Source organism: Raphanus sativus, chromosome 4, assembly GCF_000801105.2.
Source record: "Raphanus sativus cultivar WK10039 chromosome 4, ASM80110v3, whole genome shotgun sequence".
Lineage (NCBI taxonomy): Eukaryota > Viridiplantae > Streptophyta > Magnoliopsida > Brassicales > Brassicaceae > Raphanus > Raphanus sativus.
The window spans coordinates 47,294,754-47,438,932 of record NC_079514.1 but is presented as its reverse complement, the minus strand read 5'-3'; the positions used below and the strand labels follow the sequence as shown (position 1 = coordinate 47,438,932).

The following is a 144,179-nucleotide window of genomic DNA, read 5'->3' as shown; positions in this document are numbered from 1 at the left end:
CTTTATGTTTTACAAAATATAATGCTATTTGTTTCTCATGTCAATATTAGCGCTGCGCAAAAAATCTGATTCTAAAAAATCGAACTGATCCCGATCAAAAAAAATATTACCAAATCCGAAGCAAAATTGATTAAATATCTAAGTTATTCAAAATTTTGGTATTTAAAGAATTGAAACCGAATCTGATCCGAACTAAAATATTTTGGATACCCGAATGTATCCGAAATAGATTTATATACTTATATATATTAATTATTTTTAGATTTAATGTATGTAAAAACATCCATAATATATATGATATTTTTAAGTTGGTTTAAATACTTGAAAATATATACAAATAGTAAAAAGTAAAAATCTAAATATTTAAAGTATACTCAAAACCACAAAAATACTAAAACTAATTATGATTCTCTATCCAAATATTTAACCCAAATCAATTTATATGTTAAGTTTAGATATTCTTATATATGTTATTCAAATTTATATGTGATATATTGTTTTGTTTATAGATTTTTAGAAATTTAAAGTATATAATGAATTTTAAAATTTTTAAAAATGTTAAATGAGTTATCCAAATCCGTAAAGATCTGAATCGAATCCAAACCAAAGTTTAGAAATATCCGAATAGGGCTAAAATCGTTGATCCCGAAAATCCGTAACCCAATGGATACCCGAACGTCCACCCCTAGTCACTATTATATATCATATTTATATCATCATATAATTAATTATATTTTATACGTACTATCATATAATTAATATTATTTAATACATACTATCATATAAATAATCACATATATTATTTTAGTTTTAATAATATTACTAGATTTTGATCCTTACTTCGAAAGCGCATAATTTTTTTTGCTGATAAATTTATTAACATGTATGTTCGTTCGCTAATATGTTCAACTCTACATTCGGTTTTTGGTTAGATTTCGTATAGATTTTTTTTGGTTTGTTTCCGGTTCGATTGTGCTTTTCGGTTCAAGAGATATAGTAACCATTTGGTTATTTATGAATTTGGACTTGATTTCAGTTTGGTTACTTTTGTTTTCGATTTGGTTTAGAAAATAATATTACAAATTTGATAAAATTTTGGTTTCAATTTAATTCTGCTCAGGTTCCCATTTTGGGATACTTTTAAATGATTTGGGTAAAAACACATTTTTGGATTTTTGGATGAAATATTGAATAATTCAAATAAATTTAAATATTTTGGAAAAAAAATAATTTGGTAATTCAGTTATATTACTCCATGAGATATCAATGTGAAAATAATTAAAGAATACATGTATATTTGTTAAACAACATAATTGTTAGCTATTTTAATTGTATGAGGAATACATGTATTGTTTCAAGTTAATTGTATGTCAATATTTGTATATTAAAGAATACATGTATCAGGGATATTTTAATTGTTTTTTTTCCTTTTGTCACTGGATTGTATTATTAAACCTTCAAGACAAAGAATTCTAAATAATGAGAACCAACAAAACAACATAGAAAAAGGATATACTAGTAGGGATTCAAAATAAACTAACACATGGATATTTTAATTGTTAAGAAGGGATATATTATTGTTAGTAATTTGTAAAAAAACATATCATTACTGAAATCAGATGTTTCAATCGGTTGTAAATCTTATTAAAAATACAATTCATTTGTTAATCCCCTGGACTATATTTGGGAAGTGATTTTGCCACATGTCTTCTCTACAATCATTCTCACAAAAATAATATGACATGGCTACTAAAATTGATGACATGTCTTATAGATTAATATGATATGGACAACTATATTTATTGTTAATTTATATTTTTGGTAAACTTTTTAAAATATGGTAATAACTCATATATTACATTTATTTTCAATTTATATTTTTGGATTTTTTAAAAATATGATAATAACTCAAAAATCATCATTAAAATAAATATGTTCAATTATGGCATTTCAAATTTCAAAATATCATTTAAATTAAAAATATTTCAAAAATATATACATATTTTTAGAAAATTATAAAAATTAAATCATAAAATCAAATTAAATCATAAAATCATTAGTTTTTTTATATATATACAGATTTTATAAATATTTTTTAATTTTAATTTTTGACAATTATGAAATTTTACATCCCCTACACTATATTTGAGAAGTGATTTTGCCACATGTCTTCTGTACAATCATTTTCACAAAAATAATATGACATGGCTACTAAAATTGATGACATGTCTTATAGATTAATATGACATGGACAATTATATTTAATGTTAATTTATATTTTTGGTTAACTTTTTAAAATACGGTAATAACTCATAAATTACATTTGTTGTCGATTTTTATTTTTGGACTTTTTAAAAATATGGTAATAACTCATAAATCATCATTAAAATAAATATATTAAACTATGACATTTCAAATTTCGAAATATCATTTAAATAAACTATTTCAAAAATATATACATATTTTTAGAAAATTATAAAAATTAGATCATAAAATCAAATTAAATCATAAAACCATTAGTTTCTTATATATATCTACAGATTTTATAAATATTGTTTAATTTTAATTTTTGACAATTATGCAATTTTACATATTTATTTAATATATTTAATTAAAATAAATAAATAGAAAAATCTATCTAAGATTATAATTTTAAATATATTCATGCACATTCTTAAATATAATTCAAAATAAACAAAATTGTTTTTATTTTAATTTTAATGTTCAGTTAAATCAAATTTATATTAAAATATTGATAAGAAAAGAAAATTTATAATATTAATAAAAAAATAAATATAATTTATATCTTTCTATTAAAAAAAATATTTTAAAATTTTTTTACTGTACATGATGTAGGAAAACACCTAGTTTCATAACTACATTTATTACTACACATATCAAAAGAATTAAAATTGGGAATTCGGCCAAAAAAACACTGAACATGGCAAGAATGACCAAAATAAACATGGACGTGAGGCTGACCAAAAAAAGCTTGAACTTTTGTTGACTTTTATCAGTTTATTAAGAAATTTTGATTGACCGACCAGATTAAAACACCATTAACTAACAGTTAAGACGGTGGTTAATCAACGTTAAATATGATCGTTAAGTAAAACGACATCGTTTTGAGATGGAATGAAACGACGTCGTTTTACCTATTTTTATTATCAAAAATATGTTGTTCGCGTGGGTCGAACCTGAGAACTAATGACTAAATGACGAGGTTTCTTGCCACTAGACTACTGTAACTTTTAAGAATATCCATAAAATGTTTTCTTTTATTGAGTATCAAACAAATCTCGAAAAATCTAAATTCTTTTGTAAAAAGTTCCAAAAAATCTTAAAAATTCAAGAAAATTCTGAAAATTAAAACTAAAACTGAAATTATAAATATTTAAAAAACAAAATCAAAACATTAACTTTTTTTATAAAAATTAATGTATCTAAGATCATTTGAGTTTTTTTTATCTTAAATACATTAATTATACTTTTTATTATAAATTAATATATTTGAGATAAAATAGAAAAATGATATTTATCACACTGCAAAAAAAAATTTCATTTAATTATTATCATATTTTAGAAAAAATTGTGATAATATCATTTGTTTATTGTATCTTAATTATCATTTGTCTATTTTATCTTAAATACATTATTTATACTAAAATCTATAGTGTGATAAATATCATTTTTATTTTATATTACATACGTTAATTTATTTAAAAATATGTTTCAAGTTTTTTAATCATTAAATTTAATTCGTTGCATTTTTTGAATTATTTTAGATTTTTTAAAAAATTTTAATGTATTGATTTTTTTTAACTTATTTGTATTTTCAATTTTAATTTTACTCTTCAGAATTTTCTTGAATTTTTAAGATTTTTTGGAATTTTTTAAAATGAATTTAGATTTTTGAGATTTGTTTGATACTCAATAAAAGAAAACATGTTATGGATATTCACTACAAGAAAACAGATATTTAACGAGAGCCAATTTCCTCGTTAATTCCTCGTAAAAGGAAGTTTACGAGGAATTAACAAGGAAATGGGTTTCGTCGTTTATCGTCCGTCGTAACACACATTTCGTCGCCATTTCCTCGTAAAGTAGCGAGTCAACCATTTCCTCGTAAAGACGAAGTAAAGATTTCGTCGTAAGTTCCTCGTCGCATTTCCTCGTAAAATCCTCGCGGGCTTTCCTCGTAGAAACCACGCGATGCATTCGTCGTTACTTACACGTAATTTCCTTGAAAAGAAATCCTCGTAAATTTGATGTAACTTCCTTGAAATATATTCCTCGTAAACTCCACGTAGATTCCTTGAAAAGCTTTCCTCGTAAATACCTCGTAAAATATTCCTCGTAAATTCCTCGGTTAGCTTTCGACGTAAATAACTCGTATAATCAAATTAATAAATAATATTGATAAATTTAATAATTATTAATTTAATTTAGTAAAAATATTTAAATATTTGTGGTTTATAAATAAATTTTAAATAAAATTCAAATGCACCAAAAATTTTATATATAAATAAGTTTTGGATTTTATAATACATAAACCGAAAAAAACAAAGGCCCGTTCATCGCCTCGTAGAATTCCTCGCTCCTCCTCGTAACATCCTCCTCGTCATGTGTGCCCGATGACTCACCTGGAATGGGATTTTGTTGTTTCATGTTCCTCAACAAAGTTTCTCATTCCGGATTTGTGGCCGCTATAACGTCGATGAAGGCCTCGAGTCCACTCACACGAAACCGTCGGCACCTGAAGAAGAACCTGGCGGGTCTACCTGACTATCAGGCTCACCGAACATGTCTCTCTAGTGAGCAGTAAGCATGTTCTTGCGAACCTGCAAAAATATATTTTTTGAGTTTATGATCATCAATAATAAAAAATCTATCATCAATAATTAAAAAATCTATCTAACGAACATAAATTCCGTAAACCTATCTAAATTCCCTAAACTAACCACCTAATATACTAAACTAATTATGGGGAGCGAGGAATTTACCATTTCGAAGGAGAGAGGAATGGGAGAGGAGTTGGAGAGGAAATGGGGAGGAATTGGAGAGGAAGTTGGGACCAATGGAGAGTGTGAGGTTTGGGTTGTATATATAACTTACGAAGGCGTCGCAATTTCCTTGTATCTTTACGAGGAATTAAAGAGGCCCGTCTTTTATTTCCTCGTAAAATCCTCGTAAACTTACGAGGAAATTGCGAGGCCCGTCCCAAATCCAACGACGAATAAGCGAGGCCCGTCTTTCTTAACGAGGTAAATTTCTAAACCTCTAAAATCATAAACCCCAAACCCCAAACCCTAAACCCCATCTTTCTTATATTCTACTTCATATATTACAAACCCTATTCTAAAATGCGGCCGCCGTGACCGGATTCGCGGCGGTTAAGCGCTCGGCGGTCCCCGGCCGTGGCGAATACCTCCTCTTCGGTGAACTAGGCGGATGGTACAAAAAGTCTTCTTTTTTGTCATTTTGAAATCTGAAATCGGTTAATCTATAACTAATCTATAACTTTAAAGTGTTAATCGTGGTTAAAACGCGAATACAATGAAGACTAGAAAAAGAAAATCAATGGCCGCCAAGGAAGAAAATTTACAGAACCCAGAAAACCCTATGACAAAGACGATAAGATAATTACCAAAATGCCATTCATTTATTTTTTTGTTGAAAAAGCAAAAAAAACATGTAATGGAGGCTTGAACCCGGGTTGTTATGACTTAAAGAAGGGCACTTACCACCACACCACGGAAACATTCTTACTAATTCATACAAAAACTACGACTTATAGATATAAGTATTTAAAAAATACAAAATAAACTTAAAACTAGGCCCCGCGTAATCCCCGCTTAATTTCCGATTTATACATTAGGCGCTAGGCCTAACCCGAACGCACGTATAGCGCCTACCGAATTTCAGAATAGGGATTACAAACATATCTTCCTTTTAACCTCAATATCTTCTTAACATTTCAAAACTCAAAATTTAAAACCACAATTCTTTAACTTCTAATATCAATCTCTTCTTTCTAATATAAACTTATACAAAATCAAATTATTTATTTAAATTTTCTATTTTGCAACAAAAATATAATCTTTTGAAGATTTGAAAATATAATCTTCTTAACATTTCAAAACTCAAAATTTAAAACCACAATTCTTTAACTTCTAATATCAATCTCTTCTTTCTAATATAAACTTATACAAAATCAAATTATTTATTTTGCAACAAAAATATAATCTTTTGAAGATTTGAAAATATAATCTTTTGAAAATTATAAAATTATTAATGGGGTTCGGAGTTTGGGATTTAGACAAAATAGAAGAAAGATGGGGTTTGGGGTTTAGGGTTTAGGGGTTTAGACAAAATATCTCGTTAAAACCTCGTAAACCCACGAGGAAATTACGAGGAAATAAAAGACGGGCCTCGGTAATTCCACGTAAGCTTACGAGGCCTTTACGACGATTTCGTCTTACGTGGAATTAACGAGGCTCGCATTTTTCTTTTTTTTCGTCGTTATTTCCTCGTTAACTACGAGGAATTAACGAGGTATGCTTTCTAAACGCCTAAAATCTAAAACCCCAAACCACAAACACCATCTTTCTTACCTTCTACTCTTCATTCCAAACCTCTTGAGAGGAATAGGTAGATAGCAAAAAAAAATGTGCTTTAGTATTCCTCGTTATAATCACGTAAAACATTTCCTCGTAAAGAAGACGCGAATTTACGTTGTGTTTACGAGGAAACTCTATTTCCTCGTTTCCTCGTAAAGATGATGCAAGCTTTACGTGGTTTTAATGAGAAAAGAGAATTTCCTCGTTAAAACCACGTAACTTTACGTTGTTTTAACGAGGAAATGTTTTCTTCGTTACTTTACGAGGAAATAACGACGTTTTATTCTTTCTTTGTAATTTCCTCGTAAAGTCGACGTAATTTTACGAGGATTTTATTTCCTCGTCAAAGTGTTGTTTTCTTGTAGTGATTCTTAAAAGTGACAGTTGTCTAGTGGCAAGAAACCTCGTCATTTGGCCATGAGTTCTCAGGTTCGATCCACGCGAACAACATATTTTTGATTATAAAAATAGGTAAAACGACGTCGTTTCATTCCATCTAAAAACTACGTCTTTTACTTAACGATCTTTGCAGACGTCGTTTAATCATTCTGTAACGGTGTGTTTAATTTGGCGAGTCAACGATAACTTACTAATTAAAGTTTAAAGTCAAATATAGTTTGGTGTTTTTTTGGCCAGCCAATATGTTCGTATTTATTATGGCAATTCGTGCAAAGTTCATGATTTTTTTGGCCGAATTTCCAATGAAAATTAGATTCACATACAATTAACTTGAAACAATGCAAAATAGTAGCTAAAGATCTAATAATATACTGTTTGCAGATCTGTACAAAAGACCTAGGCGGCTGAGTCTCCTTCTCAATCTCTAGAACTGTTGGTCTCTATATAAACACTTTTGTGTTCGTAAGAAAATAAGTAGTTAATGCTTTACCGAACCATGAAATCACCGCAGCTAGTTCTCATCATCATACTCGTGTTCTCTCTACATCAGTGTGTATTTTTCTTCTCATACACATATACACATACACACCTACATATATTATAATGCAACGTTATATGATCCACGATCCAGGTATTTTTTCTTCATTTTTAATATGATCAAGAGGATATATAAACAAATCAGGAAAAAACTGTTAAAATATGTGAACAGATGTCAAATTTTTTTTGGTCAAAAAGATGTCAAATTTATAGATCACAAGGTTTAAATACTGAATGTGGTTAGCAATATAAAACTATATAAATATATATATAATGTGAATGTGATAATGATTAAATAACTAAGTATTTAAAGTCAGAACCGCCCGCCGACTCTTCTATCAGTCGACAAATAGAGGGATAACGTAATGTGATTATTGTCGTGCGATGATGATTTTAAGTTGACATTGTAAACTTCTATCCTGTTAAAACAGAAACATTACAACTTCTTATAGGTGAATTTTAAAGTTGAATTTTATATAATTAATGCTATATTAATCTACTTATTATTATACATGTCTTTGTATAAATAATTAATATCAACCATTGCCATAGTTTTTCACTTTTTACCTTATTATTATATCCACTACGAATGTTTCCTTATATTGCATATATTTTAGTATAAGGTAGATACATCCACTAGCATATTATACTATAAGATAGATTATTAATAATACATCTACAAACATATAATACTATACGGCAGATTACTAATAATACAATATATTATATGTATTCATTAACTTGCATCTATCAATATTAGTAATACTATAAAGACGACTAACTCTATATTTTGAACCTATAAACCATGATATACTAATTTCTAACAAAAATGATATTACTGTTACAAATTAGTTTTTATAAAAATTATTTATAGCAGCAATTTGTTATATAAAATAAATTTAATCAAGACCCAAATCTTTTTTTTTCCTGTTCAGAAAAAAAAAGCTACGAATATATACCATTAAGTTAGCCAAAAAATCTTCCGAATAAATAGTAAATCTCACCAACCCAAGAAAATGAATTAAAAATATAACAAAAGATATTATGTTTGAAATTTAGCTCATTGGATCTGGTATAAATCTGTTCATTTCAGGTATGAATTTTTCGAGTTCTCAACATTTGGATCTAAGTAGGTATTTGATTTTTTTTTGTCCGGGTCAATTTTTTTTTGGTTCCGGATCATTCTAGCTTTTTTATATTATAAATCTTAAATAATATACAACATGTGAATCAAAAAGATAAATCCGCGCAGACGCGCGGATCATGATCTAGTTTATATTAAAATACTAACATACCTAGTCCAAAATAATCACTATATTAATTATAAACGTATAGAAAATGTTTATATATATATTTGTTCTGATCGGGTTGGATTTATTCACTAAGTCGATGATTTCTATTAATTTAGAAACTATATTGCGAATTCAGACGAATAAATATGAACTTAGACAAAATAGCAAATAATTAATATTGAAATAAATATAATTCTAGGGGTTTAACAACTTAGTGAATAAATGTTAGAAATTCTTTAATTTTGTATATAAGCTTTAGAAAACTCGATCGTAGTAGAAACCCTAAAATAAATTATATAAGCCTCTTATTCGCGGCATGCATTCTTAAATTAATTTTATTATGATCCTTTCGAAATCATTTATTTATATCGTATAATATGATGATACAGCATTGTGATAACAAACTAATGATAAAAACGCATCAAAATCAGATACCATTACTTCTATAAATGTTAGTTTTATTGCAATATTAACACATCAATTAAATAATCAAACGAACAAAACAAATTCTATCTATTCATGATTACATATATACTTGGTGATTATAATAATCACATAATTACGTACTTGGTGATTTCTTATAAGGATCTAGTCCTAGACGAAGCTCAAGATCTATCACTTCTGCACTTTGAGACAAAGCTTTTTGAAGCATCCTCATATTCTTCTCCTCTTCATCTCTCAAATAGTCTCCACTTGTATTTTTGACTTGTCTTGTTGATGAACTGCCCGTATCAACGAAGAAAGGCAATTCAATGAGATCTTGCTCGAACCGATTTCTCGAAGTGGTGCATGTGGAGTCTTCACGATCATCTTCTTTCAAGTTCGCTTGTCGCAGCTTTGCCCTGTCTTTTCTGTGGATGTTCATGTGCCCTCCTAAAGCTTGTGCGTTGGAGAAACCTCTCTCGCAAAATTCGCATATGTATGGTCTTGCTTGTCCTGACCATGAATATGATCGACGATCCGAGTATTTTCTGTTCATTGTTGTATATGTGATCGAGGAGAATATAAAAAAATGAGTGTAAAGGAAGTGTTTAATTTGTGAATGTGAATTTGATAAATGACAAGGTGATGCTCGATCAACGGTTATATATACATTGTTATATAAAAGTCAGAGTCGACTTTTTCTTGCTTAACCGACATTATGTATTAGATTAGCTTAATTATGTTATTATTAGTTATTTTATTATTGGTTTAGATTTTTACATTTTTAGCTTTAATTTAGCCGACAATAAACACTCTCTTATTCATAAATATGTAAAAAAATTATTTTAAGTTGGTTTGTATCTAAATGATTTGTATTATAGTGTAGTCGTTTTATCCTAATTCGAGTTCAGATTCGGTAATATATGTGTGTAAAATATAAATGATTTCTTTATTAGAAACACTTACAAATTCAAATTGATTAAGATGACACTCTATGTAACTTAGAATAAATGCAAAAATGCAAATGTCAACAAATGAGTGATGTCTAGATAAACAATGTCTTCTGAGAAAATGTTAGATGAATAAAGTGCCACATCGGTAGTTGGAAAAATAATTAAGTAGTATATAAAGGATTAGGGCCAATCCACTAATTGTCAATTGGTTTTAAGTTGGAAGCCCATAATTAACTCGAATCTAATATGGTATCAGAGCGGTCGATCCTTGTGGATCAAAGTTAAATTAAAAAGAGCCACCCGATGTTGGGCCACTCCGTGGATGGTATTTCCACAGTTGTCTACGCATGTGCGTGAGGGGGAGTGTTGATGAATAAAGTTCCACATCGGTAGTTGGAGAAATAATTAAGTAATATATAAAGGGTTAGGGCCAATCCACTAATTGCCAATTGGTTTTAAGTTGGAAGCCCATAATTAACCCGAATCTAATAAAAAACATATATACACATGTATGAGCGAAGAATCGACGACAATTATGTTTTACAAATTTATTTAATCAGTGCCATTAGAGACATACAGTATTCGAAAGTCAAGAACACAAGTATGGTCTTAATGAGTTTCTCATCGACTTTCATCTTAGTAAAGTCAGTAAACAATAAGCCGACAGCATAGATCTCGTTCATATACGCTAAATGATGACGACAGTTGCTTAGTTAACTTGTTAACCTAAACATTGTTACTAACTTTTGAAGTTGTTTAAGAGGAAAAAGTATTATAATCGTTTGTCGTATAGTTTCATTCAGCAAAAAACTAAAGAACAATTCTGCATTATTGTCTTGCACTTATCCAACAATTATTTGAAATGGACAAACATTACAATGTCCATTATAGCTTATTTTAACCCTATGGGTAGAACGTGTCCAGGGCTATGGTTTCTAAGAAGATTTCTAATTTGATTATTTCTTGTTAAGTATATTAAAAAAGTATTAATAGCTTTATATATACTGAAACAATTGCCTTGTGCTAACACTTTGCAGGATGTCAAAGGTTTAGCTGACTTGGTTATGTTATCAGGTATGTTTGGAGTAATCAAGTTAGTTAGGCGTCTGGTTTAATCCGTTTTGTAAGTCCTTGAGTATAAAACGATATGCACGTATAACTCTAGATAGTTGAAAAGATGAGTGATCTATTGAGTATCACTTTCCGATAGATCACTCATCTCTTCATTACTCAATCTCAAGCACGTATAATTTTAGAGTTGTAAATGGATATGTGACATGACGAAAAAAATAAGTTTAACTTTGATAACATAGTTAACCAAACTAATCTTCTTAAACTTTTTTATATATCATAACTCGGGATGTTACACAAATAATCTGTATCATTTTCTGTTTTCAATCTTGATCACACACGTGTTTGAAAGAGAGAGAGAGTTCGATTGCGTTAAGTGTTCTTGATCCTGTTTCCTCGTAACATTTCTTTACGACTTTTAAATGTTGGAGTTTCACATGTCCTTATCTGCAAGACTGCAACGCCAAAAAAAAATGTCGAATATGATTGTTAGACGTTTTCAGCAAACTTTACAAAATGGAGTTCATTATAAGTTTCTCACAAAAATCATTTACGATATATAATATGATCACTACTATACAAGAAGCTTTTCGGAATATAAACTTAGCTATTGGAGATATAAAAGGTTAATTATGAAAAATTCACCGGATACATAAGCTAGATTCTCTCGCTTACTGCAAATATAAAATTCATCACGGTATGCACACAGCACACTAGTTTTAAAAAACTTTGTATTTAAAAATTAATTTAGTGTGTTACGCTACTCATTATTAGTCACATGTATGGGTTATATCGTTTATTTTTAAAAAATTAATTTCGGGCCTGACCTTGGCAGACATTCCTAGTTGGAAGTTATTTTTTTCCTTCTAATTTTTTATTCCGATGATTAATCAAAGTAGATCAATAGAAAAACTCGATTCAAATAGTTTCACATGGAGAAAAACGATATCCTGATTCTTTTTTCTTGACTTCGATAAAAATGTATTTTGTCTTTGTTCCAAGAAAGGCCATCGTAGTTTCAAAAAAAAAAAAAAAAGAAAGGCCATCGTTTTGGTAAATACTCTTGCAGAAAACTTATTGTTCTTTTTGGTTCAGGAACTAGTTAATTTAATAATTTACAAAAAAAACTAGTTAATTTAATAACAATCAAACGTTTGAACAAAAACGCTTATCATTTGTTAGACATTCGCATTTTTCTGCTTCTCTTTCCAGCATACGGATTCGTAGGGCAGGCTGGCAAGCAGTATATATACTTCTCTACGCACAGAAGATATACACCGAAGGACTAGGCCTTTACGAGTTTCACCAATGATAAAAATTCTAGCGGACTAGACAACATTCTTTTGTGAAGGACGAAGAACGACGTATCATAATATATATAAGCTTACCGTTTTGATGACAATACTTTTTTGGCTCCGTTAATTATTGTTGTTATGTTTTGGTATGTTTAACATGTGTGGTACATGTATATACCCTAGGTTAAAATTGTTGTATATATATATTGATATCTGTAATTAAGTATTTTGCAATCCGCTTACAAATAACACACAAACAGCACTGCACACAAAGATGACTGATGTTTACCGGCAGGTCTTCGATCACTAATTATCTCTCTCTGGAGAGAGATGATTGATGTTTACACTTAGCAACGCTCTTGCTTCATTTATTTATGTTTTATTTATACAAAATCACGTATATACAATTTTTCCTTGGTATGGAGATATAAGATTTTCTTACAATTTTTTTAGCAAATATAAGCTTATATTGCCATCAATACTATTAAAACATGAGCAATATTTATCGACTATGTTTTGGACTAGAAAAAGTTATAACAGTCCAACTAAAATAAATACATTAATTATTATCACATAATATTTTTTTAATCTAACAAGTATCTATTAATAATAATAATATATTATTCGATATGTAACCGATTCCGACATACGTGCAAAAGAAAATCGATTTGATTAAATATTTATATAAGAAATGTTTATGTTTTAAAAACATTTGAAAAAATACTTAACTTTGTTTTTTTGTTTTATTATCATTCCACATACAAAATATATTAAAAAGGTTTTTTAAACAATTTTAAACAAGTTAAGAGTTATGATATAAAATAAAAACATATCAAGACTTAAAATATATGTGTATTTAAATGTATAATGTGAATACTAAGATAAAATTTATTCAAAATAAACCAAAAGTATTATATAAATTGTAATAAATTATAACAACATAAAATAATGTTAAATCACATCAACTAATTTTGTTAATATATTTATAATCCACGTGATCATTTGATCTTTTTATTTTTGAAAAATAATTATTTGTAATTTTGAATTAGTTATATTTAACTTAATTAATATTAAATATATATCATGCCTAAAACTAAGGAGCTAACTAACTAATTTATTATTTTTAAACTAATGAATATAATTTAATTAATACGAAATTTAATAATAAATTAATTATATTTTAATTATTAATGTGATAAATAATGATATATATCTATTAATTTGTATATATACAGCTACATATTAATCCAAATGCAAAAAAAAACAATTTCTTCAAAACCCTCACTAAATATATAAAAATATAATTCATATATTTAGAGTATTAAAATTAGATATACATATATATATATATATATATATATATATATATATATATATATATATATGTGTGATAAAATAGTAATAGTTTGATACTATTAATATTTAGTATACGATGAAACATGTTATTATTGATATTTTTACGAACATAGTTTTACGGGTTATTCAAACACATGCAATATATTTATCAAATATTAACTAATTCAACAAATATATTAACACAATTATATCATAAAACACTACATTAAAACATAAATTGATGCAAGAGAGTATGTGTTAATAGTTTAATTAGTTGTAAAATAAAATTATATATATATATAAGAAAAATATAAATAAAAATTAATATATAATACAAATATAAATCAAAATTAATGCCATTAATGAAATTAACTTTTAAATTTAACATAATTCATAAACAAAACATCAAAAAAATCTAATAACATGTGAACTAACAAAAGTAAACTTACTAAATAAATGAAAATTATATTTACAAACATAAATTAGTAAATTGTAATAGACGTATATAAATGGTTGATGCTTAAATATATTTCATTTTTAATATGCATCCTCTCAAATATTGATCCATTACGCTTACAACAAGATGAAAATTTAGTTTGACTAAAAATAGTATTAAAATTGGAACAGCACTTTCATTATATATTCATCATTCATCTAAACATTCATGAATATATATTAGAATACTCTAACTATAATAATTTAAGTCAAACCGGATTACATATTGGGTCATCTATTAGTTCAACCGATAGCCAGATCATGGGTATTAGCTGTTATTATGGGTTTTATAAGAACTTTAAATATTTTTTTATTAAAAACTAAACCGGATTGTATATAAGACCACAAAATTTGTCGATTTAACAGCGGATCGGGACGGATTTTAAAATACTCAATATAATATTTCATTTATAACATCCAAATGTAGATACAATAAAAATATAAATTTATATCAAATAAATTTAGGTTATTTCGAAAAATTATCCCACGGTTTGAAACCGCGGGTCAAAATCTAGTAGTTGGTTAAAACTGAAGGACAGTCACACGGGCAATACCTAAAAAGAATAACAGCTCTAATTTTTTACTTACATGTCATCTAATTTTCTTAATGTGGAGGGTACAATCAACTAATTTTACCAATGAAAATGTCATATATATATACAATTTTTTTTGAGAAAACATAATATTTATTTTATAAAAGTAATTTTTTTAGAAAATGTAAAATTGATTTAGTAAAATTAAAAAAAAAATTGAATAGTTAAATTTTAATCTTATATAATTTTAATCTTTATTATTTAGCAAACGACTAGTCAGTAGTCAAACACCTGATTGTGATTCAAAGAAAAGAAAAATTAGAGTATTATAGATTGATCCAAATATGACTTTTGTAAGGAAAAGATAAATATTTTGATAGATGGAACTTGGCAGGGAAACAAAGGAGCTTCGGAAAGTTCCATACCCCTATCAAGAAAGTCTCTAAAAATGCAAGAATCCAAAGTAGATAAGGGATTGGGATCTTTTGTATAAGCAAGTTTTACTTTTTTTACAGTCATAAGTTAAAAACCTGGTACGTCAAAAATTTATGTCAGTTTGGTTTACACTATTGATATTAGTCTAACAGTTTAAGTCGATTTTCTGGTTTTCGTTGGATATGTTTTAGTCAATTTTCAATGCTGATATTTTTTTTTTTCTTTTGTCGTCGACTTTTACAAATTCATATAGACTCTGTAAACCAGTTTGGTGGCATTTTCAATGCTGATATAGATTATTCGAGCTGGTGGTTATAAGAAAAAAAACTAACTTTCAATACTTGATAATTGTGGAATATTTCAATACTTGATAATTTATGAGAAAAAAATGAACAACTATTACAACTTGATATTCTATCAAAAGTTATTATATTAAATGACAATTTATCTCAAATAAACAAAATAGAGTTTAGGCCAAAAGAGGTTTGTAATCTTATAGCTTCTGTTTAGTGTTGGTACAGAAATTTATAGGTATGTAAAATTTAATAATTCTATTCTTTTTAGTAATTCTGTTATAAAATTTAGGAAAACCTGTATATTATAATTGTTTTAAATTTGAAAGAAAAACTAATCTATTCTATTAAAATTGAAGTACAAATTGGAAATAAACCTAAGTTTTCCTCAATAATTACATATCTATGCCATTGATATAAAATTCAGAGTTTTGATTATTTACTAAACCGAAGTACACGAGTGGTTCATTATTATACCATTCGCAATTTTAGATTATTACTTAACCACATCCGATTTTAATGCCATTTCATCTAATAATTCAAAATCAATGCTACTCATTTATTATTTTCCAAAAACAAATTACCTCACGATATATATTGCTATACTTAAGCTAATATGATATCTACAAACTACCAAATCATCCTTTATTATTAACCTCGACAATAATTACCTTCCCAAAATATAATTCTAAATTATAGTAATCCTCTAACAATTTGATATCAATTAACGACCACAACATCCTTATTTGTTCCTATTCTTGCAGATAACGTAGAAAACCTACAATTTAATATTGTAGTTTCTATCTATTTTCAATAGTGTAGGTTTTATAGTTTCTATATATTTTCTAATGCTTTTTTTATATTTTCTAATGCTATACAAAAATATGTATGATTCTTCAATTTGTTAATATATGTAATTTCTTTTTATTTTTAACGCTAATTAAACTTTATTTTTAATTAGATGTTTTCCTATTTAATATTAAACCTACACTACATGCTCTGTTTTTTTTTAAAAAAAAATATGTTTAGTTTACAGAGCAAAAGAAAAAAAAGACAATACAAGAAGAATAAAATCTCATAGTTTATAAATGTACACTAAACCGAATAAACAAGACACACCAATGTCAAACAAAAATAACATATAAAACAGGTATATGAATGTTTTTTTTGACAACGTATATGAATGTTTTAAAAACTAGGAAAAATATATAATTAAATCGAACATATACCCGTGCGGGCGCACGGGTCAAAAACTAGTATGTTATTAAAATATGCTCGAACCGGTCTTCTTACACTTCACACTCTGATTGAGTTTGACCGCTCGATTTTATGATTCTTCCATCAAAAGGTCATCAAATATTTATGGCATTTTGGCAAATTCCACTCACACGTCACACAAACGGTCAAAAAGAAATACAAAACATAAGAGAAAAAGAATATAATAAAATTATAAAATACACAAACTTGATGTCAAAACAAGAAAATAAACTCAGAATCTAAATTAATTATTCCTAAACCGGAAACACACAAGAACAAACCGGGTGATGTCACATGAAATTTTTGGTTGTGGTAGGATTAGGAAACGTCTGATGTCTAGTTGGTCAAGACAGTTGACCAACTCTTCCCCTTTCCTGTTTACAGACACAATCTGCGAAGATAGAACTTCTCATAACTTCAATGTCCAAACCAATATAAACCCCATAGAGATATCGACCGAAAACGAAAACCCAATCTCAAATCTCCCGAATTTAGTTCAAAAGCTCGAATCTTTTAATTGTTTCGATGGGTGAGAAAGATTCAGAGACAGCTCCGATTTGGGGAAGAACACGACAGAGCGAGAGCAACAACATCCACCGAATGGATGTGGAATCGTCTGCTCTGTCTGAGCAACATCGATCTCAGAACCGAAGTCGAGGAGGTTCTTACGAAGAACGAGGAAGAGGAGTTAAGGAGTTTCGGAGCTGGTTCTCTTGGCTCATCCCCTGTTTCGTGATCGCTAACGTCGTCGTGTTCGTGATCACCATGTATGTCAACAACTGTCCGAAGAAGTCTGGAGACTGTTTCGCGGGTTTCTTGGGCCGGTTCTCGTTTCAGAGTACAAAAGAGAATCCTCTTCTGGGTCCTTCCTCTCTCACGTAAAGCTCTCTACTTCTAGGGTTCTTGTTTGCTCCCTCTATAGCTTGAAAGAAGTATCAGATTGATGTTAGTTTGAGTTCTAGAGAAAGTGTGTTTCTTTCTCCTAATTTGAGATTGATTTTGGTTAATTTGATTACTTGGAAACAGGTTAAGAACAATGGGTGGATTAGATGTGAAGAAAGTGGTTAACGGAGATGAAGGGTGGCGTCTACTATCTTGCAACTGGTTACATGGAGGAGTTGTTCATTTGTTGGTGAACATGTTGACTCTTTTGTTCATCGGTATGCGTATGGAACGTGAATTCGGTTTTAGTAAGTACTCTCTTCTGATCGATTTTGTTACATATCTCTAATGAAATATGTGTATAACCTATAGTTTTCATTTTTTTCTTCTCTTAGTACGGATTGGATTGCTTTATCTAATATCGGGGTTTGGAGGAAGTATATTGTCAGCACTTTTCCTCCGCTCAAACATCTCTGTGGGAGCATCTGGTGCTGTCTTTGGTTTACTTGGAGGAATGCTCTCTGAGATCTTTATCAACTGGACAATCTATACTAACAAGGTAACCCAAACACCATCAAAAACATGATTCTTTTTTTATATAGAAAAAATGATTGCCAACTACGCGAACAAAAATATATCACATATTAGTTCAGGGATGTTATAAAGTTTGGAAGTTCATGTTGTTTGCTAATGCTTTGTCTAGGTTGTGACGATCATAACTCTTGTACTGATTGTGGCGGTAAACTTGGGACTCGGTGTGCTTCCTGGAGTAGATAACTTTGCTCATATTGGAGGTTTTGCTACTGGTTTTCTTCTTGGATTTGTGCTTTTAATCCGTCCTCATTACGGATGGATCAACCAAAGAAACGCTCCTGCAGCTAAACCTCACAAGTATAATATCTGTCAAGCCATATTATGGACTGTCTCTCTTCTCCTCTTGCTTGGTTGGTAAGTTGTTAAATTTATATTAACTATATATAAACCAGTCTGTTTTCTTCTAGAAACACTAGAAAAAAATTACACAAAACCGGTTTGTTTCCTTGTCAGGTTCATTGCTGGTTTGATCTCACTTTTTAACAATGTGGATGGAAACAAACATTGTTCATGGTGTCATTATCTTTCATGTGTTCCAACTTCTAGATGGAGCTGTAACCGAGAACCAGCCTCTTGCACGGTAACAATCTTTACATCCAGTTTCATTATCCAGTTTCTCTCAGGGTCTCTAATCAACATATCTCTGAGATTTATTCTTTTTTTTTTCTTTGTGCAGACGACTCAATTAGGCAACCAGTTGAGCATAACTTGTTTGAGGAATGGGAAGTCAGGATCATACATTTTGGCAAATCCCTCGGATTCACGGATTAATAGCTTATGCGTTCAGCTTTGCCGTTGATTTTAGAATACACATTCAGTCATTGTATCTTATTTTGTGTATATTTAATAGGAGCACCTTGTTGAATAAATATCAAGATATTATTCTGAATTGTATTTGAGTTTTGAGATCTCTGGTAAACCATCACAGTCGTGTTTGATCGTATTTAGTAAATTTTCACATGGTCATGCGTAGACTTTAGAAGAACTTTATGTATAAAAACCCTAGTGTAAGACCAACCAATTCAGTTTTCATTCTCTTTGAATCCCTTATATATAAATATAACTAACCTGTGAACTTTGAAGTGTAAGTTATTCCTAACCTTCGACAAAAAAAAAGTTATTCCTAACCACTCCTATTCAAAAACCCTTTTTTAGTAGAACTAGGTGATTCTCCCGTGCTCATGCACGGAAATAAATATTTACAAATAAGTACTTTACTTTGTTTGTTTATATGTTTTAAATAATCTTTTATTTGTATCTATAAAAAATTGGATTAAATATCTTTATGTTTTAAGCATGATATTTTGTATTATTTCAATTTTTTGAGTTGTATATAGACGGTTAAATTAATGATGTTTTTTCTCATTAGGTTAAAATTATCGTATTAGTAGGTAATTCAGTTTATCCTCTTATATTTGTAAATATATTTCATAAAATTTTGTATAATTTGATATATCTTATTTAAAAAAATAGAAAAAAGTAAATCAGATATTCATTAATAAACATAACTTGTAAAATATTGAAAATTTATTCACGTATATGAATATATGCAAAATAGATACGTCATAATAATTGGTTGATTTAATTGTTCATATTTTGATTGATTTCATTACTTGCATTTGGTATATTGGCCTATATCATTTTTTAATCATAATGTTTTGGTTATAATTAGACTAAAATAAAACGATTTTGCTAATTAATTTATTTAGTTTACCTTAGGTTCATAAATATAATTATGTATAATTTATATATGTTTTTGATAAAATATATAAGTCTATATTTTAAAATTTGATAGATATTTTCTGTTTTTTATGTTTTTGGAAAAATATGAAGAAAAATACAAATAAATTTCGTTTATGTATAATCAATCTTTTTATTCTAGAAATAGTATTATCTTATAGAAAAATGTCTAAATTATTTTATTAATATTATATATTTTTTTCTTATCAATATTTTAATACAAATTTGATTTAACTGAACATTAAAATTAAGATAAAAACAATTTTGTTTATTTTGAATTATATTTAAGAATGTGCATGTATATATTTAAAATTATAATCTTAGCTAGATTTTCTATCCATTTATTTTAATTAAATATATTAAATAAATATGTAAAATTGCATAATTGTCAAAAATTAAAATTAAAAATATATATAAAATCTGTAGATATATATAAGAAACTAATGATTTTACGATTTAAAGTTTAATTTTGTATAATTTTCTAAAAATATGTATATATTTTTGAAATATTTTTAATTTAAATGATACTTCGAAATTTGAAATGCTATAATTGAATATATTTATTTTAATGATGATTTATGAGTTATTACCATATTTTTAAAAAGTCCAAATATATAAATCGACAAAAAATATAATATATGAGTTATTACATATTTTTAAAAGTTTATCAAAAATATAAATTAACATTAAATATGATTTTTCATGTCATATTAATCTTTAAAACATGTTATCAATTTTAGTAGTCATGTCACAATTGTTAATCTAGGTGCTTTCCTGCACCATGTGTAGTGATGAATTTTTTGAAAGTTAAATTTTATATTTTAAAATATAATTTATTAATATTATATATTTTATTATTTTTACCAATAATTAATATAAATATCATTAATTAAGCATAAAATTAAGAGAAAATATTTTTTTTTTTAAATTATATTTAAGAATATATATGTGTATATATAAAGTTAAAATCTTAGATAAAAAATTATTTATTTCATTTGGTTAAATGTATTAAATCAACTTGTACTAAATTACTAAAAATCATATAAAATTGTATAGCTATCAAAAATTAAAACTAAATAATATTTACATAATTTGTAGATATCTAAAAGAAACTAATGATATTACGATTTATTTATTTTTTAATTCAGAAAATTTAGAAACTTTTAGATAATAAAAATTTTATAATTATAAAAGTAAAATTATATAATATTTCGAAATTCTAAATATAAATCAAAATATAAATCAAATATTAAATGTAATATATGAGTTATTGCCATATTCTACAAAGATTTCTAAAAATATATATCAGCATTAAATGTAATTATCCATGTCATATTTAACCATATGACATGTCATCAATTATAACAGCCACGTCACAATTTTTTTTTGTTTAAAACGATTGTAGAGATGACATGTGTCAAAATCACTTCTCAAATATAGTCTAGGGGATAACTACATCATTTACATTCTATATACTAGGATAAGACCAAGATGAATTTATATAAAATTATTTAAAAAATATTGTATGAAAAAAAATTATATTTTTGATCGAATTAATATTCTTTACCCTTTAACAATTTTCTTAAATTTTTTTTATTAGTTACATAATTTGTTTATTGTTGAGCTGATCACATTTTTAAAAATATTTTAGGTCAAAAAATCACTTATAGCATAAGAACCTAATGTTATTTCAACTCTACTATTTGGTTACAATAAAATTATATCAGTTCGGTTTTATATCATGATTTAGAAATTTAAAAATTGATTATGGTTATAAGAAATTTATGTTCACGTGGCAATTTTATATATCTTCAATATTTTTATTATTTTTTTGCTTTTTCATTTTGGTTATTGCTCGATATAAATATTAATTTTGAAGTTTATTCTTATTTTATTCTTTTATTATGACATTAGATTACATACACCCAACTAATATCGGTGGAATGTTTGGGAATGCGAGAGTATGTTCTTTACATTTGAAGAATTTATATTAACATGTCATAAATTCTTTAAACGAACACCACCATAATTAATCAAAAGTAACATGACTGCAATACTAAGATTGAATTTGTATCATTACAACACATATAATTCTTATAAGGACAGTATTGTGAATCAACACATTTATAAATATATCTCTTATCTATTATATTAAAATAGAAATCACAACTTCTCTTCATGTGTGATTTTTTTTAAATGGATCTTCCCTAGAAAATTTATTAAATTTTACATAACTTAATTATAATATATTTTAATATCGTTATTTTTGTTTAAAATACTAATAAATATCTTAAATAAATGTCTAAATAATCTTCTAGATATCTTTCATAATCTTTTTAAAATATATTTTCGAAATTAGTTAGTAAAGTTTTTAATTATCACGAATGTATAATTAGAAACTAATTTTAGTTTAGTTTTGATAGTAAACAAAAATTAATAACTATATAACATACCTAATAATATCTTAATGATAAGAACAATTTTAAATTGATTTAATTTTAAAAATTAAATTAAAAATATTTTAAAAGATATTTTTAAAGAAATATTCATTTATATTTCTTATTTAAAATAAAAATATCTTATCTATTTAGAATATAAATTATGACATATTTCATATGTGATTTTTTTAATTTATACCACTTAAAAGTCATATATTTAATGCTTTTACCATGTAATACAATTAATTTAGACCTCCATTCAGAGATGAAACATTTTATCTTTATTCATATCATATATATAAGATTTTAGTCTACTGTTAATAACGTCTGTGTATTGTTACTATATAAATACCTATACTAAATTGATCTAATTAATCATTATATATCAAATTCTATATTATGTAGGTTCAACTTAATTCAATTTTCACATATATTTCAAATTTAGAAATAAAAAAGTTATGTAAATCATTATTGTTACATAATAATTTTTTGAAATAATTTTTGTTACAAAAATATAAATTTATAAATGTTATAGGAATAATATTATAAGCCACACAAACATTATTATAAAATTAGATAATATATAACACGAAATTGTATTAATTTATTGATATATTTTATTGCATAACCTAAAATATTTTTGAATTAAAGAAAACATTCACAGTCATGCGGGTCAAGATCTAGTATAAGATTAAAATTTAATTATTTAGTTATTTTTTTGTTAATTTTACTAAATAATAAGATTTTATATTTTCTAAAAAAAATTTTTTTACTAAACGACTATTTTTTTAAATGTACACGTGATATACTCGTCAGCAATATTAGTTGACGGAGAATCAATGTCAGCAAAATTAGATGATATTGCCATTAGGCCAAAAGAACAAACATTAGGTAAATTATTTGAAATTTTCGAAAGTTTATGTATGTTTTATCACAACATGTATGAATCGAACATATGACAATATTTGAGGGTATAAAATGATCGTTCTCCCGGCATTTATCATAAAACTCAACAACGAGTAAAAGCAAATGATCGAGCAATCACTATCCCACGGCTCAAGAGAGCCGACGCTTAGTATCGGTGAATGAGTTGCTTACATGCATCCGGGTTCTTCGAATAATACTGGACCTCGGCCTGTTAAAAATAGAAAGAAAACATATACCACTGTAAATCTATTCTGGGAACTAAAGAACAGTACTGTACCTTGCGGACTCCTGTTATGGCAGCTATAAGATTTTGTCCTAGTAACTCGTGGAGGACTTTATTCTTTTCCAGAGCTTCAACAGCCTCTGAGAGCGTTTCAGGAAGTCTCTTCAATGTATCAGCCACATCAGCCGGATTTGTATCTGATGTTTTTCATCAAAGGAAATGCAAAGGAATGGTGACATCACGCATATGTGAAGAAAATGTATATTTGAAGGATGGATTCAAATATAAGAGGCATTTCATAACATCTAATATTATAAAATGACATTATATTAGAAGTTTTACCTATAGGATCAGGAAGTTGAAGGTGTCTCCGGAGACCATCAATTCCGGCAGCCATTACACTGGCCAAACTAAGGTGAGGATTTGTAGAGCCATCACATGCTTTTATCTCAAAGTTAGTAACTAAACCATCAGGAGCTCCTGGTGGAGAAGCCGTTCTTATAGCCGCCTCACGGTTCTCCTTCCCCCAGCATTGGAATGCTCCACTGAATGTATTAGGTTGGATTCGGTCATAGCTGAAAATATATAGCAAAGATATAATTTTATTTAGCAACAATCCAAACATTACTCTAAAAAACCTATGGTTTTAGTTACCTGTTTGGAAGTGGAGCTAGAACTGCAAATACTGAAGGAAGGTGAAACAAAACTCCAGCCATGAACTCTTCTCCAATGGAAGACATTCCATGAGCAGATGTTTTACCCGAGGCCGGGAAGACATTTTCACCGTTTTTCCAAAGACTTATATGAACATGTGATCCAGAACCAATATCACATAAATCATACCTGATAAAACACACACACACACATACAAATGCATTCTATTAATTAATATCTGAAGGTTATATAGCTTATAACTCAGTGGGATAAGAGACTGGCATACTTTGGAACAAAGGTCGCAAGCAACCCATGTTTCCTTGCGACCGATCTTATAACTTCACGTGTGTAAACTAAATTGTCGGCAGCATGGAATGCAATGGTGTGACCTAAAGATACTTCAAACTGACCTTTCCCGGATTCAGCATGAAACTATAAAGAAATATATACCATGTCAAGAACGAGGATGTAGTTTTGATACAAGTCTGATCTTTTGTAAAGATTTTTTTTGTGACCTGTTCAACTGGGATGTTCAAGCACTCAAGAGCTGGTATAATTTCATGAAAAATCGGAGATGCGGCATCGTATGAGGATGTAGAACAGTAAGGACCAACGTCAAAAGGCACATACTCTTCTTTCCCTTCCCTTCAAAAATTGTATACGACAAGTGGTAAGATTATTATGAAACCGACTGGATTGAACAAAGAAACCAAGATTCAAGAAACCTATATAGCTTCATACCTCACAACATTCTTGAGGAGATAAAACTCATTCTCAAAACCAGCGTTCATTACCTAAAAAGCCAAGGAAACTTGAAGTTCACGCTACTAAAAGCCAATAAAAGTATCCGCACAGAGAGTAGAAATGGAGATTTTTACCAAGTCAAATTCATCTTTAAGAACTTTTGAGACTCTTCTTAAGGTTTCTCTTGGACAATATTCCCATGCTTCACCCGGCTTAAGGAGCATGTCAGCTAAAACCATGCTCTCTTGCATTGTCCTAATAGTAGTGTTAATTATGATATTATCAATGTACGTAATAAAGATGAAACAGAAAATATGCTAAGTTAGCAGCAAAGAGCAGGAACACAAAACAAGTTACCATGGTATTGTCCGCTTGGTTGATAGATCTGGAACCAGTCTGATCTCACCCACACCAGTTAATTTAGACTCTTCTGCGGGTCCATCGTAAAATGAAGTCATCCCCATTGATGCATGAGTCAGACCAATACCATTCTTCTTCACACTTCTGTTAAAACGCTGCGCTTGAACAACCTGTAAAACAAACGTAACTCTTGTCACGGTTCCGTGGTTATTATTAGGGTAAGAATGCTAAGTGAGGAAATAGGTTTCTTCAGAAGAGACACCCACACGGCATCTTTGCTGTCCAGAAGTATCAACCCAGATAACACGTACAAAAGAACTACTATCTTCTTGAACATGCATGGGCACCTCCATCTGTGACTTAGGAGCTATTCTACTTTGTAGAATAGAAGAACTTGTGTCTACATCTAGCTTATAAAACGCAATTGCATTGCGTGATAAAATGTCTTTAGCTGCATCAATAGCTTCCATGAGTGAGAGATCACCACTGACACAAGCATCACGTAGAACTAAGAAGATGACCTCGCGTGCTTTCTTTGCACCTGAAAAAAAAACAGAGAAGTTCAACGGTCAGGGCCTAAACGGACATGGGTAGCCTGTTTTTAACATCCCTACATAGAACTCTGATCTAAGAGAGACTGAAGTGAGAAGATTGGCAAACAATACAAAATAGGTAGGACCTTGAACTTACCCAAATAGTAGGTCTCAGGAAATGCATAGCCATCAGTACTGAACATCACCTGGAAAGTGTCTTATATGGTTAAGCTTTCTATGTCACATATAAACAAGAACAAAGATAATGTTAAACATGGTGCATTTTACCTTCTTTGTTGGAGCCAAGTCAAGAAGTTCCTTAACAGAAGATACCATACCATGAACACTAAGCTTTGGAACCGCCAAACCGAAATCAAGGTATACCTAAGATAGATCAAGAATAAGCAAAACGGGATTGCATGCATAAGCTTACAAATAGCTGGAGTGTGCATGAAGTAACACCTGAGGATAAACTGAAGACAGATATGAAGCTTCCTTTGAGAATGGATAAGATGCATGAAGAAGAACTACACGACACTTTGCAAATCTTTTGTCCTCAAGAAGGATTCTAAGGTGAAGAGGATTTGACAACCTCAAATCCAAATCCTTGTCACCAAAACTTATTACAAAAAGAAAGAAGAAAATAGTCATTACTACAAACCTCAGAGCTTAGAATCATTAAGAGGACAAAAGATTAACCAAAACTTGCATACCCTGTGTGAATTTGCAAGGGCAAGTCACAACGTGCAGCTACCTCCAAGCTAAGAGTAAGAATGTAATCAATCAAGCCTTTGTTTCCAATACGGACAGGCTTTCCAGCTGCATAATTAAAGAAGAGGAAGGTTGTGACTATAGACATACTACAAGATCAAACCTATCAATGTTCATCTTACCTTGCAAGACTTCAACAAGGCCATTCTCAGCAGCTTCTTTGCTCACATGAGTATCAATATCCAAACCGCCACGGTAAGCAGCAATTGTTTTTAAAGCAACAATCTCTGAAACAAGCGTGTCAACAGTCAAGGTAAAAATACAAAAATAAAAAAATAATAGTAAGTAACCACATTCATTACAAGTGTATTAAAAAAAGGATATGAATTCAATCTTTGAACAAATGCTTTAGTGAAAGAATCCAAAGTCCAAGAAGAGTTATCAGGACACTCCTCGTGAAGGACTTGCTCGGCTAGAGTTTCAATACGCAGAACTCGACCAACAAATGGAACATGTTTTCCGTGCCATTTAATGTCATGCTTCTTGTCAAGCTTCAGTCCATCATCAATGAGCAGAGCAGAGATTCTTGCTTCATTGAAACACTTGGTAGTGAGAGAGCACACTCCCAAAGTTTGACGATGTTTCTCAATCGCTTCTAGAGATACTTCAGTGCCATAGAGTTGAGCAACTTCCCTCAGATTCCTCTGTTTCAATTGACAAAAGAGATCAGTGGTGGCCTTGTATACCTTTGTTAAAACAGATGTGAGACAAGGTATGTTCGTGTACCTTGAAGGAGAGAGAATGGTGAGCGAAGGATAAGGCGTCTCCGGTGGCCTCTGAGAAAGTTCGGATGAAGGGAAAAGAAGAGTCGAGAGAGACAATGTTGTGAGCGTGAGCATCAACGAGCTCTACTTGATCTATTGCTTCGTTTAACTCCTTAAACTCCATTCTTGAAGTGAAAACTCCAGAAAGTTACACTCAAGAAGATGACTGTTTCTGAAGTAGAAGTAACTTTCTTCTCTTTGTTTTCTGATCTGACCTTGGTCCGGGCACGATACAGATTTGACTTTTGGTCACGAAGGAGTTAGGTGGTGCACATGTACTTGTTAGGTGATGCGAATAACATTTTCTTGCATGTGCTGTTTCTCGAAGTTGGCGTTTTCTGACTTATTCATGTGATCAATGTATTTCTTTTTTTTTTTATAAAATTAGATGTTGTCACTCACCCTCTGCATTTATTTTTCTTCTCCGTGACGGTTGTCACTTACATTGAAACGTTTGGAAAAGCAGTAAGGATGATGTATTCGGGAAGATGGAAGTATCAAGGAGTGAATATATCCAACTCTTTATCACTTATTGTTCGCTTGTTGACGCATATAGTAAAAGTTGTAACTACAATGAATCATGATGGTAATAAGAAAAATCAATAATCATAAGATACATACAGATAAAAACAGATTCAAACTTCATCTTCCACATTTCTAGCTTACCTTTGGCTCACCTTCATATACAATCCCTGTCCAGTGGTCATGCTGATGGTCTGTTCAAGAAAAAAGTTACTCATCAATGAGATAAGAGAAAACCCTTTTTTTTTCTTTTAAGTAGCCTAGAGAAGTGTAGAAGATACCAAAATATTACCTTACTTAGGAGATAAAGTGTCCAAGTGAGGACAGAACCAGTGGTTTCATGACCTGCAACAAGCATTGATCCATGTTCGCAGCTTTTACAAAACTCAAGCCTCAAAGATTGAATCTTTACCGTCCAAAAAGGAACTCGGAGACTTCAGCGACTAACCCTTTAGCGTACTTTGGATAGTTTCTGAGAACGTGTCTCACCACCACGAAGTTACGAGGACCAGCAGCGAGCCGGTAGATGGGTCCGTACTCAGTTTATCCATTTGTAGAGCGTAAGAAGAGAGGGAGATTGAAGAAAGAGAGAATACTCCATCTTTCTCGTAAAATGTTATATATATAAATGATGTCACTCTGTTTTAGCCCATTGATGAAGCTCTGTTCGAAGCTTCGGTGCAGAAACATTCGACTCTGTTTATGTGTAGCACTAGCAATAATGAAGACGGCGAATAAAACGGTGCAAAAATGAAGGTAAATATGGGCCTTTTTATCTGGGCTTTCAGAACATTAAGGGCCGTCAAACCAAATGATAGGAACGAACCACAAAAATTCAAGTCTCGTTGACACGAACACGCTTTTCTGACCCAAGTTACAGTTCTTCGATCTTGTTAGGCAAAGCAGAGAAGTACAAGGGAAAGTACAGGGGAAACGATTTTCCGACACTAGTTGTGTTGGTTTGTTCGGAGACACCATGTTCAATATGTGGTAATATTATGTGTTTCCGTGATTGTGCTCTGTCTGATTCTATCGAGTTTATGATGAATCAAGATGCATGTGTGTTCTGTATGTAAGCTGGCTGTTCATGGAACAGAAGGATGGATTACGGCAATGTAACATACTGCTGCGAGATGGTTATGGAATGATGACGTGTCAAATGATTATTGGCTCCAAGATATTGTTTTGACTTGAAGCAATGAAGATTTGGGTATATCAAAATTAATGGACTACACTATAATTATAAATACAAACTTATCTAACCATTTCTAAATAGCACAACCCAACAAAAAAAATCACTGATATAAGCAATACACTTCTACATCATTATAAACTATGGATATCATCTTAGCACTTGAGAATGTAAGTTTTCTTAAGCCTTTATTCCTCTTAAATATATACAGGTTTATATTTAGTTGTGTTCTAACTGAATTCAGAAACCGAATCAATGTTTACAAATATTTGAACGGTTCATATAATCTCTCGAACAGAAAAACAAAAACCAAACAAGAATCGAACCAAAAAATCAAATGGGTAACAAAATATAATTTATGTATCTAATATATATATGTATATTTTTCGGTTTTCAGATTGTCAAATATTTTAAAAGTGCTATCTATAAACTGAATTATCCAAAATACCAGATTAATTTATTACTTATTATCTGAATATTTAAAATTATCAGAATTTCTAGATAGAACTGAACATCCACATAATTTTTATCTAGAATATCCAAATTTATCTGAGTTATCCTATATTTTATATAAATTATTTAAAATTATAAAACAGGAATTGAACCAGAACGAATTGAACTTGAAATATTAGCGGGTTCTTAAAATTGTTATTCAAACCAAACCGAAAAATAACAAAAATTCAAATTCATAAATAATTGAACGATTCCTATATCTCTTGCCAAAAAAAATAAAAAAGGAAACCAAAACGGAATCAAACTCTTAACATTTACACCAAAAAAACAGAATCAAATTGAAAAAATAATTAGAACCAAACCCAAAACCAAACGCCTAGGTCTAAGAGCTTGACATGTTTCTCTACTACCATCCACAAATACAGTTTTCTCGGTTGGTAGCGGTTGACTTGATTTCAAAACAATTATACAAACTGCTACAAATCGCTTCAAACCGCTTCGAACCTCTTAAAATCAAAAGCTGGTTTCAGTTAGCGTTTGCGGTTGCGGACAGTCGTGGGTGAATAAATAAATATAAAATTAATTTTTAAAATTTTAAATTAATAATTAAAAATAGAAATTTATAAATTAAAAAATATATATTAATTTAAATTCACAAACAGTATCATAATTGGTTTTATAAAAAAATTAAACTAGCTATTCATTAGAAATTTTTTAAAAATAATATACATATACAAATATAAAGATATACACATATATAAAACGAAACAAAATACTATTTTATATAATATATTATTTTTAAACCCAACCTGAAACTAGTTAGAAAAGTGAATCACAGTCCGACCGTTCGGTCCGATTTTCGTCATTAAAAACAAAAAAAAAACATAATCTACATAATCATAATTATGTAATTGTACATTTTAATGACAATCTCATCAGCACAGGACGCATATCATTACTTAGTCCTATGTTATTTTTGTCAATTATGTTAGTAATACATGAGATGAGGTTCTTCATGTGGACAAGCGTTCCTTTTACTCTATATAAAGTTGTTTGAAAACATACGAGAAAATACTTTAGATGAAACCGAGTTGTTGATTTTGGAAGTGACTTATAATTCAGTGCACCAGTATAAGATCACATTTGTTGGATCGAATGTGGCTGTACTTGGCGCAAGTAAGGCATACGTTTTGAGATTTTTTTAAAATATACTTTTGGTAGGTAAGTGTAGAGAAAATGAATATTAAATTTTGATATATATAAATAAATACAGGGTTAAAGAGATGATTTTTCAAATTCTACTGAAAACCATGAGGATTGGGCCGAAGCCTATAATCTTCTCAGAACGAAAAAGACATCATCATCTATACTATTAAAATAGAAAGGACTTTTTTGAGAAACCCTTCTATATTATTAAAGTTGAAGTACTTTAAGAAGTTGTTTGGATATAAGAATAACTATCTATTAAAACTGTTTGGACACATGTATAGTACTTTCATTTTTACATAATTAGTCACTGGTTTTTTAATAAATTAATTACACTTCCATCTATTACCAAACCAATTCCACATTAATTTTTTTTAACACTAAACCTTACTCGATTAAATTACACCGAAAACATACGGAAATAACTAACATGGGCAGATCTAACATTCCAAATAAAATTTTTATTTAATACTTTTGATATCTTAAAAGATATTTCGAGAATGGTAAAAGGAATAACTCATTTAGTTATCCCAAAAAAATCAAGTAATAACTAACTGGTAACAAACGTGATTCTCTTAGAAATCTAACATTCTAAATAAGATTTTTTTTCCTAAATTTTCATATATTAAAAATATATTTCGAAATTCTTAAAGGAATATACTCAATTTGATATATCCGCAAGTATCAAGCAATATCTAACTAGACCTATGGTGCACGTTAATTTTTCTACCCATATATATATACCTCTCTGCGTCTAGCTTTCTCCAAGTCATCGCATCTCAAAGCAGTACACCAAATTCGATATTCCATTTACTGACCTTCTATTTTGTATTCAGTGTTAATGACCTGGAGTGTTGCTTGTGGGGAAAATATGCAGAACAGATCGAATCTCATATTGAAGAAAACGAAGGTCAGGCATTTATTTGTCTAATTCTGTTTGCAAAAATCAGCTGTTACAAAGGTAAACATATCTTCCTTTCAATGTTGATGAGATTCATTTAAAAATTGCCTTGAGATTCTTATATATTTACTAGAATGACTTACGGCAACAACCATATTTTATACTAGGAAATATGTAAATAGCAAATGCATTTGATGCTTCACCTGTGATTCTCAACCCTACCATGCAGGAAGCCCTTGATTTTAAAGAAAGGTATTTGAAGTTTCAAAATCTATTTGTTAAAGTGGATATCTTTTATATTTATAACATCGTTTTATGATAATTTAGATTCTGGATTTGTTTTGTTTAGAAATGGAGAAGAGATCGTTTATAAAAAAAACGGAGAAGAGATAACAGAGAGAGAGAGGGAGCATGTGGGGAGCAGAAGAAAACGAAAGAGTGGTTGACCTTTTTTCTTAACGTGTAACTTAACAAAAGATTTCCCAGATTAATTAGTTAGACAAATGGTCCGACAGCCAATATTAAAATTGGCCAAGTTTAAATTTGGGCAACTGATATAGTAATTATATAGTTAGCCCAGTTATGTAGAAAACTGAAATTTAAAATCCATTTTATAAAAATAAGTAAGCAATAATATATTTTGTGGCCCATTACATTTTTTTTGTAACAACCGTGGCCCATTTCATTATTGTTGTCAAAATTATTCAAAATAATGCAAATTTAGTATTAACTAATTTTAGTTTATTAAATTTTTAACAATTCTGATAATATTTTCTAATCGATATTTACAAAAAAATTATATGGCATAATATAATAACATTCTCCACAGTTTATATAACCTACTAAAAATACCAACTTTTTATAAAATTTTAATATTAAATCAAACATCTATTACAAATTAAATTGAACACCCGCGTGGAGGAGTTTGGTTACTTTGATAGTATTTATAAATAACAAATTTGTTTGGAAACTTAGATTGTAGTTAAAAAAATTGTTTGGAAACTTGGATTGTATTTTTATTAAAAAAAATATCTCTATCCAAACAAAATTAGCAAATCCATTTAAACTTCTTACATTTTAGAAAATCACTAATTGATCGTATATGTTTTCGTGATACACAATATTTCCCCCCTAGATTTTTAAATTAAATAAATATCATTCGAGTATTATAAATGTCGTAGGAGGTTCGAGTTGGATCATTTTCGGTCCGGGTTGGTTTGTAGCAACCTAAAAATATATCAATAAACTTTCATTTTAAATATGACAGTAATAAATAATTTATTACTGCCATATAAAAAAGTTTACCAGAGACACTCTAATATGTCCGGGTTGGTTTATCACATAGTTTACCAGAGACACTCTAATATGTCGAATTTATTATAAAAAAGTTTTACTAAGATAAATACATTCAATAATTACAAACAAATAATATTTTTCATAAAAGTGAAAAATAATACCCGCGCTTCGAAAGCGCGGGTCAAAATCTAGTTAAGTTTTAAACTATTTACCCTCCTATACCATTGCATTTATTTTAGGCTATGCTTTGGATTATATTTTTTTTTCTTTGAAAAAAAATAGGCAACAACCCATCTCCTTATTCCGTGTAATGCGCTTTTGTCAATCTTTTAGTTAATTAAACATGTGGATTTATGTTATATTAAATCTTTCCTATCGGTGGCAATATAAATTTGTTCTTCTTAACATTGTGAGTGCATAAAACTGCGACTATAGTGTTTGATTCTAACATGTGAGTACAAGGTTAGATAATCGAATGAAAAATGAGAATGAGAATGATTTACATCCGAAATCTATGTCATCATACTATTCAATATACACTATTTTATACACTGTGTGTAATCGTTTCTTTGCTTGGTTTTTGTTTATGATATAATTTTGGTTATAACTCATGTGACCAAAATCCGGTTTGGTGCAAGCTTCGAGATTAACAATTGTTTATTAACTACATATTATTTAGTTTTTACAACGTTACATTATTAATATATGATAATTAACCTTAACAAAATTCCTAAAATTTAATTAAAAGTATTTATATTAACAATAATGAATAGCAAGTTAATTAACAATAATATTTTCAAGATGTAACTAAATAGATCTCGATTTCCAAATATATTATAAGTACAATAATATACTCGCATCCCCTTTAAGTTAGCAATATACTCGCATTGATTTAAATGCTTCAGTTAAAATGGTACCGTGATAATAGAATTTCTGTTTTAGATATTTGGTTAATTTTTGGAGTAGGAACAAAAAAAATTGGTGACATAATTATTTAAATAACAAATTATTTGCTGGAGTATCGAGTTTGAGCTAATTTAGGTATCTAGTATATATCTAACATATTCAACATTGTTGGCACACAAAATATTATTAGTATTTAGGCTAATAGATTGGAATAAGAATAAGAAAGATTATTTAGTGTTTAGGGTTTTGTTTCAGTTTGTATTGGGGTTTGGTAGATAGGATTTTGAGGTTTAAAATGGGTAGTAATTTAATAGTGACGATCTAACAATGCATTGTATACAAGCGATCAACTAATGAACTCTTTAATACATGAATTGATTAATATTTCTCAATCATAGTTCAACCATTTTAGTTACTGTATTATATTTCATTGATTTTTTTTGTCTCCACAAACAACTATTTTATAATGTATTGGTTTGTTGGAATAAAAAGATGTCCTCGAATAATCTATACTATTAAAACAGATGCATGTTTATGAATATGATCCTGAAATTTCTAAATAATTACAAAAATTGCATGTAAATTGCATTTATTTTTTCCCAGTATTATTTGCAACCAATCAAAAGACATTATTTTGAAATTACATTAAAGAATATTTAATATAATTCAGTTCTTAACATTTTAAAAAAAATTATTTCCTAAATGTTTGCATCATATCTTACCAAAAAATATTTTACATTATTAATTATTTGAAAGAATTTATTAAATGAAACCTCAAAATAAAATTAAATTGAAATAACAAATGATTAAATCAACAAAATCATAATACGGGTATGAATTATCTCAACTCCTTAAAAAATAATTTCATTTAAAGTAAAAAACTAAGTCACATAAACTAAATTTAATAAAATTATAGAAAATATTTTGAAACGCACAAATGAATTTTTTCAATACAAGAGTGTTGAAGATATAAAATATTTAATTTAAATTTAAAAAAATCAGTGTAAAATAAGTTTTAACTTCCTTTTAAATAAATAAAATCATATTACGAGTTATAATTATTTAGAGTCTTCTAAAATTTAGTCATATTTAAAATAACAAAAATAAGTCATTTAAGTAAATTTAAAATAAATTTCATAAGAAGTTAAAATATATAATTTATCAGAAATCATAATTTTATTATGTAAAATAATTTTCCAACAAAAAATACAGGAAACTTTTTATCTATTTGCAAATAGTCTAGGTTGGACCATTACATTTATTTAATTTCCTAATATTTCTCTTATAACCAATTTAATTATTATTAAATATATACTATATCTAACCAATTATTTTAATATTTTCAAAACAAGATCTTTAAAAATATATTCTTAAGTATTTTTTACTAAGATTACATCTTAGTAATATCTTTTATCTAAAATGTAAATACACATTTCTTTTTAATTTTTACTTTTAAATCATAAGTCATAATTAATAACTAATTGTAGTTAAAAACGATTTTTAATTCATTTTTTATTTATATACTAAGAAATAAAATTCTATAGTATTTATGTATACATAATTTATATTCATAATTAAATTGCTACATCAAGTAATAAATATAAAGAAACTTAATCCATCTATTAACTATTTTCCAAATTACAAAATAACATAATAAAATAAATGCATGAATTTTACAACATATTTCAACTTATTAAAAAAATATTAAAGTACAATATATAAGCTAATAAATAATTTTATAAGTTAATATATATATATATATATATATTAAATAGTTTTACAATTTTAATTTATTTATCAAGTATAAAGCGGGTTGAATGACAATAGTTAAGTTGTATAATAATGCTAACCAAAAATATAATAATAAAATAATTTTTACCAGTATAAAATATTACAACAAAATTGCGGATTTAATAGAACTTTTAAATAGAGTTTAACCAGATTACATATAGAGTCATCGATGTTATCGGTTAAACTGTGGGTCCGGACCGGTTACAGAACACTGAATATAATACTTCATGTATAATATTTAAAAATATGTACGCAATCAAAAATAAAATAAAATTATATCATTCAAACACAGTCCCACCCTTTTAAGGAGGATCAAAATCATCAAAATGCAAACTTTTAAAATTGATAATAATCTCAGACATTTAACAAAAGCGGAAGATCAATACATAGAATGATGAAAAAAAAAATCTTTTCCGCCCTTTCAAAGGACGGGTCAAACTCTAGTCAATACTATTAAAGTTGAAGTATGCCCTATTGATAAAAGTTTAGTTCAACTAATTATTTTCAATAATCTATATTTTAAAAAATACTAACTACACGATCTATATCTAAAATATATTTTAACCTTTTCTTTTTTTCTTTTCAAATTACATTTAACCTTCCTTTTAATCTCTATATTCTAGATCCACTTCTTTCATCCACACTAATAATATTAAACAGTTACGTTTTTTTAAACTGTACTAGATTTTGACCCGCCCTTTAAGGGCGGGTATATTCTTTTCTTTTAAAATTTTTTTTTTTTATATTTGTTTTTTCTGATTATATTTCTATTTTTGTAATCATATTTGTGTATAAATTTAGATCAAAATATATTGTAATTTAAAAATTGATCCGGTATACGTACGGCTAAGGCTGAGTTGCAGGTCGAATTCGCCCCGCTGACCCGCCAACCCGCGGATTTTTAACTTTGTTTTGGTTAAAAATATGATCCGCACAACATGCAAACAAATAATATTGTACATGCTTCCGCTCTGCTTAATTTTGTGGTTATCCATGGGTTATATACATATTTTAAAAATCATTATTTAATTTAATTACTATAAAAGTATATTTATAGTAAAAAATTTATACATGACTTAAATTTTAAATTATTATTTTTAAATTCTTGTATTTAAAAGTATTTACTTTTAAAATTTTTATTTTTTAAAAATAATTTGCGGATCGACGGGTAGCTGCGATCCAAAATCCACCAACTCATACTAAGCCCGCATAAAAAAACTCATAACCCGCATCCGCAAATCAATTTTTCAAATAGTTGGACGAAAAATAATTAGTTAGTGAAAGGATTCAACAATTTTTAAAGTAAATTTTTTGGTAGTGATTCCCTTTTAATAGTATAGATGAGGTACAATATTGTTTTAAATTAATTTCACACCATCATTCGATACAAAAACATTATATAAACATTAGTAATAGAAATAGTGGTTTATACAAATCTTTCTTACGCACATATTTAAAATGTTAGAAGTCAACAGTTTAGATTATAGTAACATTTAAAGTCAATAACAGTAATAGGCTATATTTAAATGAAGGAAAATCTTATTAAGTTGCTATAAAATAGGTTTGTTATATGTAATAGGTTGGACTAAAAAAATGAAAGGGTCCAAAACAACTTGTATAAGTCGACTTTTCAAGACTTCTTCCCTTTTAATCGTATAGATATGATATTTAATAACAAAGATATATAGCACATACATATTTTTAATAACTAATCATATTCTTCATGTTCGACGAGACAAGATAACTGACATACAACATCTTTATCTAACAATAAATACATAAAATCAATTATGAAATATGTTATGCAAAATCACATATCGGCTGGAAAATGATTTGGAATAGTTTTTTTCATGCCGCAACATTGTTTATAAACACAACGTATAAAATAATATTATTCACAAGTAACTTTAGCAATCATAAATTTAATCTATTAATAGATTTAAGCCAATATATACTTCAAAATATAGGAAAAAGTATATACACTAAATTTGTAATAATATTTGATCTTTACAAAACCTTTTTACCAAAAAAAATCATTACAAAGCCTATAAATTAAAATACATAATATAAAACAATAAATTTACTTTATATGTCAAACTAAATAGTTGATTCAGTTTATGTACTATTACAAAAATAAATGAGAAGTTTAATCAATTTTTATTTTGGTTCGGTTTGCGGGTTAATGACGAATTTTGGGGGTTTATCAAGTTTTTAAATGATAAATTTTTATTAAATATGAGTTTTGTGGAACATATCAGTTGGTTGAACACTGATAAAATGCTACATGAAGAATCTAAGAGCATCCGCAACAGTCAAAATACAAGAGTCTTTAGCACAAAAAAAATTATTATAAAATGATGTAGGTCTTACATTTTTTGGATTTGGTGCCAACAAAAGCTCTTGCAGTCCTTTGGTAAGAACCTATTTTCTGGCAGGTACGTTACTGTGTTGATTCCATGCCACGTGGAAGCCCACGATTGGTCCTTTTTTTTTAAAGCTGAAAAAAGAAATATAAAAAGTTACATGGTTATCTTGCGCAAGGGAGTCTCGGCATTGCTGATGCTCTAACCAGTCTTAGATTATATATGACAACCAAGTTTACCGGTTTTATATCTGAATTTGTTTATAAACCAGAAATTTAGAAACCGTTCAGGTATTTACAAAGTTTGAATTGATTCAGTTGGGTTACTTTTTTGTTTGGTTTTAGTAGCACAGTTGGGAATCAATTAATATGCAAAAGGAAACTGGGTCCAATTCACTTCCAGTTAGATTTTGGTATTTTGGGTAAATACGGATTTGTAAATAAAAATATCAGATAATTTAAATTTTCATTTTAAATATCAGGTAATTGGGATAAAGATATATGACAAATAAACTTTAAATTTTTAAATAAAAATATCAGATAATTTTCATTTTCATTTTAAATATCAGGTAATTAGGATAAAAATATATGACAAATAACTTTTAAAATTTTGAATAAAAATATTCTGGTAAATCCGGTTTGCAAATAGTACTTTTAGAATAGTTGGTTATTTAATAATTAAATATGATTAATAAGTAAGTGTATAATTTTTGTATTGTGAAAAAAATTCAGGTATTCACTTTGTTTTCAATTAGGTTTCGATTTTTTGGTTCTAGAGATATATTATCGCTCGATCATTTATGAAATTCGATTTAGCTTTGGTATTGTTTTTTTCAATAATTCTTTTAAAAAACTTTATTTAATTTCAAAAACAATATGCGGGTCAAAATCTATATCAATACTGTTAAAATAGGATCATGACATATTGATATAGGTACGGTCCAACTATTTTAATAATATTGATTAAATATTTTTATAATCATTTTAGAAAAATTATTGCATAAAAAACAAAATATGATTAAAAATACATATATAAAATATTTTTTTAAAAAAAAATATAAGCAAAAGATATACCCACCTTTTTAAGAGCAGGTCAAAATCTAGTGTAATATTAATTCCATCCAAAAAATAATTTAAACTGGAGATCTCTGACATAACTGGTAGGATACACTACGTTTGTTCATAACATATGAACAAGATTTGGGTTGTGTAATAGGGAGACGATGTGGTTACAATCAGTTGAGTAATCTTTTTTTTTTGTCACAGGATCAGTTGAGTAATCAGTTGTAAGTGAGATTCCTACGAGCTATAACAGAGTAATAGATCTTGACCCATCTTTTTAAAGGGCGGGTATGTTTCCTTTGACAAATTTATTTTTGTAACAAATGTGTTTCAACATAAAATGTATATCAAATGTCTTAATGATTTTTGTTAGGAGTAGGTTTATGTTTGTTTTCATCTATACAAGATATTAGTATTGTGAAATAATATTTTTTTTACTGGAAACTACATTAAGAAATTAAACTTAAAATTATTTTCAGTAAAATTAATTTGTACGTTTACTTGTAAAATTATACAAAAGTCTAAATGAATTGTAATATTATTTAGATTAATAATGGCTATCGATATGATCCACTATATTCATAATCAGGCTTTTAAATGGATACTGGAAAATATAATATATTCAAAATATCTAATATCCATTGTGAGAACTCCTTCAAATCTAGATTTTGACCCGCGCTTAAATAGCGGGTATATTTTTTGTTGAAAAACTTATTTTACATAATAAAATTACGATTTTTGATATATTATATATTTTAAATTTTAATGAACTTCATCTTAAATTTACTTATATGGCTTATTTTTGTTATTTAAATATGACTAAATTTTTTAAGACTCTAAATAATTCTAACCCGTAATATGATTTTATTCATTTAAAACAAAGTTAAACTTATTTTATACTGATTTTTTTTCTAATTTAAATAAAATATTTTATATCTTCACCATTCTCTGCATTGAAAAATTCATTTGGGCGTTTCAAAAAATTTTCTATAATTTTATTAAATTCAGTTTATGTGATTTAGTTTTTATTTTAAATGGAACTGTTTTTTTAAGGAGTTGAGATAATTTCGACCCGTATTATGATTTTGTTTATTTAATCATAAAAATTCTATAACTTTATTAAATTCAGTTTATGTGATTTAGTTTTTATTTTAAATGGAACTGTTTTTTAAAGAAGTTAGATAATTTAGACCCGTATTATGATTTTAAATGGAACTGTTTTTTAAAGAAGTGAGATAATTTAGACCCGTATTATGATTTTGTTATTTCATTTTTTTTGAGGTTTCATTTAATAAATACTTTCAAATAATTAATAATGTGAAAGCTTTTTTGGAAATATATAGTGCAAATATTTAGGAAACAAACTTTTCAAAAAGACTAAGAAGTGAATTATATTAAATACTCTTTAATGTAATTGCAAAATAATAACTTTTGATTGGTTTCAAATACTGCTGGAAAAAAAATTCAGACAATTTTTGTAATTAATTTGAAAAGTTAGGGGCATATTCATAAGAAGTATTATGCTTTAATAGTATAGAATCGAAAATTTCGAAAATTTGAAATAGCATGTCGATAATATATTTTAAATGGGTTACTAAACAGAATCAAAATTTCAAGCTCATTGATTCGAAAGTTTCAAGTCCATTTCGTTTTAATAATACACTGAACAGAAAAATTGGGCTGTCAATTTATTTTAATACTGTTGGGCTTTTAATGGCCGAATTTTTCTTTTAATTACACGACTTCATTTAAAAAAGGAAAGGAAATGAGATGTTTTGTAATTTAGATAGTCTAAACTATTTTTTTATATATCTTGTATGTCAAATGAAATAAAATATAAGAACAAAAGTTAAGTTTTATAAATATCCAAACTATTATTTTAATTTTTATAAAACATTTATAAAATACTTCATTTTGTCTCTATTTATTTATTTTTATAGCTAATATATTATCTATATAATAAAACTAATTCATTTATTAATCCGCGGTTCACCCGTGGTCGACCCGATGATCCAGTGACCCGAAACATTATCCGATTTAGTGTCCGGATCGAATTTAAAAACATTGAGAAAAGGGGAGAGAGAATGGGATCAAAATTGTAGCATATTTTAAAAATCTTTAGCAATCAAAAATTATGGCAACAACACTATTTCCGGTTATTAGTTAAATGCGGCTAACTTATTGTTTAAATAATTAAATGGTATGTATATATTATGAATTAATTACAGTTATTAATTAGAAGATTTGTTTAGATATGTGTGAGATAAATATCTATATAAAGATTTGGATATGATAAAATATGAATATTACTGGAAAATCTAAATTTAAAAATACTTTTTAACAATACAAAATCTTATTTAACAACTTTTTTAAAAATTAAACAATAGTATGGTTAGATATGTAAAACAAATATCGAAATGCTCAATTTCAATATTTAAAATTTGTTTACTTATTGTTAAAACTGATTGTTATAACTGAAATGCTCTATTTCAAATTATATACTTGAAATCTTAGATAGTTTACGTATTCTGTGACAAATAAAAATAGATTATATATAAAATGTATATTTTATAATTCTTCTTTAATTTTTTAGTACTATTTATATAATTGTCATGTATAAATTATATTTTCAATATAATATAATATCACATATAAGGCTACCATTCCTGTGTGTACCTAAAATATCTCCAATTAATTTGGTATAAAATTTGTTCCTCACGTTAAAGAATAGTTAAGGAGTGAATGTACCATTTTATAAGTTTCCAGAAAATATATATGAAATGGTAAGACAAAGTTGACTAACATTATGAAATGTTTATATAGTGAACTTTTAACTTAAAACTATTAAATAAAAGTAAAGAAAATGTACCAAATGGTAAAAACAAAATCAGTGGAAAATACACTGCGATAGTTTTCATTGCTAATGTTTTCTTCATTCTTTAATATGAAATTATTATTAGAGAGTATTCTTCAATAATATTTTTAAAATCGTTAGCAATCAAAAATTAACTAAAACTCAAAGAAAAATCAGAATCAACCACCCATACTGCTTAGCAGATGAACACAAAGAATCTCATAAAAAAAATAAAACTCACATGTGTTGTTTGGGGAAGATCAGAAGAGAGCACGATAGATATCCCTTCAAGCATGTCGTTGTTTTTTTTAAAGAAATTTTGTTGTAATCATATTGATTAGAATATACTGTCTCTGCTATTTTAAAATGAAACTCATAAGAATCTGTATTTCTCCAATCTGTTCACGAATGATCAAGCTCTCAATTTTTGTTTGTTTGGCCAAAATATGATGAAGTAATTAAGTGGTGATATAGATTTATTTATAGTAAAAAGAATATCCGATTAGTTGTTACAAATAATTTTCCAACTTTTTAATTTGATTTAAAATAGGAAAAATAGAAAAGCATAGGCTTTAAATATTTCAGTGGTAGAAATCCGTAAATATTGTTGAAACAGAAGGTCACCTCAAAAAAACGTCTTCTATTTTAATAGTATTGATAGTACATTTTAATGACAATCTCATCCAGCACAGGGCGCATATCATTACCTAGTCCTATGTTATTTTTGTCAATTATGTTAGTAATACATGAGATGAGGTTCTTCATGTGGACAAGCGTTCCTTTTACTCTATATAAAGTTGTTTGAAAACATAAAAGAAAATACTTTAGATGAAACCAAGTTGTTGATTTTGGAAGTGACTTATAATTCAGTGCACCAGTATAAGATCACATTTGTTGGATCGAATGTGGATGTACTTGGCGCAAGTAAGGCATACGTTTTGAGATTTTTTTTAAAATATACTATGGTAGATAAGTGTAGAGAAAATGAATATTAAATTTTGATATATATAAATAAATACAGGGTTAAAGAGATGATTTTTCAAATTCTACCGAAAACCATGAGGATTGGGCCGAAGCCTATAATCTCCTCAGACCTAAAACTACATCATCATGTAATATTAATTTCGTCCAAAAAATAATTTAAACTCGAGATCTCTGACATAATTAACTGGTAGGATACACTACGTTTGTTCATAACATATGAACAAGATTTGGGTTGTGTAATAGGGAGACGATGTGGTTACAATCAGTTGAGTAATCTTTTTTTTTTTGTCACAGGATCAGTTGAGTAATCAGTTGTAAGTGAGATTCCTACGAGCTATAACAGAGTATAGTAGTATATATTCAACCTGTTGCTCAGAATTCCAGCATTTGATCTTATCTTGCGTTAATAAATGATCATTTATAGCCAGACACGATAAGAAATACTAGTATTTAGATGTAGCAACTAAATAGTGGATGTGATCAAGAGAATTAAAATTTATAATGGTCTAAACAAAAAATATCTTATTTCTTTCATATGTGTATATATATATATATAAGACGTGCCAACTTGTTTATTGAAAGATTCACCACATAGAAACCCAACATGCTTATTGACATGTCATGTTGCTGCTACTTGCTAGATAAAGTCAGTACGGCTGATCAATATCAATGAGAAGAAGCATGCGAGGCAAATAATCATTTGCCAATAGTTATATGTTCACACGTCAAATTGATGAACTAGAATCAGAAAGAAACCACACATGTAAGATCATTTAGCTGTACAAGATCTTTTTTATTCTCGGTAGTTGGAATGCATTGACCGTAGCTCAACGGCATCGAGCTCTCTCACAAAAGTGTCAGGCCTATAGAATCCGGTTTGCGGATCAGGCATCCACCATAACTCTTCACCTCTCCTAATTTTAACTTCACTTTTAGAGGTTGTCACAACATATGAATCTAACTCTTTTGCTACAGTTTCAGGTCTGTAGTATCCGATTTCACCGTCTGCTGTCCACGATGGCTTCTCTCTGCTGCTTCCTATTGCATATGCCCTTTGAGAAGCCTTTTTGATCAAAATGTATCCTCTCCTGCAATATTAAAAAAGTAAGAATTGTCATTCAAGTCAAAACGCTATATGTTCAAAAGAATTAACCAAACAAAATATAAAATTCTAGGTATACTAAATAGATTGATTACATTACAACTATGTCCTTGAGAGAGCAAGAGGAACTTTTGAGATTGAAAACCGATTGAGAAATTGCTCCCATCATAACTTCTATAGATAACAATAAATGTAAGAGAATTTCAATAGAGATTACCATACGTTGGAAGATATGGCTTTGTGTTGTTTATATAGGGAAGTTGCTACTAATAACAATTCCTCTAATAGACTAATTATGCTTTGACTTAGCAATGGGAGTAAGCGAAGTGGTAGTCTCTCGCTCGATCTTATATGCAATCAAAGAGTGACATTTATAATTTACACCTGAACAATGACCCAATCTTGCTTATAAGATTAAGAGTTTAAGCGTACTGCAATTTTAAAAAAAAATTAAGCTAATATTTAATAAGTAATAATGATGAACTACTAAAACTTGAACAAGTAGTTTGTGCATGAAATGGTATAGTATTATAGCAGTGAAAAGGTTCGATAGGATCAAGGGTTTCTCTAGAACAGTGAGATGGTTTGGACTTCGGAAGGGTCAGAAAGAAAAATGGCTTTTCTTCAAATAAAATAATGACTTTCGTATTTGGCTCACCTAAATACCTGACCAATGGGTTACTAGTTAGAACATTTTTTGTTTATTTTTTTGTTTTTGGAATGTGTATTTTGATCTGAACAGGCAGATAATGACAAGACGTTGCATGATTTCGGCCATCCTTTTTGCCTTTCGAGTTAGTATAAAGACAAGCTAACCAACATGCATGCAGGTGTAATCGCGAAGAGGGCCATTTATTCATTTTCCTGTATATCATGCATGATGATTGCTATCTCAAGGAGAGCATATTGGATTTATTGTACTCCGAACGGACCTAGAAAATAATTTAACATATGACACAATATATATATATATAGAGTTATTTATTAAGATATTAAAATAATTTATTTCAATAAACTATATATTTTTAAAAAATAAATTAATCACTAAAAGATTACATTCTATACATTTCAGAAAATAGATATAGAGATAAATAATTTTTTAAATTTTTAATTTTCCATTTTAAGTAATATTACAAAATTGTATATAGCACATGATATTTTTATTACAAAAGGATTTATTCATTCAGTATTTATTTAATTTTAGTACTGAAAATAAATAAAAATACATGTTAAAGTGAAATTTAAATAAATTCTACATAGATATATTTTTGACAGATTATATTTTTTTATTTTGTAAAAGGTAATGTTAGAGAAAGGAAAAAAAAGTAAGCAATTGTAAAAGAAAAAGGAAAATAGTTGTAGGCAGCAAAATAAATAAATGAAAAAAGAAAAGGTGATTAAAAGTGTACAAACAAATAAAAGAAAAAACAGTTCATGAATTCGAACACAAGAAAGGTGGGGCACAATTGACCAGTTTAAACCATCAGAGCTACACAATTATATATGTCTCTTCATGTCATAGGAAGTTTATACTCCCTCTGTTTCATAATAAGTGTCACTCTGAGCTCATTTTCTTGTTACACAAAGAGTGTCACTTTACAATTCCAATGTAAATTATACTAACTTTCAGCTGAAAATTAATTGCAAACTGCATTGATTTTATAAATAATTTTATTTATCTAAAATACTATTGGTCAAAGAGGTATAATTAATTACAACTTACATATATTTCAACAACTTTCTTAATCTGTGTGAAAAATGTCACAACGACACTCTTTAAGAAACGGAGGAAATATTACTTAGGATGTGGCACATGCCACACTCTTTACTCACCTGGATCCGCCTGTGGTCTGTAGTCCGGCTCAAAAAATTTTGAGGCCTTTGAGCAAATTGTTTCTAGGTTATTTTTTTAAAAAAGTAATATTTTCAAAATAAAAAATAAGATAATTATGTTAAAATTATCTTATATATAATATTTTAAATAATTTTTTTTTAAAATATATAAATTCATTTAATTATTAAAATATATGAATTTAAATTTAAAAAAAATTATACTTTTTATAAGAAAATAGATCTCTAAATCTAGGGGGACGAATTTAGATGTGGTATTTTGATTATTTGAATCCTTGTGATCAGTTGTATACTTTTCTATTATAACAATGTTACATTTCTTTAGCGGAAAAAAAAAAACAGTGTTACATTTTTATGCAAATATTCATATTGTGAGTTACAAACAACATTAAACTATAATATAGTCTACGTCCATGCACTGAGTAAACTGATTATATAAGCTCGTCTGGGTTAGGGCCGGTCCGAAAACCCGAATCTTTGTATTTTACTTTAAATATTATCCTTCTTGCAATCAAATTTTTTTATTAGTATTAACCATATTATTTTAATATTTTTAAACCAAACTCTTATAAAAATATAAAAAGTTGTTAATATATTTTATTGTTTGATCATATTTATCATAAATTTTGTTTTCTTATATGTTTAATTTAAATTTATATTTGATTATTTAAATTTTATTAAATTCGGTTAGTTTATAATATTTTTTAAAAATCATACGAAAAAGTAAAATATTTTTGATAAAGAAGAAAAGTTTAAATTCACTTTACATTCTTTTTTAAAAGTTAAAACTGGTTTTTTTCATAAAATTCATATGTACTAAAACACTAGAAACGACAATGACAAATTATTTTTCGAAATGTCCAAAAAATCCGAAAAACCTATAGCTCTACAAAGACCGGACCGGGCTTTGAATTTTAGAACCAAAATATTTCCGAGTCGGGCCGGGCCGAACTCAAATATTTACGGCTTAGTGGGTTTAGGCCGGACCGGACCAGCCCAAATTGACAACCCTATATATATATGAGCTTTTTATATCTATTTGACAGAATATGGCGTCGTGGTAAGGCAGGAATATGACGTCGTTGGATTTCTTAAAGTAGGAATTGAGGAAACTCACCCACTGTCGTTCCTGGTACGTCTGTGCCACAGCTTTCTTTCAAAGGACTGGATTGTCCAAATTGATCACGTGTATAAAGAAGCTAAATGTCTTGTCGATGGGTTACCCAACTATTTTTTTTTGCTAAACTGCAAATATCATATATAAGATTGAAAGATTTACAAGAAGATCTTAGTTTTGAAGCCATCTTGGCAAAAAGAAAATAAACACAAGATGGTTTACATAGAAATTAACATAGCTAGCTCAACCACAACGCCATTAGTGAGTTGAATGGCCTTCTTAGTCTCCTTGCTGAGATAATATTCCTTATGTCTTTGTCAATGCCGTGGAGCACTACTGAAACCTGTAGGACTGTCTGACTATGCACCAGGTTATTTCTTTGTTTCCAAAAATGAAAAACTACTGCCTGAACTGCTCCTTTCCTCAGCAGCGTTAGCTTCTTAGACCTCGAAGATCGAATCCAATAGAGGAGTTCAGCCCAACAAGTAAATATAGATGATGGAGCTTGGCATTTTTGAAGCACCACACACTATACATTGTTGTTGTAAGCACATGAGATCAGTAGATGGTCTCTGGTTTCATCAAATCTGGAACAGAAAGGATAGGCCGGTGAAATTGGCATTCCCCAAGCCGCAAGTCTTGACCTTGTCGGCAGCCTATCATAATTTGTTACTCACATCGTGAAAGCATGTTTTAGAATAGCACCCTTGAACTAGACGATGTCGACCCAGTCCTTGACCTCCTCTCTAGGTCGCAGCACCTCCCAAGTGGTGGAAGACCTGAAAGTTTTGGGTTAGCCAACTATGCGTTTACTTTATCTTTAGGAATTCATATTCTTGATTCTGTTCCACCTGATGTAATTTCGATTCTTGAGGATGATGTCTTAGGCGTATCCTGTCCTAGGCATGTAGTTATGTAGCAGTTCTTTGAATTCTTAATAATACAGAGAGGTTTTTTCTCCCTTTTGCCCACCAAAAAAAAGAATATGGCGTCGTGTTATAGGAATTGCGGTTACCATCCGGCTAAGTCAATTTTGGTTTAGCCATCCGGTTTAATATGCAAGGTTTTAGCTTGTTTGAGAAATTTAATCAAACAAACAATTATCTTCTCCACTCCCTTACTTACTCTGACACTACACAAAGTCAACTACGGTATAACAACAATTATAATTTACTCTATAAATTTGAGAAAATAAGATGTTCTCATTCACTCACGCAGTGGTCTTATTATCCAACAACAGAAAGTAAAGGAGAAGAAGGAACAAGACAACCATGCTACACAAGAGCCAGAATCTGAAAATACTGAAGAGTAAGCATGAACGAAGATAAAACTTATCAAGGAAAAACTGGAAAACCCCCAGGGCAGAGACTAAAACTTTAAACTCAAAAGCATTTCCTGTGAACAATGGAGGGGCCTGACTCATCATACTCAGCCTTTGCGATCCACATCTGCAAATATTAAGAACAGAGGTTGGGCCCAATCAGTCAGGTCACACATGAGTAGAATCATTTGTTTTAAAGGGAAATGAAGTTACCTGCTGGAAGGTACTGAGGGAGGCCAAGATGGACCCTCCAATCCAAACAGAGTATTTCCTCTCAGGCGGCGCAACGACTTTGATCTTCATGCTGCTCGGTGCCAAAGCAGTGATCTCTTTGCTCATCCTGTCAGCAATCCCAGCGAACATTGTTGTTCCACCACTAAGCACAATGTTACCATACAAGTCCTTTCTGATATCCACATCACATTTCATTATGGAGTTGTACGTGGTTTCATGGATACCAGCATTCTCCATACCAATCATAGACGGCTGGTAAAGAACCTCCGGGCAACGGAACCGCTCAGACCCAATAGTGATCACTTGCCCATCAGGTAACTCATAGTTCTTCTCCACAGAAGAGCTGGTGTTAGCCGTCTCAAGTTCCTGCTCATAGTCCAGAGCAATGTAACAGAGCTTCTCCTTAATGTCTCTGACGATCTCACGCTCGGCTGTCGTGGTGAAAGAGTAGCCACGCTCGGTGAGGATCTTCATGAGAGCATCAGTGAGGTCACGACCGGCGAGATCGAGACGCAGGATGGCGTGTGGAAGCGCGTAACCCTCGTAGATAGGAACCGTGTGGCTCACACCATCTCCAGAGTCGAGCACAATCCCAGTAGTACGACCACTAGCGTAAAGAGACAGAACAGCTTGAATGGCGACATACATGGCGGGAGCATTGAAAGTTTCGAACATGATCTGAGTCATCTTCTCACGGTTAGCTTTTGGGTTGAGAGGAGCTTCGGTGAGGAGAATGGGATGCTCCTCGGGGGCGACACGGAGCTCGTTGTAGAAAGTATGATGCCAGATCTTCTCCATGTCGTCCCAGTTGTTGACGATACCGTGCTCGATAGGGTATTTGAGGGTTAGGATACCACGCTTGGATTGAGCTTCATCGCCGACGTATGCATCCTTCTGTCCCATCCCAACCATGACTCCGGTGTGACGTGGACGGCCTACGATGCTTGGAAACACAGCCCTCGGTGCATCATCCCCAGCAAAACCAGCCTAAAGAGTCAACAACACAGAACAATAAAACCAACTTAGAGATACATCCACAAAAGATTTCTTTTTTTTTTTCAATACAGTGACATGTTAGTGATGAAAGATTAAAGATTGAACAAAAAAAAAAGATTCCGTTTTTGAGCATTTACCTTAACCATTCCGGTTCCATTGTCACAGACAAGGGGTTGAATGTCTTCACCGTCAGCCATTTTATAATTTCTGCAAAACGATAAAAACAAAAGACCAATGATAATTAAACAAGTGGGATTATATATAAGATAATATTATAATAAACGAAGAAAAACAACTTATTTTGTCAACGAGTCAGAACAAATAGTAGTATCAGAGAAGGACAAAATCTTTTTTTTGTGTTCAGAAAAAAAAGAGAAGGACAAAATCAAAGATGAAAAACGGAATGTAATAAAGATTCCAGATCCAGGAGAATCACGCTGTCAATTAGATTTTAATAATATTAAACAAAGATCAAGGAGAGAAACACAGTTGAAGACACAAGACTACCACACTTGTCGCTTGGAAAATTGGCTTGCATTTACCCCCCCCCCCCCCAAAAGACGATCTTGAGAAAAAAGGAGCGACTTTATAAGCAGAGAAACAAACCCAAGATCGAATATCAATCAAAATGGGACAAACATAATGACGAAACCCCAGATCCAGATAAAGTGACAATTGGTGAATAAATAACGAGGCAGAGAAATATCGAAATCACTCGATCAGACAATTACGCTGCAAAATTTTACCGAAAACGGGAAGATAATGGGAGTAGATGAAAACCTTTTGATGAGGAGTAGGAGAAAGAAATGGGGGGGGGGGGGCAAAAGTAAATACAAAACGGGTCAAAAGGCCTCCAACCCTCGGTTGACCTCTTTTTCCGCTTCGATTCCTTACCCAAAAGACTTTTTTACCCTCTTTTAATTCTCATCTGTGCTGGTAGCCTTGCTGTAGACATTGAGACACAGTTAGACAGCTTTAAGTCCAAAACTAACCTCGAAAGTTTAAGGCCCAATATGGGCCCTAATTACGTGGAAATGGATTTAGGGATTTTTATTTGAGATACTAGATCCGCGCTTTGGAAAACGCGGAATTATTTTCGAATGATATAAATTTATATTTTTGATTATATATTTATATTTAAAATGTTATGAAGTCTTATATTCAGTGTTATTTAATCATGTCCGGACCTATGGTTAAACCAATAAAACCGACGACTCTACATGTAATCTAGTTAAACTTGTTATTTCAAAATTCTAAAAAAAACCACAAAGACCGCTAAAAACTGATTGGTTATCGGTTGAATCTATGTGTGAACCATTATTTAATATAATTTGACATAAATTTTTAAATTTAAAATATTCTAATTCATGAATGTTTAGATGAATGGTGGATACATTATGAATGTGTTCCTCTAGTTTTAACAAAGTAAGTGATACGTCATGAGATTGGACAGGATCACTCAATCGGTTTGTGAAGGATATGAACTCTGAAAAGAGAACTATGGAATGATGGGTGACACAAAAGGTTGCGGAAAGACCCTTTGATACTACCAGATTCGATTGTTGTCGGATGTGACGCACCGGTCCAACAAAAGAAGGTTTGTTTGCTAAGTGATAACCTCACCAAGAAACAGGAAAGTTCTATGCTAAGAACAAAGAGAGAAGACTCAAAATAAAGAAGCAATTTCGTGGATCTCATTACCATGAAAGGGAGTACATTATATAGTGTTTATAGTCAAAGAAAAATAAAGAAAAATGCAGAAAACAAGGCATAGAAAACATAAATTTGACTAAGACTAGTCAAAGTGTGGAAAACAAGGGAAGACCAGTCAAAGTGTGGACTCAAAGGTGGACTGGTCCAGATTCAGAAAGATGTCCAAGTGCGTCCGTGATGATCTGGTTCGTCGCGGTAAGGAGATGGACATACGGAGGTGCGGCCGCGGGGTGATCATCGAACTGTCTTGAACGTATGAAGAATTTACTCGACCCAAATCTTCAGAAAGTCTAAGAATCCTTGCCTTAGAGAATTTGGTCGAAGAGAAGTCCATGATGGCGTCAAAAGAAGAAGTAAGAACGTTGGTCCGATCATCGGGATGTGCGGTACGAACCAAACGGGTGAGAAGTGAGAAGTTGCGGTCGTGGTCTGACTCCGACTGATCCAAGTGAAGTCTGGCTCGTCTGTTGGCTTTGTCTTGTCGAGTTGGACGGGAAAGATCATCTGTGGTTAGGTCAGATCGGTCATCAGGTCGTGGATCCAGCCTTAGCTCCTTTCCGGACGAATGCGGGTTGATCCGGTACACTGCTCGGTTGGACTGCTTGGCCTGGATGGATGGATGAACCTCGGTTGGTCTGATCTGAGCGTCCTGATCGTCGAGCTGGTCCTGGTCCGGGTCCTGGATCGCATCATTCCCTTCCTCTTTAAAAGGATTTGTCCTCAAATCGATTGTACATGTACCAAAAGGGAATAAATCAGATTCAGAGGAATTAAAATTCAAAAAAAAATCAGTGAATGGAAAGTTTGGACAGAAACTTCCTTGGTGGTTTGAACTCGTTTCCCACAAGTAATTCCAAGTCCTTTGGCGTCCATCAGTGCTTGCTCTCCTTGGGAAATGATCATGCTTATCCTGTTCATTCAAAACAACTAGAGAAACCACATCAAATCTGCGAAAGAAATGATCAAAGGGTTCCTCTATCCTTAAGACATTAAAAACAGGATCCAAGCTCTTAGAATAATCATCAAGCACGTGGGCAAGCATTAAGCAAGTAAACTGAGTGCCAAAAATCGGTTTATCAAATTCAAAATCAGGCTAAGGTGTGAAACTGTTAGGAAAAGAATGAAATAATGCCAAATTTGAAAAAATTCTCATCATGAACAAAATTAAATTGATTATTTGGCCTAAGCAATTTCGGTTCATGCCTTCTCCTAAACCAAATCTCTTTCAAAGCACAGCTCAATGAAAATATCTCATGAAAAGGTTTAACCAAAACGTTTTTCAACCAAGTAAAAATGTGTTTTCGCTTAGAAATTCTCGGTTTCAAAACATTTTCATGAAGAACAGAGACAATCAACCCATGATCCTTACAGTTCTTTTGGTTTGGGCATGGGGTGGACTGAGGAAATACCTTTGGTTCAGTGCTGGCAGATTTCTCCAACAGTTTCAATTCCTGTGACAAAGAAACAAGACTACTCGGCTGTGCCGGCTCAAGATGGTTAACTTCATCACAAGACTGTTTATTTTCAATCACCATATAAGAAGAAGAAAATAAACACTTAGCTTCCAAGAAGTTTATGATAAAGGTTTGGATTGGACCTGACTGTGTAGATTGATCTCCTGGTCGCCAAGGTCGGGTTTGAAGCTGATCAGATCGGCTAACTTCCCAATGAAGCAAGTGCAGAACAGGTTTGACCGGTTTTGGAGAATGGATCATAACTTCATGATTCTGTGACCATTTTTCCTGATATTGAGCTTTCTGAAAAGAGGAGAGATTCATCTTGAATCCTATGATCGGCTTTGGCTCAGGCCGCTTCTTCACAAGGCTTGAATCTGCTTCAAAAGCTGGGTACTCGCAGATAGATGGACTGAGAAACCGCCTGTTTGAAAATTTCATAACTCCTTCCTCCGTGAAGATTTTCAAGTGATTCTAAGCCTCAGTGAATCCTTGGGGAGTTGGAGTTCTAAGAAAATTGGAGTCAAGACGAAAGACCTTCTGTACGCCGAGATATTCGCTTTGGACTGAACCTATGTCGCTGGCATATCCAAGGTGGCCAGTTTGAGTGGATGTATCAATGCATCTCCAAATTTCAGGCTGACGAGCATGGTCAATGCTTTCTCTTTTCTGAGGCTGAACCTGTTTATCCTGGACACTCAAAACAAACATTAAAATACCAGGATCATATGTGCAAGACATGTACTTGTGCAAATCAGAAATCAAGCTATCTTTTCCAAGAACAAGTAGCACACATTTCAGCCTGTCAAAATGCACATCAAAGTAAACATTACAGACCAGAATGGTGTCAAGGCTCGTGATTTCATAGTTCCTAAAGAACAATTTCACAACATGCACAAGTTTCTCAGATTTAGAACACAAAAGATCAAGTTCAAACTGAGAATTACTTTTCCAAGGCTCAATATGTTTTTCAAAGAAGGTGTTGTAAATCAGAATGCTTTCAAGGCATGAAACACCATAGAACATATTCAAGACAAGCCTAGGTTGATCATATTCAGAACAAAAAAGCTTTAGATCAAGATCAGATTCAAAATAAGAAGGGGCAGGTTTCAAATCAGAATCACAATATGACACGATCCTAGGAAGGCTCTGGAACAGATGGGATAATCCTTGCAGAAACGAATCAAAAGACTCAAGTTTCTCAAGGCATGTGGGTCGATGGATGATTCAAAGAGTTGCGGAAGAGACTCCTTGACACTTTTAGATGGCTAGATCGGATATGACACACCTCCTTAGACACCTAGGGCTGCTGGATATTACACACCAACAAGAGAATTTCTCAGAGAGAATTCACAAATAAGAACACAAGTTTTTGACTGAAAAGATGATGATCTTATTACTCAATTTCGTGCCTAATATATAGGAGAGATGGCTGTACATGCACAGCATCTCGAAAACATAAGAAAGGAGTAAAACAAAGGCTCCTCTCGAAAATACAACAAAGACCAACTTAAAGACTAATTGTTTTCGAAAACAAAGACATAAAAACATAGCTTAATATATAACATAAGGTCTTCATGTGGACAGACCAAGATCAATCATCTAGGAGATAGGAGAAGTAGACTTGTGGCCTCGTTAAAAACCTTCCTTTGGAAAACCCAGTGGGACAAAACCAAAGGTTAGGAAAAGAGCACACACAAGCTACTTGCCTAGATGATGATCATCTTGAAGGTGGAGTAGCTTGAATGATGGTTAAGGTGTCTTGGATGATCAAGCTTCGGCCAGGACCAATATAATCTTCTTGTTTCCAAGCATTCTTCAATGTTGCATCCTCAGCTACAAGCTCTTCAGGTTCAGGTTCATGCTTCCATTCCTTGGTGCTTTCCATGATCATATCATCCCCTCCCTCTTCAAAAAGATTTGACCTCAAATCTGCTTTACCTGCAATAAAGGGGACCAAATCAGCAACATAGAAGTTTGAAATCAGATTACACTTACCTTGCAAGCCTCTTAGATAGGCATTGTTGCTGTTTGATTCGGATATAGAGGAAACACTGATCCAGTTAGCTCTCCTTACTCCTGATGCAATGAAACAAAACAAGTTAGCACATAAAAGTTTATCAAAGAGTAAGAGTCTTATCCCAAATTTGTTTCTGCTTGGTTCTGGCTTGTATGATTCATCTGGAGGTGCTTCTTTGATGAGGATAAAGCCAGGGACATGTTGGTTCTTGTTCAGATCAGGTGGCTCGAACCGATTGTCTTCCTCACGCTTGTTCTTTCTCCTTGATTGCTTCCAAGCTTCCTTATAATCTGCACGTGGCTCTTTTGACAAAAACAAGTGCATCATATCTGTGTAATGAATAAAAGAATTCTTGAAAACATGATCAATTACCTTAGGATGCTCACCTGGTCGCCATAGATAGGATTGAGATGTTTTGAACTCAGAAAAATTTAAACAAAGCACACAGAGAATCATCCGACTTGTAGAACCCATAACTCTTTCATCTGAGAAGCTTTGGACATGATTCCAATTCGACGTGAGACCCTGATGAGTTAAGTTTCCATGGCAGTCGAGTTTGCTTATTAATTCCTTGTGGTTGTTGAGATATAATCCTCGGACTGCTCCTATGTCAAATATGGCGGCTAGACAGCTTTCAAAGTTTTCTTGTTGCATCTCCAACTTAGCCAAGAACTCATCTTTGATACTCTGATAATTATAGCCCCTCTTTTCACCTGTACCTTTCTCAGCTTCTTTTGGACAAGTCAAGTGGGTTATCATGTCAAAGAAAGTATTGTAGACAAGAATGTTCACAAGGCACAAAACAATGCATCCATAAACAATGATCTCAAGCTTCAGAAGTGCAAGATGTTTATCAAAGAACGTGTTATACACTAGAATATCATCAAAGAAAAATCTCACACGTTTAGAAACATTTTCAGCACACAAACAATCAATCTCAAACTCAGAGATACTTGCAGACTTCAGAATTTCAAACCTAATATCAGCATGATGCAATTTCAGTTCATGAAATTTCTTAGGTTCTTTCAAGACATATGTGGATGCAAGACACTCAGCAGTGACAAGTTCATGCCTAGGAAAGTTCACAACAAAATTTCTAGCAAGTGAATCACAAGGTTTTCTAAAACAATAGTCAGATTGTTTCAACTTAAGCTCTAAAACCTTTTCACAGTGATCAAAGCTTTCGTTATGTTTCAGAAATTGATCAAGACTCAAAACATGACCAGAAATTTTTATATTTTGAAAACATTTCTGATCAAAGAGGTTTTCTGGTTCAAGTTCTTTAAAAGATTTAGAAATGTTATCAAAAACAGATTTTGAAACACAAAAATCTTTGATTCTGTCAAGATCAAAACGTTTCACATCATGAGCACTAACCATAACAAACATTTCAGGCATCGAGGCAGCCATATTAAACTCCTTACAGTGCTCTTGCAGATCATAAAATAAAGATTCAGGAATGATTTCTGATTGCAGGCTGTTCTGTTGTTCCAAGTCCTTTTCTTGTGTCAACTGCTCAGGTTCTTTCTCTGGTGAGTCTTCTTCTGCAACCTGTGATACTGAAACAAGTCTACTCGGTTCCACCGGTTCAAGAAAAGTTAGTTCATCAAATGAATTATTAAAATTAAATTCAGACTGAGGTAAGAACACAGAAAACTCTTGTCCTTTCTCAAACTCTCCTTTTACCAAAGATGTTTCGGTTTGAGCTTCTTGAAATGATGTAGCTGAGTCTGGTTCTGCAACTTTGAGTTCTGAGACAGTAGTAACTGCTTCTTGATTCTTTGCTTCAAAGGATGGACGTGCTCTGCTAGTCCTTTTGGGTTGCTTCTCCATATCCTTCAACACTTGTAACCACTCCTCCAATATTTGATTCTCTTGTTCAAGCAACAGCCTTTCTTTCTTAGTGAGTTTTCCCTTCTGATCTCCTGCCATGGTACCTGAGACAAGAGAAAGATTAAGCCAGTAAGTGGTTCCAACAAAAATCAGATCAAAATTGGATTTAGACAACAATCAGAACAGATCAGATTGAGAACTAAATCAAAAGAAATCAGATTGATAATCAGAAACAGATCAAAACAAAATTCAAACCCAAAACAACTCAGATCAATTTCAAAATTCAACCTTAAACAACTTAGAATAGATTGAAACAGATTGATCACTTAAACAGAAACAGATCTCACAGATTTTACACAAACAAACACAGATCTGATTTCTCTGCAATAATATAAAACGTCTAAACTCAGAATTGTGATCAAAGAACTCAATTTTATCAGATTTCGACAGCCACAGCACAGATCTATCAGTTCTTAGCATGAATATGAAAGGACCCAACGAAAATCAGAGAGAAAAATGAACACTTCCCTTCCAGAGTTGCTCTGATACCACTTGACACGATCCTAGGAAGGCTCTGGAACAGATGGGATAATCCTTGCAGAAACGAATCAAAAGACTCAAGTTTCTCAAGGCATGTGGGTCGATGGATGATTCAAAGAGTTGCGGAAGAGACTCCTTGACACTTTTAGATGGCTAGATCGGATATGACACACCTCCTTAGACACCTAGGGCTGCTGGATATTACACACCAACAAGAGAATTTCTCAGAGAGAATTCACAAATAAGAACACAAGTTTTTGACTGAAAAGATGATGATCTTATTACTCAATTTCGTGCCTAATATATAGGAGAGATGGCTGTACATGCACAGCATCTCGAAAACATAAGAAAGGAGTAAAACAAAGGCTCCTCTCGAAAATACAACAAAGACCAACTTAAAGACTAATTGTTTTCGAAAACAAAGACATAAAAACATAGCTTAATATATAACATAAGGTCTTCATGTGGACAGACCAAGATCAATCATCTAGGAGATAGGAGAAGTAGACTTGTGGCCTCGTTAAAAACCTTCCTTTGGAAAACCCAGTGGGACAAAACCAAAGGTTAGGAAAAGAGCACACACAAGCTACTTGCCTAGATGATGATCATCTTGAAGGTGGAGTAGCTTGAATGATGGTTAAGGTGTCTTGGATGATCAAGCTTCGGCCAGGACCAATATAATCTTCTTGTTTCCAAGCATTCTTCAATGTTGCATCCTCAGCTACAAGCTCTTCAGGTTCAGGTTCATGCTTCCATTCCTTGGTGCTTTCCATGATCATATCACAATAAAAATCGGTTTCAGTTCTAAGTGATTTCTGTTCTAGCAAAGTCTTAACCATAAATTCGTCCAAGGCACAAGGGAATGCAAACAAATCACCAGTGATCAGTCCATGACTAGAGAAACTCAGATCAAAACCATTATCCTTGAAACAAACAACGGAATCACAAGGTTTTCGGAAACAAAAATCTGGTTGTTGCAAAACAAGCTCAAATGATTTCTCAAGATGATCAAAACCTTTATGATGTTTTAGAAACTGATCAAAACTCAAGACAAGACCAGAAGAGATGTCATTGTCATTTAGAAAACGTTTTTGATCAAAGAGTTTATCAGGTTCAAGTTTCTCAAAAGAATGAATCATGTTATCAAAAATGGAATTTGACACACAAAATTCTTTCACATTTTCTAGACCAAAAATTTTGACATTATGAGAACTGATTCCAACAAACAATTCAGGCAGAGAATAAATCAAATCAAGTTTCTCATAGTGCTCTTGAATGTCAGTGGATAAAAGGGGAGGAGTTGTGCCGGGATCAAAGCAAAGATGACTGTCCATGTTGATGCTTGGTGCTTCCTCATCAAAGACTGGACCAGGTTCGTCCTCCTCATCAAAGATAGGATCTAGATCTTCATCCAAGGGTGTCCTAGTGCCAGGAAGTCGTCCATGATGTGGATGGTTGAATGGCTCTTCCTCAAAATCCTGTGAACTAAAAACAAGACTGCTCGGAAGTTCCGGCTCAAAACAGGTTAGTCCATCATCAATCATAAAATCAGATTTTTGAGAAAGAAGATCACATTCATCCTCACAGGTGATCAAACTTCCAATTAGCTCTTCATCAGATTCATCATAAATGGGTAAAGAATCTGAAAAATCTTTAAGCTTTTCAAAATGGTTTTCAGATTCACCTTGAGTTTTCTTACTGATGAACAAGGATGGCTCAGCTACAGGTGCACGTATGGATGTGCTCTTCTTGTGGCTTTTGCTGACGTCCTTGAGAGCTTTCATCATTCCCTTCTCAAAGTTGTCACAGATCTCTTGGACATCAAACTGAAAGGATCGCCTCTTTGGATCAGCCACATCTCTGATTGTTTCTTTGCACCTTTGGTTTGGCTTTTCCTGCACACTAACAAACTCATCAAAATTGTTCAAAGAATATTTAAATGGAGTTTGAGAGACAGATTGTCGTGGGGAGTTCTCCTTGCTACTTTGCCTTAGAAGACCAAACATCTTAACCTGAAAAACTCAACACAAAAGTTAGATAAAAAATCTCACACTCTCAAGTGTTTGATCCTTACCCACACAACTGTTTCACTCAATTTAGTGGTCACTCAAAGAATTCCTCTCAAGGTTCTAAGAAAGACAATCCAAATAACTCGATGGGATCTAAACTCGTGGAAACAATGAATTTATGGGTATTTGATAATGTAAACTAGATTTATGTTACATTGCTTATGATCTTCATCTTGTGTATGTCTTAATTCTCTAGACTGTCTAGAATATTACCCTCTTACATGTCAGACCTTGTTTCTGCAAAACCATTTTGTTTATCAATATCGATGCAGCATTGGTCTTCTAGATTTAGAGCTTATCTTTTATGATATATGCAGATGGTTTTGATTAAGTAGGGAAGATTTGATGTCTTATCTTGCAACATATGTTCATTCTGATTCATCGTATTCTTATTGCACTACTTTTTTGTGGATCTTATTATGGTTACATGTTTCTCATGTGTTTGTTCAGAATCCGAGCCGTCAGAGAGATCTACATATGTACTATCATAACCACCTATACCGAGAGTAAACCAACCATTACACCACGTTCACTTGTGGTTGAGCAGGTTTGATCAGATTTCATTTATCTGAAGATTGCCTAGGAGAATGTCAGCTTAAAGGGATTTCTTAGATAGATAGCTGATGTTCAAATTTCTGAACGAGACTCTAGAGAACGATAATTTGAAGAGCTTGCTGAACAGTAGATATTTGTCGCTCAATCTGCTGAGTTGTTACCTGAGCAGCCTCCCGAGCAACCTGTTGAACTGTATCCAGAGCAGTTTGTTTGGCTGCCTCTTGAACCATCTGCCTCAAGGCATCCTGATCTACCTGTTGAACCACAGGCATCCCCTCTATCTGATTACCCATGCTCTTATTTGTACTGGAGTCACTGAAGTTTTTTTTTTAACAGACAGGCTTCAGTTTTTTTTTGTAAATCGACATTTTTGATTTCTGGTGCAAAAATAAACAACGCCAACAGCACTGGAGCAGAAATTGTTTTTTTTGTTTTATACATTATCTTTATAAAAGTGATGCTACACATACAATTTCTTTTTTTCCAATGCAGTTGGACGTGTCACACCTATTGATTTCAAAGACAGTTCTCTTTCATGAACTAGATAGCAGCGGCATTAAATTCCTTTTTTGATAAAATGTTAATTATTGTATCAAATTTTCAATATTTTACAGAAGCACGAAGAGAACAAGTAGCAGGATGTGAAATACGTAAACTAAAAAGAGCATCTAGTGACAAGCATACTCTATTACGACAAACTAAGGCTCTAAAGGCGAAACGGAGTAGCATAGCATCGATGACCCAAAGGAAAGGTATGAGCGGACTGAGACCCCGGATGTCGCGAGTTCTTGGAGAGAAAGACAGCTCAAACCTTGAAGCAACAGGTAAAACCTATAGCTTTCGAGAAATCCAATCATAAAAACCTTCACCAGAAAACAAGTAACGGAACAGCCAACCCATTTTGCTTCACCGTTATCATAAAGAGGAGTCAACTAACAGGCAGAGTCGTCGTTCGAGGCTAAACAAATGAATAAGAAAGCTGCTTATAGGAGTTAGCCAGCTCACAGAGAACTGGAGATTACTGTCACCAACCTCAGGACCGTGTACACTCATTTAACCCACCTCACACGCAGAGTAACAGCACTAAATTGTCATTCCAGAAATTGTTTAGATGGCAAGTGAGATGATTAACATTACAAATAATGATTTTTTTCATGGTTCAATATATCCAAATTCCAAACATTGTAGAAGATATATATATATATATATATATATATAGTTTGAAAGCGCACACAAATGCAAACGCAAACCTATGTTTTGTTCAACCATCGCCGGAGGTTTTCTGTTTCAGCGCCCAGGGGCGGACGTACGTTGTTACCAACGGGGTCACGTGTGTTGTGATTTAAACCGTTTGCTTTGTTCAATCTAGCTCTAGTGTAGGTTCGTTATTAACTTGTAGTTTCTATGTTTGTCTGTTGTTTGTTTGCAGGTAATAAAACGACAGAGAGAGTTTAGAGTTCCCAAGGGTGTTAACTAACCCAAGGTTAGAGCAAAGATACAAGATGGAACCGAGCTCTATCACTCACCAAGCTCACGTCACTCACCAATACAATCGTCACACACTCAGAGGTTCAAACGTGATCAGTAACCAAGAGAAGAAACCCAAAACCCTGTGTTTCCCAACCCTCTCTCTCTCTCTATGACGATAAGGTTTGCTACATCTTGTTTTTGGCTTATCTTTGCTCTATATATACTCTGCTTTATCAGGTAGATTCGCTGACAGATTGCTTTTTACCTCTGACAGCTCACCGAATCTCCAACAACCTTGCACCAAGTTGTTTCTCCTCTTGACCGTTGCTCTGCTACACGACAAGTGAAGCTGACTGATCAAAACGCAGAGTATCACTTAACTGGATTGCTGAGCTGCTAACTCTTCTACTGGGCTTCCACTGAAAACCGTCTCAGCCCAATCCCTAGCAGACTCCACCAGTTAAGCCCGGTAAGTTCAACCACACGTGACAAATCTCCACCTTGGTTGACTTACCGACAGTCGCATGCCGCAACTGATAACCTTTACCTTTCCAAACCTTAACCTTGTCGGAAAGGATCCTAGATCTTCACCGATCTAGTTGCAGTCGCTGAGTACTCTCATGTGACTTCTTCCTTCTTCAAACTTCTTCACTGGAACTGATTTTGTGAGAATATCAGCTGGATTCTCCAAAGTTTCAATCTTCGACACCTTCACTGATCCTTCAGCAATGACGTCTCTGATGAAATGAAGCCTCACATCGATGTGTTTGGTCCTCTCGTGGAAGACGCTGTTCCGAGCCAAACACAAAGCACTTTGAGAATCAGAGAAGATCTCCACCTTCTCCTGATTGAAACCGAATTCGCTGGTAATTCCTTTCAACCATAACCCTTCTTTTGTTGCTTCTACTAATGCCATATACTCGGCTTCCGTTGTGGACAGAGCAACAATGTGTTGAAGACCTGAGCGCCAGCTCACGGTGTTGCCTCCAACCTGAAAAATGTAACCAATAATCGAACGCCTTCGATCCAGGTCAGATGCGTAATCGCTATCACAGAAACCCTTTACTTCAAGCTTCTCTTCTTTCTTGAACATTAACACTAACTCAGAGGTACCTCTGATATATCTCATAAGCCATTTGACAGCATTCCAGTGCTCTTCTCCAGGTGCACTCATGAATCTGCTGACGAGACCAACAGCATACGCAATATCTGGGCGACTTCCAATCATGGCGTACATGAGACTTCCAACAGCATTTGAGTAAGGTACACTCTCCATTACCCTCTGTATCTCAGATCTTTCTTCAGCTTTAGTACTAGAGAGTTTAAAATGAGAACCCATAGGTGTAGAAACGGGTTTAGATTCTTCCATCATAAAGTTTCTTAACACCTTTGCAAGGTAGCTTCCTTGAGATAGAGTTAAGATGCCCTTCTCTCTGTCTCTGTGAATATCCAATCCCAGAATTCTTCTCGCTGGTCCCAAATCCTTCATTTCAAACTCACTGCTTAGTAATTCCTTTAGCTTTTGAACCTCCTTCTTATCCTTTGCAGCCACCAACATATCGTCCACATATAGGAGAAAATAGATCAAATTTCCTTCACCGTAGTCCTTGTAGTAAGCACAATGATCATAGGCACTTCTCACAAAATCTTGAGACTTCATGAACTCATCAAATCTACGGTTCCATTGTCTGGGGGACTGCTTCAAGCCGTAGATAGATTTCTTGAGTAAACACACTTTATCCCCTTTCTTGTATCCTTCAGGTTGTTCCATTAGGATTCGTTCCTCTAGATTTCCATGTAAAAACGATGTTTTTACATCTAGTTGTTCTAACTCAAAGTCATGATGAACAACTAGTGATAAGAGAAGCCTTATGGTAACATGCTTGACCACTGGAGAAAATACTTCGTTGTAGTCAACTCCTTCGACTTGGGAGTAGCCTTTTGCCACCACTCGCCCTTTGAATCTTCTCCCTTCACCACCAGGAACACCAGGTTTTATTTTATAGATCCACTTGCGCCCTATAGTTCTTTCTCCTTTAGGACGATCAATTAGTATCCAAGTTCCATTTCTTTCTAGAGAATCCATTTCCTCATCAGATGCACGTCTCCACATTTTCCCATGCCTACTACGTATGGCTTCACCAAATGTGAGAGGTTCATCTTCTTCAACTACTTCAGACATCATTAGAGCATAGGCTGCAACATCTGCATCATCGAACCTGCTTGGAGCTTTTATGATTCTTTTCTTCCTGTCACGAGCCAGCATGTAGTCCCTGAGATCTTTAGGTGACTCTTCTTTATCTGACTCGCTTTCTGAATCCCCTTCTTTGTTGTTTCTGGAAGAAGCTCCACCTCCAGATGATGACCCTGAGATTTCTTCAGTCGCTTTATCCTCAGGAAGTACAAATGTTACTGACTTCTTGCTCTTCTCCACCTGAGTCGTAACTTTAGTAGACTTCTCGATGTCCTTGAATACAACTTCCTCTCTGAAAGACACGTTCCTGCTTATGATAATCTTTTCATCATCAAGGCTCCAAACCCTGTACCCCTTAACACCTTGCGGATATCCAATAAAGACGCCTTTCTTTGCTATAGGCTTCAACTTCCCCTGGTCCACGTGATAGTATACCAAACACCCAAATCTCCTCATGTGTTCATACTCAGGAGCACGTCCTGACCAAACTTCCTCAGGTACTTTTAGGTTTAGAGGTATAGAGGGTGTTCTCTTGATCATGTAGACGACAGTGGAAGAGGTCTCTGCCCAGAAATCTTCACTTAAACCAGTCTCACTTAGCAAACTCCTCACCTTTTCAAGAATGGTTCTATTCAACCTCTCGGCCACCCCGTTCTGCTGAGGGGTGTAGGGACACGTTTTGTGCCTTAGAATACCCTTCGTCTTACAGAAATCATCAAACGTTTTGTTGCAGTATTCTAACCCATTGTCGGTCCTTAGCGCTTTAAGAGACTTCCCACTTTGATTCTCCACCAAAGCTAACCACTCTGTGAACTTTGAGAATGCTTCATCTTTATTCTTTAAGAAATAAATCCACACCTTCCGAGAATAGTCATCTACAAATGTTATGTAGTACTGACACTTTGACATGCTAGGAGTAACATTAGGAGACCCCCATAGATCTGAGTGTACATACGCTAAGGGTTCTTCTTAGTTGTGCTTCCCAGTTTTGAATGATAGCTTATGAAACTTTCCTAACACGCAATGTTCACATTTTTCTTTTTCAGATATCTCAACTCCTTGAAGAAACCCAGACTTCACTAAGCACTGCAATCCTTTGACGCTTATATGACCGAGTCGACTGTGCCATAGTGAAGTTGTATCCAGAGTAGCTTCAGCTGAGTTAGATTCTTCTTTCACCGGAGTACCATCAAGAAAATATAAGGTATCCTTGTAGTCTGCAGCTATTACTTCTCTCTCACCTTTGAATACTTTTAATCTGAAATTTCTTGATTGAAACCAGCATCCAAGAGTTTCCAGCTGACCGAGAGAGATTAGATTCCTCCTAGCCGTTTCAGAGTACCGAACCCCCGTCAACACAACCACTGACTTGTCATGATTGACAATCTTTATTTTCCCAATCGCAGTGATCTCACAGTAAGTGTCATTTCCCATCAAGATCTTCCCACCATTTGTTTCTTCTAAGTCAAACATTAGATCCTTGCGGAATGTCATATGGTAGGAACAACCTGAGTCCAAAACCCATCATTCTCTGTTGAATTGACTAGAAGCAGTCAGCATGACTGGTTCATCGTCATAAGCTTTTCCTATACTAGCTTCCCCTTTAACAGAGCTTCCTTGACTTCCTCTCTTAGGGCAGTCCTTCTTGAAATGACCTTCAGCTCCACAAGTCCAACATACTCGTTTTGTTGTTTTTGGTCTTGACTTGCTTCTGCTGCTTGACTTACCCTTTGAGTTGTTTTTCTTGTCAGGTCGTCCTCTTGACTGAATGAATAGACCCTCACCAGCTTTTTCAGAAGACGTACTGCCTCCCTTTGCCTTCATATCAAGCTCAATGGAGTAAGCAGCTCTAGTTATCTCCTTGAGCGATATAGTGTCTTGATCTCTTCCGTATTTCAACGTGTGCACCAAAGGTTCAAACCTGCTTGGTAAACTGTTCAGAAGGATCACAGCCTGATCTTCTTCACTTAACTCCACGTCGAGACTTGCAAGATAAGACACGAGCTTCGTGAAGACGTCCAAGTTCTTATCCAGGTTCTTATCCTCCTCCATTTTATAGCTGTAGAACCTCTGCTTAAGATAGAATCTGTTAGGTAGAGACTTGATTTGGTAGGTGGACTCTAGTGCAGTCCACATTTCCAGAGCAGTCTTTGACTTAATGACTTTACGCAGCACCATGTCACTTAAGCTCATGCTCAGTAGGTTTCTCACCCGCCTATCCTTGTCTAGTCTCTTAGGATCATCACCGCCCTTTGAACCCGAGCCGTCTTCATCAACTGTCTTTCCTTTAGGATCAGCTTCTTCTGGTTGTAGAACAGAGTCCAAACCTAGAATCTCAAGCTGAGCCAACACCTTATGTTTCCACAAGGCAAAATCACCCTCCCCATCGAACTTTTCAACCTCAAACCTCCCCAACGTAGGCTCCATGACTCGCAACCCCAGATCTGATCAGAACCTGTCACCACGAATACAAAGAAAAACCCACAGCCGTAGAAAGATAACCACCAGATAACCCACAGAACACCACTGCTACGAAAAAAACCCAAGAAATCCAGATAACCAGAAAACCTGATGATCAACAGACCACCAATAGAGAAAACCACACAGATGTTCAGATCTGAAACTGATGGCCTTAACACAGATCTGATCAGTGAGAGATTCCTCAGCTAGATCAGATCTACTAGTTAATAACCGGACCACCACAGATCTGAAACTCCCTGAACCAGTAACCTGGCTCTGATACCACTTGTTGTGATTTAAACCGTTTGCTTTGTTCAATCTAGCTCTAGTGTAGGTTCGTTATTAACTTGTAGTTTCTATGTTTGTGTGTTGTTTGTTTGCAGGTAATAAAACGACACAGAGAGTTTAGAGTTCCCAAGGGTGTTAACTAACCCAAGGTACGTCTCGAGAGCAAAGATACAAGATGGAACCGAGCTCTATCACTCACCAAGCTCACGTCACTCACCAATATAATCGTCACACACTCAGAGGTTCAAACGCGATCAGTAACCAAGAGAAGAAACCCAAAACCCTGTGTTTCCCAACCCTCTCTCTCTCTCTCTCTCGCTTGCCTAGAACTCTCTATGACGATAAGGTTTGCTACATCTTGTTTTTGGCTTATCTTTGCTTTATATATACTCTGCTTTATCAGGTAGATTCGCTGACAGATTGCTTTTTACCTCTGACAGCTCACCGAATCTCCAACAACCTCGCACCAAGTTGTTTCTCCTCTTGACCGTTGCTCTGCTACACGACAAGTGAAGCTGACTGATCAAAACGCAGAATATCACTTAACTGGATTGCTGAGCTGCTAACTCTTCTACTGGGCTTCCACTGAAAACCGTCTCAGCCCAATCCCTATCAGACTCCACCAGTTAAGCCCGGTAAGTTCAACCACACGTGACAACGTGCCCCCGACTCATTTTTTATTTTCTTTAACTAATCCTATGATGATGGTTTATAACTGACTCAAATCTTATGGTAGCGCCCCCAACTAGCTAAATTTCTATGATGGTGCCCCCAACTATAAACTCTCTTAGATCTGCCACTGCCAGCTCCCAATTCCAGACTGAATTTTAATAATATCAGTCAAACTTTTTAAATAATGCGAACACAAAATTTATACGGAACACACAAATATGAATGCTAATTAAATACAAATATAAACGTATAACATGAACTAATCTATATGTAAAGATAATTACATATGATATTCGTTAAGAGTACAAATATGTTATATAGATGCGAAGATAAACATGAAGTCAAACAATAGAACACATTGTAAAGCTCGCACTCCTATCCTCATCAGCAAGCAAACTAGCTAGAAACATACACCTATCTATCCAAAAGATGGAAGAGACGAAATATAAAGGAGGACCCAAACATGGTTTGCCACACCATGGCAAGTTCTATAACTTGAATTATGACAGTTTTATGATTCCCTTTTTTGAAAATATATTTTTATGATTTCTTTAAAATATATATATATATATTGAAAATATATATATTGAAATTTTTTATGATTTTTTATGATTTCTTTAGAATCTAATTTGTAAACCAGGGTTTGTGGCATGGTGGTGATTAATTTGAGGACAAAAAATTTAATACGGTGAAACCATTAAGGTTCGAATCCTGGTCACTGGAAATTAACATTTTGGCATCGCCAATGACATAGTGATCCATGATACCTCTGTATAATTCAAACAAAAAAGAGTATTAGCCAAAAACTGAAATAATAATAATTTGTTGTAAAAATGAACTTTACATTTACTTAAAAAAATAAAGGCAAACATAGACAAAACCAAACAAGAACGTGAACAAAACAATAGATGCAAATATGAACGTGAACAAAAGCTGTATGCAAACACAAACGCGAATACGCAAACGGATTTGAACGCCAAGGCTAAACGTCAACTATAAGAACTAAGAAGGCAAACACCGAAACACGTGTATTAAAAAAAAAAAAAAACCTTGGCCTAAAGGCTTGTATCTTTTTCTTTTTCTTTTGCATTTTAATATGAAAGCCAAGTTCAAAAAAAAAAACACGTGTATTAAACGCAAATCCGACTGTCAACAACATAAACACGAGATTCAAACACAATCAAACAACAAGCACAAAATCAAATTCAAACTCGATTTCTAAGATATATAACTTATTGTTTTTCAAATAAATATTAAATGTAAAAAAAAAGCTCTGCCAGAACAGTTTAATGCTCAATTGTATCGAATGGATCAGGGCTAAATAAAAAATATTAAATTATTTTCTAATATAAATCCAAGCTTTATATCCCCTAGATTATATTTGCGAAGTGATTTTGCCACATGTCGTCTTCACAATCAATTTCACAAAAAAATGATGACATGGTTACTAAAATTGATGACATGGCTTATGGTTAAATATGACATGGACAATAAGATTTATTTTTGATATATATTTTTGGTAAACTTTATAAAATATGGCAATAATTCATACATTACATTTAATGCCGATTTATAGTTTTGGTAAACCTTTTAAAATATGGTAATAATTCATAAATCATCCCTAAAATAAATCAAATATGAATTATAAATTTCGAAATTTTATTTAATTTTACTTTTATAATTATAAAATTTTTATTACTAAAAATTTCAAACTTTTCTACATCTTTTAAAAAAAGTAAATAAAATTTTAATCGTAATATCATTAGTTTCTTTTAGATATCTAAATTTTTTAAAAATATTGTTTAGTTTTAGTCTCTATAATATTATTTGAGAAGTCAGTTTCCTATGTGTCGCGATCACGTTAATTCTTATGATGGTTAATTACAATAGTACTCTTAGTGAATCAAATATATCTATTTGTCATTATTAAAAAGAAAAAAATTCCTTTTTATTTTGGTTTCCTTCTCTAAATAACCTATATAATGAAAAAAAATTATAAATTTTAAAAACGAAAAATATCTTTTATATATAATGTGATTCATTAAAAGGAAACTTAACAAAATAATTTTGATTTTAGAGTAAATAAATAACTATCCCTTTAAAAGATAATCTTAAACAACATAATATATATTTTAATATAATTATTTTATTTTAATTAATCTATTTCTCAAATTTATTACAAAAAAAAAAATAACATAACACAAGATATTTTAATGAATAAAAATGCATTTTTTATTTTCTAATTAAGTATCCTTTTATACTTTTTTCCAAATCAAATATATAATAAAGAAAGTATTTAGAAAATTTATAATGAAAACATTTTTATATGTGATGTAATTTTATAAAAAAAAAGAAAGTTCAGAAAATAATCTTGACTTTATAAGTTTATAAGTTATTTTTATGAAACTTCGTACCGATCATGACTTTACTTTCTAATTTTTTTTTGCAAATTAACATATACCAAATTATAAAAGATAGTAACATACTTACATATTATCTATGATGAAGAACCATAGGAATACAATTAATTCAATTTGGTTGAGTTAAACTAGAAATAATATATTTTAGTTTGAAGGAATATATGTAACACAATATATCCACAAAATGAGTAATTGGACTAATCTAAATTTTTAATACAAAATCAAACACTTAACTAAATATAATGTATTATTGTTCATATTAATATTTTTATAAATATAAACTATAGAACAATGTAACATACTATTAACTAATATGAGATCTCAATTAATATTATGAATATATATTAACCAACTATTGCAACTAAGTTATTTTCTATAATTTATATATATGCATGAGGTTTCATAATACTATCGTTGTTATATTAATATCAGTAACTTTGAGTCAATTAAAACTTTAATTTATTTTTTTAATTTAATTTTAAAAATAAATTATACATAATCTTTCTAAAATATATTTACAAAATCTAAGGCAATATCAAATTAAATGTAAACAACAAAATTAATCAATATTTTAATCTATAGAATAAACAAATTATGGTTGAATCGGAAAATTAGATATTATCTTATATATCCAAAATTATACCTATGATTAAAATAAAATAATATTATTTGAAAAAATAGCATACTGATTACAATATAAATTACATAGTAATTTAAAAATAAAAAAATTATAGTAAACTATTTAATATATTAATTTTATAAATATTTATATCCGTGCATGCGCACGGGAAAATCACCTAGTTTTTTGTACGTTTGAAAACAACTAAAATAACGTTGCCAATCTGATTGACTTTTGGCTTAAAAACAATCCAGGTGAAAAAAATCTTATCTGAACTTGTAATATGAAAGACAAAGCATCTAAAGTCTGAAACAAGCGATCAGTAATAGTTCAGTTTCACGAATCTTTGCTATCTAGTTCCGTGAGATGTAATGTAGAAGAAAGATGGTGAAACCAAACTTGCTATGTTTTGAACTAACTGTTCCTAAAAATTTGGACAACAACTTGTTTGGCAACTTTTGGCTTGTCTTCATGAAAAGTCCAAATCTATTCACAGAAAGAGAAACTGAAAAAAACGCTCACCCCGTGATTTACAATTTAATTTTTCATATATTTATTTATTTATTTATTTTGTAATCAGTATTCTCGTGAATTCTCCCACTATATCTTATGTGATTATTGGGACTTTTTAAAAGTAATATGTTTAACGTTTCTCTTTATAAATACTTTGTAATAAGAGTGTTTTCTCTACATTGTGAAAGATATAGCCACTGCGGAAAGTAACAAGTAATCTTAATTAGATAGTATTTGGCTATTTGCACATATAATTTGTTATGCTCTTTTTAATAAGTTTTTTGAGTTTGGACACATAAAGAAAACGATGAGTTATTATCCATATTTTGTTCATAGAAACATTTAATTAAAGAAAATGGTATTTATTGTACTAGAAAACTGATATTACAAAGCTTGTTTGTTGAACTGGTGATATACAAAAAAACTCTAAAACTAATCTTCATTCAACAATTAATTAGCTATTTTATTTCCCTAAATAATTTGAATGGGGTTAAATGCTTAATAAGTCTTAATTACTAACTAGTTTTTGATCCGCGCGCCCGCGCGGGTGAATGTTTATGGTTTTAACTTTTAACAATATCATAAACATAATTTTTATGTTCTAGTTATATATCCATAACTTTTGACAAAGTTGTGTCCTACTCGATGTGTTTAGCGATCATTTATGAACTATCGAATTGTGTTTTCTTTTTTTTTATAGTGCTTTATTGATTATATTTAGAAAATTAAAAGTAAAATATAAAATATAAAAATTTCAAGTATACTTGTTGATTTTATGAAATTATAATATTTAATATTTGGATTTAAAGTTGAATATGACTACTAAATTTTGTATTGATTTAAAAAAAATACATTATTTAGATAAAAACAGTTAAAATAGTGCTTGCATATGACGAAATAAAAACATACAACAATAGATTTCTAATTTTATACAGCAACACTAATTTAAATTAAACAATTTTCCGATTCGTTATCATTAAAAAATTGGTACTTAGCAAATTTAGAATATGGATCGTAGTGAACTTAAAATATGAATCAAAGCCCATATTATTTTGGAAATAAAAAACAGAAACTCAGTTGTTTTCTATCGACTTAACTAAAATAAATCTGAGACCAAGTTATTAAAACTATATAAAATTGTTTCAAAAATTAAAGTCCATGATTAATACAAACAAAGAAGTTCTATTTTGTTTGTCAAAAATAGAAGTTCCATTTTTATATTTATAAACTAATTAATCAAATACAACTGAGGTCTAAAAATAGTTATACAAAATGATAAGATAACCCAATTAGTGTGACTTGGGTTTATAATTCACGTTGAAATATTTTCAATATTACTCAGAACCACAATTCGTTAATACCAACCGACAAAAGATAAACTGTTTATTAGGATTCTCTGGTTTCACTTAACATCCGAATCATACTCTTGTAGATAGTCCACGTTGAACTCTATACATGTGAGTCCTTTTGCAAGATACATGGATCTTGTTAACCTACAAAGAAAATGGTCTTTGTTAGATAATAGTATAAGAAATTTCCAATAGAAATTAACAGAACATTTAGAAGAAAAAAAAGTTACCATTTGGTAGGCTAAAACCATCCTTCTCATCCAATGTGTTTTGCTTCCACGAATGTTAGCATTTAACTTGAACTCAGCCAGTTATTTTTATAAGATCCGACTTTTGTGAGAAGAGAAAAATTGGTCGCTAAAGACATGTTTAGGTTGAGGATGGTTCAATGTTTTTCTTTTGACGCAATAGAGTAAGGTATATATATAGTTGCTTCCGTAAGGGTAGGTTAAATTGTAGAATTTAAGAAAATATTTTGAGTGTTTCAAAAAAAAAAATTTGTTAGTTGTAACTCGAAATAATTGAAAAGAGAATACTCCCTCTGTTTTTAAATAATACATGTTTTGAGATTTTCACACTTTTTAATAAAACATATTAAAATTTACTTATTAGTGCATAGTTTTTTGTTATTTTATATTTCCTATATTTCTAAACCAATAAAATTTTAAGAAATGCAATTAATGTTTTTGAGATTCACAATTATTCATAATTAGTTGACAAAAATTACATTGAAAATATGAAAAATACATCTTTTTGAAACAAAAAGAATTCCTAAAACATACATCTTTAAAAAACAGAGGGAGTATACGGTTTTGAATTATTAACTAAAGATTTTTTTTTATTAAGTTATCATAAAAAATGGAATATTTGTTCTTAAAGTTAGCTAAACGTGATTTCCAAGTTTTGATACCATAAAATGCCGATTTTGTTAGTTAATGATTTTCTTTTTTGTTATGATGACTGCGTTAAAATAGGAAAAAACTGGAATGCTGTTAAGTTTAGGAATATCAAATTTATTAGTTTTAAAGATTAGCTATGTACGTGATTTGCAAGTTTGAATTAAGATATCTTGTTAATCGTATTGTTTGATATGATTTTATTGATGAAGATTGCGTGAAAGTAGGAAACCTTTTTGAAATATTATTTTAGGCCAATAATAAATTATAAATTTTGATTTTGTGAACCGATAATATCTAATGATGTCAACTATAATATCTTACTAGATTTTGACCCGCGCTTCGAAAGCGCGGGTATTATTTTTTGCTAATATGAAATATATTATTTGTTTGTAATTATTGAATGTATTTATCTTAGTAAAACTTTCTTTATAATAAATTTGACACATATAGTGTCTTTGGTAAACTATGTTTTTCTCTCAATTTGTTTTATTCTCTCTCCAATCAACATATTTATTTGGCTTGTTGTTAAAATAAATGATTATAGACTTTGATCCGCGCGCCTGCGCAAATGTATATTTTGAAAAATATATTAATATTTGTTTTTCATTTAATTATTAGAGTTTGGCAAAATGAATCCGAGAAACATTATCGATATTGATCTGAACATATAATACCAAACCCGAACATAAATTGATTAAATATTCAAAATTTTCAACGTTTTGCTATTTAGAGAACCGAATCTGATCCGAATCGAAGTATTCGGGTATCCAAATTTATCTAAAAATAGATTTATATACTTAAATATATTAATTATTTTTAGATATAACATATATAAAAATTAAGAATGATACTCTTAAATTGGTTTAAATACATGAAAATATATATAGATAGTCAAAAGTAAATATCTGAAATAGTTAAAGTATACTCAAATCACCAAAAATACGTCAAATAGTTATTTATTCCGTATCCAAAATTTTAAATCAAGCCAATTAATATGTTAAGCTTAGTATTCTTACATATGTTATTCAAATTTATAGGTAATATATTATTTTATTTATAGATTTTGAGAAATTTAAAATATATCTATCTTATTTAAAAATAATTTAAATGGATTATCCAAACTCGAACCAAATCCGCAAAGATCCAAATTGAACTCAAACCAAAATTTAGAAAATCCTAATAGGGCTGAAATCTTTGACCCCGAAAACTCGAAACACAAACCGATGAGAACCAAACCCGTATGGGTACCCGAAAACCCATCTTAGTCATTATTATATATTGTATATTGTCATCATATAATTAATCGTATTTTATATGTACCATCATATAAATAATCATATAATTAATAGTATTTTATACGTACCATCATATAAATAATTACATATATTATATTTTTAAAACTTAATATGAAATATAAAAACTATAATTTGAGTTGGTATTTCAAATTGGGTTTTGAATTGTATTTTTCTTATATATATTGACAATATATTTTTATAATGGGCTTAATAACACAAGTCCATTACTTTTTTGCTTAATATTACTATCCTTGTTTCTAAACAAAATTATTTTATTTTTTTTGCTGAAAACAAAATTAATTTTTCTTTTAAAAGGCTACAATCCATGTTTCCAAACACTCCAATTTTTTAATAGTCATATTCAAATCTCCAAACACTTCGATTTTGTACTTGAGTTTTAATAAAATAGATGTACTTCAGTTTTAATAATATAATTTTTTATTTTTTTTTAAAATGCTATCTATGTTTACAAACAATATAGAAGTATAGTGATATTCTTGTTTCCAAACAAATCTAAAATGTACTTCAGTTTTAATAATATAGATACATCCTGATCGGCCACGAATAAAATGTTAAGGTAGAAACAGTTTCATTCATATATTAGTGAAATTAAAATATATTAATTGTATTGTAACCGTACCCATGTTTTTTTTAACACGGTGAGGTGTGGTTATATTTGAAGGTGAAAGATATAGTTATACTTGACAGCCACGATTTTTGACATATAATTAAGGATAGTTTAAACATATTGTTTTGCAGTTTAATGGGCCACGATTTTTTGATTAATAACTTAAGTGAAAGTTATACTTGATTCCAAACACATTTCATTAAGAATCCTATCCTTGTATCCAAACATCTCCATTTTGTACTACAACTTTAATAATATAGATGTTATTATGTAACCTAAATACATATTTTAAATATATAATAACATTTGTACATGTTTTCCAAATCATAATATATATTCTGTTACAAATCATACGATTGATCATTAAAAAAACCAGTAAACACAAACTATACATGAAATTAATAGTTTAGATACGTAAAAGTTGACTGATAGCACAACAATGTTTATTAGACGATTATATAATATTGGATCAAATTATGTGGTTAAATATTCATACAATTATGGCGTTAAATATTTATATAGTTGCTTTTGATTATGCAGACCGAGATAAACCAAAGAATGGTGACGTTAATTCTTGTTCATTCGGTTAATGTACAAATATATTTAATGCTAGTGTCGTGAATTTATTTAGGTGGTTTAGTAATATTCTAAAAGGACAGTTTATAAAACCAATGGCATAGTATTGTAAATTTTGTGCAAAATTAAGGGGACATAGCTAAGTGTACTTCAGTTTTAATAGTTTAGATGTCATCACCGACTTACCGTGTGCTATCCAAATTTGTGGTGTATGAGTGGGAAATAAGAAGTCGTGTATCGTGTGAGTGGGAAAAGAGTCTTCTTCACCAGAAACATGGGTGATCAGTTGAAGATGAAAATGGCCTGATTGAACCACAGTGTGATTAAATCATTTATAACATAGCATCTATATATGAGTCCACTGTTCTTGATATTTTTCTTTTCTTAGAAGCTCAAATATGGTTATGTCACCATTCCAGACTCGTGGAAGGCTACATTTGGCTTGTATAAAGTCTACCACAACTATGCTTATTTCAAACTTGAACTTTCTAGTTTTGTAAAAGTAAGGAGGAAAGTCGTAAAAACAAGCAGCGTAATAGAGATGCCACTTCTTGGAAAAAAAACCAACAGCTTTATTTACTGAAAAATAATGCCAAAATGATATTTTAATAAGAGAAGTCATAGATACGTATGTATCAACTGGTTGCACTTGCTTAAACCCATCCACACCGACGTAGCATATATATGTCAGCGCCGGTGTCTCGCGTCCCACATGCGATTCACATGATTCCTACTTCGCTGATAAGCCAGTCTATTTTTTTTTTTAACTCAACATCAACTTTTCATTAGCCAAATGTGAATACAGGATTACAACCCCAAGAGATTTTAAACCCAACATACAACCGACGAGATCTAGTATCGCCTAGGAACACTGGAGTCGAAACTGGTTTGGATCCTAGACTACCCAATCTAATTCATCGGTGTATTTTTCACCACAATAAGACGAGTTCTTCTCACGACCCGAGAGGAACCGTCTCTTAACCCCTACTTAGACCAAAACGAGACGACAATTCTAAAACACTTGACTACAACAAAATTAAAACCGGATTACAAATCCGCTCATGACATTGGGCTCCTAAAGATTAGAGTGGTAGGCCCGGCCCAACATCTCATCGCCTTGCAGCGCAAATCCGGTGAGAACCCGTCACCGTCGAGGTTTAGAATCCGCTCCTTAGCCATGAACCGGGAAATACCCGTAATGAAAGTCGGGTTTTGGCGAACGTACACTGACCGGCCAGTAACTAAGGTGAACAAGATGGCGTGAAGTTTCACCGCTGAGACGAGTCGTTAGCTGTCACCGCCAGCGCTGGGATGTGAACTTCCACCGTGTACCACTCCAGAGTTCGTCGTCCGGTAGACTCTTCCGGTGAAACAGAACCCTGCGACACGTCTTCCCCGAGAACCGAGGACCAGAGCCATCTTCACCAACCGTCGCATCACACCTCCGTTTGGCTCACCGTCACATCGGACTGTAGATCCAAGGTGGAGGAGGTACCCCACTGAATCACGCGTCGTCGCCGCGAGAGGACCACCGGACTCAAAAACGGAAAATCGACCCGATAGTTCCTCTCAACCCTAAAAGCCGACCTGACCCGTTTCCGCCTTCCTGCGATTCACTGCTCCTCCAAAGACGCCGTGAAGATTCTCCTTTGACTGTACAAGTCTCCGGAGCCACCACGCCGAACCAGAACAGCACGCATCTCATCGCAGGGTTGGAGTCAGAATGGAGAAGGCAAAGAAAAAAGAAGATAGAAGAGAGGAGGAAACCCTCCGGTACCGGACAAACGCCGGACCGGAGGTAGATCTGAAATTTTTCCTAGGCGGCTGAGGAAAGGAGTCGAGAGAGACTAGGGTTTTTTCTGTGGGGATCGTGAAGTCTTTTATTCTGATAAGCCAGTCTATTTTTTTGCAATTTCCCGTCTTAAGATGGTTTTGTTCGTTGTTGTCTAGAATTAATTTTAGATAATTTTTTAATTAGAATACAAATGTACAATAAAGAAACCAAAAGACAAATACTACAATCAATTGGCATGGTTATACATAAATTAAGGGATTGACCAAAAACGACAAAGGAAAGACCACCCACATCTTGCAACATACCCATAAAACTCCAAGAAAGAAACACTATTTCCAACCCAAAACATTGCAGATGTTTTTTTTTCTGGAATTGGTTAAAGGGCTAAGGAATATATATTTAACCAAAATAAACAGATATATTCTGAAATAGTTTTTTATTAGTTAATTAGGTCTAAAATTAGTTAATTAGGTAAAGGGGTAAGCATACATTATTTTTAGATTGTATTTATCACAAATTAATGTGGTGCAAGGCAACATAAGTACCTAAACGTTGCTTTGCATATATCCTAGTAAAATAAAATGTTATCAGCAGTGGCGGACCCAGGACTAGATTTTACATGGGTCAAATCATGAAAAAAAAATTCATAAGTGTCAACTGTAGAGTTTGAAGGGTGTCATATAGGGTTTTTTACCAGCAAAGCTAATGATATCTCATTATTCATTCATACAAAACCTGTATTTATCCAAATTTAAGGTGTGTCATGTGACACCCCATTCTCTCAAGTGGGTCCGCCACTGGTTATCAGATCAAAATAATATGTTATATGTTGTGAAAACAATTAAAACAATATAACTTGGAAAATGACATGCATAATTAAAATTTATTAAGTTTACTGTCATCTAGCATCTTCGATGGTATTTCATATTTCATTTTTGCATCATTTTTTTTGTTTCTTCATATTTTGAAGAATTGAATAGCTAAAGAAATAATTTTTACTTCTTAATTTTCTTAAGATAAACTTCTATATTTACAAACTAATCCATAGTTTTTTTTGTACTTAAATAAATTATAAGTGTTAGTGTTACCCAACTAATTTTAAAGTTTCTATTATTACTTTCATCCAATTAGATGTCAATAATGAAGAACATGAAAATATTAGATTCTGAGTTTCTATATTCGATTTTGAAAAAAATTTAAATAAAATAGTCTCATTTTTCTGAAATGTTATGGTTAATCACTTATATATATATATATATATATATTTGGTTCTTTTATAAAATCAAATAATCTTTGTTTATTTATTTCTGTTATATGTAATAATTGTATCATGTACTAATGTTTAGCTTATAATAGTATTTGTGTCAGCTTACTCTTAAAACTAAATAGTTGGGTAAAATTAGTAAATTTTAAAACATATAATATATTAATAATAATTAATTATAAATGGTGATAGAACATATTTAGAGTATTTTGAAGAAAAAATTAAAACAAACGATTGGAGAATATATTGTTTAATTTTTGGAATAAATCAATTTTTGAAGAAAAAAAGAATAAACTTAATCATTGTAGATGATCTTATATTATTTGCCGATTTAAAATAGAAACTTATAGTTTTATTATATATATATATATATATATATATATATATATCTTGTGACTACATATTTACAATTTGTACGTTACAGTAAACCTGAATAATTCAAAGTCGCACGTGATATACAGAAAGTGAACACAAGTTAGAAGCAAACATGATTAACTTTTGAATCTTCAAACAAAAAAAATGCCTATAAATGTCTTCATGCAAAACTTCTTGTCACTTGAACTATATCACATGTTCCAAGTTCCAAAATCAGCCTTTCTGAATAGAGAAGAGAGACAAAATAGTCCGCGAAATCTCCAAAATGACCTTTAACATAACCGCCGTGAAAACCTCATCCAACGGAGCATGGCAAGGCGACAATCCCTTGAACTTCGCGTTTCCGTTACTCATCATCCAAACGGCGTTAATCATCGCCGTCAGTCGCTCCCTCGCCATCCTCTTCAAACCCCTTCGCCAACCTAAAGTCATCGCTGAGATCGTCGTGAGTTAAAACTACACTCTATATTACAATTCTGCCATCGTTTTTATTTACGGATTTGCCATCATCATTTTCATTTTTTTTTTCAAAGGGAGGGATCTTGTTAGGACCGTCTGCTTTAGGACGAAACACGACGTACATGGACCGTATCTTCCCGAAATGGAGCATGCCGATACTCGAATCCGTCGCGAGCATAGGCCTCCTCTTCTTCCTCTTCCTCGTCGGTCTCGAGCTCGACTTATCATCCATCCGCCGAAGCGGGAAACGCGCGTTCGGAATCGCGGTCGCGGGAATCACGCTCCCGTTTCTCGGCGGCGTCGGAGTCGCGTTTGTGATCCGCAGCACTCTCTACACCGCCGTCGATAGACCGGGGTACGCCGAGTTTCTCGTTTTCATGGGTGTAGCGCTCTCCATCACGGCTTTCCCTGTGTTGGCGCGTATCTTGGCGGAGCTCAAGCTTCTGACGACGCAGATCGGAGAAACCGCGATGGCTGCAGCCGCTTTCAACGATGTAGCCGCGTGGATTTTACTCGCTTTAGCGGTTGCGTTAGCGGGTAACGGTGAAGGCGGTGGGGAGAAAAAGAGTCCGTTGGTGTCGCTGTGGGTTCTGTTATCAGGTGTCGGATTTGTTGTTTTTATGTTGGTTGTGATCCGACCCGGAATGAAATGGGTCGCGAAGCGCGGATCTCTTGAAAACGGCGTCGTACGAGAGTCTTTCGTGTGTTTGACGTTAGCTGGTGTTATGGTTTCCGGTTTCGCGACGGATTTGATTGGGATTCATTCTATTTTCGGAGCGTTTGTGTTCGGTTTGACTATACCGAAAGATGGGGAGTTTGGTCAGAGATTGATTGAACGGATTGAGGATTTTGTCTTCCGGTTTACTATTGCCGCTTTATTTCGCGACGAGTGGATTGAAAACTGACGTGGCGAAGATCAGAGGAGCTGTGTCGTGGGGGATGTTGGGTCTTGTCGTGGTTACGGCTTGCGTTGGAAAGATCGTCGGGACTTTTGCAGTGGCGGTGATGGTTAAGGTTCCTGCGAGAGAAGCGTTGACACTTGGTTTCTTGATGAACACGAAAGGTTTGGTGGAGCTCATTGTACTCAATATAGGCAAGGAGAAAAAGGTTAGCTTTTCTAGTTTTATAATTATTTTTCTATTTAAAGGTTCTTGTTTTGGCTATATAAATATGGCCAAAGAAAATGCAATAAAATATAACTAAGAAAACTATAACCTAGTAACATAATCTTGACATATGGGTCGTCACTCCTCAGTCCTCGCTAATCATTAAAGAAGTCATGATGCGATCATTTTATGGGGACATCTAGCACAAAAAACAAACAAGACGAGTATCTGTTCAAAAAAAAAAAAATATATCTGTTCATTTTTATGTACACAATTTTAATGATATAAAGATATATCCTTCGTTTTCGGAAGATAAATATTTATTAAAAATAGTTTAAAAATATTTTTGACTTTTTATATATTAATTAATTAATAATGATTAATTAACCGTACGTGCGTGGGGTTGGGTTTAACTAGGTGCTAAACGACGAGACGTTTGCGATACTAGTGCTAATGGCACTCTTCACAACGTTCATTACAACGCCGACTGTAATGGCCATTTACAAGCCGGCACGTAGTACCCACCGCAAACTAAAGGACTTGTCGGCGAGCGAGGACTCCACCAAGGAAGAGCTTCGCATCCTCGCCTGCCTCCATGGTCCAGCCAATGTATCATCTCTTATCTCTGTCATCGAGTCCATCCGAACCACCAAGGTTACTTCTTTATATATGCTTGTGTTTACAATCTATATTTAAATCTATGCATGGTCTGATGCCTATATTAGAATGTTATCTATGCTACATGTTCGTTTCATATGTTGAATTGTTGATATATGTATAACATTTGACCTTTTGCATTAGGTACTAATCTTAGTTAATATCATATTTATTGGCAGATGCTGCAGCTAAAACTATTCGTCATGCACCTCATGGAACTAACGGAACGATCTTCATCAATCATAATGGTGCAAAAAGCCCGTAAAAACGGATTTCCTTTCGTCCAGCGTTACCGTCATGGAGAGTGCCACAGTAACGTCATAGGAGGCTTCCAAGCCTACCGTCAACTAGGTCGAGTCGCGGTCCGCCCTATTACCGCAGTCTCTCCTTTACACACAATGCACGAAGACATATGCCACATGGCAGAGACCAAGAGGGTCACAATGATCATTTTACCTTTCCACAAACGTTGGAACGTTGATCATGGTCATGACCACCATCGCCACCAAGACGGAGGAGATGGAAACGTACCGGAAAACGTCGGTCATGGCTGGAGATTAGTTAACCAGAGGGTTTTGAAGAACGCACCATGTTCCGTGGCGGTTCTTGTTGACCGTGGACTTGGCTCCATCGAGGCCCAAAGTTCGAACATTGATAGCTCTAATGTGGTTGAAAGGGTTTGTGTGATTTTCTTTGGTGGTCCTGACGACCGTGAGGCTTTAGAGCTCGCCGGGAGGATGGCGGAGCATCCTGCGGTTAAAGTTACTCTCATTAGGTTTTTGGTGAGAGAAACGTTGAGGAGTAACGCCGTCACGTTACGGCCAGCACCGAGTAAATGCAAGGAGAAGAATTATGCCTTCTTGACAACCAACGTGGATCCAGAAAAAGAAAAGGTAAAACAATCCTATGAACTCTAATTATTTTTTTGCTGGTATTTTAGTATTAAAATTAGGTAAACTAAGTTCAGATTTTAATCTATCATTAGGAATTAGATGAAGGAGCATTAGAAGATTTCAAGAGCAAATGGAAAGAAATGGTAGAGTACAAAGAAAAGGAACCAAACAACATAATTGAAGAAGCATTGTCAATAGGACAGAGTCAAGGCTTTGATCTCATAGTGGTTGGAAGAGGGAGATTACCGTCCGCCGAGGTGGCGGCGTTAGCTGAGCGTCAGGCCGAACATCCTGAATTAGGTCCTATTGGGGACGTGCTTGCTTCTTCGATCAACCACATCATCCCATCAATACTTGTGGTTCAGCAACACAACAAAGCTCATGTGGAGGAGATGACGGTTTCCAAAATTGTTAATGAGTCTTCTCTAAGTATTAATGGAGATACAAATGTATGAACATAAGATGTTGATGTAGCTAGTTGAACTTTGTCTTAGTGGTTAATTAAAGTGGTATGAATTGTAGAAAGATCGTTCTACCTAAAATAAATAAATAACCATGATTATGCTTCAAATTGCATCTTGTGAGATGTAATTAGTAGTGATTGTAGATAATGATTATGCAGTATAATGTGAATAATTATTGTATGGATTCAGTGATGTATTAAACTTGTATTTTTCTAGGAGTTTTTTTTGGCAAAATTCGAATTGTAAACATCTAAAGTTGTCAATCTAACCCTAGATACATACATATTTGCTACAATTTCCGGGGTTTGATCGGTAAACTTGATTTTAAGATTGGGGGCGAAAATTTATTTTTTCGATTTTAGTGGAAAATTTTACTTTTATAAGTTTGGCAGAAAAACAAGATTTTACGATTTGGACAAAAATACTCAATTTTACGGTTTGTTTGAAAAACATAATTTTATGTTTTTGTGATTTTTGTCCAGTTATAGACCGTGTGGACAAATGGGTGTCAAAGTGAGTCGTATATATATGTGTTGCCTAAATAATGTATCCATAAAGAAGATGCAACATTATTGCCTAATTTTTTCATCCCTATACACAATAACATAAAGCTTTATATTAGTAAGCATGGAGCATGTGCCACACCCCTTTCTCATCTAGGTCTACCCCTGTATACAACATACACCGCCGCTGCAGACAGTTGGGACCAACGAGAAACAATATAATATTGAAATCTCCAAGTAGTACAGATAGATGGAAATTTCTCACGCTGACATTTTATTTGTGTGTTCCCATGATCTCTTTGCAATTAGATTGATGAGTTTGGCTTGCATCATAGTTTACATGTAATTAATCAGGTCATGAAAATCAGTTAATCACTAAAATATATATTTCGTCTTTGCATGCAAGTGACAAACTGCCACAAGGTCACAGCTCAGAAGATTCAACATTTTCTCAAAGCATAGCCATGGTAACATGGAGTCACTTATCCTTTTTATCCATATAAACTTTACGCAATGAAACAAAATATTGGTTTATTATCGGTTCATTTACGGTCTGATTGTACATTTTAGATTAGATCAATAACCGGTTTGTTCCGGAATTAGCTGTCAAGTGTATATAACGTGTGTAGCTCACACTTTGATCAATAACAGAAAGTATTCCTTTATCCTCTCTCTCTCCTTTGTCTTCTTGTGCTTTATCAAATCGCCATGAACGTCGCAAGGAGATCTTCTTCTGTTCACCTCTAAACACTAATATATTAGATCTAATCTAACAGATATCACTTTTGCGGTTCACAAACTTTGTCAGTTCACCTCATCTCCTAGAGCTCCACACCTCCAAGCTGCCTACAAAGTTCTACATTACCTCAAATGCACTGTCGGTTTAGGACTTTTCTATTCTTCTACCTCCGATTTGAAGCTGTCTGCTTTTGCAGATGCTGATTGGGGTTCATGTCCTGATACTAGACAAAGTGTCTCTGGTTTGTGTGTGTTTGTTGGGTCTTCGCTTGTCACATGGAAGTCGAATAAGCAAGACACAGTCTCTAGCTCCTCCGCTGAGTCAGAGTACCGTGCAATGTCTGAAGCTGTCAAGGAGATGATTTGGTTTCGAAACTTGATGGAGGATCTTTGGATTGAAACTCGAGAAGATGCGCCTCTCTACTGTGACAATACTGCTGCCATACATATAGCTAACAATGATGTTTTCCATGAAAGGACTAAACACGTGGAGCGAGACTGTCACATTGTTCGGGAATGAGTTAAGAAAGGTCTAGTACGTACACTTCATGTCAGGACAGCAAATCAACTTGCTGATATGCTCACTAAACTTTTGTATCCTTCTCCTTTCTGGTATCTTATGAGCAAGATGGAGTTCATTGATATATATGCTCCATCTTGAGGGGAAATATTGGTTTATTATCGGTTCATTTACGGTCTGATTGTACATTTTAGATTAGATCAATAACCGGTTTGTTCCGGAATTAGCTGTCAAGTGTATATAACGTGTGTAGCTCACACTTTGATCAATAACAGAAAGTATTCCTTTATCCTCTCTCTCTCTCCTTTGTCTTCTTGTGTTTTGTCAAATCGCCATGAACGTCGCAACAAGATCTTCTTCTGTTCACCTCTAAACACTAATACAAAACTAAGCTACTACCCACTGTAGTTTTAAAAGTGAGATCAGGTTTCATGAACATATTGTTGAAACTTAATATAGATTAGGATTGGTTATGTAGTTATGGAATTTCAGTTCATGATATATGATTTTTAAAATATTTGTTAGCAACATTTCAGCAACATAAAATATCCAACTTTTGTTCGAAGACATAATTTTCCAGCACAAAATTATCTATAAACTCCGTCCCATAATCCTGGGGTTCCTCAAATTAATATCTGTCTATCAATTGATTTCTTGTTAATTATTTTGATCTCATTCTTAATGCTATTTGTCAACTTTCTTATCCAACTTTCTTAATGCTATTTGTCAACTTTCTTATCCTAAGTGACGATTGTTATGTAAGTATGTAAGTTACTCATGTTGTTATATAATTTCAGTCTGTTAATGCCTGGAAAGCTTTGTCAGGAACTAATGTTAAAAAAAAAAAAAGCTTTGTCAGGAACTTCGCACGTGGCAAACACACGTACCCAATCAAACCGAGTTTCTTACCCATTTATTAGGAAGACGATGAAACCGAAAAAAGTAAAATAAAAACGCATCAATCCGAATCAGATCTGCTCTCAGGGTGTTCGGAGCTCCGGAGAAATAAAAAAATGGCGGCGGCGAGACAGCTACGAGCTCTCCAATCCCACCCCGAGAACAAAGTATGCGTCGACTGCGCACAGAAGAATCCGCAATGGGCGTCGGTCTCATACGGAATCTTCATGTGCCTGGAGTGCTCGGGGAAGCACCGAGGACTCGGCGTCCACATCTCCTTCGTCAGATCCGTGACGATGGACTCGTGGTCCGAGATCCAGATCAAGAAGATGGAAGCCGGAGGAGGCAACGAGCGGCTCAACAGCTTCCTGTCGCAGTACGGAATCGCCAAGGAGACGGACATCATCTCCAAGTACAACTCGAACGCCGCGTCGGTGTATCGCGATCGGATCCAGGCGTTGGCTGAAGGAAAGGCCTGGAGCGATCCGCCTGTTGTTAAGGAAGGAGGGATGATGCATAAGAAGCCTCCGTTGGCTCAGGGCGAAGGAGGATGGGATGCTTGGGGGAGTGATGATTCGTATAGATCTGATATGAGAAGGAATCAATCTGAGAATGATTTTAGGGGATCTGGAGGAGGAGGTGGTGGGGCACGTGCGAAGTCGAAGTCGTCGGAGGATGTTTACACGAGGTCGCAGCTTGAGGCATCTGCTGCGGGGAAGGAGAGTTTTTTCGCGAGGAGGATGGCGGAGAATGAGTCTAAGCCTGAAGGGCTTCCTCCTTCGCAAGGTGGCAAGTATGTTGGGTTTGGATCGGGTTCGGGTCCGGTGACGAGAAGCAACAATCAGCAGGATGATGTTTTCTCTGTTGTGTCTCAGGTGATTTTGAGATTGAGATTGCTTTTTTTTTGTGTTCAGTTCTCTTTTTTGAATTGTGTGTTGATATGTATTTTGAGTAGGGATTTGGGAGATTGTCTATGGTTGCTGCGTCTGCTGCTCAGTCAGCTGCGAGTGTTGTTCAGACAGGAACCAAGGAGTTCACTTCCAAGGTACTTTTTTAACACTTTTGATTCTGCTTTGATGAAAGTGGAGACCTTTGAAAGGCTTATCTTTAGTCTCTTGATCTAGTATCTATGTTGATGCTTGGTTTAATCTGTCATCTGGGTGGGTGCCTGTTATCACATTTTTGACATGGTGAATATATGTAGTCTCCTTATCTAGTATCAGTGTCAATGCTTACTTAGCTTAATCTGTCATCTGGTGAGCTCAGTTCATGATGAATATAACTCTGTATAGAGCACAGTCCATGGTGAATATATGTATTCTTCTTATCTAGTATCAAGTGTTGCTGCTTAGCTTAATGTGTCATCTGGGCGCTGGTTATCACATTTTCGACATTGTTATAATAAATTTAATGTCATGTATAGTGAGATTTTTTTATAACTCTGTATAGAGCACAATTCTTGAATATTCTGTAATCTCTATACATTTTACTTTTCTTCATCATAATTCTGCTGGCAGTAAACTTAATGTGAAGTCATAATCAGATAAAAGAAACCGTTTTTCTTTGTAGGTGAAGGAAGGTGGGTATGATCATAAGGTGAGTGAAACTGTAAATGTAGTAGCGACTAAGACAACAGAGATAGGGCATAGAACATGGGGGATTATGAAAGGAGTTATGGCAATTGCTACACAGAAGGTCGGAGAGTACACTAAAGAAGGAACAACAAGCTGGAATCAGCATAATGAAAGTGAGAGCAATGGTTACTACCAGGACTATGGAAGTGGGAACAAAGCAGCAAATCCATCTGCCGGAGGAGTGTCACAGTCATCATCAACTGCTCATTACAACAATTCTCAGAAGTCAAATTCATGGGACGATTGGGGAGATAATGAGAGTACAAAGAAGGAAGCAGTAGCTCCAAAGGGGTCATCACCTTCTTCTAATGATGACGGCGGCTGGACCGGTTGGGATGATGGGTTTGATGGTCATTACCAAAGTGCCGACGACAAGAAATCCGTTGGTCACAACGGGAAACCAGACACCGCTTGGACTGGTGGAGGTTTTCTCTAAAGGTAATCAATCTTGTGTAAGCTCCATAGCCGACTGTTTTTGCTAAAGATTCTCACAATTTTAATTTATATTCAACTGTAATCACACAACTAAACATTCTTTTTTCATTCCCCAAAACTGTCTTTCTTGTTCGTAATGACATGATTAATGACTGTATTATGATTGCTATATTCATAACATCTCATATGGTCTAAAAAATTTAGAAAGTGAACATCCTTCTCCAAGGTATAATCATCATCATCTTGACCTGAAAGTTCTCCTCGGCTGGCGACTGTCCAAGACACCACCAAGAGTAGCCAAAGCGTCTTGAAACTTCCTGATCTTAATCAAACCCTTCACCATTGAAACCTCTTCCTCTGAGAATCTCGCTTTCTGCATCACCATGTTCATTAACTTAACCAGTGTCTCCTCCATCGACAACGCCAGAAGACCTTCAGCCAACATATACAACGAAGAAAACTCAGGCACAAACCCTTTCTCCAACAGCTCAACAAGAAAGTCAACTGCTTCACGGATTGGCCCGCCTCCATTACACAGCCCACGGAACACGATCCTGTAAGAGACTGCGTCCGGTCCTGCTTCACTCTTCTCAAGCATTTCTCTAAACAAGTTTATAGCTTCAGTTGTTTTCCTCTTTCTAAACAGCCCTTGAATCACAGGGTTGTAAGCGTGCGGTGTCAAAGCAATCCCTTTCATCTGAATCGACCTCAAGAGTTTACTTGCAACTTCGACTCTACCAGCTTTACACAACCCGCTTATCAAGGTCCCATACGTCACTATATCAGGTTCGCACCCGTTTGAGGTCATGGCTTGCACTATATCCGCAGCTTTCTTGATGTCACCTCCTCTGCAGAAATGTGTTAGAAGTGAATTGTAAGTGAACTTGTCAGCTTTATGTCCTTCCATTATCATCTGATCCATGAGCTGAGCCGCGTCTTCTACTCTCCTGCTTTTACAAAGCCCATCGATGAGTGTGTTGTACGTCACCGAGTTTCTTGAAACCCCATGCACTTCCATCTCATCGAATATCTCCTCAGCTTCTCTGATCTTATTGGCTTTGCAGAACCCATCTATCAAAGTGTTGTAAGTTATCACACTCCGCGGACAGCCACTAGATTCCATCTGTTTAAGCATGTTTAGCGCTTCATCTAGCTTTCCTTTAGAACATAAGCTATCGATCAACATGTTGTACGTGAACTCGTCAGGCTCGCATCCTTTGCTCCTCATCTCTTCGAACAGCTCCATCGCGACACGGTGATTCCTAGTCAAACACAAGCCTTGGATCAAAGAGTTGAATGTACAGACGTCAGGAAGAATCCCTTTGCTGGTGAGAACACGAGCAAGCTCCGTAGCTTCTTCAACCTGATTCTCCTTGCACAATGTGCTGATCAAAGTGTTGTAAGTAACCGTGTTTGGAGAACAGTCTCTACTAATCATCTGATCAAGAACCTCCACCGCTTCTTTCACCTCTCCCAATTTACACAAACCAGAGATCACCGAGTTGTAAGTATACACATCAGGATCATACCCTTCTTGAAGCATCACATCCATAATCTCAATAGCATGCTTCACATGCCCCGCTTTACACAACCCATTAACCAACGTGTTAAACGTGTACTGATCAGGGAAAAACCCGCCTTCATTCGACATCTCCTGAATAAAATTAAGAGCTTCCTCAACTCTCCCTTCCTTACAGAACCCATGAACAATCACATTAACACTGACGTTAGACCAAGAACACCCTAACTCAACCATCTGCTCCCTTATTCTCAACGCACCGTCCAAGTCACCTTCTTCGATGTACCCTTGCATAATCGTAGTGAAAGTCTTCTCATCAGGGACAAGACCGTAACTGTGCATATCCTCCATCATCAGAACAGCTGGTCTAAGCTGGTGAGCTTTACACAAGGCTTTGATGAGAACGTTGAACGTGGAGACATCTGGTTTAATCCCCCAGACACTCATCTGGTCGTGAGCAGTCTCAACGAGTCTCAAACTGTTGCCGTCGACGAGGAGGTTCAGGATCCGGTTGTAGAAATGGGTATCGGGTTTTAACCCGAACTCATCAATCATCCAGTGAACAGTGACGAGAATCTCTTCGTGGGAGTCGAACTGAGCGTAGCTCTCTAACAAAATCAAGAATTGAGAAGTACCCATTTCGCAGGAGGAGGTGTTCTTCATGTCGGAGAGGATCTTCTTCATCGAGTCGAAGGAGCCGGAGCGGCCTAGCCGGAGAAGGATCTCGTCGTAGAGAGCAGGGTCAGGGGAGAAGTTGGGGTGTTTTGAGGCGGAATTGAAGAGGCGGAGGGCGGAGGAGTCGTCGGGCTGGCTACGGAGGGAGTCGAGGAGGTTGACGGAGGTAGAGGAGAGAGCGAAGGAGACGGTGGAGGGAGGAGGAGGAGTGGGTTTGAGAGAGAAGGATTGGTGGGTTAGAGTTAGGGAGTGGGAGATGGAGAAAGGATAGAGTTTGAGACAGGAGGAGAAGGCCATTGTTTGTTTGTTTGAAGTAGAGAGATGGGATGTGAATGAGCTTCTGAGATGAAGGATAGAGACGATGAAGAGGTTTAAGGATTTGGGTAAAGATGTTTTGTCTTAACAATCTAGAAATCGACCGATATGGTTTTGTCAAACCAGATAAGATTCTGATTAAATCTATAATAGTTGGGCCAAGGTATCTGCTAGCGGGCCTATGTTACCGTTATGGCCATTTTACTCTTGTAAGTTAGAAAGAGGTCAAACCAAACAAGTGTTGATATTGCAAATAACTTTTTTTTTTTTTTTTGCAAATAACTTGATTATTGTGTTTGTGTGTTTTTGGATACCAAAATGTGTACGTGATGTGAGGATTCATGTGTTTTTCCAAGAAGATAAAATACTAATTCGAACATTCTTAAAAAAAAAATTAAGTTAAGGAGTCTGCTAATCCATGGGATTAATTAAAAAAACCTTACGTTAACTGAAGACACATGCTAGAGTTGATAAAGTGGTGAACTTAGACCAAGAACCACAGTCTCTTGTTATGAACTTGGACTTAGTAAAAGAGAAAACAGACCCCACCTTTGCAGATAAAAATTACGATATAATCATGTTAAAATTAGTTGCAAATAGAGTTGTCAGGAGTTTCATTTGTGAGGAAGCAAAACCGATACATTGTAAGAGTGTTTGTGTTGAACAGGGGGAAAAGAGCAAAAGATTTGAGTAAACAAACAAGACAAAGTGAGATAAATGATGGATCAGCTGGTATGGAGGCCCAAGTCTAATCTGAAGCCCATCAATGAAAAAAAAAGCATGTTGCAAGCAACAGTCACCTAAACAAGAAGACAAAACAGGCAGAGGAAGTAATGGAAAAGCAAGAGACAGTAAAACTGGTACGAAAGAAAAAAGCATTAATAAGAGACAGTAAATCATTGAAACAAGACAGTTACCATCTTTGTGTTTCTTTGTGTTTCTTTGTGTTTCTTTATTATTCAAGCTTTAAAGCTTTCGGCTTTGTGAGAATCTCCCCAATGTCTAACTCAAACGCCAAACCGCCACCAGAAATGTACAGTCCCACATTCTTTTGATTTTCTGCATTGTTTAGCTGTTTTCAATTGACTCTGTTCTTTTAAAGCATGTTTGTAAAACTCATGACTGGTTACTGAAGAAAAATGAATGTTCGTTATGTTTTTAACATCCATAACACAATAAATGAGTCCATTGGACGAGATTTGGTGTGTCCGATGAGTTTCTAGACAAGTTTTTGGCAAGGTTTCTAGATGAGCCTTCGGCGAATTCCTGGTGATGTTTGGTAATCCTTCTAGTAAGTTTATAGTTATATCTTTTAGTTTGCCTGTCGATCTGACCCAGTTGATCCGGTCGAGTGGAGTTTTCCATTTCATGTAAGATTACCAAGTCATCATCCTCTTCTTCATGTTCCTTTACGTTAGTTGCATGATCTTGTTTGTTTAGCTTTGGCTTGACATCTTGAGTCAACTAGGAAAGATAAACTCATAGATTTTTAAAAGGCTAAGTAGAAACTTCATGTAACTTTAGCAGTCATGCTAGATTAGTAGTCTTCACTTCAGGGATTTCTAAGAACACATGCTAGGGTTAAGACTTGTCAGTGAAATCTGTGTAGATATCCAAAAGAGTTGAGTAGGAACAAAAAAAAAAACTTCCACACACACATGCTGGACTTTAAGCAATAGGAACTTCATGGCGGTCTGAACACACATGCTAGAGACTGGAGTTGATAAAGTAGTGAGTTTGGACCAGAAACCACAGTCTGTTGTTAGGAACTTAACCTTTTAAACACTGTTGTTCAATTCAAACTTCAAAGTTCTGAAAGTACAAACTCGAAAGAATATTAACAAATACTCACCGGTAGGTGATATAAATAAGTTCAAACTAGCAAAAAACAAACAACAATCAATACTAAAAAAAGGTCCAACCAACATACTGGTTTTGTGGACCAGTTTGAATGGCATCTCTTTTTCAAACTCCAACTTCCTCAATTAGCAAAGTTTGTAATCAAAAGAGGCGATACTTGCGATCTCCATAGAAGTATGCTTCATCATTAGAGAAAACCATAGTCTGAGTTTACTGAGACAATTCCAACAATCTCCACTCGGACAAGCTTGAACCAAGAAGAACAACCTTTTAACAAGCTTGAACCAGGAAGAACCACCAAACAATCTTCAAACAAGAGCAAAGGGGAGGCTCGAGATGAAACAAACATAAGCACACTGATACACCAGAAACAATAAGTCGTACACTTGCCAACAAACATTCTTGTAAATACCATTTACGTCGCAGAACAAGCACCCGAGAATTGATTGAAGGCAGAGGAGAACTTCAATCAAGAATATCATGCCAATCACTCTACATAAACCAGGCGGATAGAAATTCAACTAGGGAACCAACGAAAGAAGCAGCACAGAACCGAAGCAACGATCATCTCAGAGCTATTTGTGAATCACAGGCACAGAAAATCTAAAGTCGTTTCATCGAAACTAGGAATCAGATCGTGTGCACTATTTAATGGGCCGACTAGAATTTTAAAGCCCAATAGCAAGATATGTTGTGTAGTCTGTTCAAACCGTTACAGAAACCAGTGGGATCATTTTTTTTTTGTAAACTATAAACCAGTGGGATCATGAAACAAACCAAGAGAATAGCAAGAGATTTCAGAAACATAAGAACAAATCTTGAGATATAATCCCGCAATTGTAGAATTAAATCTGAATCCCCAAATTATATTGCTAGAAAATCGATATTCATTAACAAGAAAAACCTGTTCATTCAAAGGATCTCACTAATCGGTACACAGTCGATTCAAACCCTAAGTGCTTGTGAATTTGGTAACCGCCTTGGTCCCCTCAGAGACGGCGTGTTTCGCGAGCTCTCCGGGCAACACGAGCCTAACCGCCGTCTGGATCTCCCTCGACGTGATCGTCGGCTTCTTGTTGTACCTAGCGAGCTTCGAAGATTCCTGCGCGAGTTTCTCGAAGATGTCGTTGATGAAACTGTTCATGATCCCCATCGCCTTCCCGGAGATTCCGATGTCGGGATGAACCTGCTTCAGGACCTTGAAGATGTAGATCTTGTACGTCTCGACGCTCTTCTTCGACTTCTTCTTCTTCTTGTCGCTTCCTCCTTCCTTCGAGATCTTCTTCTCCGCCTTTGGACGCTTCTCCGCCGGGGCTTTCTCCGCTGGCTTCTTCTCTGCGGGTTTCTTCTCTGCCGCCTTGGGTGCCATTATCGGTTTGATGAGTTTTAGAGTAAAATGTTTAACGGAAAGATGCGTTTGTGAATGAAAGTATTGGAGGAACCGATTTTCTTATATAGAAGGGTGTGCTCGCTTTGATTGGTTTAGATGTGCTTCACGTGGATTGGTGACGTGGCCTAGATCGGAGACTTTGATTGAACGGACGGGATCTTTCATAGTTTATACTTCCTTTTTGTTTTTAGTCAAGATTGTGGGCTTTAAGTTTTTTTAACTGGGCTTTTGTTTTAGGATAATCATTAACCAGACCAGGCCCTTATTGATGTGGTCACTAGATGTGGTAACACATTTTATTTAATAAGAGTTTTCTTTTTTTTAGGGTCAAATATATAAGTGTCTAGTCTTTTATTTTTTTGCATCATAAGAGCGTCTACTATCTTCTCATATATTTCAGATTCGCATTATCAATTTATCATCCTTGTAGCGGAAACTGAAGGAACATTGCAGCTGCGGCAGTATTTTTTTGCATCATAAGAGTGTCTACTATCTTCTCTTTTTTTTTTTTTTTGACATCAGTGTCTAGTATCTTCTCATATATGTCAGATTCACATTATCATCCTTGTAGCGGAAACTGAAGTAACATTGACAATGAGTGATTTATCAAGGCGAGCATACAAAAACAAACAAGGGAAAAACTCAAAAATTTCGGGTTCAATGACCATAATCATGTGTACTCTTTGCTCTGTTCACAAACATGTATTGTAAATTTGGATCAGAAACAACTTCAGGTGATTTTCACCCATGAGTTTACTGGTTTAAATAGAACGGAACAGAATCCGTAATTTCACCAACGCGTTATTGTTTTTTTTGTCCCGAGTTGTCGTCTGTCCACACATCTGAAATCTTCCCGAGCAATGTCACCTCTCACTGCCAAACCGCTCCTAGGAATTAGACCCTGCCAATTCAACAACAACCATGTAAATGGAGTGATTTGTTTCAACCTTTTGCGATATCTAAGCACAAATAATAAAGGTGCAGTTAAAATCTAAAGTGAAACAAGATTAAAAATTAGCAGATACTTTGAAAAAAACGGTGATGAACTGCAATATGAAAAGCAAGACTAAGATCTAGCACTACAAAATACAAATACTACAGACTAGATTACCACACAGCAACTCTAATGTGTACTGTCTTAGAACTTCCATCAAGGAATGTAATATACCTGGCCATCATATGAAGATTTATACAACACTGACATCTAAGGTTCTTGGACATTGTACTAATGAAAATTAAAAATCATCAATATTGTTTTCTTGGCAAGAAAATACCACCAGACAACTATATGAACTGTATACGAAAGCAATAGAACAAATCTCACTATTCACATTGTGAACTAAATCATGTCTCGCAAGCAGCAGCAGTGAAGCGGAGCAAAAGTACAACAATTAATAAAAGGCGGAAAATAAAAAACAAGACCAGACATTGAATATTAACATGCATTGTAATCATAGTAGGGAAGCAACCATCCACACACCAGGAAAGGAAAAAAAAAACGATTCAAAGCATGCAATGTGAAGAAAGATTGAATCATTAACAATATAAAATGAGAAGAGTTAACTGATCATATTTAGCGACCGTGTGTCATGCCCATGTGCGAATCAAAAATGCAACCGAAAAATTGGCCTACTCTGTAACTACATCCATATTACGTCCCAATTTGTTTTTTTTTTTTCTATCCTAGAGTAAATTTGATCTCACATGAGCCATTGTTATATCAGTCATTAAAAAGTCAATAAAAAAACCAAACCTTGAGGAACCAATGTTGATGTTCCTATGAAGAACCCTACCACGACCACCATCTCCACCATCAATCAACTCTCTCAAACCACCCAAACTCTCCACCTCCTCCTCCTCCTTCTCTTTCACCTCTTTCACCTCCTTCTTCTCCTTACTCGGCAGCTTCACAGGCAACCTCTCGAAGTAATTCCCGTAGATATACTCAGGGGTGTACCCATTCTCCTCATCGAAAAGCATGATATGCCCATGCCACTCCCACACACGGTAATCCGACTCCTCGTCCTCGTGGAACCCGACGCAGATGTGGTGCTCGTTGACCGTCACGGCCTGCCCTGAATTGGGCTTGAGGGAATCGATTCGGCCCGAGACGATGACGCGGATCAGCTCCTTCTCGAGCTTGGCTTCTTCTCGTTCGAGATTGTTTTGGAGGGATGATTCTTCGTCGTTGTCGTTGTCGCTGTCGTCGGATTTGTTGAAGAGGAGGTCGTCTAGGGATTGGGAGAGGAAAGGGGAGTTTGGGGGGCGGATTTGGAGGCGGCCGAGTAGGGTTTGGAGTAGGAGGTTGTCCATGTTGTTGTTGTTTCCGTTGAATGAGCTCATGGCTGGTCTCGTGGCGAATCGATCTTCTTCCTACTTTATCGTCTTCGTTATCGGAGGAGAGGCGTCCCCCACTCGGGTTTTAGAGATAGGAAAGGGTTTTTGGACTTTTTTCTTCTTCAACGAACAAGACTGTAATTACTTTTTTTTTTTTGGTCAAAAGAAGACTGTAATTACTAAAATATCAGTTTTAGAATATAAACGTGGGTAAGCCGGTAATTTCAGAATAATGTAAGGCTGAAATGACAAATGTTGACTTGCAGTTGCAGGCCTCAACGTTTAGAAAATAAAATTTCACATTTTTTAATTTTTTAATTTTTCAAAAGCTTAGATAATCTACAAAGATACAGTAAAATTTTAAAATAAATAATATTTAAATAATTAATTAATAGATTTTATAAAATAATATAAATTTTTAATTAAATCAGTAATATATTCTTATTAATGGATAAAAATTTAATGATAAAGATAATAAAATTGAGTTGTTTTAATTTAAAATTCAAAGTATGCTATAATCTATAACAAATTGTTATTTTTCAAACATCGGCAAATGTGAAATAGAGGAAATATACACTAATTGCTATTTATGATGTGTACAAGGAAAATTTTAAGCATATAGAAATAGACTATTTTGGTCGAATTTTATTATATTTGGAACTATCTGAATTTAGAACAGGCAAATTTATTAATTTTGTTACACTAATTATTTTATTAGATTATTAACTCACTAAGTTTCTATGTTGAAGTTACGTATTATGTTAATAAGAAGCATATAGAAGTAGAGTATTTTTGGTCATATATGTAAAATCAGAATCACATGGAAGTGAAAAAGAAAACAATAAAAAAAAAACAATAACCTACCATGGATTTTCATAAAATTAAGAAACGAAACACAACAATTTCATAAAAGTGAAGAACAAACAAAATGGGTACAATACCAACGTTCTTAGTTTCTTTGACAATTTTTTCGGCATCATCATCTACCGGATTCAGCAAAAGGACATACACAAATACATTCTTTTGAGAACCCTAACATATATATGTTAAGTATTTATACTTTTGTATACACTTCACATCTGTCAAGAAAACAAATGCGAAAATGCAGTTGGAAACTTTCTTTATTGCTTGGATGGTGGTGAAAGAGATCACCGTCTCAAGGTCTCCATGACGTAATCCGCATACAGATCCCTACATGTCACCAAAAAAAAGTAACCAAGTTTGATTAGTTAGCTATTCTATGATAAAGATTACATTAAGTGTAAGTCCATACTATATAGTATGAATTATTATATAACAGTCAGTTTCAAGCAAAGGCTCACATGGAATGCTGAACTGCTTCATAGGCTGCTGTAGCTGGAAGGAAGTCGTTAACGGCTACTTCCTTGTTCTCGTTTTTCTTATCTGTGACAAGAAAAATCCAAGAACATGAGTCTCATCATATACGCAGGTGTCATGAGCAATATGGTTTACCATAATCTCATATCATCCCAAGACAAACAAAGGTTGGAAGAAGATGAAGAAGGGAACACTCACAGTCCTCAAAGAAACGACGAATCTCAGCCAGACGATGAGGTGGAAGCTCCTTGATGTCATTGTAATGACGGTACTCTGGATCGTCAGCGCAGACAGCAATGATCTTGTCGTCTTTCTCACCCTTTTAAAAAATGCATAAAGAGCATCTAGTTTCAGTATCTTTTGGTTTTATACATTGACGACAATCAAAAATGTTGATTTTCTAAACCTGATCGATCATTGGCATAAGACCAATAGCTTTGGCCCGAAGAAAGCATCCTGGGATCACCGGTTCCTGTTGAACAAAATACAATATATGATTCACATGGCATTTGTTCTCTACTATTTTTAAAACAAGAAAATCTGAGACAAAGCTGTAAAGCTGCTTTTGTCCTATGCTAGATTAAGTCCTAGTTTTCATTAAATGCTCAATAACATATCATATCTGCTACATTAAGTCCTATGCTAGATACACCTATATCTAAAATTTGAGCTGCTGAGCTTCTTCAAAGCTTACTGTATGCAAAAATAAAACATAAACACTAACTGATAAAATTATACAACTTTACAACCTTTCACTGCACAAAACAAAGGAAGAAGATTACCTGCATGATGACAAGAACATCAATAGGGTCATTGTCGTCACAGAGGGTACGCGGAATGAACCCATAGTTGTGTGGGTACACAACAGATGAGTAAAGAATACGATCGACCTGAACAAGAGTTATGTAATGTTTAAAAATCATGATGCCGTCTTTTAACAGTGAAAGGGACATTAAACAAAAGCTATCACAATGAAGTTAATACCTTGATGAGACCCGTAGTTTTGTCGAGTTCATACTTCACTTTGCTCCCCTTTCCTATCTCAACCACCTGCAACGACATCCCCATATGCTTTGTTAATGATTCCCAAAGAAGCATCTCAACGATAAACTCACAAATAGCAAATAGGTTTCCTAATCATGCAATACAGCAGAGTCAATCTAGATCCCAAGATATACAGATTAATCTCCAAATACCCACAGTGCCATTCTTTTGTGACAATCGAATTATCAATCCTAGAGCTTAATATCGTTACCAAAATACTTACACAGTTGAAGATTACTGGAGCTTCAGGTCCTATAAAACAGAGCAAACAAGAAGTTAAATATTAGAAGCCAAGTAATCATTTTTTAAAACTGAAAATAAAAAAGGAAACGGTTACGTTATAGCTTTACCTATCTCAAGATCATGCCATGGGTGTGCAGCAACTGATCTATGTGTCAAGGACGAAAGTATCCTCTCATTAAGAGGAGGAACTGAAGCCTGTTTCTCCGCATAGTTCTTGGTAGCAGCAATCTCAATCGGTGGCGCCATATCTGCAAACAACGCACATATCAAACAATGCATCTGTGAACCAACAAAATCTCTGGTGATCAATCTTTACAAATGTAATAGTCCCCAAAGATCCAATCTTTACATATGTTGATGAGTTCTATACCAAAGATCTACACGTATTGAATACAAAACGCAATGCTTGACAGAGAGACACACAAGATGCAAAATCATCTTTTTTTTTTATAAAGAAAAGTTACAAGAAACGTCCAAGAAACGCATAGGTTTTGTTATGTTTTGGGAGCAGTTTTATGGATCATTAAATGTATCTACCGACAAAAACCGTTCCCAAAACAATCTGTCGAAAGTTCGAAACCAAACTCAGATCTACAGGTCACAAGTCCCTCATCTTATGGTCAAACCCCTAGAAACCTAATGAGGAGGAAGAAACAAATCTGATTAACAAGCATTTCGAAGTCCGTACCTGAGCGTAGTAACGAATCTCCCGAGCAAAGAAGAAAACACAGGCACAGATCTCGAGAAGAAGAACTCAAGAAGAACTGAGAAAAAGAGAGTAAAGGAAAGCTAGAGGAGAATGTAGCTGTAAACTATACGCGTTCCCGCTCTCTCTCGCTCTCTGCTTCTCTGCTATTTGAAGGGGCTCTGTTTTTTTATTTAAGGAATATAATAACTCCGAGGAAAATTAATAAAAAGAGTATATTAAATTTAAAAATATCTCATTTTTGAAAATTATAATCGAATATGTTGGACGAATATGTCCTGCCAGTAAGTAGACCCGTGTTAATATGGGAAAAAGTGCCTATTTCAACATGAACTTTACGCGTCGTGCCTATTCCTTCACGAACTTTGTAATAGTGCGTATTCCACACTGAACTAAACAATTTTTTTAAAATACTATATGAACTTTATGCGTCGTGTCTATTCCTTCACGAATTTTATAGTAGTGCGTATTTCACATTGAACTAAATAAAAATCAAAAAATACTACATAGACTCTCAAAATCGTGCTTATTTCAGTATTGAGTGTTAAATGTGTTAGTCATCCATTAATTTTTCAAAACAACGTCATTTTGTATAAATTTTGTGAAACTAAAAATCAAAATAAAATATAAACTTTTAAAATCGTGCTTATATATATTAACTGTCAAATGTAATAGTCATCCTTTAATTTACCAAAAGACTTTATTTTGGTTAAATTTTATGAAATTATTCATCGTTTTTTAATTTTTTTAATTTTATAAAATCTATCCAAAATGACATTGTTTTGATAAATTAATGTATGACTAAAACTTTTAACGGTCAATATATATATATGACCGCCAAAATTGTTAGTCTTTCAAAAAATACTAAATAGATTCTCAAAATCGTGCTTATTTATAAATTGACGGTTTAAGGTGTTAGTCATCCGTTAATTTATCGAAACGATTTTGATAAATTCAATGATGACTATTACCTTTGACAGTCAATTTATATAAGCATGACTTTGAGAGTATATTTTATTTTTAATTTTTAATTTCACAAATTTATACAAAATGACGTTGTTTTGAGAAATTAATGGATGACTAACACATTTAACACTCAATATTGAAATAAGCACGATTTTGAGAGTCTATGTAGTATTTTCGAATTTTTGTTTAGTTCACTGTGAAATACGCACTACTATAAAGTTCGTGAATGAATAGACACGACGCATAAAGTTCATATAGAATTTTAAAAAAATTGTTTAGTTCAGTGTGGAATACGCACTACTACAAAGTTCGTGAAGGAATAAGCACGACGCGTAAAGTTCATGTTGAAATAGGCACTTTTTCCTGTTAATATGTTGTTGGATAATGCGGGGAGAGATATAGACGGAATTCCTAACGGCGGTGGGGTCTCAGCTTCTCAAGGTAAGGTCTGATGCACGTTAACCGTGAGAGTCTCCACCTCCAAATTCTGATTGCGAAGAGTCCACGTTAAGTCTCCGTTAGTTACTGTTGATTGGAGGAATTAGGAATATGCGGAAGGAGCGAGATAGCAAAGATTAGGTGTTGGCGAGTGCACCGAAAGTTCGTGTGCGTGTTTATGACAGGCAATTTATTTGTCGGTGGATTACAAACGGCAATTAAAAGAAAAGGATATGTAATCTTTCGAGTGAATATTCGTTTTCCTTTAATTTACATGTCTAATCCAGAATTGGTCGTGATTAATGTCATCTAAAATCCATACACATTCAAGCATTTGAGCTTAAGATATTCGGTAGCAGGATTATAGCATTAAGATATTACAATGAATTATTTTCTCATGATTACTATTCTAAATCAAAGTTAATCCCAGAAATATACACGTGCGTTCCCACGTAGATACAATCTTCGATTTTACTAATACCAATTGGTGTCGGTGTGTGCCTTGTGGGATGATATATTTTGACCATCTGTCTCGTAAAAGTTAGATAATCGTTTTATTTTGGCTAAGATGGATAATTCATATCCAAACCATTTGATAAGCGGATAAAGTGGACTTAAATGAAATAAACAATCACATACCGCGTAATAATTGCAATTTACATTTAACCAAATATTACTATATGATTAAAAAAATTGATATCTCTAGGGAAATATGTTGATTAAAGTCAGCTTTCCTTAAATGTCAATGGAAACACTCTTCGAATCGAATCCACTTTTAAAAGGGAACTAGATAATGTGATTTTCAAAAGACAAGATTCTCATTGGCTGTGGGTAGTGTATTTTTGGTGGATCTGTCCGCAGGCGATGATCGGTGGATGGGGTTGAGTGATGAATGCTCCACCCATGCAGTGGATATAGATGCTACGTAGGATCACTGTAAGAATATTCTTATCTACGCTTCTATTTATCGGATGATTATTTCCTTAACACCGAAGACAAAAGAAAAAACTTTTAACATATCTTTACCAATTTGTGGGAAAACAGCCATTTAATATCCAATATACCGAATTAATAGGAATTTGATCTAAAGAGTAGTTTATTGTTGTCAAATATATATATGAATTTTCCAAAATTTAAATAACATATATGTTTATTTTTTTGGCGAAATCATACATCAGTCACCACAACAATTATTGCATTATCTAATTTTGCTGATATAAATATTATGTCAGCTAATTTTGTTGACGAGATTATTATATTTAAAAAAAAAAATCAGAATAGTAGTTTTAGTAAAACTAACAAAAATTAATTAAAATAATAATATTTTAATTTTATTTAAAAGATATATTGTAAATTATCTTATTCTATTACAATATCATCCTTATAAGAGTTATATAGTTGTAATGATTTAAATTTAATGTTATTGTTACTTCATAAGTATATATTTTATAGGATTTTCTTTTAAATTTTATGAGAATTTCCCCTAATTTGTTTATCACTACCATTTTCACCTTTGCGTCGTCTTGGAGTTAGTTGGAGGATTCTTTTCGTTCGACTATTTTGTTGATTTACGAGTAAAGATATGGAAAACAACTTTTTAAGACCTTAATCGTTAGGAGTACTAAATATTGTAAGCGTTTAAATGTATAAGACAAACTTGATTGTAAACTACTACTTGCTCAAAAGTACAAGTATCCAAAAGTCACAATAGTTACAAAACGACACACTGTCTTGTCTCCCATGATTACATTATTTCATTTCAATACACATTATTTCAGTAATTGTTTCACATATGATGTGATAATAGATATACGTACGTGAATCAACAAGCATATCACATCTACCTGCTGTCTGTCTGTCTGTTTATACCTTTGGAATACTGAATATGACTTATTAAATGTTAAGTAGGTCAGGGTCTTCAAACTATTGGATGTGAATAGTATCATCGAAACAATCGAAGCAGCAGGCAGTCCCTTTTAAAAAAAACATTAAAAATTTTAGACGAAACATTGAATATATGTTGAGAACCACCTGGTGGTCGACCCATATCCGGTTCGACTAAACCGGATCAGGTGCAGCAATAGTACCAGCCGGCTATGTCTTGCCTTTTCCATATTATTTGTAGCTTTCCATTTATTTAGACATTACCATAGTTCTCTTGTATTTGATTTTTCTTTTTTTTGTTGGATAAAGTTTCCATTATTCTTATAACGGTCTAAACTCCTTGTATATATAGATTACTTACGAGATGAATAAGATTAACATTTTTCATAAATTTCTAGTTTCACAACATGTTATCAGCACGAGAGCTCTGATAAACCCTAAGCTAGAAATCGATTACAAACCCTAATAATCGATTTTACTCTCTCTCATCAAGATCATCATCCGATTATCACCCAACCTAAGCAAGCAGCTGATAACCATCAGCTCCCATCCGACCCGATCACCACCAGCCTATAACAGCTCCCATCCCGATCCGATCAAGCACCCGCGAGACACCACCCGATCCAAAGGAGCAGCCGATAGAAGATCCAAGCAACCTGATTGAAAGGTGGAGCCGATTGCGACCATATCAACCAGTTTATCCTCCGATTCCGACTCGTATTGGATCATCACTGACTGGTGGACCATTCAACCCGAAAAGGAGGTTCAGAAATGAAAGATGATATGGATGTTCTGGTTGTGGACAGTGGATCCAGCCATACAATTCTAAGAAACAAGAGATATTTTATCAATCTCACGATTAAGAGTGCCAATATAAGTACAATTGCAGGCATTGCCGGTTTGATAGAAGGCTACGGCCAAGCAAACATCTTATTGCCTAAAGGGACTCATCTTGAGATTCAAGATGCATTGTATTCCCCTAGTTATAAAAGAAGCCTGTTGAGTTTCAAAGATATAAGATTGAAAAGAGTCCTAGATACTATACCGGCATATGCGACTGGTCATTATCATACAAAGACCAGCATGATAGAAGCCAATGCCGTATTGTACAAGAGGTTCACGGACGAGTTCACTCTTTGGCATTACCGGTTGGGTCATCCAGGTTCAAACATGATGTGAAAACTGATTATGAATTCAAATGGGCACAGTTTGAAAGAAAATAGAGTTATCCCAAAGAATCTCACATGTGAAGCACGTTCACAAGGAAAACTCATCACTAGGCCATCACCAGCAAAAGTGAATAAGGAAATGATAAACTTTCTGGAAAAATACATGTGGATATATGAGGACCAATACACCCACCTTGTGGGACGTTTAGATATTTTATGGTCCTGATTGATGCATCTACAAGATTGTCACATGTTTGTCTCTTATCCACACGAAATTTGGCACTAGCAAGGCTGCTAGCTCAGATGACTGAAAGCACATTTTCCGGACTTTCCTTTAAAGACTATACATCAAGACAATGCTAGTGAATTCACGTCCCAAGCCTTTAATGATTATTGTATGTCTATGGGGGTAAGTGTTGAACATTATGTGGCACATGTACATACACAAAATGGCCTTGCCGAATCGTTTATAAAACGGATTCAGTTCATAGCTCGGCCACTACTCATGAGATCAAAACTCCCGGTCTCGGCTTGGGACATGCAATGTTACATGCGGCCGAGTTGATTTGCATCAGGCCATCTAGTGAACATCAATACTCGCCATCCCAGTTAATTACGGGTCATGAGCCAGACATATCCCATCTCAAAACTTTTGGATGCGCCGTCCAAGTGCCTATAGCACCACCACAGAGAACTAAGATGAGACCTCAAAGGAGGATGGGAGTATATGTTGGATACGATTCCCCCACCATAATAAAATACCTGGAGCCGACTACGGGTGATATGTTTAAGACCAGGTATGCGGATTTTCATTTTGATGAATCCAAGTATCCAGTACTAGGGGGAGATAATGGTAAGTTGGTACATGATATCATATGGAATTAAACATCCATTAATTGGCAAGATCCTCGGACTCAAGTGTGTGATTTTGAGGTCCAAAAAATAATACATTTACAAAACCTAGCTCATCAATTGCCAGATTCCTTTACTGACCCGAATAGAGTGACTAAGTCATATATACCAGCAGCCAATGCACATATACGAATTGATGTCGAAGAGGGACACAATCAAGTTGTTACAGAGTCTAAGGCACGTTTGAAACGTGGTAGACCATTAGGTTCCAAAGATAAGAACCCTCAGAAAACAAAGAAAGGTGCAGCATCCGAGGCTGGAACCCCAGACATGGTCGTGGTCGATCCGACCCGGGATGGGACCACGTCCGACCAAAGAGGCTTAGGCATGGCCGACGGTTCAGTAGTACCGACCAATGTTGCTCGGGACGCCTTGCTTCATGGTACTGTCGATCCGGAGAATAATAATGAGATCTCAATAAATTATGTCTTGTCTAGGAAACAATGGAAAAGAAAAAATGTCGACAACACTGATATATTTGCATATGAAGTAGCACTTGAACTTATGGAAAATGAGGATCATGAACCCACGTCTATATATGAATGCATGCAACGACCAGATTGGTTGGAATGGAAAGAATCCATTAACGTAGAGTTAGAATCATTGAGAAAGAGAGGTGTGTTCGGACCGATCATCCAAACACCTCATGATATAAAACCAGATGGATATAAATGGGTCTTTGTGAGGAAAAGAAATGAGAAAGGAGAAGTTGTGAGATATAAAGCACGACTTGTTGCACAAGGATTCTCACAAAGACCATGAATAGATTATGAGGAGACATACTCCCCTGTGGTGGATGCTACGACCTTAAGATTCTTGATAGGTCTGGCCGTGAGAGAAGGTCTAGATATGCGGTTAATGGATGTTGCAACCGCCTACTTATATGGTCCACTGGATAATGAGATTTATATGAGAATCCCAGATGGTATTGAAATGAAAAACAAAGAGTGTTCTCGAGAACAGCATTGTATAAGATTGAACAAGTCTCTTTATGGATTGAAATAATCAGGTTGAATGTGGTACAATCGATTGAGTGAATATCTCCTGAAAGAAGGATACAAAACGACCAGATATGTCCATGTATATTCATAAAGAAGTTCAGTAAGGGCTTTGTGATCATTGCAGTGTATGTAGATGATCTAAATATCCTAGAAACCTCTGGAGAGATTTCTCAAACAATTGAATATCTAAAGAAAGAATTCGAGATGAAAGATCTCGGGAAAACAATGTTTTGTTTAGGACTACAACTTGAGTACATAAAAGATTGAATCATTGTGCATCAAATGGCATATACAGAAAATGTACTCAAGAGGTTTAATATGGATCAGTCTCACCCATTGACAAGCCCCATGGTCGTGAGAAGCTTAGATCCGATTAAGGATCCATTTGGTCCAAAGAGGGACGATGAGGAAGTCCTTGGTCCCAAAGTGTCATATCTCAGTGCCATAGGAGCTTTGATGTATCTGGCCGGCCACACCAGACCTGACATCAGTTTTGCCGTGAATCTATTGTCTAGATTTAGCTCTTGTCCGACCCAAAGGCACTAGAACGGGATAAAACATATTCTTTGGTACCTACAAGGAACGAAAGATTTGGGTCTTTTTTATACTAACCATTTTAAGGAAGGTTTAGTTGGTTTTGCTGATGCAGGTTATCTATCAGATCCCCATCATGCTCGATCTCAGACTGGATATGTCTTTACACACGGTGGTACGGCTATATCCTGGCGGTCTATGAAGCAGACCATGGCGGCCACTTCATCCAATCCCGCCGAATACTTACCATCCATGAGGCCAGCCGTGAGAGTGTATGGTTAAGGTCCATGACACAATATGTTCGAGTTACTCGTGGGATGTCCGAGGGAAAAGATCCACCGACCGTGATGTATGAAGATAATGCATCCTGCATTGCACAGCTCAAGGACGGCTACATCAAAGGAGATAGGGCGAAGCACATTCTGCCCAAGTTCTTCTTTACCCACGAGTTACAGAAGGCCGGCGAAGTACAAGTCTTACAAGTTCGTTCGAGTGAGAATTCAGCAGATCTCTTTACCTAATCATTACCGACCTCGACATTCAGGAAGCTCATCGACCAGATAGAGAGGCGTCGACTGAAGGATCTTCAGTGATGCATTCATCACGGGGAGTAGTGTGTGTTGTACTCTTTTTTTTTCACCGGGTTTTGTCCTACTGGATTTTCTTGAGAAGGTTTTAATGAGGCAACATTAAAGCACATTACAACTCTGATCAGATGTGTCGACCAAGGGGGAATGTTGAGAACCACTTGGTGGTCGACCCATATCCGATTCGACTAAACCGGATCAGGCGCAGCAAGAGTACCAGCCGGTTATGTCTTGCTTTTTCCGTATTACCTATAATTTTCCATTTATCTAGACATTACCATATTTTTCTTGTACTTGGTTTTCCTTTTCCTTATTGGATAAGGTTTCCATTATTCTTATGACGATTTTATGACGGTCTAAACTTCTTGTATTTATAAATTACTTATGAGGTGAATAAAATTAACATTTTTCATAAATTTCTAGTTTCACAAGAATATAGACCTTTTCATAAACATTTTGTTAAAAAAATATGTTGCATTTCTCTATTTAAGCCAATATATTTTTTTCATCGGAAAAGTTAGAAAATTGTAAACATATAAATTCTTTTTATATATATATATATGTAATTTTATTTATAACTTCCATCTGATTCCCATAATTTTCGGACCCACTTGTGTGAAAGTTGACGGCTTCATACAACTATAAATAAAAATAATCATATTAAACATGCTCGATAACAATATAATTGACATCAATTTTTTAACCATAAAACATAACTTCAATTCCATTCCTAACAAGTCTAAATCAATATAAATGTAACAAGTCTAAATGGATAGTCCTATTAAATTTTAATATTAAATAGGTTGGTTTATTTTATTGTCAATTATACTTGATATATATACTCTGAAAGATTAAATGGACTAATTTAGATACTTAATCATTTTAAGAATATTTTAATATATTAGGACTGTTTTAGTAATAATAATTTTTTAAAATGTTATACACAAACATATAAATGAAAAATTTTAACATATAAGAAAAAATATACAAATGTTATATATTTACAGAAAAAAAAACATATTACAAACCGATATTATACCGGCGAGTCAAGATCTAGAATAAACAAATATGATTACAAAAACAGACATACGAATATTTGATTATAAGGAACAAAGAGTATGTTAGATCAACTTTTAAATTGCTATTATTTTATTAAATAGATTTTGATTAAAATTAATACATAAATATGATTACAAAAAAGTATAAATATGATTATAAAAGAAAAAATAAATATTAAAATTAAATTAAAAAAATAAAAACAAAATATATACCCGTCCAGAATCTAGTGACTTGTTAAATGTTAAATATGTCACGGTCTTCAAACTATTGGATGTGAATAGTACCACCGAAACAATCGAAGCAGCAGGCAGTGCCGTTTTTTTTTTTTTTTTTAAATTTAAAAATCTTAGACGAAACATTGAATATAGACCTTTTCATAAACTTTTTGTTAAAAAAATATGATGCATTTCTCTATTTAAACCAATATTTTTTTCCATCGGAAAAGTTAGAAAATTGTAAACATATGTATATTTATCGAGTTTTGTTTTGTTATATATGAATTGGTTTTAGCTGTTACGAATTCTTATTATAACTTTATCACGTATTTAGTCTTTTAACAATTTAAACTATGTTCTTAAAATCAGTAAAATAACACTGAATTTTTTTATGGATCTATAGATTTAGGACAACCACTCCTGAGTCCTGTCAGCCATGGTCAAGAGCCGGATCTGGCAGCAAGGGAGGCAAAATTTGCTACCACCGGTCACAGAACAATGTAATCATATGGTCGATAAAATTGAAACGCAGGTGTTGTTGACGTTGAATGGTATCAAATATCAATCAATCATTCATGAACGTTTTGACAAACTGATTAAAATGCTCTCAAGTCTGAATCGTATTTTCGCTGCATTCATGCAAAAAGCTAAAGCTAAGTTCATGGAAAATCAAATCTCAGAAAGCACATGGACATCAAATCCCACTGTTAACAAAAAAAAACTTCATTTTAAGGTGGCAAAACTTTAAATTTAACTTTTAAATTTGTATATTTATACTATGGTCTTTGTAACCAATAGAAGTTACAAAAAAATCGTAATTAGTTTATATATAACGACAAAAACATCCACTAAAAAATTACTAACAATGTTAATCAAAAAAATACTATATTCTAATAAAGATAAATTAAATAAATAAAAATACAAACTAAATCATAAAACTTAACTAAAATATAGTATTATTCATTAAATTAGTTATATAATGCTTTTTTAACAACTAGTTATATAATACTTTTATATATGGTCAATTATATATTATTAAAGTGATAAATAAACTTCTTTATTTTCTATTTATAAATTACAGCAAAATATCAGAAATCATATATTTTCGTTTACAGTGTACATACGATTTGAACAAAAAAAAACATAAAAAGAACTTAAGAATAACAAACAAAAATTTCCTACTTACACCAAAAATTATGGATAAAATTTAACGAAGTAATAAGTCTATGATCAAATTTACCTGAATATTAATAATATTAAAATATTTTAGTTGACGTAATATTTATGTTCTCATGTAATTTTATGTTTTGTATTTTTGTTTTCTTTTCTTTTGGATTTGGATTCAATTTATTGTAATTGTTTTTATAATATTTATCTTCAATTTATTAATATATGTTCCATTTGGCATGAAATAAAAAATATATGGACTACAATAATAATTATAAAACTTATAAAAAATAGTTGAAAGACACATAATTGTAGTTTTTTTAAACATATTTAATTTTCAATATGAAATTTTGTATATTAAACTTAAAATATGAAGTTTTACTGTTTAAAACTTTTCAAATTTTTTTAAATTTGAAGTTGTTTTATGGAGAATGTTGAAGTTGAGATGTCTTAACTTAATTTTAAAAAAGAAAAATGAAAAAGATTCGTCAATTTTGTTGGGTTGGATCAGTAAGGTCAAACTAAAAATTTGTTTCCATATATGTTCACCAGCCCAAGGCCTTTTATCCACTATAAGTTAAACGGCGACGTATGAATGCCATCACAGGTTAACCAAACAGAAAACCGAAGTCCACGCGCCAACAGATCTCCATCGCGATCGAGATCCAACGACCCAGATCCACTCCCTCTCCTTCTTCCTCAAAAGAGAACAAAAAAAAATATTCTGAATACAAACAATGTATTCTAATAAAGATGAATTAAATAAATAAAAATACAAACTAAATCATAAAACTTAATTAAAATATAATATTATTCATTAAATTAGTTATATACTTCTTTTATATATGGTCAATTATATATTATTAAAGTGATATATAAACTTCTTTATTTTCTAAAAAAATGAATTAGAAAAAGGGGGTTATTTATAAATTACAGCAAAATATCAAAAATCATATATTTTCGTTTACAGTGTACATTCGATTTGAACAAAAAAAACATTAAAAAAAACTTAAGAACAACAAACAAAACTTTCCTACTTACACCAAAAAATTATGGATAAAATTTAACGAATTAATAAGTCTATGATCAAATTTACCTGAATATTAATAATATTAAAATATTTTACTTGACGTAAAATTTATGTTCTCATGTAATTTTATGTTTTGTATTTTTGTTTTCTTTTCTTTTGGATTTGGATTCAATTTATCGTAATTGTTTTTATAATATTTATCTTCAATGTTATTAATATATGTTCCATTTGGCATGAAATAAAAAATATATGGACTAAAATAATAATTATAAAACTTATAAAAATTAGTTGAAATACACATAATTGTAGTTATTTTTAAAGATATTGAATTTTAAATATGAAGTTTAACTGTTTAAAAATTTTCAAAATTTAAAAATTTGAAGTTGTTTTATGGAGAATGTTGAAGTTGAGATGTCTTATTTAAAAAAAACTAGATCTTGATCTGTGCGACCGCACGGATATTAATTTTCAGTTTTAGTTTTATTTATTTATACTAAATAGTATATTTATAATATTTGATCGTTTTATATTGACTAAGCTAGGGATATATATTTGGGTATCTACTCGAATTCGGTTAAAATTTATTCGGGTTTGAGATTTTTGAGTTTAAAGATTCTAGCTCTATTCGGATATTTACAAACTTTGGTTCCTGTTTGATTAAGATCTTTGCGGGTTTGATAACCCGTTTAAATTATTTTAAAATTTTCAAAATTTATATATCTTTAAATATCCTTAAATCTAAAAAAACATAACATGTAAATTTGAGTAATCTAAGCTAAAGTACCTAAATTAAAAATTAAAATAAATTTAACTTGAATATTTGGATGAAGAATAAATATACATATATTTTAAGTATTTTTGGTGTTTTGATTATTGTTTATCTACTTTAGATGTTTACTTTTGACTTTTTTTTTATATTTCAAATCAGCTTAAAATAGCTTATATCTTGGATATTAACTCGAAAAATAGCTAACATATTGAAGTATATAAATATGATTTAAATACATTCGAATATCCAAAATATTTCGTTCGGATAAGGTTTAGTTATGGTTCTCTAGATACCAAAATGGTAAATCCGTTTGGATATTATCTAGTTTCGGTTCAAATTTGATAATATTTTTTTTCGTTAAGATTTGTTCAATGAAAAGTTGATATTATAATTCCCATGAATTGTTTGTCCAATAAAAATGTATTTTTTTTGAATTTGACATTGATTTAATTAAGAAGTGAATGAAGTGTATTTAATTCAAATTTAATTTTAGAAAACACATTAATGTAAGTGGAAAAGACAAAACATTAAAATAGGAAGTATTATTTAATTGTGTATTTAATTCAAATTTAATTTTGGAAAACACATTAATCAAAGTGGAAAAGACAACATTAAAATAGGAAGTATTATTTAATAAAATATTCTGATATAAATTTTAAATTTCCTAACTAATAATATAGAGGTGGGTCATAATTTTTTCCAATTTAAAAATCTTAGCATCCCTCAAAAACTAAGAAAATAAAATTATAAATACATAAAATATATAACCATATTTGGAACTATAATTTCTATTAAAATAATTTTTTTAAAGAAAAATAATGTTGCGTTGTTTTGTTTATTTCTGGAGCTTGACCCGTAACCTTATAAATATTTTCTTTCCCTTTAAAATTTTTTCTCTGTACTAATGGTATACTATATATATTTGTAAATTAAAATGTATTACATAATTATTAATATAACATTTTAAAACATAAATTTTTATTTATTACTTTAAAATAATTATATTTGGTGATTTAGTCGTCTATTATATCACAGTGTATCATATAAACAAATCTTATATTTATAACTATTTGGACTTATATAGGAAGCATTATTCTAATAATATATCAAAAAATATTTATATTTTTATTTATATGTTATATAATTTATTATGATGTGTGATTTTTTATTTTATTATTTATTACTAATAAATATTAAAAATATTTAATATGTTAATACAAAATATATTAGGAAATATATTTTGGTTAATTTTATTAAATCTATTATTTAAATTAGAAAAAAACATTAAATGATTAAATCTATTATTTAAATTAGGAAAAGACAATCATACTTAAATATAGCTTCATTTAATACCTCAATGGCATTGAAATGTAAATATAGTGAAAACCAAGGGTTAATCTAATTTTGTACTTCTATTTTAATAGAATAGATTAATAATATAAACTAGATCTTGACCCGCCCGATCGGGCGGGTATTTATTTTATGTTTTTTTATTTTTCTTTTAATATTAAATGATGTATTTGTAATATTTACATATAAATTTAGATTGGAAATTAATCTTTGAAGTTATAATAAAAATTAAAATTAAAATTTTAATAAAATATTCTGATATAAATTTTAAATTTCCTAACTAATAATATAGAGGTGGGTCATAATTTTTTTCCAATTTAAAAATCTTAGCATCCCTAAAAAACTAAGAAAATAAAATTATAAATACATAAAATATATAACCATATTTGGAACTATAATTTCTATTAAAATAATTTTTTAATGAAAAATAATGTTGCGTTGTTTTTGTTTATTTCTAGAGCTTGACCCGTGACCTTATAAATATTTCTTTCCCTTTAAATTTTTTCTCTGTACTAATGGTATACTATATATATTTGTAAATTAAAATGTATTACATAATTATTAATATAACATTTTAAAAACATAAAAAATTTATTTATTACTTTAAAATAATTATATTTGGTGATTTAGTCGTCTATTATATCACAGTGTATCATATAAACAAATCTTATATTTATAACTAATTGGACTTATGTAGGAAGCATTATTCTAATAATATATGAAAAAATATTTATATTTTTATTTATATGTTATATAATTTATTATGATGTGTGATTTTTTATTTTATTATTTATTACTAATAAATATTAAAAATATTTAATATGTTAATACAAAATATATTAGGAAATATATTTTGGTTAATTTTGTTAAATCTATTATTTAAATTAGAAAAAAACATTAAATGATTAAATCTATTATTTAAATTAGGAAAAGACAATCATACTTAAATATAGCTTCATTTAATACCTCAATGGCATATAAATATAGTGAAAAACTAAGGGTTAATCTAATTTTGTACTTCTATTATTAATCTATTTTAATAATAGAATAGATAAATGAAAAAGAATAGTCAATTTTGTTGGGTTGGATCAATAAGGTCAAACTAAAAATTTGTTTCCATATATGTTCACCAGCCCAAGGCCCTGCTACTCACTATCCATTAAACGACAGTGTATGAATGCCATCACAATTTAACCAAACCGAAAACCGAAGTCCACGCGCCCACAGATCTCCATCGCGATCGAGATCCAACGACCCAGATCCACTCCCTCTCCTTCTTCCTCAAAAGAGAACAAAAAAAAAATATTCTGAATCTTCGAAAAGTCGATCGGGAGGAAACAAAAAAAAATCAACGGCCGATTCTGACGATTCATCTCCGCCGAGCAGATCTGGTACTTCTTTCCGTTCTCAATCTCTCTCTCTCTCTCGTGTTTTCTTCGTAACGTTGGTTGTTTTTTTTTGCGTCACACAGTGAATTGATTCTCGTCTATTACTACTCATTCTCGCGATGGCTGCTCCTCCTGCTAGAGCCCGTGCTGATTACGATTACCTCATCAAACTTCTCTTGATCGGAGACAGCGGTATGTTTCTTCACTCAGATCGCGATGCTGCATTTATCGATTTCGTTTATTTTTTTGTCGATTCGATTTGCTTTTTGTTTGACGGATCGAACAGTTAGTGATTTGAGTTTCTCGATCTTCCATTTACGACGAGTCAGGCCTGATGGTGATGTGATCTTTCATCAGCTTAGACTTTTGATTTCTGATAGAGAGTTTGTTGTTATCTAATGGAATGGGACTAATGGTTTTAAAATAGTCTTAACTTGAGCCATGTTGATCGTATACTTGTGTTGATTGCTGTAACTGTTTCCCTATTGTCTCAAGTTGTGGATTTATCTAAGCCTTTTCTTACTCGTAACTCTTGCTTTACCAGGTGTGGGTAAAAGTTGCCTCCTTCTACGTTTCTCTGATGGCTCATTCACCACCAGTTTCATCACAACTATTGGGTATGATCTCAATGCTCACACTTGCTCTTTCTTCTATGTGCTTGTCTGCTCTCATTCAAGTTGTTTTTGTTTGTTTGTTTGTTATGCGTTTGAAAGTATTGATTTCAAGATACGGACTATTGAGCTAGATGGGAAGAGAATCAAGCTGCAAATCTGGGATACTGCTGGACAGGAGCGGTTCAGGACTATCACAACTGGTTTCTCTTCCATTTTTTTTTTGCCTTTAGAATATACTCTTTCTGTTATATATGCATTCTATGGTGAGAACCTGGAATACCCACCCAAGTGGTTTCTTCTTATTGCAGCATACTACCGTGGAGCCATGGGCATCTTGCTCGTGTATGATGTCACTGATGAATCATCTTTCAACAGTAAGTATTTATCTTTAGTTTCAAATTACAGTCCAATTCTAGCCTCTAGGCATCGTGCAAGTTTATACTCTTCCATCTGTTTAGCATTATTATTGTTTTCTAATCACATTTGTTCTTTTTCCAGATATCAGGAATTGGATCCGTAACATTGAGCAGCACGCTTCTGATAATGTCAACAAGATTCTTGTGGGGAACAAGGCTGATATGGATGAAAGCAAACGAGTCTCTCTCTTTTACCCTTCTCATTTATCTTCCTGCTTATTCACTTACATGATTTTGTCTAGTTAGCGAACACACTGATGCGTTTTGTTTTCCCAGGCTGTGCCAAAAGCGAAGGGTCAAGCTCTTGCAGATGAATACGGAATGAAGTTTTTCGAGACTGTATGTTGTGGTTCTATGTTTTTGTTACGTGTAAGGTCCAACTCTTTTTTGGTTTGGTTAATTAACGTTGATGAGTTTGGTTTTGCAGAGTGCCAAGACTAACCTAAACGTTGAGGAAGTTTTCTTTTCAATTGGTAAAGACATTAAGCAAAGACTTGCAGATACCGATGCAAAGGCTGAGGTTCGTTGGTTTTCAAAATTTTATTTTCAATGTCATCATCATCTTAATACATTGAAATTGTCATCTCCATCATACATTGCAATTAGGTTGTGTGAAGGTATAGAGTAATAAGTTTAGAGCTTTATCAATCATATGATAAGTCCAGTATTGATCAAACTTAACATTTTACCGTGTGTACCAAATGGTTTTAACGTTGTTTCTTTTTATCTGATGTTTGTAGCCACAAACAATCAAAATCAACCAAACCGATCAGGGTGCAGGGACATCTCAAGCTACTCAGAAATCAGCATGTTGTGGTTAGTAGAAAACTGGTCCCTCACACCACCATCGAAGGAGAGAATCTGGCTTCTGAGAAAGAAAATCTTCTAAATGCGATGGTGTTTTCTACGTATTCTTTTTACAATTCTCTGTTTCCCCCTAACGGGTATAGTGTGAAGGACATATGTTTCTGGTATGGACTCCCTCACATCAGACTTGACTTGTGATAATATCAGATTTTCTCACTCACACTCCAACCGCATCTTTTTCTATTTGATCTTGCTGTGAAACTGGTACCACTTGTGATATTTGCAGCAACTGTTATGAATTTGTATATACATGACCAAAAGAATGAAAATAATATTTGGCAAGAGAAATTACAACAAAATTACTAATAGGATTTGTATATGCACACTAAAACTAGTTTACAGACTTCAAATCAATCTGTGGAACCAAATTCTTTGCAAAGATATATACAAGATCATTCTCCAAGGGAGTTAGATTCAGGTCCAAGCGCATAGCCATCTTGCTGCTATTGCATCGATTCATAACCGGACTGGTACTATATATCATAGAAGAGATAACAGATTGTTCATTTATCATGCTCGCCCTGTGCTTTCTCATGTGACCACCTAAAGCTTGACCGGTCCCAAACATTTGTCCGCAGATTGAACACTTATGCACAGCATTCTCATTGTTCCGAATCTTGTCTTGTTCTTGCTCAACATTCAGCAGCTTAGGTTTCTTGTGGCTGGCTCTATGACCTCCGAGAGCTTGGAACGAATCAAATTTCCGGTTACACGTTTTGCATTCAAAGCGGTTATCATTGCTTTTGCTTCCGGTAGGATCGATTTGCTTGACCACAAAACTATGAGATAACATCGTTAGAGTCTTTACCATGTCTATATGCGTGATGAAATCTTCGTCATCCGACCGGTCTCTCTTCATGTTTTTATCGGTTGAGTACTCCCCGAGAAGAGAAAAGAGCAAGATAGAACGAATAAGTTTAGGTATTGATTGGTTTACCTAGAAAATATGCGAAGAAAAAGCAGCTGGCTATTGTAAGAGTATCTTAGTTATGAAGATTAGGGAGTATTTTATAAGCAAAATTAAAGAACGTTTCAGAGATTTTGACTTCGGTATTCAAATAAATTAAGCAGCACTACTGGTTTGACTAAGCCTACAACATGCTAAACAGAACGTAAAAGTCTCTTGCAATTGCGTCCGAAATATAATCACCTAAAATAATTTTTAATGTCGGTAGTAATTAGTTGCACATTGTTATTACATGTTGTTCGCTTCTAAATTTGTAAGCAAACACATGATTTTTTATTGACCATGTATCCAAACGAGCACGTGGATATTTACCTTCGGAAAGTCAAATGACAACTGCATTCTCAAAAATCAAAATCTGACAACTACTCTTTACCTAGCACTCTTTGTACTCGGAATCTATAGGCTATAGATGTATATGCATCATGTATTGGAAGTGTACACTGCATCATGCACACGTATACACACGTCATGGCGGCTAAACCGGATTTAGATTATGGTTTAGTTTAAACTAGAGCTAGAGTTGAAATTTGAAAGTCAATTGGCTTTTTAATTGGCTATTTAATTGGCTTTATGTAATTTTCATACAGACTGTATCATGGAGGTATACTGACATGCATTTAACGCCCCGACCCGTTAACATGCGTGAGTCCTCACATCCACTCATACTAAATCTCATCCTTATTAGACGTCCGGCGAATTATCAGAAAAGTTCGGTAGATTTGATATATTGATATTGCAAATACGACCCGACTGTTCCCTATATTTTGTCCTCACTCTACTGTATCGAGAATGACCAACTTTCACCAGCTTTCCGATAGACCAATTTTCATCAGCTTTCCGATAGGTCATCTATCCGTCGATTGTTCCAGTTCGAACATGTTTAACTCTAGAGTTTTCTCTAAATGATTAACCAAAAAAGTAAGTGCATTTAATATTTTATTGGTAGATAATATCTTATTGGTATTAGCTATCGGTATTTAATATCTTCTGGACTTTATCACTGGGGTTGGATGGAACTATCCATGTGATCTGTGGAGTATTGGTTGCATACTTGTTGAAATTTGTTCGGCGAGTAACTTACTGCGTACATATTTTCATTAACACCAGGATTCATCTTACCATTGTCTCAATCGAACATGCATTTCTTCTAAATAATGGAAAGGGTACGAGGACCGTTACCGCCTCATATGGTGCTCAGAGCTGAGTAAGAACAACAAGATCATCCTTTAAGCAGCACCCTATTAGTAACAAGATCAAAGTTATGTCAAAATCAAAACTGTTCTTGCAGCAGGCGCTCTGAGAGATACTTCAGGCGAGGTGCAAAGTTAGATTGGCCTGAAGGTGTGACATCAAGAGACAGCTTAAAAGCAGTATGGAAATTTCCGAGGTTACCGGTATATAAACTCTCAAGGATCAATATTAAATAACTTTGGACTTGACATTCACTTATCATGCAGCATGTGGATCACTCAGCAAAAGACGATCTGATAGATTTATTACAAGGGCTGCTTGAATATGATCCACCGGTGAGGCTCAAGGCAAGAGAAGTATTGAGCCATCCATTCTTCACAAGAAGCCTGGAACAAAGTATTCCCTTTAACCCAATCCCCTCATCCATTTTTATATAACCACAAAAACTAAAAAGAAGAAACAGCAGATGAATGTTTGGATCAGATCTGCAATTTCTGGTTTTCTTCACTTGTCTTGAAAAAAGAGAGAGAGTGGTGTACATGATTTTTATGTCTATTTAGTTGCCTTATATAAAGATCATTAAAAAAACAGAGTGGTGTACAGACTTTCTATCTATTACATGTTAAATTGTTTTAAATCTTATTGTCTTTCAAACTTCTTTCACATGTTATATGTAAGGATCGTGTACTTTGGCTATCTATTATATTCTTGTCCATGAAAAAAATGTAATAAAAGTTGTGTCAGAACAGAGGATCCCTTAGAAATGATGTTTCAGCCCGCTTGAGTTCTTTAGCTACCTGGATCATCTTCGGTCGGTCTTCATCCCTCTCCTTACAACATCTCACTGCAAGTAAAACACAAGCTTCCACCTGCAATCTTTGAGCACTCGTAACATCTTTCATCATCATAGGATCAATTACTTCAATGAGCTTCCCAACCTCGTTTAACCCTTTCACATATTCAAGAATACCTACCTGATAGCCATCAGATACGGTGAAGTAAACCGATCTACCACTGAGAAGAACCATCAACAAGACTCCAAAGCTGTACACATCAGTATACTCCGACACAACCAATGTTGCAAAATATAACGGATCTAGATACCCGTACGTACCCAGCACGTCTTCAGCTTCTATCTGTGATTTTCCTTCCTCGAGCGATATTGAGAAAGACATATCCGACAGCTTTGCGGTCCAGTTCTTGTCCAAGAAAACGTGCATCGGTTTAACATCTCTATATATGATGATCTTAGGGAAGGCCATGTGAAGATAAGCCAAAGCGTTCGCAATCTCCTTTGCAATCTTTAGCCTCAAACTCAAAGGCAGTAAAGATTCCTCCCCGTTAATGGTGGTAACACCTCCTCGAGGATTCAAGACTCCATGTTCTGCATGTTCAAAAACAAGAACTGGAAAAGGGAACTCGAGACAAGATCCTAGTAGTTTAAGAAAGTTGCTGTGGCTGCTCATCCGAGCAGACAAGACTATGTCTTTGTAAACCTCTCCTACTCTGCGATCAGTGACTTTATACTCGGAGAATCTTTTGATCATGTAAGATCTATCTTCGATAACTCCTCTGTACCATATGTAGAACCCTTCTTGGGCGATAGAACAACTGGCGTCGAAGTGGTTGGTAGCTTTAAGGATCTGAGAAGAGGAAAAGCTGCGTATAGGAATGGTTTTACCGTTGCAATCAGCGATGAGTTCTTTGAGTAAGATGCTTCCATTCTCCAAGAATCTCATTTGCTTCTTTATGCTTCTTTCCTTGTTCTTCCGAAACGAACCAGAACTCAGATTGTTCTTTAACTTCTTCACCATTGAATCCATTGAACAGTTGATTAGTTGTCGTAGCAGAGATGTTCAGCTTTACTCAGTTTGTTTTTGTTTCTTTGTTTAGTTGGTTTGACTAGAGAAACCCTCCGTTGAAAAGTCATAAACTTCGTCCGGAGTTGTAGACTAAAGCATATAAATACAAACGTTATGTTCTCATGAAACTGCTAAGAAACAAAGTGTCTATATTCACCGACGATGGACATTTGTAATAAAGTCTGCGTAATTGGTATGATACTTTTGGAAACGTTATGAGAAGATCATATATGTAGCTTAAGTAACTGAGCAGAGAGAGGTAGAACATAGTACAAGAGTATCAAACTTGTGTACTTTCTCATTCAGAATCAGAGCTCTGTGTTATCCGGTAAAATCAATATATTTTACAGAATATCCGATTTGATCCGTCGATTCAGTAAAAAATAATAAAAATTTCATTTTTTCAAAATTTATTAAAAGAAAAAGAAATTTTTTAATAAAAATAATAATATTTCATTATAAATTATTTAAAAACTGTATACTTTTAAAAATTTAATGACCAAATAATTAATTTAGTGAATAAAATAACTAAAGATCTATTTAGATATATTAAATTATATGTATATGTACATTACGGATCAGATCAGATATTTGTTTTTTTAAATGAGTATTTGTGATTTTCTCCTTATTTGACGAATATTGAATTTTAATATTTGTTTCGATTCGTAAAGTTACAGATATCCTGATTTTTAGGATTGAATTGAAACGAATAACGGATCGAATCAAATTTTACGGATATTTTGCCCACCCCTAATATTGTTATCAATACTATTAAAACATAATCTAACTTTTATCAGACTATGTTTTGAACTATAAAAAATTATAACAGTCCAACTAAAATAGATCCATTAGTTTTTATCATATAATATTTTTTAACTGATAACATGGAGATTCATTATATCGACACAAAATAATGAAAAAATAAATAATATATATAGAAGAAAGTCTATAAATTAAATTAATACTCGACAAATAAATAGACACAATAATTAATAAATTTTACTGGTCTTGAATTAGACATAGGTAAAATATAACTTAATTCGATAAAATAACAATTACATAAATATTGTATATATAACTTTTATACAAACATAAACAAATCATTTAAAAAATGAATTTATCTTTCATTTTTAAAAAATCAATATTCTGATGTTTTAATTGAATTTGAGATAAAATACATTTTATATACTACCACCAAATTCAACACACATTATATATCAAATAATTGAATTAAGTGGAAAAAATGTAACTAATATTTAGTATCATAAAGTTAATTTTTTGGACAACTGAAACAACTATTGTAAACAAGTAAAATATATATTATTACATATAATATCTTTTCACCTAAAACTTTCTAAAAGACAAAAAATCATTATCATGCACATTTCTTGTAAATGTAAATCTAAAACACAAGCCACAAAACTACACAAAAAATAATAATTTTGATCACAAGTAAAGTATATCCAGTCCGGACAGACCAATCCTTAGTAATAAAAAAATGAATGTAAGACTCTCTCACTATGTCTTCTTCCACTATATTATTGGAGAAATTAAGATTACCATAACCGTTACAATCAGCTACAAGTTCATTTAAGAAGTCATGCTTTAGTTCTTCAAGAACCATCTTTCTTCATGGAAGTCTTTAAGAAGGTTGCTGCAACTTATTAAATGTTTTCATTTACAGAATTGAAAAAAGAGAGTGGTGTACATGATATAGATGTCTATTTAGTTGGCTTATATAAAGATCATACATCATACTTTTGATATGATTTTGACTAGGGGTAGACCAATCCAACCTATATTCGAACCAAACCGGCCTAAACCAAACCAAAGTATTATTTTCCCAACCATTTTGTTAAAATTTTTATTAACCTAATTGGTTTGGTTTGGTTCAGTTTTAAACCGAAATATACCAAAAATCGAAGTGTTTATTTAATTAGATTAATACATTTGACCAAAACACTAAATATACCAATAATATTAATATTTAAAATATTTAAATTCCGGCTTCAACTTTTCAGCATGACTGCTCTTGATGGTTTAAATGGTTCCATAATCTTCAAAATGCTCCGAACTGTACATCATCCTGCAAAGACTTTAATACCGACGCTAAACATGGATAACAAACTCTAAAACCAGTTGATTTGATATACGTACACAAAGTTAATGTGTGCTTCTTCCCGATATATTTGATGGTTTAATACGACAATATGATTAACAGAAACCACTTGACTAATGGCAAACAAACATGAACAATGAAATAAAATTAGTTGGTTTGATACAACAAAAGGATTAGAAGAAACCACTTGACTAGTGGCAAACACACATGAACCATATGAAATAAAATCAGGCCCTCAGTTCATCTGAAACACTCATATATTCTACATGAGTGGAGAAGAGAAGCTGGGATGATGCTGAAACCCTATACATAGACTCCAAATCTTTCATCTTCTTTCTATCTTTATGGTTGCTGGTTGATTTCAAAGAGAATCCAGCTCTCTTTAAACACTCTGAGTTCGCAAAGATGTAGTTTATGAATTCTCTCTCTTCGTTTCTTCCTTCATATTCTCTCCACTCAAATATCTCGAGATGGGTTGACAAACATCCGGGAACAGAACTTGGTTGGTTCCATGAAAGTGGCAACTCCTCCGCAAGTTGAAGGAATGTCTGCAAAGCAAGAGATAACATTGTGAATCGTACATTTACTTTTTATTTTACTAGTCTATAATAAAAACTTGAATGAATTAAAGGACAAACCTTGTCGATGAGAAGAACTTTTAGATTAGGAGAATTTTGAAGCAACATCATTAGTGGTTGTAACCAGTCTAAATCGTGTACAAGTATTATCTTACACTCCATAAGATGAGAGTAGCCAATAGTGCTAAACCACGCAAGCTGCGATGAACACAACAACACATAAGTAAAACCCTATATGTGTTTATATATATGTTTTCTGCATATGTTCTTTCTCAGGTATGTAATAACAATGCCAATGAAGAAAATAAAAATGATGAAACTGAAAAGAGCACTACATACCGTTGCCTAGCTCAAAACAAATTCGACACACATGAGCGAGGAAAGAGATGTCCTAAACCTGTAATCAGGGTAGAAAAGGAAGTTGATATTTGCCTTCTCAAGGCGAGGTTCGTTTGCGATCGAGTAAGAGTCTCTCGAGTGATCTGTGATGAAGATTTTCTTTAAAGCCGGAGAATCTATTACTAAACTCCCCTCAATGCCTTCGTCATGTGGTTTTAATTCCACATAATGATATGATAAAAATACCAACAAAGGGGCTTTTATATTGAAAACTTTTACGTTGTCTTGGTGGTGACGTTCCACGATCAATTTTTTTAGAAGAGGACAACTCAAAAATAATCGGGCCAAAGAATCTTCATCTTTGTATACCACAGAGTCAAGTTGAAGATTTTTGAGGGATGGGAGGCATGCTAGAGAAGGAACATCCACAAGAACCTTGTTGGAAAGGCCTAGAGAAACGAGTGTATCACATGTGTAAAGGTTATTAGGTAACCTAGTAGGCTCTGCGGACCATCTGAGAATAAACCCTAGCTCACGGACTCTACGATGAACCGCTTTTTTAATCCAGTTTCCAACATCAACATCAACCTGACGTCCTGTATCGACTTCTATAAGTAATGATTCTAAAACAGGTGCCTTATGGGCTTGTAATGACTCGTCAATAAACCGCAAAAGCCACTGTCGTCGCTGATCACTTCTGCCAAAAAAACGCTCAAGTAAACGACCAAGTAAACCGCCAATAATTACTTTGTTAGTATCATCATTGATCATCTCTAGGTAGTTGAGCTCTGGCACCATCTTCCAAATAGACCGCCATCTTTTTGACAAAATCATTGTAAGCACTGCATATTTTGTTGGCACAAACAACAATATCCGCACAAGCAAATCGTCTGGTAACGCACTTATTCTGTCTTCTACCTCAAAACTTTTGAGGTTTCTCTTCGGGAATCGTCGGGATGTTTGTTCTAGCAGTTTTGGAATCCCTTTTTCTAGTAGTATCGAAATCAAATATCCCACCTGCAACCCAACATGAATTGAGCTGAAACATGATAAAAGCTTCCCTAACATATTTCCCTGTGAAACTACACCAACAACGCTTTAGGCTATGGTTGAGGGTTTTGATTTAATTAGGACTAGATCTTGACCCGCCCAACCGGGCGGGTATTTATTTTATGTTTTTAATTTTTTATTTATAAATGATATATTTATAATATTTAAACATAAATTTAGATTGAAAATTAACATTTGTAGTTATAATAAAAATTAAAAGTTTAAAAAATATTTTGATATAAATTTTAAATTCCGAATTAAAATAATATAGAGATGGGTCATAATTTTTTAAAATTCTAAAATCTTAGCATTATTAACAAAAATAAAATAATTTATAAATAAATAAAATATGTAAACATATTTGAAATTAAAATAAATTTGTTAAAAAAAAATCTTACGCCATTGTTGTTTATTTCTATAGTTTAACCCGTGGCTGTATAAATATTTGTTTTCACTTCAATTTTTTTCTTTGTTCTAATTATAATATCTATATATATATATATATAAAAATTAATATGTATTACATAATTGTTGGTATAACATTTTAAAACAAAAAAAATATTTATTACTTTAAATAATTATATTATATGATTTTAGTCGTCTATTATATCACAGTGTATCATATAAAAATCTAATATTTATAACTAATTGGACTTATATTATAAAAGTGTTATACTAACAATTTATAAATAAAATATTTTATATTTTATTTATATGATATATAAATTGATTTTGATGTGTGATTTTTATTTTATTATTTTTATTAATAAGTATTGAAAAATATTTAATGTCAACAAAAAAAATTATAAGAAAATTTATTTTGGTTAAGATTCATTCTATTAAAGAAATCTATTATTTAAATTAGGAAAAGACATTAAATACTTAAATCTATCATTTAAATAAGGAAAATACAAAATTCTCTACTATCTTTGTTACCAAACAAAATTTAATTTTTTAAAACTCTTATCCCTATTACCAAACAAAAGCTTAAAGTACTTCTACTTTAATAAGATAGAAGATATATATACACGCACGTGGGATTGATTGTGATTTTTTATTTTTTACTAGCGATTTTCCGGCGCTACGCGCCGGGTTCATATGTTATACTTTTACATAAATTTATAAATTATTATATGGTCTTAACAAATAAAATATGTTAATATAAAATAAAAATATATTAAAATTGATATTTTATGATTTTTTTGATAGTGTGGTTAGTGACCGTAGTGCATTACTTTGTTTGAAATTGTTTAGTTCAAAGTGTAATAGCATAAGTGGTTGTTACTAATCAATTTAATAAAAATAGAATAAAAAACCGATAGTCATAACAAAATTAATTTAGTTGGAATTTAAACACAAAACAAAGTTGATGTTTTATATAGAGAAATACTTATATTATTAATTATCAAATAACTATATATGAACTATAAAATTTTTACTAATATATTTAGTTCAAATAATAGAAAAATGGAATACGTTTCAAATTCTATAAAAAATAAGGGTAATGTGTCATTTTTTGTTAAAATAATTGGTGAATAATATTTTTTAAAATTACCATGTTGACTTTTAAAATATAGAGTTTTCGAGTTGTTTGTGTTATTTTAGTTTCAAGGTCTCTCAAAAAGATGTATCTTAAAATAAGAAACATAAAATTATTTTCTATAATTTTGTTATAGTGGAAGATTTTGTGTGTTCATAACGAAATTCTTGTTTGTCCACCCTTATTTAGAAATATCAACGAATCTTAATATGAATCTAAATATGATCTAAAAACTATAAATGGTTCCTAAACTTCTCTATTTAATGGATAACTTCTATTTTAACCGGAATGGAACAATTTCACCAGATCTTCCTAATAAAAAGTCAATTTGTTAATTAGTAAATAAGATGTTAGCATCTATAACAATCATGAGAAAGACAATTTCTAACTATCTGTGACATTCGGGCTTTATGACTTGTTGCATTTAGTAATGGTTTTCACAATAAATAGTTAGTGTGGTGCAAAGGATTAATGGTGAGGGTGGTGTGTGGTTTACATCAATTTTAAATAACTTTGGCAACCAGACAATGTTTTTAAATTTCTCTCAGAGTGGAAGTAATGATTCTTTTTTTAGTTAAATTTTAAGAGTATATTAATCATATTCACGGTTTTTAAAATGTATAGCATGCATTAGAGAAGTTATTGGTTTCCTTGCACAATGTAACATGGGAAGATACCATAGAGTTTATGTGTCAATACCAATAGACCAAATGTTAGTCTTTTGGACTTGAATCGCCATTAATTACTAAACATTATTAGAGTGGGATGAGTGGAATTTCTAGACTGATTATATGACGGTTACGTCAATTGCGTTAAAGAAGGAGAATCGTAGAGGCTCCATTCTCCATCATCAACATCAAATACAAAGAAACCCTATAAACCAGTGTTTTGAGACCCAACCCCAGACACTGAACCGGACGATTTACCGGATCTCTAGATCATTGGGTCAACCGTGGATGAACCGCGGTTTAGTAAATGAATTAGTTTTATTATATAATAATATATTAGCTATGAAAATAAATATATAAAAACTAAAGTTAATATTTTAAATGTTTTCAAACATAAAGTAATTGTTTGTATATGTATCTATTCTATGTTTATTTTTTTTTGAAAATACTTAACTTTAGTTTCCATTTTTGTATTTTAAAGTATTTAAAAAAATATGTAACATAAGAGTTATGAAATTTAAAAAAGATCAAGACATAAATTTCATAATAAATTAAACTTCCAATCCAAAATTAAAACATCATTGTAATAAATTGTCAATAACAAAAGTAAACTAACACCTAATCATAATTAACACCAAAACACATTAAATAAAATTGAGAAAAGATTTTAATTATTAAAAGGAGAATGCCAAATGACATTTTTTCCCCCAAAGAAAAAAAAACTCAACTTTATTATATAAGATGTTTCGGACTTATCTTAACGAATAATAAATAAAACTAAAGTTAATCACTGAGACCCACCACGCTTATCTTGAGCCTAGAAGCATAGAAGCCCATGGTTTTCTAACATATTATTTTTGCTTAAATAGGCTTAATGGTTTTCAAACCTCCATTAAAAGTGGTTATTTATTCGGTTAATTGCTCCGAGTGATTCAACAGCTTACAGTAAGAACTAGTCATTCCATCCCTATATACTAAAGCGCAAGTCGCCTGACTAATCAAAAATTGACATGTGGAATAATTTTGTAAAAAAAAAAAATTCAATAAAAACTCTATACGTTCTAAACTTTTCTAAAACGGTAAAAAGCAAAATTTCCTTAATTTTCTCTTATCACCACTACCACGTTCTAATTTGATATCCCTATATTTTTCATATGGCCTCAAACAGTTTTAACTCTTCTTATATAACTTTTAAACAACTAAAATTTCTTTTCCATCCTTTCTTTTTTACCGTAGCTTCTTCTTCATCTTTGTTTTTGTATGTTTGAATGTAGCAAAAAAAAATTTACACAAGTTTATGTCTCGCCTTTATTCATTTTTTTACTTCTTAACTTAACACTCTAACTTTTTTTGCATGATTTAGGTTGGAGATGGTATTTAAGAGATTGCTGTTTCAATTCATTTTTCGAGAAAAAAACTCAGATCTTTGTCAACAACTTAGAAAACTGTAAGTATATCTGAATCTACTATGTATAAATTGGTATTTGCAAATCTGTTTGTTATTGTTTGACTATTTCCAATTATATTTTCTTATTACAGAGCATATTCAAATATCTTACAAATCTGTTTATAAATTCATTGTATACAAATTGACTATACTATTCCTTTTCTGTTTTCTCTTTGATTTCCAGGTTGGTTTCAACCGTTAAGGTAGAGGAAAGAGATGGAAAAGAACCACAGCAGGCCTTGACAAAAAGAAAATCTCAACAGATAAGTTCAAAATGTTTTTTTCTCTTATATCATTAATCAAGCATTTATATTTCAACCGCATTCCAGATATCAAACTTAAAAATAACTATTTTTCAGTACAGTTTAATGTTTTGTAATTTATTTTAGCTTCACTTTTATTATATTAAAAAATAAATCTATTTATACTTTAAAGAAGACTTATTTAGAAAAAAAATATAAATAAAACTGAATGGATCAAATGTAGTAATTTTAACTATATTTTATGCGTAATTATATATTAATTTGGTTTCCAGTGACAAAAAAAAAGTTTGGTTTCCATAAAAATGTTTATTTTCAAGAAAACATAAGAATTATACTAACCGTGTCTAACTGTTAAGACAGTATTTCTAATTTTAGATTTCAATTTTATTCAGCTCCTGCAAAATGACTTATAAAACATATCTCAGATAATAGGCAGAAAATTAGAATTTCGCAAAATAATTTAAATGTAATAAAAAAGCTGGTCCGTGCGTAGCACGGGATGTTACACTAGTTTCAAAATAATACATGTTTTAGAGTTTTCACACATATTAAAAAAAGGAAAATTGCCGATAGAGAACAAAAAACAAGGATGTTGTTCCTTTGGTATAAATTATTTTTTGTTCAATTTTTCTCTTTTTTATCCTTTGTATTTCTGAAAACTAATGAAATAAATACTTTTGTGAATAAAAATATATTAAAATATAAACAATTAATAAAACACCCATATACACAAGCTGATATTTTTTTTTCAAAAAGTTGATAAATAAAAATTCGAAAATACGTTCTACTAAGGTATAATGTGCCTTCTACGGAAAATGATATAGTAGAAAATGATTTCTAAAATAAACACGTTCATCTACTATTTTTAGAACGTACATTCTACTATTTACTAACTAAATAAGTGGAATGCGCATTCTACTAATCGTAAAGCTATCTACTTTTCGTCCGAATGCATCTTCTACTTTTATTAAGTATTCTAAATTTTGGGAAATGTGTTTTCTAAAATGTACTCTTATGTCTACTAAAAGTAGAAAGCGTGTTCTGGGTTTTTGTCAATCTTCTAAACTTTTAGAAGTTGCCTTCTACGGATAAGATTACCTGATTTTTGCGAAAATTAATGAAAGTTTCAGTTAAGAAAATATTTTTAAAATCTCCTTAAAATATTCTAACTTCCTAAAACGTGTTATTTTCGATTTTACTTGTCAAAAAATAATAAAAAAACGATTCTCACCTTTCTTCTTCATCAATCTATGGTTTCTCCATAGCTTTTCTTTTGATTTTTTCACAAACTCTTGTTCTCTATGATGTATATCTATACCACATGTGGTGTTTGGAAATTAGGTGCAACTACTGGATGTGTTTTTCTGCTGATGACAAAGGGGTTAGGCTACAGTTATTGGAATCAAATTCTACTTTAAAGGATTTAAAAAGAATGGTTGTGGAGGATTTTGATATGGAAGAAGATAACTTAGCCGATTTGGAGTTCAATTATCTACCTACTGAGTTGATCAATACATCAACTTCCCCACCTGTGATAATTTCAAACGATCGACAGCTTAAGAATTTTGTTGGTTATGTTCAAAAGAATGTTTCTACTCAGTTGTGTGTAACATCTAAAGCCAAGGCTCAGAATCCGAATGAAGTAGACTTTGATCTTAACAAGTCGCCAGCTGATTCAAGTGCTGATGAAGAGGAGAGCAACTCGTTGAACAGAAGGGACGAGTCAGCTCCTCTGTTTGCTGAGACGCAGAGGAAGAAAAAGAAAGAAAAGCCGGAAGCAGTCGAAGTTGATGAGGATGGCTACGATGCTGATATTGTGATCTCTGAAAAAGAGAACATAGATAATATGTCAAAGTATTCTCTGCTCCATGTTGTTAAGAAAGAACAATATTTTGAGAACAAAACTTTGCTGAAGGCGATTTTCGAGATATGTGCAATGAAGCATAACTTTGACTACCAGGTTATCAAAACGGATAGGAAAGTTTGGTATGTTAGATGTACGGATGATGCATACAATTGGAGTGTTCGAGCAGAGTGTTTGAAGGATTCTACATTTTTCATGATCAAGAAGTATGTTGGTCAACATACATGCGCACCTTCAAGCAAAAGCAAAGCTGGTAAGACTACCTAGGCAAAAACTATAGGCAGTCTGATTATGCATAAGTATGAAGGGGTCAAGGAAATGCCAAAATGTAATGATATCATACAGATTATGCGTAGTGATCATAGATGTGAGATCTCCAAATCCTTAGCATGGGATGCTCGTGAATGTGCGATCAATGCAGTTAGAGGTATTGCAGAGAGAAGCTATGGGAAAATACCAAAATACTTGCAGATGCTGCGAGAGGCTAATCCGGGTACACACTCATCTTCTGAGATGGACGGGAAAGGGAGGTTTCGGTACCTGTTTATTGCATTTGGGCAATCTATATGAGGATTTAATAGCGTCATGAGGCATGTTATTGTGATTGATGGGACTTTTTTGAAGAAAAAAAGACAAATGAGTTTTACTCGTTGCAACTACTCTAGATGGAAATTCTAATTTGTATCCTATTGCATTTGGAGTAGTCGACTCAGAGAATGATCGTTCTAGGCAATGGTTTTTGACACAGCTCAAGATTCTCATTGCTGATGATCTTCATTTGGCTTTTATTTCTGACAGACATGGGTCCATCGTTAAGGCGCTTGAGAAGGTGTATCCATCAGCTAGACATGGTATCTGTATTCATCATTTGTTGAATAATATGGTCACATATTTCCATGGGAAAGGACTTGCTGGGTTGGTTTCAAAGGCGTCAAAGAGTTATAGAGTTGCTGATTTTGAGAAGACATTTGCTAATGTGTATAATATCAGTCCGGCTATTGGAAAATACCTACGGGAGGCTGATGTGCAGAAATGGGCTAGATGTCAATTCCCTGGATACCGATACGACCTAAAGACAACTAACCCTGCTGTATCTATCAACTCTGCTTTGCGTTTGCCGAGAGAGTTTTCAATCATTCCTTTGTTGGACAGTATCAGGAAAATGTTGACACGTTGGTTTTATAAGCGTAAGAAACTGATTTCAAGGCATAATCATCCTCTGACCAAAGTTGTGGAGAAAAAGTTAGCTAGGAGAACCAGGAAATGCGCCACATTTGAAGTTTACCCTGTCAGTGATGGTTGATTGCTTGTTAGAGGTGATCTGTTCGACTGCTTAGTTGATTTGGATAGACGGATTTGCTCATGTGGAAAGTACAATCTTTTGAAGATCCCTTGTAGGCACGCAATTAAAGTTGGTTTTCATGTTGGAAGAGAGCCACACACATTGATGTTAAGAAAGCTTGTGAAGAAAGAATAAATCCTATTAATGTTCCTGAGGATTCTTGGTCCGTACCAGAAGATGTTAAGAAAGTCATTGTGCTACCACTAGAGACAAGAAAAGCTGCTGGAAGAAATAGAAAACACAGATATGAAACTGTTGAAGACAAACTTCGATCATCGCAAAACAAGCAGGCTCGCACTTGTAGTAGATGTCTTAATAGTGAACATAACATAGCAAGGCACGAATTATCATCTAGTTTCCCTTTGAATCTAACCCAACAACGTTTTGAGGGCTTAGATTTAATTAGGATACAATTACGGCAATCACAAAAGTCAAAATAATTAGTGTTATTTATTTATAACTGTTTTAAGATAAATAAATCTATACAATCATTCTATATATTTTATATGATATCAATGCCGGAGTTATCCTTGTGGGAAGGGTTTCAAATGACCCATGTGGTTTTAACCAAAAAAATTTCTACATATATTTTTTATAAAAAACTTTGAAAATATTGCAGAATTAGCATTGTGACCCTTATACAAATGTTGAATTATAAGATTGTCCATGTAAAAGATTGGACTGGTTCCGCCACTGTATGATATACAATTAAATTTAAATGATATATATATAGTAATAGGGTATCTATTTAATGATAAAAGTATCTATTTATTGATGTTTTCTATTAATATGGTTTTATAAATTTGTGTATTTTGTACCAAAGATTAAATTATTGATAACAAAATTTTCAATATAAAATATCTAATAGTTTTAGTAATTTATAATTGTTTATGTGGCACTGTTAGATTTATCTTCATTATTTGTTGTTTGTTCTTACTTTACTAGATGTTATAGTTAGAGTTTTTGTTATGCTGTGTTTTGATTGTCGGTAAATTTCGGGATTCCTAGAGTTTTTTTCACTGAATTTGTGTCAAAATTCTCATCCCTCTTTTTTTTTTTTTCATTTTCCTTTTGCGGGTTCGCTTCATATCAATGGATTTTTGTTAATGACATCCCATGATCTTACTTTGTTGAAAAACATGTTGTGTTGACCTTTGTGACTGAAAACAAGTGTTTTGATATTGCTGACCATTTCAGATATGCTGGATTGGAGTGTCACATCGTGTGGTAGTAATATGGATTTCGTTAAGGCCGTTAGAGGCAGCATTCTCTCTTCTGGTATGCATTGTTATGCATTAACTCTGTTTACTATTACCTGGCGAGATGAAACCTAACCAAGGCACTCTTCTTCTTATGGATTGATAGATCATAGATTAACTTTCAGAAAAAGGATGTTCTCCAGTCTAAAATTGGTAAATTCCTTTAGACTTTTCTTTCTTTATATGCCTGTATACAGTTTCGAGTATTTTCGGTGATACCACTAACTGCTTCGGCGTTTAAATTTGGGAAAATTGTCAATAGAAAACAAAAAAATAAGGGTGTTGTCCCTTTGGTATAAATCCATCTCATAGTTGTTCTAATGGTATAAATTTTTTCATAATCCCAAAATTAATCTTTCTTTAAGTAATTTAAAATTAAATTAAAACAAAATTAAAAGGTTTATATATATTTATAATGAAAAAACTATATAAAAAGATTTCTAAAAAGCAAAGAAATGAATAGAAACATTCTTTTTAACATAGCCAACAAAATTCTTTTTAACATAGCCAACATTTTATAAAAATTGCTTACAAAGTTTTATTTTATAAAATGTTTAAAACGTTAATAAAACTTTAATTAAATAAAAATTTAAAATTTATAAAAATAAAAATAAAACTTTACAAAATATCTTTGATAAAAACTTTAAACTAACTTTATAAAAAACATTTTTACAAAGTTTATTTTATATAAATTTTAAAATGTTTGTAACCTTTTAATTTTATCAAACTTTTTAATAAAAATAAAACTTTTAAAAATGTTTTTAATAAAAAATTTAATAAAAATAAAATTTGTAAACTTTATTAAAAAGAAAAAAACTTTACAAAAAAATTGTACCTAATTTCAAAACACCACATGTTGTATAGATATTTATCATAGAGAACAAGAGTTTGTGAAAAAAAATAAAAAAAAAACTATGGAAAAACCATAGATTAATGAAGAAGACAAGGGAGAATCATTTTTTAAAAAACTTTGACAAGTAAAATCGAAAATAACATGTTTTAGGAAGTTAGAATATTTTTAGGAGATTTTTAGAATATTTCCTTAGCTGAAACTTTCATTAATTTTCGCAAAAATTAGGTAATCTTATCCGTAGAATGCGCCTTCTAAAAGTTTAGAACATTGAAAAAAATCCAGAACACGCTTTCTACTTTTAGTAGACGGAAGAGTAAACTTTAGAAAACACATTCCGCGAAATTTAGAATACTTAATAAAAGTAGAAGATGCTTCCGGGCGAAAAGTAGATAGCTTTATGATTAGTAGAATGCGCATTCCACATTTTTAGAAAATTAGTAAATAGTAGAATGTACGTTCTAAAAATAGTAGATGAACGTATTTATTTTAGAAATCGCTTTCTACTCTACCATTTTCCGTAGAAGGCACTTTCTACCTTTAGTAGAACGTATTTTCAAATTTTTATTTATGAACTTTTTGAAAATAAAAAAATACCAGCATGTGTATATAGGTATTTTATTAATTGTTTATATTTTTAATATTTTTTTGTTTCACAAAAGTATTTATTTTATTAATTTTCAGAAATACAAAGGATAAAAAAGAGAAAATTTAGACAAAAAATGATTTATACCAAGAGGACAACATCCTTGTTTTTTTTGTTCTCTTTTGGCAATTTTTCCTTTAAATTTTCGGTTATACCACTAACTGCTTTGGCATTTAAATGTTTGATATATACATTGTATATATAGATCAAGGGAAATTATACACTTTACAAAACAAAACATAATACATAATGAAGCATTAAAGCTTGACCGTACAAGAATGAGATATATTGTTTCTTCTTTCTCAAACTCTTACTAAAGCAGGTATCAAAGATATAGTTTGTTACTCTAAAAGCATTAGCAGCAAGAAGCACAACGTTAGTACTGCTTGCATCTACTGTGATTCAATATGAAGTCATAAGTATGATAGCGATCCCTTCCTCTGTGAAGTTAGTATAACTGGACCACACTTTTGACAATCACAAACAATTATCTCCTTCTCTATCTGCTGTAGGTGAAGATTATAAATGCTATGCCCAGTCAGCCATGTTCTTGCTTCATGTTTTTGCCTCGGTAAGGTCCCACAGCCCCAATCTCCTCGGTCGGTAGGGAAATCTCAAATGATTGGTTCATTCGGTTCTCTACACTGAAATGTTTTGGCTAACGGAAAACCAAACAGACAGGTAGATTTATAATATGATTACAATATCCTTGTATCTCTCTCTAACACATTGTTTGGTTCCGATTAACAGTTTATTGGAAAAACCAGCTTCGCGTGTCAGTCTGATGCACGTAGGAATAATCTTTGTCGTTTCGCTCTCATCATATTCACAACTTTATCAATCAACGCACCTAACACTCAATCTTCGCATTATTGTACTATCTTGTGCTACTTCAAGTTTCGAGGGGATATATAAGAAAATAAGATTTAGGATTTGTAACAATTTTTATTTATTTTGAAGTTTAACCAGTTAGTTAAATTCAAGAATGATCAAACCGAAACTAAAGCAAACATATTTTGTTATTTTATTTATGTCCAGTTTGCATGTTTACTAAAAATCTTTAAGATAACTTAGAGGTGGGCACTTTAACCGATACCCGAAGTGGCACCCGAACCCGATCCGAAAAACCCGAACCGAAATCCGAACCGAAGTAGCAAAATAACCGAATGGATACTAAGTTAGGAGAGATTGGATATCCGAACCCGAACGGGTAATACCCGAACCCGAATGGATATCCGAATATAACCGAACATATGTATACTTACCCTTATTTTTTTAGTTTACATCTCTCATTTTATTTAAAATATTTATATTGATATTATACATACTTTAATGTCATATAGTATATATATAATTATGAAGAAAATAATTTTATATTCATTTAAAATGTATGTCAAATTTTTTTTTTCATGTATTAACAAAAGTTACATCCAAAGTTTAAATATAATAGCCAAATTAATATTTTTTTTTGAAATGTTATTTCCAAATCTATTAATCATTCAATCTATAAAAAATAAAAAAAATTAGTTAAGTGAAATCTATATTTTTAAATACAAGAAACTTAAAAAATTGAAAATTTTATTTTTATTTCTTTTAACATCTAAATATCCGAACCCGATCCAAAATATCCGAACCCGAACTAAAAATACCCGAACCCGACCCGAAGTACAGAAATACCCGAACGGGTTCTATATCCCTATACCGAAATACCCGAAAATCCGAAATACCCGACCCGAACCCGAACGGATATCCGAACGCCCACCCCTAAGATAACTCATCACATTACGTGTTTCCATATCATTTTAGTAATTTAATTCAATTTTAATACTGTTCAAATCTTCAACTACATCATCGTATAATTTCTGTTTTTTTATCACATATAATATAATGTGAAATTGATGAATAACTCTAGGAACAATTATTTCACAATATAACTCTTTCCATAACATTCGGCGAACTATTATGCATACATAACATCACAGGACATGACCACAGCGAACAGTTATGCCTATAACATTCTAGAATTTTTGATAAGTTTTTCAATTTTCAATCTATAAAAAAAACTACATTTTCTATAAATTGAATCACCGGCCTGGTGCAGAGACTCTAAACCTTGAACAATAGTGCTTCCACACAAATTTTATTCAATTAGCATAGTAAATTCCGTAGCTTTGGTATATATAGTAGACGTTTGTGTTTCTAAAACAAATATGACAATGAAAAATATATTTATTTTAATAATTAATTTTAGATATATTACTATTGTGGTTTGGAGTCTCTGGACTTTGGATAAAAATCTCTAAGATATCTTGCAAGTGCATAAATGATATACATCCAACCTTTTACATTGTCCCTACCTAAGGAAATATAGATTCAGATTCTTGTTGATTAAATCGAGTAGCCAAACTGTAAAAGTTAATCTATATTTAATTATTTTCTACTTTAAAGCACACATTCAAACTTTTATCTAGTACTGTATTTAATTATCTAATCAAATAAATTAGAGAAATCATACGTATTTAATTGCTTCATACTCTGATCTTATTGGGTTTTTTTTTTGTTTTAGTTAAAATGTCTAACTATTAAAGATCTCAATTGTTAATGCGTACTTTATGAGTAAAGTGAGACGTTGTTGGTAGCCGATCACAGGTATATGGATAAATATGTCGCAGCTGGAAATATGTAAGTCTCGATTTTTTTTTTCTTTTGAAAAAGTTTGGGTCAATAGTGTCGTTGTCACCTGGCAGCCAAACAAAATGCGCAATATTCGATCATAGCTTATAAATGCGTATTTGACCTACGCTTCCTTGTGTCGTAGATACTCCGATTCCTCTCCTCGTTATTACAATTTAACAGAATTTTTTCAAACAACTATGGCATATGTCTCGGAAACATTATTATTTCTCATACACCAAGTGATTAGAGACGGAGTTAGAGTGGTGGAGGATATTTGTCGATGGGTCGAAGTCAGGATTGCCTTTCGAGTTGGCTACTGTAAACGCTTTAAATGGAAACGATAGCCGGCTTATACGTAATTTGAAGATTTTATGATGAACTTCGTCTATCCAAATAAAGAACTCTTATCTATACTAAGTAAAGAGACAATATACTGAGCGATTAAAGACGTTTTAAGAAGAGGTTTCCTGGTCAGTAAAAAGGGATATATTTTAACCAGATAATGATAAAATTAAATTTTAGAAAAGTGAACTATAAGAAGAAAAAGGATTGCTAGAGGATGGACTAAGAGTCTAAGATTAGGGAGGTAGGTACGAAAGAGTGTTCAAGGCTTGATTTTTTAATTACTTCAAGCTGAACAAGTAACTAATCACTTTGTAATTTTTTTCACAAATGTTTGGTTCACTTCCACTCTTAAAACTAATTTAATAGCTTCATTTTTTAGTAAACCGACATTGTATTTATATTACTTATTTTCATAATATATTAGATACTGAGGGATGCATCTAGATCCTTCAATTGCTGTTGACAGAAAAAAAGATCCTTCAATTGTTATAATAAACCACGCTAACTTTTTTTTATCTGATATTACATCATCACTGAAATCTAACAAGATGTTGAAAAAAACAAATCTAACAAGATTGTGGTGAGTGCTCGAAAACTATAGATGATTTTTGTCCTGTTTTTTAATGGAAAATGACGTTTGACAATAATAAGCAAGGACAACTTCTGTGAACATGGACAAGGCATATATATTTAATAAAAGTAATGGAAAAAAACTAAAATTTTCATCAAACTCAAATCTCATATATTTTTTTTCATTAGTTTTCTGATAATTATTATTTTTTTAGTATAAATGAATTTTGAATTTTCTTCGGTTGTTTTCTTATACATTAATTTAAATTACGTCCAAATATTCTTATCGCATTACACCATTATATTAGTTTTTAGGAGCAGCTATATAGCACATTGACATAGGTCAAGGAATCTGCTTTATTTATTTTTCTTGTCTTTTGTTATCGTTTTTTTGGTTTTTTTCTACGCATGAAAACTTTTGTCATAATTAAATATTACAAGTTATGTGTTTCTTTATTGATAATTTATTGACTTGCGAGTACTAGTTACGACTTACAAACAAGAATCTTAGCTTTTTTCATGCAGCTTAAGCTGTACTACTCTTTCTTTTTCCAAAGCTTAAGCTGTACTACTTCTACCTATACTCTAATTTTGTCAACATTCAACAATTTTTTTTCTAAAACATGTTCGTTCATTTACTCAATCCATGAGAGCTGCTAATCGGACTAGGACTGAATGTTTTATTCGTTAAATTTAATTCGATTTATTATTTTTTTATTCAATTAAAAAAAGTTCAGATCAAAGCAAAGTAAATATTAAAATTTAATTTCCATCAGAATTAAATCACAAATATTAAAAATTTTAGTGAGGGATATCCTCTCTGCTCCGACATAGACATATATATATATATAAAACATGTGTGTCTACGATTAAACAAATTTTAAATACAAAAATTTATGTTATTATTTTTAACACACAATTTGATAAATTTTATTCACAAATATAATTTTATTCAAGAAATAAAAATAAAACCTTTATAAAATTGTAACTAACATTTTTCTAGATTTACTTGTATTTTTGAACAAAGCATATGAAATATTCGCAAATATTTACAAATATCCGCAAATATATGTGAGTACTTATGAAATTCGAAAACGAATATCTGTATTTATCCGAAACAAAGTAAATCAAAAATTCAATATCGGTAAAGAACGAAACAAATTGCAAATACTTAAATTTTGTTAATATTCACTCCGCGCCCAGCCCTAAGTCAGAATACGAATATTTTGTTAGACTAATATATACTCTCTCCATATCTAAAAATGTATGTTTTAGATTTTTTATGGTAAACTGATTAATGCTTTAACTTTTAATTATTGCATTTTTTTAAATTAATACATAAATGTAATATAAAAATATAAGAGCTTAAACTTTATCGAGAAAATATAAAATTTTGAATTAATCTATACTATTATTTGAGAAGTGAATTTACTTACTTGTTATACTCTCCACGATTTTAGGATGAGTCATTAGTTTTAATAAAAAATCTAAATTAAACTGATTAAATTTTTGATATCTTTAATAAATAAGTATATAATTCATTATTTATGTGATTACAAATCAATATTATAAAAATTATCTCAAAAAATAAATGGAAAACATGTCTGAATAGAGAAAAGATAGTGTTCTTTGACTTCCTTGAGTGATTAAATTTTCTAATTACTTGAATGTATAGGTGCAACTGTTGGAGTCTTGGAGTGGAGACAATAGAGTAACGACTTGGAATCATGGAAGAGAACAACTTTGAGTTTTTAATTTTATGATAAACATGATACAATTATGAATAAAAATATGTAAACTTTGAGATTTTAATTTCTTGATAAACATTTACATTTAAATTTCAGCTAAGTTTGATATGCAAAAAAAATTATTAACTTGTAGGAAAAATAAATGGGCTAGCCCTGGTCCAGCCCTAACCCTTAACAAAAAAATAGGGTTAAAATAAGGTTGGGTTTATTTGTGTTTATCTACATATCTCTTTCTTATTTGTTAATTTTTATAATTAATAGTGTATATACACATATAATAATCAGATTTAAAATTATATTAAAATAGTTTTATAAAAAGATTGATTTATATTTTTTTTTGTAAATTTAGTATGTACTGGCATATATATTAAAGAATTTAAATTATTTTAGTATCAAAATACTAAAAAGAGGTATATAAGCAATAGCAATAAATTTTATTTATATTTATTTGTAAACATATTTTTTCATGGTGTTTTCAGTTTTATTTTATTATCCAGTTGCAAGAATAACATTTATTTTTTATTTAAGTTAAAATTTTAAAATTTATTTGTTTTGATTTTTATAAATATTTTATTGGGAATATAATTATATTTTTAAAAATAGTTTCAAAATATCTTCTTCTCAAAGAGAATATTTTCAAACTATAATTGTTTTTTACAAAAGTGCCTTTTATTTATTAAAAGTTAAAATGAACTCTATTTATTTTTATTTTAAAAGTTTCACACAATTATAAATTTGTTTAAACTAAAATTTCTTTACAATACTATTTTAAACGAATAATGTGATTCTATTTTTTTCTAATAAATTTTGTATTTTCCAAAATGATTTTTCTTAGATATGGTTATTAAAGTTTGAAAGTTAAAAGACCAGTTGAAAATAATAAATTATGATTTTATAATAAAATACTATTTTATAGAAAAATAGTAATCTCTATTTTAAAATAAAAAATATGAATGGACATTAGTTTATTTTCTCTATTATATCAAATTTGGTTCTCAGCAAATACATCAGTTCTTTCCGTGATACAATCACAAGATATTATTGGTTCACAAGTCATATGTTTACAAAACATAGTGGGTGATTGGTTGGACTTTATCTCTTTACTTTAGTTTTATCTATCTTATTAAAACAGAAACATTCTAACTTTTTCTAGGTGGATTTTAAAGTTGGACATCACATTATTATTCTTTGCATAACCTTTCATTTAAATATTTCCTTAGAGAGTTTAATATCAAGCACCTATCATTTAAATCCACCGTAATTAATATTATCCTATCATTTAACTCCACTGTAATTATCATTTAACACCACCTCTTTTTATCTATTCTTTCATTTAACATTAACTCCATCGAACTTTCATATGAACGTAAATCATTTGACTATAATTTAACTCCACCGCAAATTATTTACAAAATATCTAAATCATTTGACTATCATATATAATAGTACAAATATAACAACCCCTCTCTTTTATTATAGTCAAATGAATACAACAAATGTCTCCAATATAAATATTACACGAGTCTGAGTTCTTAAAAATAAACATATAAATAAATAGAAATAAAAATAAAGGTTACACATGTTATTAAAAATATAAACGAGTCCAAAACATGTCATTGCCCAGTTTTAACTATCTTGATCCAATTATCTCCCAAACCAATGGATTGAATTAACCAAATAATTTAACAACATGTTTCAACCACATCAGTACTTTTTGTTGAAACTCAATACTAATGATATCATAATATTTTTTTCTTGATGCTCAAATAATGAATATACACTAAATAGAAACATCAATTTATTCTTTAAAAATAATCAATTACTAGATTTTGATCCGCGCTTTGGAAGCGCGGAATATTTTACGATAAAAAATTTCACTAATAACTTAACAAATATTTTGGTAATTTTTAAAAGAGTGTGTATTTAAAATACTTTTGCATTTAAATCCGTGTTTTTAAATTCAACCCGATTGTGACTATACCCGTTAATCCGGAGATCTGACAATTCAATTTTGGTTTTTAAAATATTCATATTAAAAAAATCACTAAAACCCGAGACTAACCGATTGAACTGATGGATGACCGATAGGTAATCTAATTAGATTTAAACTGTAATAGTTTCATAATTTGTAATCTTATAATCCAAATTTTAAAGTTCATTATTTTGCAATTTATGAAAATATGACGTTTCTACAAAATTTTAAAGAGAAAATGATAGATATAAAATAATAAGATTAATTATTGTATTGTTTGGAAAAATTGATAGTAGTATAAAAAATATTTTGTTTGGAAACATTGATAATAGTATACAGAAATAAGTATATTGTTTGGAAACATAGATAGTAGTATAAAGAAATGAACATTTGTGATTTAATGTAGATTTAACTATAAAGTATAAATGTGTATTTAATTTAAAAACTTACGAAATAAATGTTAGGTCCAACAGAATGTTTCTGTTTTAATAAGATAGATGGGAAAACCCCTTCACCAAGTTAAAAATATATTCTTATTTCAATAATAGAAACATCAATTCAAACTTTTTAAAAATCGATTAAGAGTTTACTATACCTAAAATCTCGGTGGCAATCAAATATTCACAATCAAATTTATAGATTTGAAATATCGTAAATATGGAAAACTCCCTTTCTCCAAGATTAATCTACTATACCAAAAATCTCAGTTTCATGGGATTTTGTATTTATGCATATCTAACTTGATAGGTAACTTGACATATTATGGGATTTCAATAACAGAAACATCAATTTTAACTTAAAAAAAAATCAATTATTAGTCTACTAGCCTAAAAATAAATTAAAGAAAAGGAAAATAAGATGTAGCTATTTTTTTCTCTCTTTCCTGGATAATTTGTTGTTACTAATAGGCTTATTAATTCTATAGTATACTAGATTTTGACACGCGCTTCGAAAGCGCGGGTATTATTTTTCACTTTTATGAAATATATTATTTGTTTATAATTATTGAATTTATTTATTTTAATAAAATTTTCTTTATAATAAATTCGACACATAGAGTGTCTCTGGTAAACTATGTATTTCTCTAGTTTTGTTTTATTCGCTCTTCAATCAACATATTTATTTGACTTGTTGTTAAAATAAATGATTATAGACTTTGATCTCTGCACCTCCGCGGATGTATATTTTTAAAAATATGATGATATTTGTTTTTCATGTAATTATTAGGGTTTGGTAAAATGAATCAGAGGAACAGAACTGATACCAATCCGTAAATATAGTACCAAACTTGAACATAAATTGATTAAATATTCGAATTATTCAAAATTTTGTTAGTTAGAGAATCAAATCGGATCCGAACCGAAGTATTCGTGTACCTGAATTTATCTAAAGTAGATTTATATACTTATATATTAATTATTTTTATATTTAACGTATATAAAAAATCAAAAATGATACTTTTAAATTGGTTTAAAATACTTTAAAATATATATAGATAGTCAAAAACAAATATCTGAAATAGTTAAAATATACTCAAATCACCAAAAATATTTAAAATAATTATTGATTTCGTATCCAAAAATTTAAATCAAATCAATTGATATGTTTAGCTTAGGTATTCTGACATATGTTATTTAAATTTATAGGTAATATATTATTTTATTTATAGATTTTGAGAAATTTAAAATATATAGTGATTTAAAACTTTAAAAATAATTTAAATAGGTTATCCAAACCCAAACCAAACCCGCAAAGATCCGAATCAAACTTAAAAAAAAATCAGAAACATCCTAATAGGACTGAAATCTTTGACCTCGAAAACCCGAAACGCAAACCGATCAGAACCAAACCCATATGGATGTCTGAAACCCATATTTTGTCATTATTATATATCATATAATTTCATCATATAATTAATCGTATTTTATATGTACCATCATATAAGTAATCATATAATTAATAGTATTTAATATGTATCATCATATAAATAATTACATATATTATATTTTAAAAACTTAATATGAAATATAAAAACCATAATTTGAGTTGGTATTTCAAATTGGGCTTTGTATTGTATTTTTCTTATATATATTGACAATATTCTTTTATAATGGACTTAATAACTTAAGCCCGTTACTTTTTCTATTTAATACTACTATTTTTATTTCCAAACAAAATTTTTTTTTAAAAAAAAAACTACAATCCATGTTTCCAGACACACCAAATTTTTGTAATACTCTTGTCCAAGTATCCAAACACACCGAAATTATACTTCAGATTTAATAAGATAGATGGACATGGACATTTATAATGAAATTTTTCTTTCTTGGGCATAATAGTTATTTTGTCAATAAATATAAAACAAAAAAGATTGTATATTTTTATTGCACTTAACTTTCTAAAAAAAACACATTGTCATTTTTAATTTATTGAATTTTTTGCATACACATTCAAAATACTATTCTTCTAATAAAAATTTGAATCTATAATTGTTTTTGGATTAATACAGATTCATTTAAATTATTTTACTAAACATAAAACATTTATGTATCCGCACGGTTAATCTTTCTTGCTATTTTTTTCCATTAAATTTTCTGTTTATCTATCTTATAATAATTAATAACTATTTTATTAAAATTATAATGAAGACTTCAGTTTTGTTCGTATAAATCGTATTGGTTAATATTAGATTAGTGTCTCCATCTTATGTCTATATCTATAATACACTATTATGTTAGTCCAAATCGTATTGGTTACTATTAGATTAGTGGTTCACAATACATCTGTAATACACTGTTATTTTAATCCAAATCGTATTGGTTAATATTATATTAATGTTTGCACCATACAATTATATCTCTAATACACCAATGAAAAACTATTAATACAAAAAACAGTTTTCATTGTTTTTAAACAATACGTTTTGGACAAACTCGAAATTATATAAAACTACATTATTTGAAATAGACAAACTCTAAATTGTATTGACTACTATAGAATATATGTTATTTTGTTAAAACAAAATAAAATTCGCGCAGTTGCTCGGGTCATGATCTAGTTTATTTTTAAATAACTAAATTTTACCAATCATGTTGTAGCTTTAATTTTAGTAGTTAAAGTCTACATCAAGTTTCTAAAATTTTTTACCAATCGTGCTTTAGCTTTATTTTTAAAGCTACAGCAAAAAAGTTAAAGCAATTTTTTTTCTTATGTGTTTTAAGTATAAAACCTAAAGCTCTCTTTTATAGACTGTAGAATCTATAAAATGAAAAAACTATCTATAATATAAAGTAAATTAGATAATCATAATTAAATCATCTTTAAATGTTTAATATAAATTTGGGTGTTTTTAAATTGATTGAAATATTTTAAATAAAATCGTTATTATTTACATATCACATTTTAAATAATAGTAAACTTTGATAATTTATAAAAAAATTAATATAAATTCTTTAATTGATAAAAATTAATTATTTTATATATACATTAAATATTTCACATATTTTATTTTAAAATGTCTACAGTCTATAACTTACAACTATAATAAATTTAATTACAGCAAAAGTTTCTGCAAAAAAATCTACATTAACAATTGTACAGCTACAACTAATTTATCTACAGCTAAATTTATACAGCTAAATTTTTAAAACTACAGCCGAACCAATCATCACCATAGTTTGGTGGATGGTTCTTGGACTTCCACTTCACAATTCAGTGCGAGTAGATGTTTGGAAAGATACATATAAAAATATCCAAAATATGGGAACAAAGAACCAAAACAGACGAGTATTTTATATTTGGAACTAAATACACTTATTTTAGCAATGGAAAATATGTTTTGGCATTCTGCCTATCAGAATTTTGGACGGATTGAAAGGATCACTACGATTTCAGTACCATATATATGGTCAAACTTCCCAACAGATATAAAGGAAATAACTGCGCTGCAAAGACGATTTCGCTCATTCAAGTTTTCATACATTCTTTGAAACCATAATGTAATTGTTGAATTTTTAGGTAAAATTGCAAGATTTTTTCTATAGAGATTTTCTTATGTTTTTGTTC

The 144,179-nt window shown here is 32.0% G+C and overlaps 17 protein-coding genes and 1 long non-coding RNA gene across 22 annotated transcripts; 6 read left to right on the top strand and 12 right to left on the bottom strand.

Moving 5' to 3' along the window:
- Positions 1-9,266: 9,266 nt before the first annotated feature.
- On the bottom strand, positions 9,267-9,882 carry LOC130511060 (transcriptional regulator TAC1-like). The gene has a single exon (XM_057007876.1). It carries the CDS (start codon positions 9,825-9,827, stop codon positions 9,408-9,410), a length of 420 nt encoding a protein of 139 aa, XP_056863856.1. The 5' UTR covers positions 9,828-9,882; the 3' UTR covers positions 9,267-9,407.
- A 7,396-nt stretch (positions 9,883-17,278) lies between these two features.
- On the top strand, positions 17,279-19,357 carry LOC108835391 (RHOMBOID-like protein 4). The gene is made up of 6 exons (XM_018608651.2): positions 17,279-17,816; positions 17,965-18,128; positions 18,216-18,379; positions 18,524-18,768; positions 18,868-18,994; positions 19,091-19,357. Exons 1-6 carry the CDS (start codon positions 17,464-17,466, stop codon positions 19,211-19,213), a joined length of 1,176 nt encoding a protein of 391 aa, XP_018464153.1. The 5' UTR covers positions 17,279-17,463; the 3' UTR covers positions 19,214-19,357.
- Positions 19,358-23,501: 4,144 nt separating this feature from the next.
- On the bottom strand, positions 23,502-27,820 carry LOC108838071 (protein fluG). The gene is made up of 17 exons (XM_057008643.1): positions 27,531-27,820; positions 27,142-27,448; positions 26,927-27,061; positions 26,747-26,852; positions 26,496-26,652; positions 26,322-26,417; positions 26,191-26,239; positions 25,767-26,041; positions 25,498-25,670; positions 25,275-25,395; positions 25,138-25,190; positions 24,912-25,041; positions 24,683-24,828; positions 24,397-24,585; positions 24,085-24,317; positions 23,797-23,939; positions 23,502-23,727 (listed from the first exon to the last, which is right to left on the bottom strand). Exons 1-17 carry the CDS (start codon positions 27,690-27,692, stop codon positions 23,665-23,667), a joined length of 2,538 nt encoding a protein of 845 aa, XP_056864623.1. The 5' UTR covers positions 27,693-27,820; the 3' UTR covers positions 23,502-23,664.
- A 16,070-nt stretch (positions 27,821-43,890) lies between these two features.
- Positions 43,891-44,365, bottom strand: LOC130511402 (late embryogenesis abundant protein 37-like). The gene is made up of 2 exons (XM_057008369.1): positions 44,295-44,365; positions 43,891-44,185 (listed from the first exon to the last, which is right to left on the bottom strand). The coding sequence occupies exons 1-2, from the start codon at positions 44,363-44,365 to the stop codon at positions 43,891-43,893; spliced, it is 366 nt and encodes a 121-aa protein (XP_056864349.1).
- A 3,984-nt stretch (positions 44,366-48,349) lies between these two features.
- Positions 48,350-50,531, bottom strand: LOC108855486 (actin-1-like). Of its 4 annotated transcripts, none has more exons than XM_018629328.2 (4): positions 50,465-50,531; positions 49,856-49,925; positions 48,702-49,709; positions 48,350-48,615 (listed from the first exon to the last, which is right to left on the bottom strand). In XM_018629328.2, the coding sequence occupies exons 2-4, from the start codon at positions 49,913-49,915 to the stop codon at positions 48,550-48,552; spliced, it is 1,134 nt and encodes a 377-aa protein (XP_018484830.1). In that variant the 5' UTR covers positions 49,916-49,925; positions 50,465-50,531; the 3' UTR covers positions 48,350-48,549. The 4 variants fall into 4 exon arrangements, with proteins under 4 accessions (XP_018484830.1, XP_018484831.1, XP_018484829.1 ...); XM_018629329.2 differs by having other exon boundaries at positions 50,499-50,530; XM_018629327.2 differs by lacking the exon at positions 50,465-50,531 and adding an exon at positions 50,226-50,276.
- A 28,359-nt stretch (positions 50,532-78,890) lies between these two features.
- Positions 78,891-82,482, top strand: LOC108849447 (cation/H(+) antiporter 20). The gene is given in 6 exon segments (XM_018623002.2): positions 78,891-79,164; positions 79,253-80,032; positions 80,034-80,285; positions 80,702-80,938; positions 81,121-81,834; positions 81,927-82,482. Coding segments are annotated over 6 exon segments (2,526 nt in total). The 5' UTR covers positions 78,891-78,984; the 3' UTR covers positions 82,290-82,482.
- Positions 82,483-84,992: 2,510 nt separating this feature from the next.
- Positions 84,993-87,205, top strand: LOC108854702 (probable ADP-ribosylation factor GTPase-activating protein AGD6). The gene is made up of 3 exons (XM_018628324.2): positions 84,993-85,831; positions 85,912-86,001; positions 86,526-87,205. The coding sequence occupies exons 1-3, from the start codon at positions 85,073-85,075 to the stop codon at positions 87,024-87,026; spliced, it is 1,350 nt and encodes a 449-aa protein (XP_018483826.1). The 5' UTR covers positions 84,993-85,072; the 3' UTR covers positions 87,027-87,205.
- LOC108854701 (pentatricopeptide repeat-containing protein At3g53700, chloroplastic) lies at positions 87,108-89,747 on the bottom strand. The gene has a single exon (XM_018628323.2). It carries the CDS (start codon positions 89,514-89,516, stop codon positions 87,264-87,266), a length of 2,253 nt encoding a protein of 750 aa, XP_018483825.2. The 5' UTR covers positions 89,517-89,747; the 3' UTR covers positions 87,108-87,263.
- A 2,428-nt stretch (positions 89,748-92,175) lies between these two features.
- LOC108849138 (histone H2B.8) lies at positions 92,176-92,831 on the bottom strand. Its single transcript, XM_018622647.2, has one exon. It carries the CDS (start codon positions 92,761-92,763, stop codon positions 92,347-92,349), a length of 417 nt encoding a protein of 138 aa, XP_018478149.1. The 5' UTR covers positions 92,764-92,831; the 3' UTR covers positions 92,176-92,346.
- Positions 92,832-93,408: 577 nt separating this feature from the next.
- LOC108849220 (uncharacterized) lies at positions 93,409-95,263 on the bottom strand. The gene is made up of 2 exons (XM_018622754.2): positions 94,538-95,263; positions 93,409-93,685 (listed from the first exon to the last, which is right to left on the bottom strand). Exons 1-2 carry the CDS (start codon positions 95,125-95,127, stop codon positions 93,679-93,681), a joined length of 597 nt encoding a protein of 198 aa, XP_018478256.1. The 5' UTR covers positions 95,128-95,263; the 3' UTR covers positions 93,409-93,678.
- Positions 95,264-96,002: 739 nt separating this feature from the next.
- On the bottom strand, positions 96,003-98,612 carry LOC108849203 (soluble inorganic pyrophosphatase 4). Its single transcript, XM_018622727.2, has 9 exons — positions 98,435-98,612; positions 97,854-97,994; positions 97,727-97,755; positions 97,444-97,509; positions 97,242-97,349; positions 96,866-96,931; positions 96,658-96,778; positions 96,444-96,525; positions 96,003-96,312 (listed from the first exon to the last, which is right to left on the bottom strand). The coding sequence occupies exons 2-9, from the start codon at positions 97,990-97,992 to the stop codon at positions 96,270-96,272; spliced, it is 654 nt and encodes a 217-aa protein (XP_018478229.1). The 5' UTR covers positions 97,993-97,994; positions 98,435-98,612; the 3' UTR covers positions 96,003-96,269.
- A 14,145-nt stretch (positions 98,613-112,757) lies between these two features.
- Positions 112,758-114,980, top strand: LOC108848365 (ras-related protein RABE1a). Its single transcript, XM_018621711.2, has 9 exons — positions 112,758-112,924; positions 113,005-113,113; positions 113,466-113,538; positions 113,635-113,735; positions 113,844-113,909; positions 114,034-114,131; positions 114,228-114,290; positions 114,379-114,471; positions 114,692-114,980. Exons 2-9 carry the CDS (start codon positions 113,041-113,043, stop codon positions 114,770-114,772), a joined length of 648 nt encoding a protein of 215 aa, XP_018477213.1. The 5' UTR covers positions 112,758-112,924; positions 113,005-113,040; the 3' UTR covers positions 114,773-114,980.
- Positions 114,981-115,077: 97 nt separating this feature from the next.
- LOC130512011 (zinc finger protein ZAT18-like) lies at positions 115,078-115,804 on the bottom strand. Its single transcript, XM_057010059.1, has one exon. It carries the CDS (start codon positions 115,675-115,677, stop codon positions 115,150-115,152), a length of 528 nt encoding a protein of 175 aa, XP_056866039.1. The 5' UTR covers positions 115,678-115,804; the 3' UTR covers positions 115,078-115,149.
- A 593-nt stretch (positions 115,805-116,397) lies between these two features.
- LOC130510951 (serine/threonine-protein kinase AFC1-like) lies at positions 116,398-117,613 on the top strand. 2 transcript variants are annotated; one of them, XM_057007671.1, is made up of 4 exons: positions 116,398-116,703; positions 116,893-116,989; positions 117,077-117,179; positions 117,243-117,613. In XM_057007671.1, exons 2-4 carry the CDS (start codon positions 116,940-116,942, stop codon positions 117,411-117,413), a joined length of 324 nt encoding a protein of 107 aa, XP_056863651.1. In that variant the 5' UTR covers positions 116,398-116,703; positions 116,893-116,939; the 3' UTR covers positions 117,414-117,613. The 2 variants fall into 2 exon arrangements, with proteins under 2 accessions (XP_056863651.1, XP_056863650.1); XM_057007670.1 differs by having other exon boundaries at positions 117,074-117,179.
- On the bottom strand, positions 117,556-118,987 carry LOC130510950 (serine/threonine-protein kinase ZRK3-like). The gene has a single exon (XM_057007669.1). It carries the CDS (start codon positions 118,797-118,799, stop codon positions 117,717-117,719), a length of 1,083 nt encoding a protein of 360 aa, XP_056863649.1. The 5' UTR covers positions 118,800-118,987; the 3' UTR covers positions 117,556-117,716.
- A 2,172-nt stretch (positions 118,988-121,159) lies between these two features.
- Positions 121,160-122,982, bottom strand: LOC130510764 (putative F-box/FBD/LRR-repeat protein At1g22000). The gene is made up of 3 exons (XM_057007382.1): positions 121,875-122,982; positions 121,596-121,733; positions 121,160-121,505 (listed from the first exon to the last, which is right to left on the bottom strand). Exon 1 carries the CDS (start codon positions 122,940-122,942, stop codon positions 121,881-121,883), a length of 1,062 nt encoding a protein of 353 aa, XP_056863362.1. The 5' UTR covers positions 122,943-122,982; the 3' UTR covers positions 121,160-121,505; positions 121,596-121,733; positions 121,875-121,880.
- Positions 121,185-121,643, bottom strand: LOC130511401 (putative F-box/FBD/LRR-repeat protein At1g22000). Its single transcript, XM_057008368.1, has 2 exons — positions 121,596-121,643; positions 121,185-121,505 (listed from the first exon to the last, which is right to left on the bottom strand). Exons 1-2 carry the CDS (start codon positions 121,641-121,643, stop codon positions 121,185-121,187), a joined length of 369 nt encoding a protein of 122 aa, XP_056864348.1.
- A 10,045-nt stretch (positions 122,983-133,027) lies between the features above and the next one.
- On the top strand, positions 133,028-133,813 carry LOC130511067 (uncharacterized). Its single transcript, XR_008944863.1, has 3 exons — positions 133,028-133,222; positions 133,316-133,484; positions 133,554-133,813. It is a non-coding gene; the product is annotated as an uncharacterized LOC130511067 (long non-coding RNA).
- Positions 133,814-144,179: the final 10,366 nt, after the last annotated feature.

Bases quoted from the DNA above. Each gene is read 5' to 3' on its own strand.
- LOC130511060 (XM_057007876.1), bottom strand. From the start codon at position 9,827: ATGAACAGAAAATACTCGGATCGTCGATCATATTCATGGTCAGGACAA.
- LOC108835391 (XM_018608651.2), top strand. From the start codon at position 17,464: ATGGGTGAGAAAGATTCAGAGACAGCTCCGATTTGGGGAAGAACACGA. The intron at 18,769-18,867 runs GTAAGTTGTTAA...TTTCCTTGTCAG, and splicing joins CTTCTCCTCTTGCTTGGTTG to GTTCATTGCTGGTTTGATCT. The intron at 18,995-19,090 runs GTAACAATCTTT...TTCTTTGTGCAG, and splicing joins GAGAACCAGCCTCTTGCACG to ACGACTCAATTAGGCAACCA.
- LOC108838071 (XM_057008643.1), bottom strand. From the start codon at position 27,692: ATGGAGTTTAAGGAGTTAAACGAAGCAATAGATCAAGTAGAGCTCGTT. The intron at 25,396-25,497 runs GTAACTTGTTTT...CACTACTATTAG, and splicing joins ACCAAGCGGACAATACCATG to GACAATGCAAGAGAGCATGG. The intron at 24,829-24,911 runs GTCACAAAAAAA...ATTTCTTTATAG, and splicing joins TGAACATCCCAGTTGAACAG to TTTCATGCTGAATCCGGGAA.
- LOC130511402 (XM_057008369.1), bottom strand. From the start codon at position 44,365: ATGGGAGCAATTTCTCAATCGGTTTTCAATCTCAAAAGTTCCTCTTGC. The intron at 44,186-44,294 runs GTAATCAATCTA...TTAATATTGCAG, and splicing joins CTCAAGGACATAGTTGTAAT to GAGAGGATACATTTTGATCA.
- LOC108855486 (XM_057009252.1), bottom strand. From the start codon at position 50,256: ATGCAAGCCAATTTTCCAAGCGACAA. The intron at 49,926-50,230 runs GTGTGGTAGTCT...ATCGTTTTGCAG, and splicing joins GCCAATTTTCCAAGCGACAA to AAATTATAAAATGGCTGACG. The intron at 48,616-48,701 runs GTAACTTCATTT...TAATATTTGCAG, and splicing joins CCCTCAGTACCTTCCAGCAG to ATGTGGATCGCAAAGGCTGA.
- LOC108854702 (XM_018628324.2), top strand. From the start codon at position 85,073: ATGGCGGCGGCGAGACAGCTACGAGCTCTCCAATCCCACCCCGAGAAC. The intron at 85,832-85,911 runs GTGATTTTGAGA...TATTTTGAGTAG, and splicing joins TTTTCTCTGTTGTGTCTCAG to GGATTTGGGAGATTGTCTAT. The intron at 86,002-86,525 runs GTACTTTTTTAA...TTTTCTTTGTAG, and splicing joins CCAAGGAGTTCACTTCCAAG to GTGAAGGAAGGTGGGTATGA.
- LOC108854701 (XM_018628323.2), bottom strand. From the start codon at position 89,516: ATGGCCTTCTCCTCCTGTCTCAAACTCTATCCTTTCTCCATCTCCCAC.
- LOC108849138 (XM_018622647.2), bottom strand. From the start codon at position 92,763: ATGGCACCCAAGGCGGCAGAGAAGAAACCCGCAGAGAAGAAGCCAGCG.
- LOC108849220 (XM_018622754.2), bottom strand. From the start codon at position 95,127: ATGAGCTCATTCAACGGAAACAACAACAACATGGACAACCTCCTACTC.
- LOC108849203 (XM_018622727.2), bottom strand. From the start codon at position 97,992: ATGGCGCCACCGATTGAGATTGCTGCTACCAAGAACTATGCGGAGAAA. The intron at 97,510-97,726 runs GTAAGTATTTTG...ATGTCGTTGCAG, and splicing joins CTCCAGTAATCTTCAACTGT to GTGGTTGAGATAGGAAAGGG. The intron at 96,313-96,443 runs GTGAGCCTTTGC...GGTGACATGTAG, and splicing joins GAAGCAGTTCAGCATTCCAT to GGATCTGTATGCGGATTACG.
- LOC108848365 (XM_018621711.2), top strand. From the start codon at position 113,041: ATGGCTGCTCCTCCTGCTAGAGCCCGTGCTGATTACGATTACCTCATC. The intron at 113,910-114,033 runs GTAAGTATTTAT...TTCTTTTTCCAG, and splicing joins TGATGAATCATCTTTCAACA to ATATCAGGAATTGGATCCGT. The intron at 114,472-114,691 runs GTTCGTTGGTTT...TGATGTTTGTAG, and splicing joins ATACCGATGCAAAGGCTGAG to CCACAAACAATCAAAATCAA.
- LOC130512011 (XM_057010059.1), bottom strand. From the start codon at position 115,677: ATGAAGAGAGACCGGTCGGATGACGAAGATTTCATCACGCATATAGAC.
- LOC130510951 (XM_057007670.1), top strand. From the start codon at position 116,940: ATGGAAAGGGTACGAGGACCGTTACCGCCTCATATGGTGCTCAGAGCT. The intron at 116,990-117,073 runs GTAAGAACAACA...CTGTTCTTGCAG, and splicing joins CATATGGTGCTCAGAGCTGA to CAGGCGCTCTGAGAGATACT. The intron at 117,180-117,242 runs GTATATAAACTC...CTTATCATGCAG, and splicing joins GGAAATTTCCGAGGTTACCG to CATGTGGATCACTCAGCAAA.
- LOC130510950 (XM_057007669.1), bottom strand. From the start codon at position 118,799: ATGGATTCAATGGTGAAGAAGTTAAAGAACAATCTGAGTTCTGGTTCG.
- LOC130511401 (XM_057008368.1), bottom strand. From the start codon at position 121,643: ATGTTGCTTCAAAATTCTCCTAATCTAAAAGTTCTTCTCATCGACAAG. The intron at 121,506-121,595 runs GTTTGTCCTTTA...CTTGCTTTGCAG, and splicing joins AAGTTCTTCTCATCGACAAG to ACATTCCTTCAACTTGCGGA.
- LOC130510764 (XM_057007382.1), bottom strand. From the start codon at position 122,942: ATGTTAGGGAAGCTTTTATCATGTTTCAGCTCAATTCATGTTGGGTTG.